Source organism: Salvelinus fontinalis, chromosome 13 (genome assembly GCF_029448725.1).
Source record: "Salvelinus fontinalis isolate EN_2023a chromosome 13, ASM2944872v1, whole genome shotgun sequence".
In the NCBI taxonomy this organism is placed as follows: domain Eukaryota; kingdom Metazoa; phylum Chordata; class Actinopteri; order Salmoniformes; family Salmonidae; genus Salvelinus; species Salvelinus fontinalis.
The window spans coordinates 7,584,327-7,720,917 of NC_074677.1; the positions used below are offsets into that span (position 1 = coordinate 7,584,327).

Below are 136,591 nucleotides of genomic sequence, written 5' to 3' on the forward strand. Positions count from 1 at the left end.
AATATTATACAAATAAATCAAGAGATACCATAAATTACATATTAGCAGAGTTTGCTAAGGGCTGATCAAGTGTTTGACGAGCAGATAACACCCACGGGCCTAACCATTGACAAACGTTTCCCTAACTCAAAGCGTGTAAACCCAAGCATTGATGTCAATGGGAGTTTCATACACCCGTTGTTTTTTCGACTGGCTCTATCTTCAAATGGTTACGTTGTTCATGACATCATAATAAAATCAAAAGACTGTCAAAAACAATCATATATTAGCCAATTAGCCCACACCCCAGTCTTTGTATATCATTGAAGAGCAGATGCTAAGGTTTCATTTTATAGCCTGTAAATATTCAGACAGGTATTTCTATGCATACAGGTAAGCCATTACTGGTGCGTCTACTTCCCTACGAACATAGCTTATAACAATAGTGTCTTACTACTCCAAACAGCGCGAAATGCAATGACAGCCTATACTTGTACCAAACAGGTTTGCAACTAGTGAGAAGATAGTTCATGACCCATGTATTGACTTGGGAGAATGAATCATCCAGAACCCCATATAAAGTCCTTGTGTAACAGATGACGTGTTGTGCCTGTCTGTGGCTGTTCACCAGCAGACAAGAGGGGTTTACGTGGGCCTCCGGATTCTACAGATAGTAGCCTACCTCACAGTGGCCCCAAACCTGAGTACAGACATCACTATGTGGGCCATCTGGACTGGACTCTCCCTGCCTGGCTGGCTGACAGCCTGGTCTGGGGTACATCCCAAATGGCACCCATTCCCTACTTAGTGCACTTATTTAAAACACGGTCCTTGGGACTCTGGTCAAAAAGTAGCGCACTATCTAGGGAATAGAATTCCATTTGGGATGGATCTTGGAGACATTTTGAAGATCATTCTCTGCCAACTCTAGGCTAATGGACTGGACATCACCATTTGTAAAGTGGCTGTTCCACTGGATGTCATAAGGTGAATGCACCAATTTGTAAGTCGCTCTGGATAAGAGCGTCTGCTAAATGACTTAAATGTAAATGTAAAATAGCCAACCCACAACGAAGACAAAAACCTTGCCAACATATGTCCTCTTTTTAATTTGAATACCAGTATGCAAATGAACAAGGATTTCAGCTCTCAGTAGCTCTCAGTCGGATCCCTGTTCCTGTACCTGTTACGCCCTCATTTTGATGTTCCTCTCTCTCAGCGCTTTCTGTTCCATTTCAATCAAGTCTTCTTCCAGTAAGTCACTCAGAATCAGAATGGCCTCGGAGTACAGCTGCTGCAGCCTGCAAGGGGACGATCTTTTTATTGCATATCCCTTCATCACACTTTAGTTACCTTACTTTTCATAACTATAGCCTCTAGAATTAAACGTAACTTAAAGTCATTACAGTAGCTAGATATCAGCACACACACACACACACACACACACACACACACACACACACACACACACATCACCCTTTCATTTTAGCGTACATAAGGCAGTATTATCAATGCCTTATATCAACTGAAAGTGTTTTTGCTATAAAAAAAAATACATAAACCGTGTGTACAGATTTATGGTCTATAGTATAATCATTTAGTTGTAGATTTCTTAGGATGAGGTTTCATCATTTGAACCTGAAACAAAATGACAACTGAAACTGTTGGTTGTTTGGATGGTAAAAAAAGGTGTAGAAGACTGGATGACGATGGTGCATGTTGTTACAAGCCCTACTCCGACAGAACTACTATAATCACGCAGGTCCAGAGGAAAAAAAAAAGTAGTAATTACCCAAATCATCATCTTTGCGTCAAACATAATATTTGACGAAGTTGACACGCGACATTCATTTAAGGATTATATATTATATATTATGGTACCGAGTCTACTATCGTTAGGTTAAAAATATGAGACTTCATTATGCAAAATTCACATCATTAGATGTATCCATTTCTAAACGGGATATTCATAGAAAAACAGCTTAGAAATGTTCCCATAACATCCAGGTTTCTAGCATAAGACAAAAAAACATCGTTCATCGTTTGAAAAGGGCCTGCGGTCCATGTATTGAACAAGAAAGTCAACAACAGCAATTCAAATAGAGAGTTTTTAATGCACATGTAGAATGTTATTTCCGATCCCTCTATCTCCACTTCATGGCTGTCATAAAGCTCTCTCTCTCAAAACCCTATTCTCTTCCTACTTTGCACAAACACTCAATTGAGTAAAAAAAACACCTATCTGTCTTTTTTTTTTTTTTACTGTCTGTTTGCCCCTCACAGAAGAATCATTAACCCTTTATAGGAGAGAGTCTGTTTGGCTGTGACCCAGATAGGACTCTGATTGTGTGTGTGTGTGTGTGTGTGTGTGTGTGTGTGTGTGTGTGTGTGTATGTGTGTGTGTGTGCCTACATAAAAGGTCTCGGAGACAGACGTTTGGTGGTAAGCTAGCTCAGTTAACAATACATTTAGTGCTTGGTGTACTCCGGCCCAAATTGCATCATGCACTATAATAGAGAATAGGGTGCCATAGGGCTCTGGTCTATAGTAGTGCAATATATAGGGAATAGGGTGCCTACTTGTTCAGACTGTAGGGTGTCTACTTGTTCAGACTGTAGGGTGCTGTGGGGTGCTGTAGGGTGCCTACTTGTTCAGACTGTAGGGTGCTGTAGGGTGCCTACTTGTTCAGACTGTAGGGTGCTGTGGGGTGCTGTAGGGTGTCTACTTGTTCAGACTGTGGGGTGCCTACTTGTTCAGACTGTAGGGTGCTGTGGGATGCCTACTTGTTCAGACCGTAAGGTGCTGTAGAGTTCCTACTTGTTCAGACCGTAAGGTGCTGTAGGGTTCCTACTTGTTCAGACTGTAAGGTGCTGTAGAGTTCCTACTTGTTCAGACTGTAAGGTGCTGTAGGGTTCCTACTTGTTCAGACCGTAAGGTGTTGTAGGGATCCTACTTGTTCAGACTAAGGTGCTGTAGGGGTCCTACTTGTTGGTAGTGGTGTCCTGGTGATCCAGGGTGGTCAGGTAGATGCCTATGAAGGACATGCTGGAAGACCGGTCCTCAACCACAGTGTAATCAGTGTGACGCATAGACTTCTTGAACTGTTCCATTAGCTTGGTGAAGTTGCCTGTCTGTATGGAGGGAGGAGAGCACACCGGGGTTCAAACGCTATTCGAAATCTTTAAAATAGCTTTAGCATTTCCTTTAGCCTGTGACTAATTATATTGGTTCCATTGCGCCAGGCATGCTCAATCAAGCCTAGATTAAGTATTTGAAATTATTTCAAATACATTTTGAACCTAGGCCTGGAAAAGAGCGTGTTAAGTAGGTCATGTTTGGATGTCTGTCGCAAGTGTCATTCACAAAATGGCTAGTGGTGTCAATCACCACAAAATGGCTAGTGGTGTCAATCACCACAAAATGGCTAGTGGTGTCAATCACCACAAAATGGCTAGCGGTGTCAATCACCACAAAATGGCTAGTGGTGTCAATCACCACAAAATGGCTAGTGGTGTCAATCACCACAAAATGGCTAGTGGTGTCAATCACCACAAAATGGCTAGTGGTGTCAATCACCACAAAACGGCTAGTGGTGTCAATTGTCACAAAATGGCTAGTGGTGTCAATCGTCACAAAATGGCTAGTGGTGTCAATCACCACAAAATGGCTAGTGGTGTCAATCACCACAAAATGGCTAGTGGTGTCAATCACCACAAAATGGCTAGTGGTGTCAATCACCACAAAATGGCTAGTGGTGTCAATTGTCACAAAATGGCTAGTGGTGTCAATCACCACAAAATGGCTAGTGGTGTCAATCACCACAAAATGGCTAGCGGTGTCAATCACCACAAAATGGCTAGTGCTCCAGGAGGTGGGCACACAGGGTGAAAAAGTCAAGAATCAAGGCAACACCTGTTTGTGCATCGGTATCCCACAACGTAAACCAACCGTAGTCCTGAGTAACATTAGGGGCTCCCGAGTGGCGCAGCGGTCTAAGGCACTGCATCTCAGTGCTAGGGCATTGTCACTACAGACCCTGGTTCGATTCCAGGTTGTATCACAACCGGCTGTGATTGGGAGTCCCATGGGGGCGGCGCACAATTGGCCCATCGTTGTCCGGGTTAAGATTTGGCCGGGGTAGGCCGTCATTGTAAATAAGAACTTGTTCGTAACTGACTTGCCTAGTTAAAAAAAAAATAATGTTATAGTCTAAACCACATGTCCTAAATACCATCCTATTCCCTTTATAGTGCACTCCTTTTGACCAAATTCCTATAGTACACAGTATAGCGAGGGGACAGAGTGAGTGTCACCTGGCTCTGGATCAGAGTCTTGATCTCACTCTTCTGTCTCTGGATGATGGCGCGTTTCTTCTGGATCAGCGAAGCCTCCCGTTCCCTTTTTACCTCATTCTCAAAACGCTTCGTTTCATGCTGGAGAAAACACATGAAAATTGGATTGGATTCCTAGCTATGATTTTTGCAACTGGTTTTCAAATCTGCAAATGCATAATTCCTAGTGCACTGTATATTAACCCCTAAAAAAGCTGATTGAAACACCTGTGCATCAAAAATGAATAGTTCATATTAAGACCAATACGTACATGAATTACAACATTATTTGAAATACAAAATTGTCGTTTTTTTTTTTTTTGCACTTTAAGAACTTTTTCCTGTATAAAAACAGGTAGGTTTTTCCTTAAACCAGTTGCTAATAGCTGTCCACGGATCTTAGGAGCAGAGGCTAAGATCCGTGTTTATTTTCTATTACCTTGTCATGTTTATTCAGAGATCCATTACTACCCAAGCCACATGGTAGAGGACAGAAATAACACTTCACACACTAGCTAAGAAATAGGTTACATTATCACGCTATAGCAGCTACCCAAAGGGCCTCCCTATTCATCCATCCCCTCACTCTGGATGTGTCCCAAACGGCACCCTATTCTCACACACACACACACACACACACACACACACACACACACACACACACACACACACACACACACACACACACACACACACACACACACACACACACACACACACACACACACACACACACACACACACACACACACACACACACACAAAGGGTTTCTTTCTTTTTACTATTTTCTACATTCTAAAATAATGGTGAAGACATCAAAACTATGAAATAACACACATGGAATTAGGTAGTAACCAAAAAAAGTGTTTAACAAATCAAAACATTTTATATATTGTGATTCTTCAAAGTAGCCACCCTTTGTCTTGATAGCTTTGCACACTCTTGGCATTCTCTCAACCAGCTTCATGAGGTAGTCAACTGGAATGCATTTCAATTAACAGGTGTCCCTTGTAAAACGGGAAGGAAATATTCCACAGATTAATGCATTTGAGCCAATCAGTTGTGTTGTGACAAGGTAGGGGTGGTATACAGAAGATTATGGCAAGAACTGCTCAAATAAGCAAAGAGAAATGACAGTCCATCATTACTTTAAGACATGAAGGTCAGTCAATGCAGAAAATTCCAAGAACTTTCAAAGTTTCTTCTAGTGCAGTCACAAAAACATCAAGCGCAATGATGAAACTGGCTCTCATGAGGACCGCCACAGGAAAGGAAGACCCAGAGTTACCTCTGCTGCAGAGGATAAGTTCATTAGAGATACCAGCCTCAGATTGCAGCACAAATAAACACTTCAGAGTTCAAGTAACAGACACATCTCAACAACAACTGTTCAGAGACTGCGTGAATCAGGCCTACATGGTCGAATTGCTGCACGACTACTAAAGGACACCAATAAGAAAAAGAGACTTGCTTTGGCAAAGAAACACGAGCAATTTACATTAGACTGGTGGAAATCTGTCCACCGGTCTGATGAGTCCAAATTTGAGATTTTTGGTTCCAACTGGTGTGTCTTTGTGAGACACAGCGTAGGTGAACAGATGATCTCCGCATGTGTGGTTCCCACCGTGAAGCATGGAGGAAGAGGTGTGATGGTGCTTTGCTGGTGACACTGTGATTCATTTAGAATTCAAGGCACACTTAACCAGCATGGCTACCACAGGATCCTGCAGCGATACGCCATTCCATCATTTGTTTTTCCAACAGGACAATGACCCAACACACCTCCAGGCTCTGTAAGGGCTATTTGACCAAGAAGGAGCGTGATGGAGTGCTGCATCAGATGACCTGGCCTCCACAATCACCCGACCTCATCCCAATTGAGATGGTTTGGGATGAGTTGGACCACAGAGCGAAGGAAAAGCAGCCAACAAGTACTCAGCATATGTGGGAACTCCTTCAAGACTGTTGGAAAAGCATTCCATCTGAAGCTGGTTGAGAGAATGCCAAGAGTGTGCAAAGCTGTCATCAAGGCAAAGGGTGGCAACTTTGAAGAATCTCAAATATATTTTTGATTTGTTTAACACTTTTTTGGCTACTACATGATTCCATATGTGTTATTTCATAGTTTTAATGTCTTCACTATTATTCTACAATGTAGAAAATAGTAAAAATAAAGAAAAACCCTAGACTGAGTAGGTGTGTCCAAACTTGACTGGTACTGTAGGTATATATGTACACAGTGCATTCGGAAAGTATTCAGACCCCTTCCCATTTTTCCCATTTTGTCACAGCCTTATTCTAAAATGGACTAAATAACAATTTTTCCTCATCAATCTAGACATATTTTTGCAAATGTATTAAAATAAACAGAAATGCCATATTTACATAAGTATTCAGACCTTTTGCTATGAGACACTAAAATTGAGCTCAAGTGGATCCTGTTTCCATTGATCATCCTTGAGATGTTTCTACAACTTGATTGGAGTCCACCTGTGGTAAATTCAATTGAATTGACATGATTTGGAAAGGCACACACCTGTCTATATAAAAGGTTCCGCAGATGACAGTGCATGTCAGAGCAAAAACCAAGCTGTGAGGTCGATGGAAATGTCCGTAGAGCTCCGAGACAGGATTGGGTCAAGGCACAGATCTGGGGAAGGGTACCAAAAATATTCTACAGCATTGAAGGTCCCCAAGAACACAGGAAGAAGTTTGGAACCACTTAGACTCTTCCTAGAGCTTCCCGCCAGGCCAAACTGAGCAATCGGGGGAGAAGGACATTGTTTAGGGAGGTGACCAAGAACCCGATGGTCACTGACAGAGCTCCTCTGTGGAGATGTGAGAAACTTCCAGAAGGAAAACCATCTCCATAGCATACCACCACTCAGGCCTTTATGGTAGAGTGGCAAGACGGAAGCCACTCCTCAGTAAAAGGCACATGACAGCCCACTTGGAGTTTGCCAAAAGGCACCTAAATGTCTCTCAAACCATAATAAACAAGATTCTCTGGTCTGATGCCAAGCTTCACATCTGGAGGAAACCTGGCACCATCCCTATGGTGAAGCATGGTGGTGGCAGCATCATGCTGTGGTGATGTTTTTCAGCAGGAAGGACTGGGAGACTAGTCAGGATCAAGGGAAAGATGAACAGAGCAATGTACAGAGAGATCCTTGATGAAAGCCTGCTCCAGATCTCAGACTGGGGCGAAGGTTCACCTTCCAACAGGACAACGGCTATAAGCACGCAGCAGAGACAACACAGGAGTGGCTTCGGGACAAGACTAAGAATTTTCTTGAGTGGCCCAGCCAGAGCCCTGACTTGAACCCGATTGAACATCTCTGGAGACCTGAAAATAGCTGTGCAGCGACGCTCCCCATCCAACCTGACAGAGCTTGAGAGGATCTACAGAGAAGAATGTGAGAAACTCCTTAAATACAGGGGCGCCAAGATTGTAGCGTCAAACCCAAGAAGACTCGAGGCTGTAATCACTGCCAAAGGTGCTTCAACAAAGTACTGAGGAAAGGGTATGAATACTTACGTAAATATTTTCAATACATTTGCAAAAATGTCTGAAAACCTGTTTTGGCTTTCTCATTTTGGGGTATTGTGTGTAGATTGATGAAGAGGGGAAAAAATTATATTTAATCCATTTTAGAATAAGGCCGTAACGTAACAAAATGTGGAAAAAGTCCAGGGGTCTGAATACTTCCCGAAAGCACTGTGTTTTTTATTTAACAAGGAAAGTCAGGTAAGAACAAATTCTTATTTACAATGACGGCCTACACCGGCCAAACCCAGACGACGCTGGGCCAATTGTGCGCCGCCCTATGGGACTCCCAATCACAGCCGGTTGTGATACAGCCTGGATGTGTGTGTGATATATATATATGTGTGATATATATATATATATCTATGGGCCCTGGTTGAAAAGTGGTGCACTATAAAGGGAATAGGGGGCTATTTAAGATGCAACCAGCCAGCCATGTCTCACAACTAGGAAGTTTACTGGACATTTTATGCTTGAGAGAATTATAATTCTTCTATGTAGAGGAATAAAAGAAGGTGTACAATGTTATTAACTCCCCTGCCACTGCCGTCCTCTACCTCTCCTCTCCTTCTTCTCATTCACACACACTCTCTGGGGTATTTGGATTGCAGAGTGCTGGCGGTGCAGTGCTATGTGAAACTGAAGTTGTAGGGAGTGAACAAATTATATCCCGAGGCCGCATTCATTGTAACTGGGGACTTTCCAAATTTCCTCCTGAAATTCTATCAACGCGTCTCCTGTCCTACACGCGGAGAGCATATGCTTGACAACTGTTACTCTCCCCTCCGGGACGGCTACAAGGCCCTCCCCCGCACTCCCTCTGGCAAATCAGATCACGGCTCCATCTTGCTCCTCCCCTCCTATAGGCAGAAACTTCAGCAGGAAGCACCAGTGGTAAGGACTGTTTAACGTTGATCTGACCAATCAGAATCTATGCTTCAAGACGGTTTTGATCACGCGGACTGGGAAATGTTCCCGGGTCACCTCTGAGAATAGTATAGTAGGACATAGAGGACGTTGTTCCCCCTGATGGTTAGAACTAGATGGCAGCATTCGCACAAAACTTAAAGCGCAAACCACCACATTTAAACACACAAGGTGACTGAGAACATGGACAAACAGACCAGCTATGACCTCCGTAAGGCAATCAAAGAGGCAAAACGACAGTACAGAGATGATTTGAGTCGCAATTCAACAGCTCAGACACGAGACCCATGTGCCAGGGACCCCAGACAATCATAGATTATAAAGGGATAGCAAGCCAAGTCGCAGACACTGACGCCTTTCTCCTGGACAAGTTTAACACCTTCTCCCACTTCGAGGAAAACAACACAAAGCCGCCGACGTGTGCCCCCATCGCTCACGAGGACTGTGTGCTTCCGATCTCCGTGGTTGACGTAAGACATTCAAGCTTGTTAACCCTCGCAAGCCTGCCAACCCAGATGGCATCCCAAGTCACTCAGAGCATGTACAGACCAGCTGGCTGGAGTGTTTACGGACATATTCAATCTCTACCTATACCAGTCTGTTGTCCCCAATTGCTTCAAGATGCCCACCATTGTTCATGTACCCAAGAAAGCAAAATGTAACTGAACTAAATGACTATCCCCTAGTATTACTCAATTCTGTCATCATGAAGTGCTTTGAGAGACTAGTTAAGGTTCATATCACCTCCACCTTACCTGACAACCTAGACCCAACACAATTTGCATACCGCCCCAACAGATCCACGGACGACGCAATCTCCATTGCACTGCACACTGCCCTATCCCACCTGGACAAGAGGAATACCTATGTAAGAATTATGTTCATAGACTACAGCTCAGTATTCAACACCATAGTGCCCTCCAAGATCATCACTAAGCTCTGAACCCCTCCCTTTGCAACTGGGTCCTGGACTTCCTGACGGACCGACCTCAGGTGGTGAAGGTAGGCAACAACACCTCCGCCACACTGATCCTCAACATGGGGGCCCCACAAGGGTGTGTTCTCAGCTCCCTCCTGTACTCCCTGTTCACCCATGACTGTGTGGCCACGCACGTCTCCAACTCAATCATCACGTTTGCTGACGGCAACAGTGGTACACCCGATTACCAACAACGATGAGATTCCAGGAAAATAACCTCTCCCTCAGACGACAGCGTGGTGAAGAAGGCTGCAACAGCACCTCTTCAACCTCAGGAGGCTGAAGAAATTTGACTTGGCCCCTAAGACCCTCACAAACGTCTACAGATGCACCATCCTGTCGGGCTGTACCACCGCCTGGTACAACAACTGCACCACAGGGCTCTCCAGAGGGTGGTGCGGTCAGCCCAACACATCATCCAGGGCACACTGCCTGCCATTCAGGACATCTACAGCACCCGGTGTCACAGGAAGGTCAAGAAGATCATCAAGGACCTCCGCCACCCGAGCCACGGCCTGTTCACACTGTTCATACCATCTAGAAGGTGGAGACAGCACAGGTGCATCAAAGCTGGGACCAGACTGATAGAATCTGTTTATCTCCAGGTCATCAGATTGTTAAACAGTCATCACTAGCTGGCCTCCGCCCAGTATCCTTTCCTGAACCTTAGACATTGTCACTAGTCAGATACCAGCCAGTAATCTACCCTGCAACTTAGAGACTGCCCCTATATATAGGACCATCCACCCTTACCTGGGATATGGATGCATGAAGACCTAAGGGTGGCAACGTTGTAACAATAAATAAATAAATCACCTGGGAGCATGAATGCAACTGAATGCATTCAACTGAAATGTGTCTTCCACATTTAACCCAACCCCTCTGAATCAGAGAGGTTTACATACTGAATCAGAGAGGTTTACATACTGAATCGGAGGGGTTTACATACTGAATCGGAGAGGTTTACATACTGAATCGGAGAGGTTTACATACTGAATCGGAGAGGTTTACATACTGAATCGGAGAGGTTTACATACTGAATCGGAGAGGTTTACATACTGAATCGGAGAGGTTCACATACTGAATCGGAGAGATTTACACACTGAATCGGAGAGGTTTACACACTGAATCAGAGAGGTTTACATACTGAATCAGAGAGGTTTACATACTGAATCAGAGAGGTTTACATACTGAATCGGAGAGGTTTACATACTGAATCGGAGAGGTTTACATACTTAATCGGAGAGGTGCGCGGGGCTGCCATAATCGACATCAACGTCTTCGGCGCCCGGGGAACAGTGGGTGGGGATCCTAATAAAATACCAAGTGGGGACAGCCGAAGTATGTGAATGGTGTGTATGCACAGTATGTGAAATAGAAAATGTGTTTACTGCAGTAGTTATATAGGATGAGCCATGACTAGAAAACAGTATATGCATACAGTATAAAGTGGGTAAAACAGTATGTAAAATTAAATAGCTGCCTTGTTGACGACAGATTTTTCATCTGGTCAGCTCGGGGATTTGATCCAGCAACCTTTCGGTTACTGGCCCAACGCTCTAACCACTAAGCTACCTACTGCCTCTACACTCTAACCACTAGGCTACCTACCCCCCCCCCCCCCTACACTCTAACCACTAGGCTACCTACCCCCCCCCCTACACTCTAACCACTAAGCTACCTACCCCCCTCTACACTCCAACCACTAGGCTACCTACCGCCCCTTCACTCTAACCACTAGGCTACCTACCCCCCCCCCCCCCCTACACTCCAACCACTAGGCTACCTACCCCCCCTACACTCTAACCACTAAGCTACCTACTGCCTCTACACTCCAACCACTAGGCTACCTACCGCCCCTTCACTCTAACCACTAGGCTACCTACCCCCCCTACACTCCAACCACTAGGCTACCTACCCCCCCTACACTCTAACCACTAAGCTACCTACCGCCCCTTCACTCTAACCACTAGGCTACAACAGTGTTCAGCATTTTCTATTTAATTTTACATACTGTTTTACCCACTTTATACTGTATGCATATACTGTTTTCTAGTCATGGCTCATCCTATATAACTACTGCAGTAAACACATTTTTTATTCACATATTGTGCATACACACCATTCACATACATCGGCTGTCCCCAAATGGTATTTTTTATTTATTTTTTGGTATTTTATTAGGATCCCCATTAGCTGTTGCAAAAGCAACAGCTACTCTTCCTGGGATCCACACAAAACGTAATACAGAAGGACGTAATACAGAACATCAATAGACAAGAACAGTTCAAGGACAGAGTTAGATTTTTTTAAATTTAAAGGCACACGTAGCCTACATATCAATACACACAAACTATCCAGGTCAAACAGGGGAGAGACGTTGTGCCGCGATGTGTTGCTTTATCCGTTATTTGAAACCAGGTTTGCTATTTATTTGAGATATATGAGATGGAAGGAAGTTCCATGCAATAAGGGCTCTATATAACATGGAACGCTTTCTTGAATGTGTTCTGGATTTGGGGACTGCGAAAAGACCCCCGGTGGCATGTCTGGTGGCGTAAGTGTGTGTGTCAGAGCTGTGTGTAAGTTGACTATGCAAACAATTTGTGATTTCCAACAATGTTTCTTACAAAAAGAAGTGATGCAGTCAGTCTCTCCTCAACTCTTAGCCAAGAGAGACTGACATGCATAGTATTTATATCAGCCCTCTGATTATAATTAAGAGCAAAACGTGTCACTCTGTTCTGGGCCAGCTGCAGCGTAATTAGGTATTTCCTTGCAGCACTGGACCACATGACTGGACAATAATCAAGATTAGACAAAACTAGAGCCTGCAGGACTTGCTTTTTGGAGTGTGGTGTCAAAAAAATCAGAGCATCTTTTTATTTTACGGACAGACCTCTCCATCTTTACAACCATTGAATCTATATGTTTTAACCATGACAGTTTACAATCTAAGGTAACACCAAGTAATTTAGTCTCCTCAGCTTGTTCAACAGCCACACCATTCACTACCAGATTCAGCTGAGGTCTATAACTTAGGGAATGACAAATATAATGCTCTTAGTTTTAGAGATGTTCAGGAACAGTTAATTACTAGCCACCCATTCCAAATAGACTGCAACTCTTTGTTAAGGGTTTCAGTGACTTCTTTAGCTGTGGTTGCTGATGCGTATATGGTTGAATCATCAGCATACATGGACACGCAGGCTTTGTTTAATGCTAGTGGCAGGTCGTTGGTAAAAATAGAAAAGAGCAGAGTCTAGAGAGCTGCTGTGTGTTACACGACACTTTACATGTTTGACATTAGAGAAGCTTCCATTAAAAGAAAGCCCTCAGGTTCTATTAGATAGATTGCCATATCGTGGATTCAGAGCTGAGGTTGAAAAGCCCATAACAAGTTTTTTCAACAAGTTATGGACAATACAATCAAAGGCTGCACTGAAATCTAACCGGACAGCTCCCACGATCTTCTTATTATAAATTTCTTTCAACCAATCATCAGTCATTTGTGTCAGTGCAGTACACGTTGAGTGCCCTTCTCTATAAGCATGCTGAAAGTCTGTTGTTAATTTGTTTACAGAGAAGCATTGTATTTGGTCAAATTCAATTTTTTCCAGTTTGCTAAGAGCTGGTAGCAAGCTTATGAACTCAGCAAAAAAAGAAACGTCCTCTTCACTGTCAACTGCGTTTATTTTCACCAAACTTAACATGTGTAAATATTTGCATGAACATAACAAGATTCAACAATTGAGACATAAACTGAACAAGTTCCACAGACGTGTGACTAACAGAAATGGAATAACGTGTCCCTGGGTCAAAATCTAAATGAACAGTCAGTATCTGGTGTGGCCACCAGCTGCATTAAGTACTGCAGTGCGTCTCCTCCTCATGGACTGCACCAGATTTGCCAGTTATTGCTGTGAGACGTTACCCCAGTCTTCCACCAAGGCACCTGCAAGTTCCCTGACATTTCTGGGGGGGGAATGGCCCTAGCCCTCACCCTCCGATCCAACAGGTCCCAGACATGCTCAAAGGGATTGAGATCCAGGCTCTTCGCTGGCCATGGCAGCTCCAGAGTACAGGCCTATGTGTAATGCTCATTCCTTCCTTATTTGGATTTTTACAAATTATCTTTGAACGACAGGGTCCTGAAAAAGGGACATTTCTTTTTTTGCTGAGTTTAGGTCTGCTGTTAGAACCAGTAAAGGCCACTTTACCACTCTTGGGTTGCGGAATTACTTTGGCTTCCCTCCAGGCCTGAGGACAAAGACTTTCCTCTAGGCTCAGATTAAAGATATGACAGATAGGAGTGGCTATAGAGTCAGCTACCCTCCTCAGTAGCTTTTCATCTAGTTGTCAATGCCAAGAGGTTTGTCATTATTGATCGAAAACAATTTTTCCACCTCTCCCACACTAACTTTACAAAATTATAACTTGCAATGCTTTTCTTTCATTATTTGTTTTTTTATGCATGAATATAATTGCTCACTGTTCGTTGTTGGCATTTCCTGCCTCAGTTTGCCCACCTTGAAATAAATCATTAAAATAATTGGCAACATCAAATAGTTTTGTGATGAATAAGCCATCTGATTCAATGAAAATGGAGTTGAATTTGTCTTTCTGCCCATAATCTCATTTAAAGTACTCCAAAGCTTTTTTCCATCATTCTTTATATAATTGATCTTGGCTTCATAATACAGTTTCTTCTACTTTTTGTTGAGTTTAGTCACATCATTTCTCAATTTGCAGTAAGTCAGCCAGTCAGATGTGCAGCCAGACTTATTAGCCACTCCTTTTGCCCCATCTCTTTCAACCATACAGTTTTTCAATTCTTCATCAATCCATGGAGCCTTAACAGTTCTAACAGTCAGTCTCTTAACAGGTGCATGTTTATCAATAATTGGAAGAAGCAATTTCATAAATTCATCAAGTGCAGCGTCTGGATGCTCCTCATTAATCACATCAAACCAACACATATTTTTAACATCAACCACATAAGAGCCACAGCAAAATCTTTTGTGTGATCTTTTATACACTATTTTAGGCCCATTTGTTGGAACTTTGGCTTTCCTGGATAAAGCCACTATAATGTGATCACTGCAGCCAATGGGTACGGATACAGCTTTACAACAAAGTTCTACAGTATTATTACAAATGTGATCAATACATGTGGATGATCTTGTTCCTTTAGTGTTTGTAAACACCCTGGTAGGTTGATTAATAAACTAAACCAGATTACAGGCACTGGTTACAGTAAAACGCTTCCTCTTGAGCAGACAGCTTGATGAAAACCAGTCAATATTCAGGTCCCCAAGAAAGTAGACCTCTCTGTTTACATCACATACACTATCAAGCATTTCACACATATTATTTAGATACTGACTGTTAGCACTTGGTAGCCTATAGCAACACCCCAAAGAAAAGGCTTTAGATGTGCCAAGTGAACCTGCAACCACAACACTTCAATAACACTTGACATAAGATCTTCTCTAAGCATTACAGGGATATGGCTCTGAATATATACAGCAACACCTCCCCCATGAGCATTACAGGGATATGGCTCTGAATATATACAGCAACACCTCCCCCATAAGCATTACAGGGATATGGCTCTGAATATATACAACAACACCTCCCCCATAAGCATTACAGGGATATGGCTCTGAATATATACAGCAACACCTCCCCCATGAGCATTACAGGGATATGGCTCTGAATATATACAGCAACACCTCCCCCATAAGCATTACAGGGATATGGCTCTGAATATATACAACAACACCTCCCCCATAAGCATTACAGGGATATGGCTCTGAATATATACAGCAACACCTCCCCCCATGAGCATTCCTGTCTCTTCTATAGATGTTATATCCTTGTATTGCTACTGCTGTATCAAATGAATTATCTAAGTGACTCTCATAAATGGCTAGTATATGAATATTATCTGACGTTAGCAAGTTATTGATTTCATTAACCTTATTTCTAAGGCTACATATATTAATATGGGCTGTTTTCAACCCTTTCCTGGGTAGCTTATCAGAGATAGACTTAATATGGAAAAGAGCAAACAAAGCAAGAGAAAAATAAAAATAAATCAGCCGTCAATTAATCAATTGGTGTGTGTGTGTGTGTGTGTGCGCTGCGGGGTTGAAGCTATGAGGGGTTGAAGCCTGGTTCTCTCATCCCTTCCAGGCTTCTGGGAGGGAGGGTGGACAATGAGTCTGTCATAGCAGATGTAAGCAATGTCCTCACGCGCTCTGGCATCTTTCATGGCTGGGATCAGTTCTTTCCTCTTCTGGCGCACAGCTTCAGGATTAGTCCTCATTGAGGAATATATACGTTCCTCTCAAGTTCTTGGCTCTTTCCAGAACAGCTACCTTGTCCTTGAACCTCAGGAACTTGACCACTATTGGCCTGGGCCTATTACCTGGGCCGGTGGTGGGTTTTCCAGTCCTGTGGGTGACCTCCACCTCAATCTTCCTGTGGTCCATCTTCAGTTTCTCAGAGATCCTTTCTCTCACTTTGTCCTCAGAATCCGTACTGGTCTCATGTGGAGATTCTGCAATTCCATCCACAACCATGTTGTTCCGCCTTGATTGTCCCTCGAGATAGTCTGATTTATCTGTCATTGTTATCATGGATTCACCCACAGAACTGATGTCCTCTCTCAATGACTTACAGATTGCTGTCATCTTGCACTTCTCCTGTTGACCCTGGGAGAACTGCAAACTGTTCTTCAGGTTCTGGGCCTCTCTGGTCAGGTCGTCCATTCTTTTATTAGTAGAATCCACGAGTGTTTGGACAAAACACTTGAAGCTATTTTGTTGTTGTTGTAACAACTGCTTCTAGGTCTCTTTTTGTTCATTTAAAAGATCCTTTACGTGTGATAGAGAGACACCACTGGCACTGTCCTCAACGGTACTCCCGCCGGCTTTGGTCTTTGTCATGGTAGCTAGCAACGTTGGTTACCCTGTTACTCCTCACAGTTCCAGACAGGGCAGGTCACGGGGAAGATTGAAAACAACAAACAACAGGGATCTAGACAGCCACAAACCCGGAACAATCCGCAGTCCCAGCCACAATTGTTAACCACATCGCAGGCTGCGTTCAAGAAAACCCAGCTAGCTTGATGTCCAGCTAGCTAGCAGCTAGGCTAGCTGCGACGCCAAATAGCTCCTCAGACCCGTCCTTGGTCGGCAGGATCACTGGAAAGAGACAATCATTCTCAGCAACTGATGACAACTGCGTCGCGGGTTCCAAACTAAGAACATAGCTAGCTACCAAGAACCTTCCAATACACTTTCAAACAACACACTTTTCAAACAAACAAAACCGAGCTCTTCGGTTAAAGAAGGATTTTAAGCCTTTAACAATTGAGAGATGGATTGTGTATGTGTGCCATTCAGAGGGTGAATGGGCAAGACAAAATATGTAAGTGCCTTTTATAATGGGGTATGATAGTAGGTGCCAGGCGCACCAGTTTGAGTGTGTTGCTTCAAGATGTCCACCATTGTTCCTGTACCCAAGAAAGAAAAGGTAACTGAACTCAATGACTATTCGCCACGTAGCACTCACTTCTGTCATCATGTAGTGCTTTGAGAGGCTAGTTAAGGATCATGTCACCTCTACCTTACCTGACACCCTAGACCCACTTCAATTTGCATATCGCCCCAATAGATCCACAGACAATGCAATCGCACTGCACTATCCCATCTGGACAAGAGGAATACATATGTAAGAATGCTGTTCATTGACTATAGGTCAGCCTTCAACACTGTAGTACCCGCCAAGCTCATCATTACGCTCGGGGCCCAACAAGGGTGCGTGCTCAGCCCGAGCCACTGCCTGTTCACCCCGCTACCATCCAGAAGGCGAGGTCAGTACAGGTGCATAAAAGCTGGGACCGAGAGACTGAAAAACAGCTTCTATCTCAAGGCCGTCAGACTGTTAAATAGCCATCACTTGCCGGCTGCCACCCAGTTACTCAACACTGCACCTTTAGAGGCTGTTGCCCCATGTACATAGAATCACTGGTCACATCAAAAAAAATGGAACACTAGTCACTTTAATAATGTTTACATACTGCATTACTTATTTCATATGTCTATACTCTATTATGTTCTACTGTATTTTAGTCATTGCCACTCCAACATTGCTCAATTTAATATTTATAAAATTCTTAATTCCATTCTTTAACTTTTAGAGTTGTGTGTATTGTGAATTGTTAGTTGGGAACACAATAATTTCATTACATCTGCTAAATGTGTGTATTTGATTTGGTTTAAAGACTTATATATTCTGGACTCTGGTCCGGAAGCTAATTTCCAGCAGTTCTATCCATTTTGCTATGGGATCGTGTATTTAAAATATTCTAATATTTCTACTATTGTGCATTACATTTTAGTTACACTGTTTATACACACAGCTTATATATTTATATACGGGATCATTGACATAGCTCATATATATATATACACACATTTATTACACATACATACACATATACACACACACACTTGTAGTCAGAAGTTTACATACACCTTACCCAAATACATTTAAACTCAGTTTTTCACAATTCCTGGCATTTAATCCTAGTAAAAATTCCCTGTTTAAGGTCAGATAGGATCACCACTTTAATTTTAAAAATGTGAAATGTCAGAATAATAGTAGAGAGAATGATTTATTTCAGCTTTTATTTCTTTTATCACATTCCCAGTGGGTCAGAAGTTTACATACACTCAATTAGTATTTTGTAGCATTGCCTTTAAATTGTTTAACTTGGGTTAAATGTTTTGGGTAGCCTTCCACAAGCTTCCCACAATAAGTTGGGTGAATTTTGTCCCATTCCTCCTGACAGAGCTCGTGTAACTGAGTCAGGTTTGTAGGCCTCTTTGGTTGCACACGCTTATTCAGTTCTGCTTACAAATTTTCTATAGGATTGAGGTCAGTGCTTTGTGATGGCCACTCCAATACCATGACTTTGTTGTTCTTAAGACATTTTGCCACAACTTTGGAAGTATGCTTGGGGTCATTGTCCCTTTGGAAGACCCATTTGTGACCAAGCTTTAACTTCCTGACTGATGTCTTGAGATGTTGCTTCAATATATCCACATAATTTTCCTGCCTCATGATGCCATCTATTTTGTGAAGTGCACCAGTCCCTCCTGCAGCAAAGCACCCCCACAATATGATGCTGCCACCCCCATGCTTCACGGTTGGGATGGTGTTCTTCGGCTTGCAAGCCTCCCCCTTTTTCCTCCAAATATAACGATGGTCATTATGGCCAAACAGTTCTATTTTTGTTTCATCAGACCAGAGGACATTTCTCCAAAAAGTACAATCTTTGTCCCCATGTGCAGTTTCAAACCGTACTCTGGCTTTTTTTAATGGCGTTTTTGGAGCAGTAGCTTCCTCCTTGTTGAGCGGCCTTTCAGGTTATGTCAATATAGGACTTGTTTTACTGTGGATATAGATACTTTGGTACCTGTTTCTTCCAGCATCTTCACAAGGCCTTTTGCTGTTGTTCGGGAATTGATTTATAATTTTCGCACCAAAGTACGTTCATCTCAAGGAGACAGAATATGTCTCCTTCCTGAGCGGTATGATGGCTGCGTGGTCCCATGGTGTTTATACTTGCATACTATTGTTTGTACAGATGAACGTGGTACATTCAGGCATTTGGAAATTGCTCCCAAGGATGAACCAGACTTGTGGAGGTCTACAATTCTTTTTCTGAGGTCTTGGCTGATTTCTTTTGATTTTCCCATGATGTCAAGCAAAGAGGCACTGAGTTTGAAAGTAGGCCTTGAAATACATTCACAGGTACACCTCGAATTGACTCAGGCTAATTGACATAATTTATCAGAAGCTTCTAAAGCCATGACATAATTTTTTGGAATTTTCCAAGTTGTTTAAAGGCACAGTCAACTTAGTGTGTGTAAATTTCTGACCCACTGGAATTGTGATACAGTGAGTTATATGTGAAATAATCTGTCTGTAAACAAATGTTGGAAAAATTACTTGTGTCATGCACAAAGTAGATGTCCTAACCGACTTGCCAAAACTATAGTTTGTTAACAAGAAATTTGTGGAGTGGTTGAAAAACGAGGTTTAATGATTCCAACCTAAGTGTGTGTGTAAACTTCCGACCTCAACTGTATTTGGCTGTTCATATCCTTATTAAATCTATGGCTGTACATATAATTCTTAGTATATCTACTGCTGTACATATCATTCTTAGTATATCTTCGGTAAATTCACCCCGTGTAGAGACTGTACATATAGGCTGTATTTGGATTAATGTTACAGTGTTATTTGGTTTGTTAACCTTTTACTGTAGTGGGCTAATCAGAGTCATACAGAGTGTTGCTTGGTAGTCTTAAACAAATCTACTTTGAAACTAAACCGTGAATACATCTCATACACGGTTATGGGCTTAACAAAATTAAAAAGACACCTGTACCAATGTCAGATATAGAGTGGAAATGTATTACATTGAGTTTCTATTCCAATATTACATTTTATATACACGTCACAGAAGACTGAAATATATAACAAAATCATTTGACATAGAAACACTGGATTTCTGGCTGTTTAAAAAAATATATGTTCAATAATTATGAAATTATGAAGAATATTAATAACATTCCACCCATGAAGCCACTAGGCCACTTGACTGCAGGAAAGGGCTTCTTGGATTCGTTCCGACATTTCTTGATTTCGTATATTTCATTTAGTGATTATTTTGTGTACTTCTTTGACATTTTACTCCATTGTTAGGAGCTAGTAACATAAGCATTTCGCTGATCCCGCTATAACATCTGCTAAACTGTGTAAACGTTGATTTGATTTTAAAAGAGGTGGCCTGGTCACTTGCTCTCTCCAGGGCGTCAGCTGTGCATAATTATATTGAAGGGTCACACTGCCTGAGGGCCGCCGTCTGGACATCACGTCTGACTAAACCCCACAGAGACAGCACAGCACTGAGCTAAGCTGGCTTGGGCCCAGGAAGACAGGATGCATTCAGAATGGAACCCTATTCCCAATACAGGGCACTACTTTTAACCAGGCACCGTACACTATGTATGGGAATAGGGTCCGATGCCATTTGGGACTCCCATGAGGACAGGGGTCAGAGGGGTTCAACCTGGAGGACAGGGGGGTTCAACCTGGAGGACAGGGGGGTTCAACCTGGAGGACAGGGAGGTTCAACCTGGAGGACAGGGGCCAGAGGTGTTCAACCTGGAGGACAGGGGCCAGGGGGGTCCAACCTGGAGGACAGGGGCCAGGGGGGTTCAACCTGGAGGACAGGGGGGTTCAACCTGGAGGACAGGGGGGGTTCAACCTGGAGGACAGGGGGGTTCAACCTGGAGGACAGGGGGGTTCAACCTGGAGGACAGGGGGGTTCAACCTGGTGGACAGGGGGGTTCAACCTGGTGGACAGGGGGGTTCAACCTGGTGGACAGGGGCCAGAGGGGTTCAACCTGGTGGACAGGGGCCAGAGGGGTTCAACCTGGAGGACAGGGGCCAGAGGGGTTCAACCTGGAGGACAGGGGGGTTCAACCTGGAGGACAGGGGCCAGGGGGGTTCAACCTGGAGGACAGGGGGGTTCAACCTGGAGGACAGGGGGGTTCAACCTGGAGGACAGGGGGGTTCAACCTGGAGGACAGGGGGGTTCAACCTGGAGGACAGGGGGGTTCAACCTGGAGGACAGGGGGGTTCAACCTGGAGGACAGGGGGCAGAGGGGTTCAATCTGAAGGACAGGGGCCAGAGGGGTTCAACCTGGAGGACAGGGGGGTTCAACCTGGAGGACAGGGGCCAGGGGGGGTTCAACCTGGAGGACAGGGGCCAGAGGGGTTCAACCTGGAGGACAGGGGCCAGAGGGGTTCAACCTGGAGGACAGGGGCCAGAGGGGTTCAACCTGGAAGACGGGGGGGGGTTCAACCTGGAAGACGGGGGGGGTTCAACCTGGAAGACGGGGGGGGTTCAACCTGGAAGACGGGGGGGGTTCAACCTGGAAGACGGGGGGGGTTCAACCTGGAAGACGGGGGGGGTTCAACCTGGAAGACGGGGGGGGTTCAACCTGGAAGACGGGGGGGGTCCAACCTGGAAGACGGGGGGGGTCCAACCTGGAAGACGGGGGGGGTCCAACCTGGAAGACGGGGGGGGGTTCAACCTGGAAGACGGGGGGGGTTCAACCTGGAAGACGGGGGGGGTTCAACCTGGAGGACGGGGGGGGTTCAACCTGGAGGACGGGGGGGGTTCAACCTGGAGGACGGGGGGGGGTTCAACCTGGAGGACGGGGGGGGTTCAACCTGGAGGACAGGGGGGGGTCCAACCTGGAGGACAGGGGGGGGTCCAACCTGGAGGACAGGGGGGGGTCCAACCTGGAGGACAGGGGGGGGTTCAACCTGGAGGACAGGGGGGGGTTCAACCTGGAGGACAGGGGGGGGTTCAACCTGGAGGACAGGGGGGGGTTCAACCTGGAGGACAGGGGGGGGTTCAACCTGGAGGACAGGGGGGGGTTCAACCTGGAGGACAGGGGGGGGTTCAACCTGGAGGACAGGGGGGGGTTCAACCTGGAGGACAGGGGGGGGTTCAACCTGGAGGACAGGGGGGGGTTCAACCTGGAGGACAGGGGGGGGTTCAACCTGGAGGACAGGGGGGGGATTCAACCTGGAGGACAGGGGGGGGATTCAACCTGGAGGACAGGGGGGGGATTCAACCTGGAGGACAGGGGGGGTTCAACCTGGAGGACAGGGGGGGTTCAACCTGGAGGACAGGGGGGGTTCAACCTGGAGGACAGGGGGGGTTCAACCTGGAGGACAGGGGGGGTTCAACCTGGAGGACAGGGGGGGTTCAACCTGGAGGACAGGGGGGGTTCAACCTGGAGGACAGGGGGGGGTTCAACCTGGAGGACAGGGGGGGTTCAACCTGGAGGACAGGGGGGGTTCAACCTGGAGGACAGGGGGGGTTCAACCTGGAGGACAGGGGGGGGTTCAACCTGGAGGACAGGGGGGGTTCAACCTGGAGGACAGGGGGGGTTCAACCTGGAGGACAGGGGGGGTTCAACCTGGAGGACAGGGGGGGTTCAACCTGGAGGACAGGGGGGGTTCAACCTGGAGGACAGGGGGGGTTCAACCTGGAGGACAGGGGGGGGTTCAACCTGGAGGACAGGGGGGGTTCAACCTGGAGGACAGGGGGGGGTTCAACCTGGAGGACAGGGGGGGTTCAACCTGGAGGACAGGGGGGGTTCAACCTGGAGGACAGGGGGGGTTCAACCTGGAGGACAGGGGGGGTTCAACCTGGAGGACAGGGGGGGTTCAACCTGGAGGACAGGGGGGGTTCAACCTGGAGGACAGGGGGGGTTCAACCTAGAGGACAGGGGGGGTTCAACCTGGAGGACAGGGGGGGTTCAACCTGGAGGACAGGGGGGGTTCAACCTGGAGGACAGGGGGGGTTCAACCTGGAGGACAGGGGGGGTTCAACCTGGAGGACAGGGGGGGTTCAACCTGGAGGACAGGGGGGGGTTCAACCTGGAGGACAGGGGGGGGTTCAACCTGGAGGACAGGGGGGGGGGTTCAACCTGGAGGACAGGGGGGGTTCAACCTGGAGGACAGGGGGGGGGTTCAACCTGGAGGACAGGGGGGGTTCAACCTGGAGGACAGGGGGGTTCAACCTGGAGGACAGGGGGGTTCAACCTGGAGGACAGGGGCCAGAGGGGTTCAACCTGGAGGACAGGGGCCAGGGGGGTTCAACCTGGAGGACAGGGGGTTCAACCTGGAGGACAGGGGCCAGAGGGGTTCAACCTGGAGGACAGGGGCCAGAGGGGTTCAACCTGGAGGACAGGGGCCAGAGGGGTTCAACCTGGAGGACAGGGGCCAGAGGGGTTCAACCTGGAGGACAGGGGCCAGAGGGGTTCAATCTGGAGAACAGGGGCCAGAGGGGTTCAACCTGAAGGACAGGGGGTTCAACCTGGAGGACAGGGGCCAGAGGGGTTCAACCTGGAGGACAGGGGCCAGGGGGGTTCAACCTGGAGGACAGGGGGTTCAACCTGGAGGACAGGGGGTTCAACCTGGAGGACAGGGGCCAGAGGGGTTCAACCTGGAGGACAGGGGCCAGAGGGGTTCAATCTGGAGAACAGGTGCCAGTGGGGTTCAACCTGGAGGACAGGGGGTTCAACCTGGAGGACAGGGGCCAGAGGGGTTCAACCTGGAGGACAGGGGGCAGAGGGGTTCAACCTGGAGGACAGGGGGGTTCAACCTGGAGGACAGGGGGGTTCAACCTGGAGGACAGGGGGGTTCAACCTGGAGGACAGGGGCCAGAGGGGGTTCAACCTGGAGGACAGGGGCCAGAGGGGGTTCAACCTGGAGGACAGGGGGGTTCAACCTGGAGGACAGGGGGGTTCAACCTGGAGGACAGGGGGGTTCAACCTGGAGGACAGGGGGGGTTCAACCTGGAGGACAGGGGGGGTTCAACCTGGAGGACAGGGGGGGTTCAACCTGGAGGACAGGGGGGTTCAACCTGGAGAACAGGGGCCAGAGGGGTTCAACCTGGAGAACAGGGGGGTTCAACCTGGAGGACAGGGGCCAGAGGGGTTCAACCTGGAGGACAGGGCCCAGAGGGGTTCAACCTGGAGGACAGGGGCCAGAGGGGTTCAACCTGGAGAACAGGGGCCAGAGGGGTTCAACCTGGAGGACAGGGGGTTCAACCTGGAGGACAGGGGCCAGAGGGGTTCAACCTGGAGGACAGGGGGCAGAGGGGTTCAACCTGGAGGACAGGGGGGGTTCAACCTGGAGGACAGGGGGGTTCAACCTGGAGGACAGGGGGCAGAGGGGTTCAACCTGGAGGACAGGGGCCAGAGGGGGTTCAACCTGGAGGACAGGGGGGTTCAACCTGGAGGACAGGGGGGTTCAACCTGGAGGACAGGGGGGTTCAACCTGGAGGACAGGGGGGTTCAACCTGGAGGACAGGGGGGGTTCAACCTGGAGGACAGGGGGGTTCAACCTGGAGGACAGGGGGGGTTCAACCTGGAGGACAGGGGGGTTCAACCTGGAGAACAGGGGCCAGAGGGGTTCAACCTGGAAAACAGGGGGGTTCAACCTGGAGGACAGGGGCCAGAGGGGTTCAACCTGGAGGACAGGGGCCAGAGGGGTTCAACCTGGAGGACAGGGGCCAGAGGGGTTCAACCTGGAGGACAGGGGGGGGTTCAACCTGGAGGACAGGGGGGGGTTCAACCTGGAGGACAGGGGCCAGAGGGGTTCAACCTGGAGGACAGGGGCCAGAGGGGTTCAACCTGAAGGACAGGGGCCAGAGGGGTTCAACCTGAAGGACAGGGGGGTTCAACCTGGAGGACAGGGGGGTTCAACCTGGAGGACAGGGGCCAGAGGGGTTCAACCTGGAGGACAGGGGGGGTTCAACCTGGAGGACAGGGGCCAGAGGGGTTCAACCTGGAGGACAGGGGGCTCAACCTGGAGGACAGGGGGGGTTCAACCTGGAGGACAGAGGCCAGAGGGGTTCAACCTGATGGACAGGGGCCAGAGGGGTTCAACCTGGAGGACAGGGGCCAGAGGGGTTCAACCTGGAGGACAGGGGCCAGAGGGGTTCAACCTGGAGGACAGGGGCCAGTGGGGTTCAAACTCAGTAGTAGTAACAACAACGGTGGTAGTCCAGCACAGTACGTACCTGGATCTCCTTGATGACCACGCCGACGAACATGTTGAAAAAGATGAAGTAGCCGAGGAGGATGAAGACGATGGTGAAGATGCGGCTGGAGTTCATCCCCAGGGCATCAAGGTTCTGCTGCAGATCAGTCCAACCATCCACCTATGGAGGGCAGAGACAATGGGATAAGAGTTGAGAAACTCCAGTAGTTTTCCCAAAATGCCAAGTTTTCCAGAAATCACAGTTTAGGAAATATGGAAAACCTGCAAATTTGGGGTAAATGACCAGAATTTTGTAACCCTAGATGTTAATTATGCATGTTTCCTCAACATGTGCACAAAACAGGCCACAATAGACAGCATGTTGGGAATATTGCGATGAAAGATACTTTTGTAGGAACATAACGTTGACATATTTCATACATGGCAGCACAACAAAATGGCACTGAAAAACAAATGTAAATGTTTAGGTCTACCGGTGGACAGACAGAGGACATTTGGTTCTGCCTACGCCAGACTGAACTGACTGTCTACAGCAGGGGTTCTTTTACAGTCTAAGACCCAAATGAGAAATTCACTGTTTTCCTGGGACCCAAGCTCATGAAAACACAACCCCCCCCCCCCCCCCCCCCCTTTTGGGGTACCCTAAGCAAGATTTCCACCAGGATAGGTAGGCTATCCTAATTCATACTCACCGTCACTAAACTGAAAAGTGTGAAGAGTGCACAGCCCAGGTCTCCCCAGTTATCAGGGTCTCCAGTGTTAGGGTCTCCAAAGTAGTAATATCCAATGATGGCAAAGATGAACATCAGGAGAAACATCAGGCACAGGACATAGACCACACTCTTCATGGTCTTGAATAGCGCTACAACCAAGGCCTGTCAATCAAACAAAAACACAACAAACCTGACACCTGAGTGACCCCAAGAGATAACTGATTAACATTTATTATCCACCATCAACTCTAAAAAGGTATCCAAAGACCAACGTAACAGACACATGTGTATTTATTGAGTATTGTTGGCCTAATGGCGTCATTCTCACCTGCAGGCCCCGAATTAACGACACAGTCTTCAGCAAACGCAAAGAGCGAAAAGAGCGGACGATGCGCATGGTCCCCATTGCACTGGAGTCCCCTCCATCAGCGAACATGGGAACGAATGAAATGACCAAAATAATAGCATCGAAAACGTTGTAGCCATTTTCCCAGTAAACCCCTGGGTCAACGTACACCTTCATCAAGAACTCCATGGTGTAAATGGCCATGAAGAATTCGTCTGCAATCTGTTTGATGAAAATAGAGTGAAGGGAGGACTGGATTTGAGTAGAGAACATATTTGCATACAACAACTGTTACAAAGCTTAGGCTTATGGAACTGTTACATTTTCCCTAAACGTAATTGTGTATGCTTCTATGTCAGTGTTTGCAGTTTTGCTAATTGCAATCAGCAAATTACCCACCGCAAAGAATCCAAAAAGTTTGTATTTCAAATCATAGTCCGTCTCCAAAGCCACGAACAGAGCGTTGAGCATAATCGTGACCATAATCATACCATCGAACAGTGTTTTTTCAGTAATGTTGGCAATGTAATCGTAGAATTCGGTATCTTTTCTCCTGAATAAAAAAAAAACATATTTAAAAAATCACAGTAGCCTAGCTAATAACAACTCCACATTTCAAATGAATTAGTCAGAAACATCTGCAAAAAAATATGTTTTAAGTGGGCCAGCTGCATTGACGGGTAAACAGGCCTCAGAGTCAGACAAGTGTGTGTGTGTCCGATAAAGAGTTATGACATCTAACGTTTAAATGGAACATAAACAAGTAGTTTTTCTTTAGCCTACACATTCGAACCCGCCGCTGTTGCTGCTGATCTCCCAACAGCGTCCCTGTCAGAGAATCTTCGGAGCGCTGTCTGATTTGCTCCCTTTTCAATGATGAATCTAAAATATCCGCTTCCACTTTCTTTGACGTCTGCATTTTTCTCCATCTTCAGTACCAAACTCCTGAGGTAAAAGCATTGACTCTCGTCGAACTCCTCGGAAAAGGGAAAATAACCAGGTAGCACTCAACAACAATGACCTCGCAATGAAATGGAACGTTAAATAAAATAAAAACGTTCTTATTTACACATCACAATTGACACTTCGCTAAGCCCCGCCTAATCATTTTGGGTAACCAATCGCAGCGCTCCGTTGGATAGCAACAGCTCTAGCCTATTAGCCTCTTACGAGTCCCCAACAACCGGATGTTCCGGTTTTCAGGAGAAATGGAAAGTGAGCCTGTGACACAACTTCCGCTTTTTGGACATTAACAAGGTGACACCCTTGAGGTCTAATAAGAAACTGGAGACTGCTTCCAAGATGTCCAACCGTTGTTCTCAAGGTAATCTACTCACATTTGCATACAGAGTGTGAATTACAGAAATACACAATGACATTTAGGGGGGGATTGCATGCACAAATCTTTTTTTATAGACCCAATAATAAAGGCATCATTTAAACAGTAAAAATGAATTACCTTTCAATGTGGCAGGAACACAACCAGTCATGATATTTTCATCTGATTGTCAAACAAATCCCTTAAAAAAGTAGGCTACCTGTGCATGTTTGTCCACTTCAAAAATAATTCCAGCATACAAACTGCATGTAGGCCTATGCTCTAACCATTTTATGAATGGAAATAGACTTCTGTTACAAAACACCCAAAGGTGTGCCTAATGACATTCAGCGATTGCCATCGATTATGTCTATATTGATTAGGTATACATTGATTAGGCCTACAAATTGATGCGTCTTGCCAACAAATTGAACTTTTTTTTTGTTCCCTGAAAAGTCATAGTGGCTGAAACTGTACCAGGAAAAGTGGGATGGTCAACCTAAAACACAGGTCAATTTACTAGACTAGGCTACAATGTGTATTACCATGAACATCAAATAGGTCTACCGGTAGCACGTGATGTAGTGGTAAAAAAGAAAAAGAAAAGGTGGATAAACTCTGATTCCCGATCGCGGTAAAAAATAAATAATGCTCCTTATACATCCAATGTAGGTGGGAAAAGGTCTCCTCCACTAGGTCTACACCACTGCCAATAGTCTACCCTCTCAACCGAGGGAATTTTACACACCTGAACACACGCAGAACAGGCAGCCTGCATTACATTTTAATACATGAGTTGAATCAAAACGTGTTTTACACCCTAGTTTATGAGTTGTCCATAATTCACGAGTTAATGATTAGAGTCTTCACAGATCGTGTGACATGAAACACTACCTATCTTTGTGTAACCGATGTGAAATGGCTAGCTAGTTAGTGGTGGTGCGCGCTAATAGCGTTTCAATCGATGACTTCACTCGCTCTGAGACCTTGAAGTAGTTGTTCCCCTTGCTTTTACAAGGGCTTCGGTTTTTGTGGCGCGATGGGTAACGATGCTTCGAGGGTGGCTGTTGTTGATGTGTGCAGAGGGTCCCTGGTTCGAGCCCAGGCAGGGGTGAGTCTATACTGTTACATTTGCATACATTAATGACAGTGTTACTTGTAATTATTAGCATTTAACAATTCAATTAGAAGATTGAACTTAAACCCTGTACGAATCATGGATCTTGGAGATCTCAGAAACTGCACTGTAGGTGTAGCTATGCCTACCTAACATTTCAATATGTTTTGCCGAAAACAGTTGTCATGGGAACAAAAATCCCAAATAATGTAGGTGTAACAGGGTTGGTTATGTTTCCACTTGCCTCTAAAGAAATGTGTATTTGATGTTCAAGCATTCTTATTGGTTAGTTCAATTCTGATGACAATAAGGGGTGTTGTGATTGGCCCCACTTGCAGATAGGGGGAGATCGCGAACGTCAGGTCTTCCCAGTATGAAAATGTGATGCAAGGGGTAGGTCACGTTCTGAATACTGTTTTCTATTTTCTATTTTACAATGTGTACAAGTTTGCTGTACGTTACTGATTTTATACATGTGTGGGTATATGGTACCTGTTAGGGATTGAGGGGCTTTCTGGGATGTGCTTTGGCATATGATTGCTGTAAATAATTGTGTTAGCTAGCATACACCGATGTCATGGTCACATAAGCCACGGCTAACACAGTTGTCTTCATGCTACAGATTTTGTCATCGACAGCCATCAACACTGTTAAGCCCTGCACAACTAACGTGCTGTTTCCCATTTAACAACAGGTATTTATACATGTTATATTTTGTATTGTATTTTTGTATTTTGTTCGCCCAGTATGAAAATGTGATGCAAGGGATTTTGTCATCGACAGCTATCAACACTGTTAAGCCCTGCACAACTAACGTGCTGTTTCCCATTTAACAACAACAGTCAACCACGAAGCGTCGTTACCCATCGCTCCACAAAAGCCGCGGCCCTTGCAGAGCAAGGGGCAACACTACTTAAGTCTCAGAGCAAGTGACGTAACTGATTGAAATGCTACTAGCCGCTACTAGCCGAAATGCTACTACCCGCTAACTAGCTAGCCATTTCACATCCGTTACATAGGCCTATGCCATTGCAAAATCAAATGCTTCTAACCGAACGTTAACCTCTTCTAACAGAAATAATCACCTTATAGGCCTACTGTCATTAACGTATAGCCTACTTGTTGGATGGATTGGATGTGCATTGGTGTCTAGCTGTAGGCTACCTGTCTAGTGATATTGGTGTCTAGCTGTAGGCTAGATGTCTAGTGATATTGGTGTCTAGGTGTCTAGTGATATTGGTGTCTAGCTGTAGGCTAGTTGTCTAGTGATATTGGTGTCTAGCTGTAGGCTAGTTGTCTAGTGATATTGGTGTCTAGCTGTAGGCTAGTTGTCTAGTGATATTGGTGTCTAGTGATATTGGTGTCTAGCTGTAGGCTAGTTGTCTAGTGATATTGGTGTCTAGCTGTAGGCTAGTTGTCTAGTGATATTGGTGTCTAGCTGTAGGCTAGTTGTCTAGTGATATTGGTGTCTAGTTGTCTAGTGATATTGCTGTCTAGCTGTAGTCTAGTGATATTGGTGTCTAGGTGTCTAGTGATATTGGTGTCTAGCTGTAGACTAGTTGTCTAGTGATATTGGTATCTAGCTGTAGGCTAGTTGTCTAGTGATATTGGTGTCTAGCTGTAGGCTAGTTGTCTAGTGATATTGGTGTCTAGGTGTCTAGTGATATTGGTGTCTAGCTGTAGGCTAGTTGTCTAGTGATATTGGTGTTTAGCTGTAGTCTAGTTGTCTAGTGATATTGCTGTTGAGCTGTAGGCTAGTTGTCTAGTGATATTGGTGTCTAGTTGTCTAGTGATATTGCTGTCTAGCTGTAGTCTAGTGATATTGGTGTCTAGGTGTCTAGTGATATCGGTGTCTAGCTGTAGGCTAGTTGTCTAGTGATATTGGTGTCTAGCTGTAGGCTAGTTGTCTAGTGATATCGGTGTCTAGCTGTAGGCTAGTTGTCTAGTAATATTGCTGTCTAGCTGTAGGCTAGTTGTCTATTGATATTGTTGTCTAGCTGTAAGCTAGTTGTCTCGTGATATTGTTGTCTAGCTGTAGACTAGTTGTCTAGTGATATTGTTGACCATCATCAGCTGATCCAGGAAATGAAAAAAATATTGATAGAAAATAAAGCTAAATAATTGGTCTAGTACTTCTGGCCACAGACGGTATGGAGAACAACAGTACCCCCTACGGTGCACCTGAAAAACAAAGCAATGAGCGCCGTAAACAGCTGACTGACAAAAGTAAACAATGATAAATCAATAGATAAATCTAATGCATTGGAACAAAGGTTATTTTCATCAAGGACGCATGGAAAACAACTGGCAAAAATGAGGAAGTACAAAGGAAAATCTATGCGTTAAGGAGTTTAGTTGAGGCCGAAATTCAGAACTACTGAGTGGACAGCACCCCCACATAGAACTAAACGGTTTAAACCATGACAGAGAGGTGGGGGTGTTCGTTTAATTTGGAAGCTTTTATTTTCTTATTTACCACTACATTTTAAACAAATAGGATAATGGTTAAATTAGCATTATTTAGAGACGCCCACCCCCAAATTAGACTTTTGTTCCATTTAGGGGAGATAACGTCTCATTCAGGGGAGCTGAAACCCCTCCCCCCTTGATTCCCCCGTAATTTGCACCTTGTTCGCATACACCGATTCATGGATCATCTATATCCAGGTTGCATCCGGTTTATATGAACCAACCTCACATGCGCGCTATGTAACGACTTTCCTCTTCTTCTGACGAGGAGCAAACTAAAATAAAGACCTACAAAAGGAACTAAGGTCAGAACGTGACACACTAGCACTCAGTATGCACAGGGAGCAGCGCAAGCAACGACGATGTCATCACGTCATCCAAAAACATGTCAAACATTGGATCAATATATATATATTATTATTTTTTTATCGGCCTCAGCGACACAATTATTTGAATAATTCAATGGACGTTTTGTGAATTGTACATTGTTTCAAATAACCCTTACACAGCCCGGAGGTGTGTTTGGGTTATTTTCCTGTTGAAAAACACATGATAGTCCCACTAAGCGCAAACCAGATGGGATGGCGTATCGCTGCAGAATGCTGTGGTAGACATGCTGGTTATGTGTGCCTTGAATTCTAAATAAATCCAGTGTCACCAGCAAAGCACCCCTACACCATCCCACCTCCTCCTCCATGCTTCACGGTGGGAACCACACATGCAGAGATCATCCGTTCACCTACTCTGTGTCTCACAAAGATACGGCGGTTGGAACCAAAAATCGCAAATTTGGACTCATCAGACCAAAGGACAGATTTCCACCAGTTTCTTGGCAGCAATTCTACCATGAAGGCCTGATTCACACAGTCTCCTCTGAACAGTTGATGTTGTAATGTGTCTGCTACTTGAACTCTGTGAAGCATTTATTTGGGCTGTAATTTTTCTGAGGCTGGTAACTCTAATGAACTTATCCTCTGCAGCAGAAGTAACGCTGGGTCTTCCTTTCCTATGACGGTCCTCATGAGAGCCAGTTTCATCATAGTGCTTGATTGTTTTTGCGAATGCACTTGAAGAAACTTTCAAAGATGGACTGTCGTTTCTCTTTGCTTATTTAAGCTGTTCTTGCCGTAATATGGACTTGGTCTTTTACCAAATTTGTATTTTTTAATTTTTTATTTTACCTTTATTTTACCAGGTAAGTTGACTGAGAACACATTCTCATTTGCAGCAACGACCTGGGGAATAGTTACAGGGGAGAGGAGGGGGATGAATGAGCCAATTGTAAACTGGGGATTATTAGGTGACCATGATGGTTTGAGGGCCAGATTGGGAATTTAGCCAGGACACCGGGGTTAACACCCCTACTCTTACGATAAGTGCCATGGGATCTTTAATGACCTCAGAGAGTCAGGACACCCGTTTAACGTCCCATCCGAAAGACGGCACCCTACACAGGGCAGTGTCCCCAATCACTGCCCTGGGGCATTGGGATATTTTTTAGACCAGAGGAAAGAGTGCCTCCTACTGGCCCTCCAACACCACTTCCAGCAGCATCTGGTCTCCCATCCAGGGACTGACCAGGACCAACCCTGCTTAGCTTCAGAAGCAAGCCAGCAGTGGTATGCAGGGTGGTATGCTGCTGGCATAGGGCTATCTTCTATATACCACCCCTACCATGTCACAACACAACTGATTGGCTCATAACGCATGAAGAAGGAAAGAAATTCTACAAATTAACAAGGCACACCTGTTAATTGAAATGCATTCCAGGTGACTACCTCATGAAACTGGTTGAGATAATACCAAGAGTGTGCAAAGCTGTCATCAAGGCAAAGGGTGGCTACTTTGAAGATTCTTAAATATAAAATATATTTGTTTATTTGTTTAAACACTTTTTTTTGCTACTACATGATTCCACGTGTGTTATTTCATAGTTTTGATGTCTTCACTATTATTCTACAATAACCTAAAACAAAAGGCCAAATATAAACCGCAGTTGCTTACCAAGACTACATTGAATGTTCCTGAGTGGCCTAGTTACAATTGTGAACTAAATTGTCTTGAAAATCTTTGTCAAGACTTGAAAACGGCTGTCTATCATTGATAAACAACCAACTTAAACAGATTTGGAAGAATACAAAAGGAGAATAATTTGCAGATATTGTACAATCAAAGTGTGCAAAGCTCTTAGAGACCTACCCAGAAAGACTCACAGCTGTAATTGTTGCCAAAGGTGATTCTAACAAGTATTGACTCAGGAGTGTAAATTAACTATGTAATTCATTTTCAATAAATTTGTCTTTGTCATTATGGGGGTATTGTGTGTAAATAGATGAGACAAATCTATTTTATTTATTTTTTAATTCAGGCTGTAACAACAGAATGGGGAATAAGTCAAGGGTTATGAATACTTTCTGAAGGCACTGTGCCATGAGCATCATGGATTAAATGTATTGAAAATGAAGGCACATACGTAAACTAAACCCTTTAAACATTATACTTATAAATATGTTTTTATTGATACAGATTTCTGGTACCAAATTCATCTGTAAAAGTGCACCTTGGAGATGTAGGCTTGTGATTATACAGAAATCATATTAAAAACTTATCGGAATCATACTAGACACCTAAAAAAAAAAGAAGCACAATATATTACTTATGTTGATAATGTACAACTTTAAACTTCTCTAGAGCCTGTAAAATACAACTTTTTTTTTTTTTTTTTTACTATTGTGACCGATGGGATTAAATGGGTTAAAGTGAATATCCTGCAATTCTACACATTTTTCCATGAGGCAGAGAGAAAACTTTGCAGTTTTAAATCGTAAATTGCAGTGCATTTATGTAAAAAAAATATGTAATAATAATACTTTGAGGGCAATAGTTGAGTCAAAAAATGTATAATTGGTGGAGTACTGTGGTTGTCAATATCCCTGTCAGCTTGCCAGGCCCATGATGCCTAGGATTAAGTACATTAACAATAGTACATTGTATTACACACCAATTTATTACAGGGATTGCTTGGCCAAAAGTAATTTAATCTGGTAGTAACATTCATTAAACAAAAAATGTAAAGCTATACAAATATTTTTTGGAGCTGGCCGCAGACACCCTGCACTACCTCCAGGGACCTGCAGTGGTCCGCGGACACCACTTTGAGAACCCCTGGCCTAGGCAGTGCTCTATTTAATGATTCATTCCAACTGTAAAATATAATTCTATCATGAATGTGCATTTCATAAAAAAATGATTAGGCCTACACATTATAATGAATACATTTTATTTGAAATAAAAGGTTGTACAAAAAAATCATGTGACATATACAGGAGGAACATCTACATGGACAAGGTCACTTTGTCAATAAACTTGGCCATCTTGATATCCCGTTTGGACAATCCTCCACAGTCATGCGTAGTTAGTGTTATCTGGACCTGAAAACAAGCGAGAGTGGAAAAAAACAAAGTATGAAGAATATATAAATATATGACATAAGAAAACAAAACAACTAAATGTTCCTCTAAACAAGATCATAGTTCCAACACATCCATATCACAGCCTACACATCCATATCACAGCCTACACATCCATATCACCCTACACAGTGGCGCAGCGGTCAAAGTCACTGCATTACAGTGCTAGAGGCGTCACTACAGACCCCGGTTCGATCCCGGGCTGTGACCGGGAGTCTTATAAGGCGGTGCACAATTGGCTCAGCATCGACCTGGTTAGGGTTTGGCCGGTGTAGGCCGTCATTGTAAATAAGAATTTGTTCTTAACTGACTTGCCTAGTTTAAATAAAAGGTTAAATAAATAACCTACACATCTATATCAGACTACGCATCCAAGTCATATCATGTGTTTTTTATTTTTCAGAGCACAGTGGAAAGTATTGTGAAGGCCCAAAAACCTGTAGACACTTTAATAAAGAGAGGATTAATGTTGAATTCTTCTCAGCGCAGTCGGTCCGCCACACAGTAACTCAGTGGCTAAAGCTTAATGCTGAGAGATTTTCAGGGGCACTCTTTTTGTCATATCAACTGTGACTTATTTCTACACGAAGGGGGGAAAAATACACTTATTAACAGAGATTTTCACCAAGAAAATGTCTGAATTACTGTTGAAAGCTACTGCTTTCCCCCTGCTCATCAGTTTGACTTGTGTGCGACGGCCCCTGAAACATAAGAAAGCCCTCCCTTTGTAGCCTAACAATTGTTTCTCGTGGTAAATTCAACTCTAGCAAATGCCATTTTGTGAAGGATATCAAACCATAGCTAATATAAAATACGTATTCAGAAGTACAACTCTTAAAAATAAGGAAACAGCAGAGGGTTACTACCTTGTTATAAACATTGAACCACTCTGGATGGTGGTTCATCTTCTCTGCTTGCAAAGCCACTCGGGACATGAAGCCAAAGGCCTAGGTGAGGGAACCAGGAGAAAACAGAGTCAGTAAACTGCTGGCCTCATGCTTTCTGAAATGCAGGAAGAACTCACACCACCAACACGCGTACACACACACATTGTCTCTCTCTCTCTCTCTCCTCTCTCTTTCTCTCTCCTCTCTGTTTCTCTCTCTCTCTCTCTACATCTTTCTTCATATTTCTGGTGGCATGTGTGCACTCCAATCAGAGTCAGGCATAAAAGGGAGTGATTATGGTTTTTATAATCTACAAAGAAGGGTGCAATGCCTCGCTCCGCACCGTGTTCCCACTGTGAATAAATCAGGCAGAGCCATTTTAGAGCAATTTCCCACTGCAATCTCAATTAAGCCCCTAAATACTTCCTCCTCAGTTAATTGCATAAACTGAAACGCCATTGTTTACAGGCCATCTCTGCAGCCAAATCTGTAGCTCCACCCCACCTCCTGACATGACAGGTGTGTCTCAAATGACACCCTATTTCTTATGGGCCCTGGTCTAAAGTAGTGCACTATATAGGGAATAGGGCTCTGGTCAAAAGTAGTGCACTGTATAGGGAATGGGGCTCTGGTCAAAAGTAGTGCACTATATAGGGAATGGGGGCCTTGGTTAAAAGTAGTGCACTATATAGGGAATGGGGCTCTGGTCAAAAGTAGTGCACTATATAGGGAATAGGGCTCTGGTCAAAAGTAGTGCACTATATAGGGAATGGGGCTCTGGTCAAAAGTAGTGCACTGTATAGGGAATAAGGTGCCATTTGGGAGGTATACGACTAAGCAGAATCAGAGAGAGAGGAAGTCACGTTTAGTCTTTAGTGTGTTGTAACCAATTTGGAGACCTCCTTTTTCTCCCCGGCATGATGTAACACGATCGGCAAACTTGATCAAATTGGTTATCAAGGAAACCATCTCCTGATCAATTTAAGTAATTGGCATATTCCTGCAACTTGACCCCTTGGCACCAATTTAGGTTTGCAGTCAGTCTGCTTTTTGTCAACTCTCATTGGCAATAATGGAGATTATTAAATAGGCCCGCTGCCAGGTCAGGTGTTGTCTAAACATTTCCCTCCCTGTGCTAACCAGAACTAATCTGCACCCTGTGACTGACTGACTAGTCTCCAAAACCCAACCCTAGGCAACAGTGACTAGGAAACAGTGACTAGGGTCTGGTTTCAATGACGGACTCTTTTGGCATAGAGAAACTACGTCACGATCTACTTCACCGCCTTATCCGCTTGAATTAAATACTAAAGAGTAGCTATCGAGATGGAGTTTATATTATCTACAGAGTGCATTTCACAGGTGGCTAGTTTGCATCAACTACCTTCACTGCAAAGTTTTTGTCCTGCAAACGTTGGTTTCTAATCGCAACGCTTTGGCATGTCTGCCTCATGATTTGTTGGGAGACTCTCTAGAAGTGTTTTCTCCCTCAGACGTAGACAGTGACGTACTGTAGTTCCTTTATGCCAAACGAGTCCATCATTGAAACCAGATCATAGTCACTGTGTTGCCTAGTCACTGTTGCCTAGGGTCGGGTTTTCCCGACTAGTGACTGACAAGTATACAGTAGGTACAGTCAACCGTGTTCATGTTAATTATTTCTAAACTAAGTCTAGTGTTCCTTTCAATGACATTCACACAGTGGACTATTTACACGGAACAAAAATATAAAACGCAACATGTAAATTGTTGGTCCCATGTTTAATGAGCTGAAATAAAAAAAAATCCAGACATTTTACATATGCAGAAAAAAAGCTTATTTATCTAAAAATTGTGCACAAATTTGTTTACATCCCTGTTAGTGAGCATTCGTTCCTTGCCAAGATAATCCATCCACCTGACAGGTGTAGCATATCAAGAAGCATGATCATTAACAAGGGTCCACCTTGTGCTGGGGACAATAAAAAGGCCACTCTAAAATATACAGTTTTGTCATACAACAATGCCACAGATGTCTCAAGTTTTGAGGGAGTGTGCAATTGGCATGCTGACTGCAGGAATGTCCACCAGAGCTGTTGCCAGAGATTTGAATGTTCATTTCTCTAGCATAAGCTGCCGCCAACGTTGTTTTAGAGAATTTGGCATTACGTCCAACCGGCCTCACAACCGCAGACCACGTGTAACCACTGCGGCCCAGGACCTCCACATCTGGCTTCTTCACCTGCGGGATCGTCTGGGGGGTGCGGGGGGGGGGGGGGGGGGGGGGGGGTGCTGAGGAGTATTTCTGTCTGTAATAAAGCCCTTTTGTGGCGAAAAACTCATTCGGATTGGCTATGTCCTCAAAGGCCCACCCATGGCTGCACCCCTGCCCATTCAAGCGAAATTCATAGATTAGGTCCTACTGAATTGTTCAATTGACTGATTTCCTTATATGTACTGTAACTCAGTAAAAATCTTTGAAATTATTGCATATTGTTGCGTTTATATTTTAAATATATTTTATATATAAAAATGCGCAACTTTTGTAGGCTATAGAATTTGGCCTATATGTGTACAGGTATGTTGTAAGTTCTGTGGCAAGGAGGGAGGTCTCTTAGGGCAGTAAAAGCAGTGTACGTCCCAAAGAGCACTCTTTTCCTTGTATAGTGCACTACTATTGACCAGAGCGATAGGGTTCCCGTACTACATAGGGAACATAGAGACACAGCCCAGTGTGGTTTAACCAAGGTCACCCAGAGGTCATCCCAACACCCCTCAGACAAGAGAAGGCACAACCCTCAGCTCCGACTGACACCAAAAGGTCAAAGGTCAAGGACTCTCCCGCTCTGGACTGTGTGTTTACCTATCATTGGGACACACAACGCACCGGCCCGTTGGCCACACTACTACAGCCCACATACGAGCTGTCAGTGTCTGCTAATTTGACGTGACACAGCACAGACCCCCATCTCAAATAATCAGAAACACCCAACAGACGGGCCAGTGGGCCCTGGTTCCCCACGCACCGCTTTTTGACTGGCATTTTTGGGCTATTACCGCCGTGATTGTCATAAAACACTGGATGAGACCATTTGACGTCGGAGAGCTTTTCCCTCGTTGCGGCCGGGGCTGAAACACAGCTCTAGCTTCAAACACATGTGCCTGACATTTACAGATCGTTTTCCACCGCCTCGCGGTCCAAGGCTTAGGGACGCCTGGACTCTCTGCCAGGAGTAAGTGCATGCAGATTGTGCCACTCACCCCCCTCCCCACCCGCTCCTCTACTCTCTCTCTCTCTGGTGATTACATTACCATCCAAGACCCATCAACACTAAAGCTAGCTTCAAAATGTTCATAACTCCACACACACATAGACAGACAGACAGAGAGAGACACACACAGACAGACAGACAGACAGACAGACAGACCACAGAGAGAGACAGAGAGAGAGCGGTCACAAACGCAATGATGGTGCTGATGACCACACCACCTTACATTTCCCCTCCTCTAGGTCGGAAGATACATTCCGTTGCCTCATAATTGGCTTCACATTGGCTCTCTCTACGGTGGAGTAGTGCATCGACGCTGTGTTGTAGTCAAGACTTTCAAAGGACACATGATCCATAGTAATCCCATGGGATTAACGTTCATAACATCAAACTTGGAATATTTCATGAAAATAAACTTAATTCTATCGCACTGACAAAAGGCGCAGCATATCCATGACCCTATGAAGAAGAAAAAAAAAATTGGTAAAGCAAATAACATCATATGGAAACAAATGTTGATAAAACCGTCAACTCCTATTTATGTAAGGTGTCGTGTAATTGTCTTCTACTACAGGGTTACCAGACGCTCCATGACTAACAAATCCTTGGCTCCTCAATAGACAGCAAACGTCATGGCCATCTTGTCTTACCAAGACTGATAGGCCGATTATCTAACCACCTCCGCTTGGGCGCCACACCTCGCAGGTCCCCTCCAGCCATTTCACAACACAAGCAGCTCATATCAGATCAATGGAAGAATGCCTGCAGTTCCCAGGGAAAGTGCCATTTCATTTGAGACGACACACGGGGGGGGGGGGGGGGGGGGGGGGGGGGACTGTACTCCACTGAGCAGATTAAGCAGATTTAGCTGTACGAAAACTTACTCAATACAAACAGAGCCCTTAATGAGAGGGAGAGGCTTGAGAGAGATTTGGCGGAGAGGGAGGCACCTCTCAGAATATAAAACGGGGGATCAGCTTCGCACAGAGTGGATCTGGGGGATATCTCAGGCTCGTACAGAGTGGCACTGGGGGATGTATCAGCCTCGGACAGAGTGGACCTGGGGGATGTTGAGGGAGCTGTGCAGATAGTCAGACGGATAATATCCTCTGGAGCTGAAATGCAAAATGTCTTCCACTCACAGCTCATGTCTGTGACCCAGGACAACCATAGAGACAAACAAACTATTTTTAAGGTATTGTCTGATTTTATTGAACAGATAGAGGCTGGCTGTGGGGCAATACCGCGAGGTTGTGTCAATGGGCAGTAGGCCGGATTTGAACCTAAGCCAAACACTGTAGACGTGTGTGCCGCAGTCGGAGGCTGTGGCATTACCCCGCTAGACCAGCCAGGCCAAAGATAGATAGCTGTATCTCTATAGAGACAACCCTACGGGACAACCAGGTGGCCAGGCCTCCCTGATATTACATAGAAGTGCCAAGACATGCCCATGATTTAAACCTTTACCAATGGCACCGCCTTGTTGACAAACACACACACAAACACACAAAAAAGTTTGTGAACTTTGAACTTTGTCTTATTGGCTGAAAATAAAGAGAGAAGATTTCTCATTCCTCAGCGGTTTGGCAGCAGCTCCTTCTGAAGAGAGAGAATCATCACCAGCCACCTTGTAAGTTTGAAAATAACATCCATTTGGCTTTGATGCGTGGTTACAGCTTTTATAGAGAGATTCTGGGGTCAAGTCCCATATAGCACCTGATTCCCCCCAGAGCTCTGGGGAAAAGTAGTGCACTAAATGGGGAATAGGGTGCTATAGTAGTGCACTATATAGGGAATAGGGTGCTATAGTAGTGCACTATATAGGGAATAGGGTGCTATAGTAGTGCACTACATAGGGAATAGGGTGCTATAGTAGTGCACTAAATGGGGAATAGGGTGCTATAGTAGTGCACTAAATAGGGAATAGTGTGCCATTTTGGGATGTAGGCTTGGACTTTTATCAAGGTTCGGAGATAAAAGCTTAGACTTTTCTCCTTGGTGGATGAAAGAATGTTAAGAGGTTGATGGAATGTGTCATTGATTTAACTCCAGGTCACAGGTCATGGAACAAAACGATATAGCTACTGCCTATGTTGCCTCTTAAATTCAGACATTAAAATACTGGCATGTATATCCATCTGCTTCCCACTCCTCAATGAAAAACAGATGACTGTTATATTATTATTATTTTTAAAAATCAAATCAAGGAGTTTAGATTTCTAAATATTAATGACTACAGCTATAAAAAAAACAAATGCACATACTGTATAAATAATTATCTGAGCATAGAAATATAACAAGAGACATTTCCACATGAGACCATTTGGATGCCCATCAACAAGCACTGCTCCAGAAAAGGGATTTTCAACGTTCAAACTGATTAGATTTTTCTCCGGCTTGACAAGGAATATAACTCACATTTACTTCTCTGACTATTACGAATAAGAATGTGCTGTACCCCACTGTCTGCAGATAAATTACTACTGGTTTGGTTACAGCATTATTTATGACAAGACTTCCACTTTCTGCTGTAATCAAAGTAATAAACATGAAAACTAAAAGCCTACTGTCTTGTTTATTCCTGATTGGCGACTGTGAGTGGCATACAGCCTTCACTGTCCATCCTCTCTGTTTTACACATGAATTGATGGGTAAAATACTAGCTCCCCCCAGAGGACAAGTGTGAAAGGGATCCCTTTATGGAAAGGGATGTGTGACTCATTAAAAACTCATGGGGATCTGATTTCCTTCAAGCCCATCACTTGGAGATAAGTGGCAAATGGAAATCAGCCAGCATGTCACTCTTCATCTCCATCGCCCTCTGGTAAAAAAAAAAAGGCCCTAAAGAACAGCCATGAAAAACAAACAACACAAATTGTGAAAATATATAAGAGAAAGAGGGAGAACAAGGGAGGAAAAATGGACGAGATGTCAAATTGGAACAACTGAAGCTCGTCCCCATTCACCATGAGGCACAAACAAGGAACAGGGAGGGAGGGAAAGTTCCAAAGCGGGATTGTAAGGAGGAATGGTGGGATTGTTAGTGGTTTCTGAAGCAGATGAAACATTTTAACCAATTTGATTGTTTGTGAAAGAAATAATTCTGATCAAAATCTCAATTGCTGCCAAATGCCCCTCTGGTCTGCCTCATGTTAATGTGTTGTGACATGTGGAGGTAAGAGGAGAGGCTTTAGAGCCAGAGAGGAAGACGGGGGAGGTCAGAGCCCAGCCTGCGACTTCAAACGCAGCAAAGTGTAAAAACAGAATATGTTAGGGGCTAAAACAGCTAACCACTGGATCAACGTCCGCTAAGTGGCCTTGAGATGCTGCACTTTACATCTGGGAGAAAAAAAAAAGAGAGACAAATTTACAAAAACGGTAAAAACATGGACCTTGTGAAAACACAACTTCACATTTCCATTTTCTTGTCTTGTCCTTGTTTGAAGGGGTGCAGATGGATCTTTAGGTCGTTCTGCTGACTGAGATACATGCATCTGCACTGCTCAAAATACTTTTAAATTCACTCCTTACTCATTGAGAAAATGCTGACTCACAAGCAAAGGTATAAAAAAATAATAATAAAGAACAGAGGCTACTTATCTAGTATGAGGTTGGAGTATTATTGGAGTATTATTACACAAAAGTACCTCACACACCTGTAGGCCATCATTGTAAATAAGAATTTGTTCTTAACCGACTTGCCTAGTTAAATAAAAGGTTACATTTAAAAAATATATATATAATAATTCTCTAAGGGATTACACACTCCAGACAGGACTGATTGAAATGGGGGGGGTCCAAAAACCTGTCCCTTCCTCACTGCACCTGCAACCAATCAGCTACAAAATACACACAAATTTATCTGTTTCCGATAGTAACTATTCCAGCTGTCTTTCTCCTGATCCTCATGTAACAAGTCTGAAGTCCACCGCCCCCAAAAGAGCAGTATAAGAGGACTAGGAAGTCACTACCTTTAGTGGAGGGAGACACACACACCACACACACACACACACACACAAACACAAACACACCCTGTACCAAACTAAGCGTGATATCGCACTCCAATCGTCTCTACAGAGCTCCTCTACTACAAATGCCATGGAAGGTGTAACCATGACTTTTATTAACTTCTACTGGCAGGGGGAATAGACTCCAGGTGTAGCAGCGGGTGTCACCTGCAATAGCACCGTGAGATAGTGCTATTCCATTGGCTGTAAGGGTAGCTGCCAGTTTACCCTTCCCTACGGAAACGCAGGGATATTATATATATATATATATATATAATATATATATATACATACACATTGTGACAATAATATTGGATCATGGAAATAATAACAGAACAAAAAAAGGTTTACATCCTGCTCCATGCAATGGGACATTCGCTGCAATGGATAGGGGGAGAAGATGTAAGCTGGCATACTAGTAATAATATTAACCCTGTTCCGTCAGGCAGTGGGGTTTCAAACATACTGACCTAAAACTGGGCTTGGGGGTCAGAATTAGGTTGATGGTGTTAACTTTATTGTTAAGAGGATGAGGATATGGGGGGGGGGGGGGGAGTTTAGAGGTCAAGGGTCAGACACACACACACACACCTGATTAAAGGTTTTGAAGTGGAGCTCTTTGTAGATGGCATCCCGCTCCTCTACCTCTACCCAGCCAGTAGCCTTCAGCTCCATTAGCAGCTGTTCTCTGTCAGCTGGGGGCAACCAGTTGGGGTCTCCAGACTGAAGGGACAACAGAGAGAAAACACAATGGCTGTAATATAGAATAATGTGTAAAACGACATCCCTTTAAGTGACCTCTCAGGGGTATTCAGTGAAGTTAAAATGTTCACAATATTGCATATAGAAATGTAACACAATACATTAGATATGGCCAGTGGGGGTCTCCAGTAGGCTGTCAATGTAAATAAGAATTTGTTCTTAACTAAATAAAGGTTAAATTTAAATTACATTTAAAAAATGTATATGAGCGTTCTGTTACGAAGTACACCCCTGAACCCTGGTCTGACCGATTTCATTAGATGAAAATCAGTGGTGTAAAGTACTTAAGTAAAAATACTTTAAAGTACTACTTAAGTAGTTTTTTGGGGTATCTGTACTTTACAATTTATATTTTTGACTTACTTTTTTACTTTACTACAATCCATAAGAAAAAGTGGTACTTTTACTCCATACATTTTCCTTGACACCCAAAAGTACCCGTTACATTTTGAATGCTTTGCAGGACAGGAAAATAGTCAAATTCACACACTTATCAACTGAACATCCCTGGTCATCCCTACTGCCTCTGATCTTGAGGACTCACTAAACACACATGCTTTGTTTGTAAATTATGTCTGAATGTTGGAGTGTACCCATGGCTTTCTGTAAAAATTTAAAATAAACAAGAAAATTATGCCATCTGGTTTGCTTAATGTAAGGAATTTGAAATGTTTTACTTTTGATACTGAAGTATATTTTAAACCAAATACTTTTATACTTTTACTCAAGTAGAATTTTACTGTGTGACTTTTACTTGAGTCATTTTCTATTAAGGTATCTTTACTTTTACTCAAGTATGATAGTAAGGTACTTTTTCCACCACTGGTGAAAATGATCAGATAATGGTTGGTTTAATACGTCTGCCATCGACCAGCTGAGAGGAATATGATATGGTTATAACCGTTTTTTCCTGTACATCCCCTAATCTTTGAGTAGTTTGTACCAGCCAGTGTATATTCAATGACATTATGGGAAATATAGCTACTACTATTTAGCAGTGCAACAGGTTGCATGAGAAAGACCCATTAATGTAACTCAGCAATGTACCGCTCAGCAATGTACCGCTCAGCAATGTCACTACACCACCTGCTGGAGAAAATAAAGTATGACGTGCCTTAAGCCACTCCCCCTTATTCATGGCCTACAGTATTTTGCAACAAAGGTGAAAGTGTTACATTGTGGAAGCATAGTGATAGTCTAGCTCTTCCACGATAAAGATATTTTGTTGACAATCTTTTGAAACGGTTGCACAATGACACATAAAACGCTATCACGGTTCGCATTGAAATAGTATTGGAACAGATGCAGCTGTCACGTTGCAAGTCTAACGATGCTATTTGCTGCAATGTACTCAACGACTACTAAATTAGTATTAAAGTATTAAAGTATTATCGACTTAGCCAGCAGTACTTACCATTTTGGATATGTATCTGGGCAGTAGTACGTTGCCCAGTCTCTGGTATGCACACGGCCATACACTGCTAGACCCGAGAGTAAACATTAACCTATGCATAACATTTGGTCAACAGATATATCCTCGTGCCCTGTCCCCGCTCACAAGTAGTCAATCTAGCATTTTTTTTAAATGTTCCACTAGATGGCACAGCCACAAAGGAAAAAGTGGCTATATCGTCAATAATTATAAAACTAAAATGTAGCTTTTTGTTCTTAATTTAAGGTTTTGGTTAGGCATACGGGATAGCAGTGTGGTTGAAATTAGGGTAAGGTTTAAAATCACATCAAGAAGATTTTTATTTTATTTTTTAATAGGCGGGGTTTAGGACTTTGTGGCTGTGGTAACTAGTGGCGACCATTTAAAATGGTGGCTGCTTGTGAAGTTGCCTGATTTAAATATAAAATAAACTCTAATGGTCAAGTCCTCTTCAAATTCCAGGTTATTTCAAGTCATAATGTAGGCAGGATTCCTCTGCACATCTTGATATGTATTGTAAGGGGTCGCTTACACTGTGCCCCTACCTTCACATGTATAACCTGGTTAAAGCTAGCCCAAGAAGTACTCTTAAGGAGCCTACCTAACCTTATATGTTATTTTCAGAGGTAGACTGGGTTGTTGCAGCCAAATAGTCAGAATACTCAAATAGCAAAATACTCAGAATCGATTCACAATTGGAATATGGTTCTAGAAACATGAAAATCATTTCACAAATGCTAAATATACAGCTACTGTGTACACTGTTTTAACCGGCTTTATCATAGTTGCAGCCAACATTTTTTCAGTGACAACACGTTTCTGGCGGCCTTCGGTTACACACAGGTGTTAGCAGCATGCTAGACAGCTAATTAGCACAAGTGTCTTCCGTAAACGCGCTGTATTATGGAGATATGGGAACAATAATCCTATAAAAAAGTTTGTATCAATTTAACCTTTTTTTTTTTTTTGCCTCTGATATAAAATATATGGTCCTTATGCTTTCAAAACCGTAACGCAAGCGCTGCGTGTTCAGACCGAGCATTTGGGCTCTTATTTAATTTAACCCTTATTTTACCGGGTAAATTGACGAAGAACACATTCTCATTTACAGCAACGACCTGGGTAATAGTTGCAAGGGAGGAGGGTGATGAATGAGCCAATTGTAAACTGAGGGTGATTAGGTGACTGATGGTATGACTGACACATTGGGGCTCTTTAACAGAATACGCCTAAATCCAATGACTCTTATGTGTAATGTAATGAAGAGTCATGATCGATGGCTAGGTTAAACTCTGCATTTAAAACGTGTTTAATTTGACACTTAATCACAACACCATCAAAACAGTTGCAAATAAACAGCATGTCACTCTGACTCATTGAACACGTGTGTTCAAACATCCAAGGGGTAATTCAATTCAGCAAACAATTATGTATATCCATATCACAGTAGCAATGTTACAGCGAAGCCAGCAGTTAACGGCGACAACCATCAGGGCTGAGCTGGGGCTGTGTCTTGGGGCTGTCTCCAAAACCTGGGGTCCGTATTCGTAAAGGGTCTCAAGTGGTATGAGTGCTGATCTAGGATCAGGTCGTTCCAATCGTATTCATTATGAGCTGAGGCAAAACTGATCCTAGATCAGCGTTCCTTATCTGAGACACTTTCTGAATACATGTCCAGATTTACCACACTTATGCCCAACAACTCTCAGGTCGAGAGAAATTTTATTCACATGGGGCTTACAGTCTGTGGGGTTGTATATATTAGTCCTGGTGCTCATGCTCTTGGCCTGGGATGAGCCAGCGAATGCTGTCAGTCCGTAGGATGGCGTAGGTGGTAAAGCCGGAGATGAACAAGATGGAGAACACCAGCAGCCAATCAATACTCTTCACTGGGACATTGAGAAGAGGTCCAGATAAGTCCTCCTCTGTTACATTCTGATCTGGGCTCACTTCGAAACCTTAAGAGACAGATTGAAAAACAGTTTTAATGAATACCAATGACCTGTCTTTCAAATATTGGAAGTACATTTATGAGAACAAGCAGATGGGTCCCCAAGTTTACATTCTGTCAGGCAGGGGGAAATGCATCGGATGGGCAGTGCAGTTAAACTAGATTTTCCATTTTTTTTTAAATTATATTTACACACTATGATTTGATTTAGGAGGTCGAAATAGCACTCGAAAATTATGATAATTTCCTTTTTGTGTAAGAGCTGTTTGATAATGCCTGGAATTTCAGACTGTTCGGGTGGGATGGAACTTTTGGCCCACATCATGATGTCACAATGTGGTTGATTATAATAGACCAATGACTGTTCATCTGGGTAAGGGCTGGGCTCTAGACAATCCTATCAGCCGATCAGGGCTGTAAATATCTTAAAATGTGTTTCCTAATGCCCACACAATCAGACTGAGCATTTCAAGGGCCAAAGTTGGCTGATTAAAATAATTGATCAAATATATTTTGGAGTTATTTTCATTAAATATAACAATGATTTATTAGCAATGATTTATAAAATACAATTACAAAGACTGCATGGGGGCTTTTAAGGCTTACAACACCAAATCAAATTGTATTTATCACATCTGCTGAATACAACAGGTGTAGACCTTACCGTGAAATGCTTACTTACAAGCCCTTAACCAACAATGTAGTTCAAGAAATACAGAGTTAAAAAATATTTGCTAAATAAACTAAAGTAAAAAATCGAATTAAAACACATTAAGATTACAAAACAATAACAAGGCTATATAAAGCGGGTACCGGTACTGAGTCAATGTTCGAGGATACAGATTAGTCAAGGTAATTTGTACATGTAGAGGTAAAGTGACTAAGCATAGATAATAAACAGTGAGTAGCAGCAGTGTAAAAACAAAGGGGGGGGGGGGGGGTCAATGTAAATAGTCCGGGTGGCCATTTGATAAATTGTTCAACAGTATTATGGCTTGGGGTAAAAGCTGTTAATGAGACTTTTGGACCAAGACTTGGCACTCGGTACTGCTTGTCGTGCGGAAGCAGAGAGAACAGTCTATGACTTGGGTGACTGGAGTCTTCGACAATTTTTTGGGCCTTCCTCTAACACCGCCTACTATATAGGTCTAATCCTGCACTGTCTTTCATTTTGAAATACTATACATCCAATACTAAATGATCGGGGACTGATGCCTCGTTGCCTTTGTTTACATACCTGTCTGATTAGCTATGAAAGACACCAGAGTCTCCAGGTTTCTGTCAGTCTGGTTGAATCTGGCCATTGGTTTCACACCTTGAAACAGGAGGATGTTGGGAACTGCTACAGTCCCAAACCGTGTGGAGAGACTGGAGAAACACGTTACAGAAAGATAACATGTTATTGTTACGCTCAAAACAACGACAGAAAACTAAAGTGACCTTTCTCATTGTGTTTTCATACAAATGAGGACATATTGATACACTGGTGCAGAGCTACCCTCCTGTAGGTTTTTGCTCCAACCACAGCTGTAACTAACCCGGTTCAGTTTATCAACCAGCTAAATTGTTAGAATCAGGTGGGCTAGTTTAAGGTTGGAGTGAAAACCTACAGGACTAGCTCTCCAGGAACAGGGTTGGAGAGCCCTGCACCGGTGTAAAGTATTTTGGTAGTTTACCTGCTATGCTGGGAGGCATCCAGTGCCAAGAAGTGCATGCCGGGGAAGACACGGGGCAGTGCGTTGAAGTGAGGTGCCAGATTGGCAGAGAACTGGCACCAGGTAGTGAAGAACAATACCAGAGAGCACTCTGTGCCATTTACATTCAGGAACTCCATCAAGTCCTGTAGGGGGGGGGGGGGGGGGGGGGGGGGAATCCCATTGGACATAAATAACAAGTTATCTTTGAGGTCTATGGCAGGGGTGTCTCTATCAGATCCTGAATGGCTGCAGTGTGTGCCAGGCCTTTGTTCCAGTCTGGACCACACCACGATTAGTTAAATCAAGCTAAGCTAGAACAAAAACCTACACAGACTGTTGCAACCCAGGACTGTGTTTCAGACACCCCGAGAGTGTGTTTCAGACGCCCGGGAGTGTGTTTCAGACGCCCCGGGAGTGTGTTTCAGACGCCCCGGGAGTGTGTTTCAGACGCCCCGGGAGTGTGTTTCAGACGCCCCGGGAGTGTGTTTCAGACGCCCCGGGAGTGTGTTTCAGACGCCCCGGGAGTGTGTTTCAGGCACCCCTGGTCTAGGGAGTATCAAGGCAGTGGGACCTACTATTTCAGGCACACTAGTTCATGTCATGATGAATATAGTTAAACAAACCCAGACATCTGATTACCTGTGAGGCATTTAGGACCTGCACTGTGAAGTTGTCCATCCCTGTTATGTTCCTTTTATCACAGTTGACTTTGTAAGTCTTTGTAGTTTCTGTGGAGTTCTGTTCTTCATTTGTCATGGCGTCTACGTGGACCATCCCCAATATGACTGGTTCCATGGGTTCTGAATTCTTGGACTCCTCTTGGGTCAAAGGTGAGGGACATTTTGCCTCATCGTCGCAGAGTGGCGAGAACCCTGCCTGAAAGTCTTTCACATTCTTGGGGATCAGTGACTCGATTCCTGCTGGGTTGACAGGTAGTTCGGTTCCCATTACCGCGTCTGCGATCTCTGCAGTCTTGTACTGCCTCTTTGGCTGAGACTCAAGGTCCTCCATTCCCACAAATTTGGGAATATTTTCCATATCAGAGGCCACGTCCTCAGAGAACTTGAATTCTGGTATTTCATCATTCTCTGTAAATAAAACAGGTACATAGTATTACATAATTTCAGATATTAACTGTAGAAACAACATTATGAAATCAACCTACTAACGTAAACTCACCCCATTCCGTACAAATGTGCGCAAACGCAACATTCAAACAAGGCTACAAAGAAAACTAATGGGACTGTAGCGACTGTGTTGACATCAAAATCGGGGGTGTGAACTAGGTTTCTATTCAAGCGTTGATCGACATGGTAATGGCTCTATAGTATTGGAGAAAAGTTGAAAAAAACTGACCCTCCGTTACATCGTGATGCGTCATGTCGTAACGTACAGCACGCATAAAGCAACTATTTCTGTCTTACAATCTCTCTCCACCAGGTGTAGCACTTCTCTCATCGTTTAAAAACAAGAAATGGACAGTGACGGGGGTAAGGGGGGATACCTAGTAATTTTTTGCATCATCATTGCATGCGATCATCATTCTCAAAGCCACTTCTAAGATCACTTTAGCACCGCACTAAAAACCCAATTCATATTCGACACTAACCTTCAAATAGGAATGTAATGACACAATATATAAAGTCTTTATAGTGTTTTATTTACATTTTAGAGGCGATAAGGTGATAAGTTGGACAGATCGAGTGAAAAAAAGCAATTTTCCCACACAACATCTCTCCTTCTCACTATCACACATTCGTTTCGCTTCAACCACCCGCCATTTAAAAAATAGACCCGACGGGGCTCATTGCCTGCTTGAATTATGCAGAAACGGGCAGCGTTTAGGTCATGTAATTGATTCTGTTGGAAAGGGGAGAAATTGTGATTTACAATGATATTGACAGTACAGTTGATCTGGAAGTATTACGTTTTTGGGGCGCTAAAATAAGGGCAATTGTACGGACCAAGGCGATGTACGAGTTTACGTTAGATGTGTTCAGTTGGTAATAATTAGGCTATTAAACAGATGAATACACCATCACTGTAGACGAGGTATAACGAATAAGAGCCATCCTACACATGTATAGTACTGATCCAACTTGCATGTGCTTGCTTGTCAAATACGACCAGACATTTTGGAATATGTTTCGCCTCTTCTTCTCTGACAACCAACTAACGTTACTAGCGCTAAATGATAACGTTAGAACATTTTGACCTGCACAAGATACTGGGGGTAAACATGTACCTAAATATGTAACAAAAAAATAGCTAGAGCTATGTGACCAGGTACCATTTTGGACTCCTTTACACAAGAGCGAGTAATAAGATCGCTAGGCTGTCAACTTTGCTGGCTTTATAGTTGAAACTAAACAGTTAACGTTATAGCATGCTCGCTAACTAGCTACATCAAAAACAGCTAAGACTACCTAACTGCTGGCTCCCCCTTCTCTTACCTTGAGCTGTTACTGACGATGCTTTCTTTATTTCAGAAACATAAATCGTAAACCATACAATACATGTCAACATGAGCCTACTTGATATTCTGGACATAATTACTATTAGCTACAACAATATATATAAGTTACGGGCATTTATGATAAGTGGAACAAATGTTGTGAGTCGCTGTCGGAATATCAAGCGATGCACTACTGTAAAAACTTCCGGGTCAATACATAGAGATTGTGCACGTTTGATATTGCAGCCGATTTGAAAGGCGTGTCGAGACTGACTAATCTGCAAATCACCTTGTATCATAAATAATTACTCAATATGATTTGTAGATCAGTCAGTCACAATTTTCCCATGTTACATCGCGGGTTTGATGCTCTCGAACACTGCCAATGACAGAGGCAAAGACAAGTCCTGACAAATGACTATGGTTCTGACTCACAGAGAATGATAAAGGCCTCTAGTGGACAAAATACCGTATTGGCTGTGGTATTAGCATATAATTTTTTTAAACTAACCCTCATTGTTCTATCTGTGGTATTAACACAGGCAGTGCCATTGAGGGCTTCCACCATGAAATGTAGTCAGCTGGGTAGGACTCCCAACTTAATTTGCTGATCCAACCTGATGGAGTCATGTCCAACTGGGTCATCAGGAGGGATCAGCTAATCGTGAAGAAAATTGACTACTTCAAAATGGAGATTGCATCAGTGGCGTTAGACACCATAACGGGAAGTATATAGGGATGCATTCTTTATCATACTATCTTCGGACCATAGAAATAGAACGAATAGAACGGCCTTGGAACCTCTAACCCTGGCAATTTGACTGTTAAACTCATGGGTCTATTCACAATGTCTGCCTGGTATTGTAATGCAATAATTTCCATGGTAATGTAGAATGTTCATTTAAATGATGCTAACTGATGTGGCTTATGCAACGGAATGTATTCTTTGCAATGTCAGTTGAGTTGTTTCAAAACAGATTGATGGGTACACTTCCTGCTTTTACATCGTGCTTTGCTCGTATGGGCAGCAACCCGAACAGGAAGCGACACCCCACTCGCTGTTTTTTTCTGATTCAATGAAAGTCAATGAACTAAGTAGACCAGACCCAGCTGCTATTGCATTAGTGTCTATGGGAGACCCACCCCGTTAAGTAGACCAGAACTGACAATTTTTAATGGTAAACGGCATGAGTGAACTATCTGCATTTATCCACCAGCTTTGCTATAGGTACTCTCACAATGGCCGCCCGTCCACCCATTTGGAGAATTAACGTAGCAGGTTAGGATAAATAAGTGAAGGTTAGGGAAAATGCTCTCCTAACCTGCTACGAAAAGTCACTTCCGGTCGTAGATTAATCAAAGTGCCGTGTTGATTAGGGAGTCCCTTGAGCCGTCATTTACTTGAAAGGGGATGTCTGTTCTAAGTATTCTATTTCTATGCTTTGGAATTGGTCAGTACCACAGAGGAAGAAGACATTTTGTCAATACTGGGCTGTGTTTGAAATCAGAATATTTTTGAAATGTTTATATCATTTTGTAAAGAATAATCTAGTACATACACCCAATGTAGGCTGTATTGCGATGCATCTAATGACAGCCTATCATTCAAGAAATATATTTATAATTTGTTTATTACACAACTTTCAACACTCAACAATCATGCAGGGATAGTAAAACAATTAATACAAATTCCTATCATAGTGATTACAATGTGTTCGTAGCATGGGCCTTACAATTCCATTGAAATAAATACTTGAATGTTCTGAGAAGGAAATAAAACATTCTGAGAAGGAAATAAAACGTTCTGAGAAGGAAGTAAATTGTTCTGAGAAGGAAGTAAAACGTTCTGAGAAGGAAGTAAATTGTTCTGAGAAGGAAGTAAAACGTTCTGAGAAGGAAGTTTGTCGTTGCAATAAGTTGCTAGAAGATATTGCGACAGATCCACGGGTTTCTAGCAGAAACTGTGGCGGGGGAAAGAATACAGTAAAAGATAACCCCATGAAAATAGTTTGACATAGAAATGATTAATAATGATCATCAATTTCCAAATGGGTAAAAACAAATCTTCCCAGCCATTCATGTTGTTTTTTTTCACCTAAAAAAAAATGTCAGTTTCATATTTTGGACTGATTGGATGCAGTGATAGGCCTAAGTAATTACAAGTAAATGATTGCCTCTAATGATACAAGATAAAAGGTTCAGATAAATATACAAGATTAAGGTTGACAAGATAAATGTTCAAAATGTCCTATAACTTGAAGTGCAACTAACTCAATGTTATAAATGCATTATTACATTTGATGCAGACAGAATGCAATAAAATGAATAGCCACGTGGATAAAACTTTGTGTTTCACAAACATATTTCAAGCAGAGTGACGAAGCAAGTATTTTCAAATAGAGGACTCTGGTATAGAAATCAAGTATACTCTTATGTAACCTGCACTTATGTTGACATGGGTGTAACCTATGTATGAATATATGAATAACAAGAATATTCACAAAACACCAAAGCAGAATGTACAACCCCCCCCCCTCCCCGTTATAACATAAAATAACATTGTGAACTTAAACTAATATATTTTTATTTCTTACCAAACATTAGTTTTTATAATGTCAATACCTAACCCATCGCAGTAAAGGGAATGGTATGTTACAATACATGTCATAACACAGTAGAACATTATAATATGGTGAATACTGTATGGCAATAAACTGTGAATGTAATGTAAAACATTGCTACATAAGCACTACCTAAAAAGGTTTTTTAATGTATTGCAATGCAAAACGAAAAGCTCTTTGCTTTTTGACTAGATACGCAACTATTGTTTCTGTGTTCAGATACTATAATGCATGTACTTTGATGCGCAGGTGTACCTACTGTATACAACCGTCAAACAGAAATTGAGTATCGATTGTATAGATTATATCTGTGGCAGATATAGCAGATTTAAATACGTGTTTGTTTTTTCTCTCCCAAATACAAGTTACAGAATGTGATTTGTTAAGAGGATTCATTTTTATATTTGTTCAAAAGATCTGATTAGTTGTTATGGGCTACGCTAGCATGCATTTACTTAAACATCTCAAACTGAAAGGCAGAAAACATCTGATTCTTTGGTTAAGATGATACAATACTGTAGATTGATTTGAACATAGTAGCACCCTATGTCATCATTATTCAATTAAAAAAATGAATAATTTATTTTACATCCAAATGCAACTAATCTCTCCAATGGACAAAGCATCAATGATTGTGTGGGTCTTCAATGAGAAGGCCTCAAGTGCTGTACACAATTCAATAATAAACATGATCATATTTGAAAGAATAGTATTATTTTATGATGTAAAGCAATTTGTTACTTGTATTGAAAAGCACTATACAAGTTGTTGTTATTATTCTTCTTCTTCAAGATGGTGATAGAGAATAAATCATAACACAAAACATTGCACTGACACTATCCTTGCTCCGAGGTAAAACAGGGGAAAACGGCCAAGTTAGAGGAAGTGGTTCAGGTATTTACAAAACACAATAACCCAGCCACTCCCATAAGAAGCCCCCCCCCCCCCCCAAAAAAATATCCCCTACTCAAATATACCTTGACTCTCCATAACATCCCATGTGTTCCCCTCAGAAATCACAGCACAAAAAAAAACTATGAAGCAAGTATGCCTATTATTTTAACTGTATGTACTATATTGATGTGTATTATTCATAGCTATCAAAAATGATCAATAATTCCAAAAGTAAATCAAAACGTAACAGGTAAACAACACTCCGCACCTATAGAGACACTAGTTGCTGATTGTCTGATATTGAAATTACAAGGCAAATAATAATTCAAATGGTGTAAAATGTTGTGTTTTAGTACGAAGGGGAACCCAACGAAACGGACTGGAGGATCTCCTCCTGTGAAGAATTGTGCTGGCATATTTGGTGTAGTACTAGACCAACACATACAGACACCACTGTGACACCAGCAACAGGTCACATTCAGTAGTCAAAACGTTCTGGAACCTAGCAGATAGAAATAAAACGTTCTGGAACCTAGCAGATAGAAATAAAACGTTCTGGAACCTAGCAGATAGAAATAAAACGTTCTGGAACCTAGCAGATAGAAATAAAATGTTCTGGAACCTAGCAGATAAAAATAGAGCTGACACAATGCCTTGTTCTACATGTCAGAGAGGCGTGTTTGTTCTACATGCTGTTTTTCTATCTGAACGTTGAACAACGTCCTGCTGAACGCACCCCCAGGCCATGTTAGTCACGTGTTGACCTATTAATAGAGTGGTTCATATGAAACAATAGTTTGCTGTGCAGCCGTAATAGAAACCATGTCAATACATTCTGAGATACATAGCACCTTCAGGATCTGTTGATTTTAAAACAATAGCCAGTTCACAGTATAAAACATTCTACAGAGACTTTGTAGTAGGACAGCCTCAATACGGCATTCTGACAGTAACAACAAAGACTGACCATCTGCTGTGATTTGTATCAACAATGTTATACCCCATGTTCAAATTCAAATTCAAATATAGATTAATTTGTGTACTCATAACATCCTAATTAAGGGATAGTTCTGTTTTCTGTTTTGTTTTGTTTTTTACTGTTAACATCAGCATAAAATTCATACTGTATTAGTTAATTGAGAAAAGACACTGCAAACAATAGAGATTGGATTAACAGGAATCATGTTCTTAGGTGAATTACAGTTCTGTGGAGGAAATTCAGTGGAAAATAATATGTTCACTTTCTCATGTCAAACAATAACTACTCTAGTGTACCTGTACACCCGCTGTTCTACATCACATGATGTATAAGCTATACCTATATCACATACACTGAGAATAACAACAAAACATTAAAAACACCTGCTCTTTCCATTACCTAGACTGACCAGGTGAATCCAGGTGAAAGCTATGATTCCTTATTGGTGTCACTTGTTAAATTCACTTAAAATCAGTGTAGATGAATGGGAGGAGACAGGTTAAAGAAGGATTTTAAAGTCTTGAGACAATTGAGACATGGAATGTGTATGTGTCATTCAGAGGGTGACTGGGCCAAGACAAAGTGCCTTTGAACGGGGTATGGTAGTAGGTGCCAGGCACACCGGTTTGTATCAAGAACTGCAACGCTGCTGAGTTTTTCACGCTCAACAGTTTCCCGTGTGTATCAAGAATGGTCCACCACCTAAAGGGCATCCAGACAACTGGACACAACTGTGGGAAGCATTGAAGTCAACATGGGCCAGCATCCCTGTGGAATGCTTTCCACACCTTGTAGAGTCCATGCCCCCGATGAATTGAGGCTGTTCTGAGGGCTAAAAGGGGGGGGGGGGGCAACTCAATGTTAGGAAGGTGTTCCTGATGTTTTGTCCACTCAGTGTAGTGTATAAGCTATACTCTATATTACAAAGGAATCCGGTTTGGATAGAAACATGCACACTGAGGCACATGCCAGTAATAGTACATCTGTACACTCAACCAGGGAAACGGTACTAACAACCCCTCTATTTGACAGCACTTAGGACATGCGGCCTTTTGTTTCTCCAACAAGCCATGAGAAAAGTAGGACTTTACTCGTTGGTCTCCTTTTCCTTGCACGAGGGTTCGCAGAGGCTTCCTTTGTTCATCATAGTGTAGGGGAATGCTGCGGCGCTACACGTACCATAGCCTAGTTTGTTGAGGCGAGACAGGGTCTTGATACTGCCAGGGGGCCTACCAGGGCTGACCTTATATCCCGCTGCCTTGGTCGTTCCCAGGGGTCTCCCTGGGCTGGTCTTGAACCCGGCTGCCTTGGTGGTTCCTAGAGGCCTCCCTGTGCTGGTCCTGTAACCTGCTGATTTAGTGGTCCCCGAAGGTCTTCCTCTCCTTCCAGACCTCCCCGGGTTTTTCTTTTTCTTGGAGTCTTCCGGCTTTTCATTGTTCGTGATTCCAACAGCTTGGGGTTCACTGAGGCCATTCTGCCTCTGACAGGGCATGGGTTTCAGGGTGTTCTGGGGTGGCAGGGGCAGAGGGGGCAAGGTCATTTGCAAGGGAGGGGGCGGGGGAGCTTGGTAGAACTTGTTGGACTGGGCAGTGCATAGGTCAAAGTGACTGGTGGGGTGTCGGCCATCCTCTGCCAGGCATGACGGCCTGCCACTCATGCAATAGTCATTGTTGTTGGTCACCTGACGCATCATCTTCTGCTGGAGAAAACAACGGGATACACGAGATGTATTGTTGATAAAAATGCAAAAACTACTTCAAATGTAATGAATAACCTTTTTACAGGTCTAATGCTAGTGCAAGTTAGAGTAGACACAGGAATCCTATTCCAGTCTCATCCACAAACTAGTTGACTAGTCAGTAGTGGCATATTGTGTTTCCGCTGTTCTGTTCAAATCAATGCTGGTGTAGAATACTTCAAATGACAGACAACTTCTGTACTGCACCCATAATGAATTATTAAAGTATATAAGTATAGAATATCTTGACTCTTGTAATGGTCTGTTGTCAACATCCAATGCTAGCTTCGTTGAACGTGCAGGGGTGGTGCAGCTCGTCATGATAAAGACTCAATGTTACAATGGGAGTTAAAATGACTAGCCTTCCCACATCACAGTTGCCTAGTAATGCCTACCCTCTTTTTTCAGCGAAATATATTAATCAGCTAGTTGTTCGTTGTATTTAGCAGACAATCCTGACACAAAAGCTTTCGTTTTCGCAACACATTTAGGAAATCACTTACCACACGCTCATATACAAGTAATATGTTCAGAAATTGATGTTTCGATAACAATAAAAACATGGCAAATTAAAGTAATTCATAAAACCATGCAATTACTGTACCTCGATTGTTTGTGGATCATGGAAGGCAAAGGGTTAAAAATGACAGATCTTCTATCTTCAAATTCTACAGCCGATCCATTTTTCGTAGATCACAATCGATCGATTACTATTACTAAATCGATAACGCCTTTTGTCAGAGGTGCAAATAAATGTCGTATTTATAGGTTCGTTGTTTCGCAGGAGAGGTTTAGATGAGAAACGCAGCCATTGCCATTAAAAATTAATAAGGTACAGGGGGCAGACTGCGCATGCGCGATACTCCAACAGGGAATTGCAGCAACTCCAAGCAAATTATGATTTACATTTTCATCGTGTTTACACCCGTTCTTGAATACATTCGCAATTGTAATATAAACTAATTTCCTCACAATATCAATTTGTTCTATTATTTGCATGCGCAGTAAAGCTACGTCATACACTATTTCTCCAAAGACCGAAACACTATTTGGAAAGTAGCAATATGATCAACGGACCATGAAATAGTTTCAACTACTTTTTCTGCAGACTAAATAATTTAGTCCAAAATAAAAAAAAATCCGTTGTGCTGGTTCTTTCCACAGTAGGTATGGCACACTGCTATATTAACCAGACCATCCCCTGGCACAGTGCTATATTAACCAGACCATCCCCTGGCACAGTGCTATATTAACCAGACCATCCCCTGGCACGGTGCTATATTAACCAGACCATCCCCTGGCACGGTGCTATATTAACCAGACCATCCCCTGGCATGGTGCTATAGTAACCAGACCATCCCCTGGCACAGTGCTATATTAACCAGACCATCCCCTGGCATGGTGCTATATTAACCAGACCATCCCTTGGCACAGTGCTATATTAACCAGACCATCCCCTGGCACAGTGCTATATTAACCAGACCATCCCCTGGCACAGTGCTATATTAACCAGACCATCCCCTGGCATGGTGCTATATTAACCAGACCATCCCCTGGCACGGTGCTATATTAACCAGACCATCCCCTGGCATGGTGCTATATTAACCAGACCATCCCCTGGCATGGTGCTATAGTAACCAGACCATCCCCTGGCACAGTGCTATATTAACCAGACCATCCCCTGGCATGGTGCTATATTAACCAGACCATTACATTTACATTTAAGTCATTTAGCAGACCCCTGGCACGGTGCTATATTAACCAGACCATCCCCTGGCATGGCAGTGCTATATGTATTTATTAAGCAATCAAGGTTACAGTACTTACACAAACCTCCATTGTCGTCATGGTTATGCTTGAATTCTGTCAATAGGTTTTCATCTTGTTGTTCACATATAATATGCCGTGTTTTTTAAGCCACTCAAAACCCAAATCATAGCCTGATAGGATTGTCACTATAATGTATAGAACATCAAATCCAGATGTAACACACAAACCATTGGTGTATAATTTATCTAACACAGACCAGTGACAACATGTTCCAACACATTGTTTTATTAGAGAGGGAAAGAAGTAAAAACATTACATCATTCAAGGGCTGTTTAAAAAAAAAAAAAAAAAAATCAACGTGTGATTCCTTACTTGTTCAGATGACTGCAGACCAGTGACCCAAAATGTTATTTTACACACAAGAAATAATACAGGATCTATAAACTACTTATGCTTAATGTTTAAGGACAAAAATAAGCAAATGTTTGAATCATGGTGGTAGAGAACCCGTTACATTTCAGCTGGTATATTATAGAACGGATATGAGATACATTTCGCGCCGTGAAACCTAAAAAAATAAAAAATAAATCACGACTAAATCTCCACTTAAAGTAGAGAGGAAAGGAGAAAGTACTCTCACAAGAACAATCCCTTCTGGAGGTCACTGGTCTTACAATGAAACAATATATACTAATACATTCTGAAACAAATATGATGAAGCGTTGGAGAAAGAAGTCACTGCGTCTGAGCCCAATCCCGTCGTCACTACAAGACCTTGTATCTTCCTTTGCTGGTGGGTTGGTAGGAGTTTTGCTAAAATGAGAGAGAACATTTATTGAGCAATGAGAAACATTTTTTTCCCCCCTCGCTAAGTTAATTACTTTCAGTACTTTTAATACATTCAACTTTTATTACTGGTGTTCATACAATGATGCAACCAACATGTAGACTGACACGAATGATTATAGAATGATTCCCTAGGCCTAGCATCAGTAATTAGATAGATAGATCTGAGATAACAGAACCATACATATGGATTCTATTTCTATGGACAGAACTTACTAATCTGATAAGCTCCTCCTTGATGAGCCGAGTGATCTCAGCCTTGGCCTTCGTAACGGCCAGCTCATTTGCACCTGTCAATCGAATACGTCAAAATATTACGACAAGTGACATCCATCAACAACAAAAAAAAATACACTCACTACGGCTAACATGCAACCCTCAACTCTCCAACATTGGTGAAGAATTGAAGTAGTCATTGCAAGTAGAATAGCTGCTTACTCTCAATAGCCAGGTAGATCTTGCGTTCTCCCTCTTTGGGTTCTTTGCCTGGAGGGAAGTAGGTTCCTCTGATGGTGATGGCTGCCTCGGAGTATTCTCCGATCCTCTGTAGGGCCTCCTTAGACGTGACCTTCCACCTCGCAGTCTGGTGGAACACAGGAAACAGACATTAACATCTTCCTGTTCGCATAGGCCGTATTCACAAAGCGTCTCAGAGTAAGTGCTGATCTAGGATCAGTTTTGCCTTTTTTTTTAAATCATAATGAATAATATTATATGGATAGATCCTAGATCAGCACTCCTACTGAGACGCTTTGTGAGGTCAGTACCACCTAACACTTGTGGGATAAACTACTTAAACCACAATCACTTTGCCCTATCAACAAACAAATGTCAATCAAATGTGATTTGTTTCAGGAAACTAGGCGTATTGTCGCATGCCACTACTTCACAGGAGAGGCATTTGAACGTAAACCTTTTTTGTTGTTGATCTAAATGCGTTTTTTTGTTGTTGCAGAAATGCCTTCAGGAATATGGGAAATTTCATGTGCCTTAACACACTTCTATATCATCTGTAAATACGAATAAAATAGTTAAATTACAAGCCTAGTTGGTTTAGCCAAGGAAAGAAATCCTGAATCTTCCCGCTAGCCATGATTGGCTGAGATAATGGATGGGCTGGACATGCCGAGAGATGAGTTCGGATTGGTCTGCCATGTAGCACGCATCTGTCTCTAACACGAGCTGCTCAGTATGTGTAGGTACTCCTTTCTAAACGTGGCTTTTTTTTGAAAGACATCACGAAGAACTGCAAAAGTGTTACTAATGCTCTCCACCTTCTAGAAAACGAACGTGCTATGCCGACTCTTAAAATGAAATCAGACGATGAGGAAATCCCCGATTTGGCAAAAAAATAAAAAAAAGTTGTCATTGAACCAAAACATTGTGGTCTTCTGAAACACGGATCAACAGTGTTGTTGTCACGGAAGAAATCAGCGGAATGCCCGGTGGAAACAGAGTATGAGGAAAACTCTGCCGTTTGATTGCAAATACGCAGAGGGAGTTGAAAAGAGAACACAGATGGCTGTTGTATAAAACTCTTGTCTTTTCAAATGAAGGGCAAGAAGCGTTCATACATGTATACGGGGTAAGAGTCTATCTAGCTCCATTTTCAGATATTATACGTTTCTTATTTTGTCAGAAAGTCATTTAAAATTGCAAGTTAAAGCGTACTGTTGGCTTGCTAGCTAATGTTATCTGGCTGGCTCGTTAGATAATGTTACGTGTTTGATATGTGAAGTAATATTATTTGTATCTCAGAAATCCATTTGCATTGCTAGTTATAGCCTGATGTTAGCTAGCTAACATTGAAACTAGTCGGTTAGCTTTAGCTACTTGTAGATTCACGCATGGTAGTAACGTTATGAGTTATGATTATGGTTCATTGTTTAGCTAGTTAGCTACATGTCTAAACAAAAAAAAAGACTCCACTATGCAAGTAATCATTTCACTGTACCGTTCACACCTCCTGCATCCTGTGCATGTGACAAAAACGTTGATTTTATTTGATATAGGGTGTGTTTACCAGAGACGGTAATGTGAAGAACATGACCTGCACCAAAGTCAAATTAGGATATAACGTTATAAAATTCTCAGGTAGAAAGCCCTGCTTTAATTTCGTCACACTCACAACCGTAAGCTATTTTCTGTAATTAGCTCACCATTAACTTTTAAATATTGTTATGAGATTATTTTCCTGTAATAATGAATAACAATTTGCTGAAGTTCAGATGATGTTGTCAGCTATGATGTGGTCATTATTTGAACAGGCTAGGCATCTAACTTAACGTTAGCTAGCTAGCTAACTAACATGCTAGAAACGAACCAAAACATTGTTTAGAAAGTTGCATTTAGTTGCCTGGTTTAGTTAGATTGACATCTACTAAATTCATTTTTAAAAACAGATGGGTTTATTGGTGTTAAAATGCAACAGTTATGATATTTTGGACCACCAGCCAGCCAGCTGATGTCATGCATGTTTTTGTGTTTATACTTTTTCAAAATGACAAGTTTGATGTTGGACGACAACAGAATGTTCATGTCACTACGACAACCGTCTCCAGACATGCGAATAGATGTAGTATAAACCAGCCTTTAGTCTTGAAATCTTTGGTTGTTTAGTACAGTATCGTATCCACTCTGTGAAGCCTCACATGTCAACCCTTAAAGAGATGGGTGGGGCTAAGGCTTAAGAGGGTGTGAACGATGCTGAATGGGTGGAGACAAAGAAGAGCTCTCCAATAGGTGTACCAAAACAAGTTGATCAACTTTCAAAGCAGAATTACTTTCCCCTTATTCCTCAACTGTACGATATACCATTTTCTAACTCGGAGTCTCTACTTTAATCTAATGTAAAAAATAATAATCAAATTTTGCTACATTAGACCAAATCGAGCCGGTCGGTCACAAATACGAATAAGATCTACCAGCTAGTGTTTTACCATAAGCTCCGTCCGTCAAGGAACAGACATGGTAAATAGACCATTCAATGGTTCAACTGAAAGAGAATCAGCATGATGAAGTAATGCATAGTTCATATAGAAAATGGTGAATACCTTTCATTTAGAGATTCAATGAGCAGTCCTCCACCTACACCCTAGTGTTAAGTCCCAAAGACAACATATTCCCTATGTAGTTTACTACTTTTGACCAGGGCCCATAAAACAGTAGTGCACTATCTAGGGATTAGGGAATAGGGTAAAAGTAGTGCACTGTCTAGGGATTAGGGAATAGGGTAAAAGTAGTGCACTATATAGGGAATAGGGTGGCATTTGGGATCCAGGCCCATATAAAATCTGACCTGAGGGAAATCATTGATTTCCAGCTCCTCTTCGTATCTCTTGACGGTCTCGGCCTGTTCAGCCGCCTGCCTCTCCTCCTCCAGCTTCTCCACAGGGATGTAGTTGAGCTTGGCGTTGATCTTCTCAGCCAGCTGCTCGGCAATGGTCTTAGCCGAGACGGAGGGGGCCATGATGGTGCCTCCTCTCAGGATGGCATTGGTGGCCTGTTGCATCACATCCTGTCCAGAAAGAGAGCAATGGATTATGTCAGGACGGAAGGTTGAAGACTACTAAAAGTCACACAGAAACACAGACCCCACCCACACCCACCTGAGCCTCAGCCCCCAAGTTCTTCTGGGCGTTGATCCTGAGAGCCAGTCTCTTAGCCATCTCCAGTTTCTGGATGTTTCCAGCAGAGGGGGCACCGAGATTGGCTAGGCCCCCTGCTGCTGCAGCCGCCACGGCCGCAGCGCTGGGCGGTCCTCCCCCGGGAGCCGACAGATCCTTCACCCTCTTCTTGGAGTTGAACATGCTCTCGATCTGCTCATCAATCTGTAAGGACAGGGGTGAGATATTGTGTCAATATAGTACGTATTCTAAGAGGTTTTAGAAATGTATTGTTTGACCCACAACGGAGGAGATGCGATATACATTATCAAGAGTCTGGAACCAGGTGAGTGTTCCCTACATAACCCTCTAGAACCCTAGTCTGGAACCAGGTGAGTGTTCCCTACATAACCCTCTATAACCCTAGTCTGGAACCAGGTGAGTGTTCCCTACATAACCCTCTATAACCCTAGTCTGGAACCAGGTGAGTGTTCCCTATATAACCCTAGTCTGGAACCAGGTGAGTGTTCCCTATATAACCCTAGTCTGGAAACAAGTGAGTGTTCCCTACATAACCCTATATAACCCTAATCTGGAACCAGGTGAGTGTTCCCTACATAACCCTCTATAACCCTAGTTTGGAACCAGGTGAGTGTTCCCTACATAACCCTAGTCTGGAACCAGGTGAGTGTTCCCTACATAACCCTCTATAACCCTAGTCTGGAACCAGGTGAGTGTTCCCTACATAACCCTCTATAACCCTAGTCTGGAACCAGGTGAGTGTTCCCTATATAACCCTAGTCTGGAACCAGGTGAGTGTTCCCTACATAACCCTCTAGAACCCTAGTCTGGAACCAGGTGAGTGTGTATGTCCCAATGGCTCCCTATATAACCCTATTGGGCCCTGGTTACTTACAAGCCCTTAACCAACAATGCAGTTAAGAAAAATAAGTGTTTAGTAATTTTTAAAAATAAAAATAACAAATTAAAAGCGCAGCAGTAAAATAACAGTAGCGAGGCTATTTACAAGCCACAGTTGGCATTCTACTCTAAGCTTTAGTAGAGTGTTGGCCCTACACGATCAGAACCTGTACTCACATCCAAGGCCCTAGCTACATGATCAGAACCTGTACTCACATCCAAGGCCCTAGCTACATGATCAGAACCTGTACTCACATCCAGGGCTCGATCCACATGATCAGAACCTGTACTCACATCCAGGGCTCGATCCACATGATCAGAACCTGTACTCACATCCAGGGCTCGATCCACATGATCAGAACCTGTACTCACATCCAGGGCTCGATCCACATGATCAGAACCTGTACTCACATCCAAGGCCCTAGCTACATGATCAGAACCTGTACTCACATCCAGGGCCCTAGCTACACGATCAGAACCTGTACTCACATCCAGGGCTCGATTCACATGATCAGAACCTGTACTCACATCCAGGGCTCGATCCACATGATCAGAACCTGTACTCACATCCAGGGCTCCATCCACATGATCAGAACCTGTACTCACATCCAGGGCTCCATCCACATGATCAGAACCTGTACTCACATCCAGGGCTCCATCCTCGTCATCAGAGTCCTGCAGACCCAGAGCAGCCTTCTGCAGCTTCTTCCTCTCGTTAGCCAGGGCATGCTCCGTCTCGTCAAACTTGAAGCCCTTCCCTGAGAACCCGCTGCTGCTCTTGATGCTTTTACCCTCCTGGGGAAAGAAAAGGCTGTTATAGAGAGGGTGTGTTACATTCACCTACTGATGACACAGTGCTAGCAGCAATGGGAAGTAAGCCAGGGACAAAACCGGTCTAATCTTGTTGAATAGGAGCAGAAGAAATTTTTAAAAAGGACACAGAATATAATATTGAATTCGTCGCCGAAAATCCTCAGCTCTAATTCACAGTTTTTTTGCTGGGCACACATTCGGCATACAAAGACCGGGTAGCTTCCACGACAACACCAGAACAGCACGACTTCCTCTTACCGCTTGCCGTTGGTTTTTGAAGGACAGCCACAGCTGCTCCAGCTCCTTGGGCACAGGGGACCCTGAGAGCTCCAGGGCCTTGATGATGTCCCCAGCGTAGCGTGCCTGCTCATCTGTGATGAAGGTGTAGGCAAAGCCCTGGGACACAACAAATCAGGGTGGTTTTAAAATGAGGGTTGTAACGGTACACATATTTGTTCCTGAACCGTTTCGTTACGGGACCTGGGTTTGGTCCTAGCGGTGAACCCCGAAAAAATACTTAACATATGTAAACGATTAAAACACTAGGCCTATGCCTTCCACTGAAATGTGGAAGGCAAAAAAAATACATTTCAGGCTATTCCCGTTAAAACTACTAAAGCCTATGCAGACATTGTAATCAAAATTCAAGACTTTAATTGTCGCATTTCAAAACTGTTCTTTTGTAAAGGCGCAGCGGGGAACTAGTTCTGTACGATGGAGAGTGATGGGCTGGATAAACCAGGAGGATTCTCCGTCCCTTATCCCTTAACCATCTCTCCCCTAATTAAGAGTAAAATAATGGACAACAATACTTAGGTTTCTACTTCCAGCTATTCATTTTACGGACACGGTATATTTTATATTAGCTCTTGTTTTTATTTGTTTGTTGTTGGTCTCACCCTTCAGCTCCACTCAATCCCCTCCCATCTATCTATGAAAACCATCCAGATTTAAATACCAACAACTCTGTATTTTCTTAAATAAACTCAAACTACAGTAACTATTGGCATTACATTTTCCCGCTGTAGCGAAACCGAACCGTGGCCCCAAACCAGCAATACGTACCAAACCGTTACACCCCTAGTTTTAAATTAACGGTTTCTAGATATCAATCAAATGTATCTTTTTTTCTAAAACGGTTGAAGAGGTCCTTGGGGGGGGGAAGAAAAAAAAATTGCCCAGTGATTTGTTCCATTTTAGTGATCAGAATTCCTGGAATTCTTGATAAACTAGTAACAACAACTAATTAGTTTGATGGACTACTAGTGTATCCTACAGGACCACTACTCACTTTGTTCCCGGCTCTCCCTGTACGTCCAGCCCTGTGGACATAGTCCTCGTAGTGGTTGGGACAGTTGTAGTTGACGACCAGGATCAACTGCTTGATGTCCAGCCCCCTGGCTGCCACAGAGGTGGCCACCATTAGCCGACACGCCCCGTTCTTAAAATCATTGATGACGCTATCTCTGTCGTACTGGTCAATGCCTACAGGGAGGGGACGGAGATAAACAAACGCTTGTTATCAAATGATATAGTTCAAAACAACTAACATGATAGAGGCAAAATGTTTATCTGCCATAAACATGGTTTAATTAGAAGATATAATAAGGAAAATGGTCTAGGACACTGGTCACTTTCAAACCCTGGACTAACTCAACTTATTTATTTTACCAGGTAAGTTGACTGTGAACACGTTCTCATTTACAGCAACGACCTGGGGAATAGTTACAGGGGAGAAGAGGGGATGAATGAGCCAATTGTAAGCTGGGGATGATGAGCTCAGCCCGGTCACTTTTAAACCCTGGACTAACTGAATGAGCTCAGCCAGGTCACTTTCAAACCCTGGACTAACTGAATGAGCTCAGCCAGGTCACTTTTAAACCCTGGACTAACTGAGTGAGCTCAGCCCAGACACTTTCAAACCCTGGACTAACTGAATGAGCTCAGCCCAGACACTTTCAAACCCTGGACTAACTGAATGAGCTCAGCCAGGTCACTTTTAAACCCTGGACTAACTGAATGAGCTCAGCCCAGACACTTTCAAATCCTGGACTAACTGAACGAGCTCTGCCCAGACACTTTTAAACCCTGGACTAACTGAATGAGCTCTGCCCAGACACTTTCAAACCCTGGACTAACTCAAAATGTGTCCCAAATGCCACCCAATTCTCTACATCAGGGGTATTCAACTCAGACCCTACGAAGTCCAGAGCCGGCTCCTTTTCTGTTCTACCTGATAAATACAATTCCACACACACCTGGTGTCCCAGGTCTAAATCACTTCCTGATTGGAACTGTCTTCAAGGTTCAGAGTTGAGTTTGAAGGTGCTACTTAAAATGACCTACTTTTGACCAGAGGACCAATGTTGTGGGTGGAGCCTCAGACTAATGACAATAGAACACCGGTGTGTTTGTATGATATTACCTCCGTGCAGAGACATGCAGGGGTAGGAGGCCTTCATCAGGTCTTTGAGCAGCCCGTCAGCATGCTCCTGTTTGTCCACGAAGATGATGACCGAGCCCTTCTCCTGGTAATGGCCAAGGATCTCTAGCAGCTTCAGGAACTTCTGGTCCTCCTCAATTACCAGCTAAACGGAGAGAATACACGATGAGGGGAAAACATGGATGTCTGTGATAAGAGAGAAAATGGCAGCAACACTAATTTAACGAATTACCAATATGGAATATTTAAAAGATGGATGGTGGTGCTATTGACAAAATGGGAGATATATTCATGGTGAATAGTTACGGACTCAAGACAATTCCGCTTTTCATTTCTAAACAAATTCTAAAAACATAATTCCACTTTGACATTATGGGTTATTGTGTAGGCCAGTGTCACAACATCCAAAATCTAATCAATTTTTAAAATTTTGTAACACAAAAATGTGACATTTCTGAAGGTACCGAACAAAAAAATATAAAAATGTAAAAATGCAACATGTAAAAGTGTTGGTCCCATGTTTCATGAGTTGAAATAAAATCCCAGAAATTGTTCATACTACACAAAAAGCTTATTTATCTCAAATGTTGTGCACAAATTTGTTCACATCCCTGTTAGTGAGAATTTCTCCTTTGCCAAGATAATCCATCCAGCTGACAGGTGTGGCATATCAAGAAGCTGATTAAACAGCATGATCAATACACAGGTGCAAAGGCCACTCTAAAAATGTGCCGTTTTGTCCCATAACACAATGCTACAGATGTGTCACGTTTTGAGGGAGCTTGGAATTTGGAATGCCCAACTGCAGGAATGCCCACCAGAGCTGTTGGTATAATGTTAATTTCTCTACCATAAGCCGCCTCCAATGTTGTTTTAGAGAATTTGGCAGTACATCCAACCGGCGTCACAACCGCAGACCACGTGTAACCACGCCAGCCCAGGACCTCCATATCCGGCTTCTATACCTGCGGGATAGTCTGAGACCAACCACCCCGGACAGCTGATGAAACTGTGGGTTTGCACAACCGAAGAATTTCTGCACAAACTTTCAAAAACCGTCTCAGGGAAGTTCATCAGCGTGCTCGTCGTCCTCACCAGGGTCTTGACTGCAGTTTGGTGTCGTAACTGACTTCAGTGGGCAAATGCTTTTTTCTTGAGCGAATGTTCAGGGGGCCGGAACATAATTACAAATAATTTGTAAACTGCAAATTTTAGCCCAAACAGATTTAATATGTGAATAAAAAAAAACACAATTTCAAACGTTTCTTACATTGGTATACGATCACATACAGTATGCGTTGGAATACTCTGGAACAGATTTCCAAAATGTTAAAATCATCTAGAGCTGATTTGCTAGTGTTTAATGTCCAAAAATAAAAACTTTTTTTTTTGCTCACAAAACTTTAGGCGCAAAATAAAATCACCGGCCTGCGGGCCGCCAGTTGCGTAACCCAGCTCTGACATGATGGTTTACATATGATATAATATCCAGAGTAGAACAGGAGTTTTTCCTCATCACATGACTGACTGACCAGGAATAACTCCTGGCCCTATCCACAGGGCACCAAAAAGGTTAAAGAGATGGAAGACGCACCCTATTCCCTTTATAGTGCACTACCTTTGACCAGAGCCCTATGGTCCTTGGTCAAAAGTAGTGCACTATAAAAACGGTAACATTTAGGACACACAGAGAATGTAAAAGGCCAGTCTTACCACATGTTGCTCCACATCAGAGCACACCACGCTCCTGCCTCCCACCTGAACCTCGATAGGCTTGGATAGTATTCTCCTGGCCAGTGCCTCCATGGCCCGCGGGAACGTAGCCGAGAACATGACCGTCTGCCGGTCTGGACGCACATTGTCCATGATACGCATCACCTGGTGGAAGGAACATTCCAGGAGAGGATATGACCTATTATTTTGGTGCCAGGGTCAGGTCTAAATAGCTGCTATAAACATGAATTGAGGCAAGTCTATTTTCCTTAAAAAACACCTCCTTGGATTAATTATTTACACAGTAATGATAATAACGTGTGTCTACCTGTGGCTCAAAGCCCATGTCGAACATTCTATCCGCCTCGTCCACCACCACATACGTGGATCGACGCAGGTTTGTGACTCGACCTACACACCCAAGGAAAGTATAGTGACACAGGAAAACAAGTTAATCTCCGGAAAGTGGGCTCACCCAAAGCTTTCACACAAAGTTCCTGAACCTCCTGCTAAAATTTACCTCAACAAGCCCAAAAAAATAAAAAAAATAAAATAAAAAAGGGTCTTTCCTTTTCCTAAGGCATTAAATACTTCACTTCAATTCACACAACTGCCATTTATTGTGTTCAGGCCTACTTTTAAGCGGCCAGATTATTAGGTTTCTATATTTGTCTTGTCTTGCGTACCATCTCAGGGGCACGAGGAACCTGTAAAAATGTCAGAAAACAGCCAATACAATAAAAGAGACGAGGCCACGTCAAGCACTACGTGACCGCCTTTTCACCTACAAAATGAAACAGAGAGATTACCTGGCATGTGCGGAAGAAAGGAACGCTAAACTGTCATTACATGTTTCTATATTTTTTTTAATTTAGCATTTACACACAGTCATAAAACACTGACTTTTTAAATACGGACGTAAACATATTCACACTTGTCGGACAACCATGTTCTACTTTAGGCTTCACATGTTATTCAAATCCCATACGTGAGTGAAATGTCTGACTTTTTACAATGACTAACAAGTAAACTTGACTTGTGGATAAAGGTTTGTTGAAAACTTGACTTACGCCTCTGAACGTGAGGACCACCCACGAGGCAGTATCGTCTCTTCACCTACTTGTAGCTGATCATTATTCTTCAGGGAACACTTCCAAAAATGGCCGGATATGATTCCCAAGGCGGTCAGATAACGTTGACAGTTTTAGTAAAAGTGGTACTGACTTGACTCTCGTACGGAAACATTTCATGCAAAGCAGGACATTTACATCTTTCTATCGGTACCTGCGTTGCTCGTGTTTTCAGGGTCAGAAAGTGACATCTCTAAGTCAAAATAATTATAACACTGGACATTGCACACACACACACTGCAGGTTTATCACGTATCAGAAATCCCTATCATTATATGTTAACTGGATACAATAACACAAGAGAGCTATGAGACAAGGTGTGTCACTCACCGCTGTTGGCACCTAACATGTCAATCATTCGCCCTGGTGTGCACACAATGATCTCTGCTCCCCTCTTCAGCTCAGCAATCTGCACCGCAAGCAAGAAACAAACTATTTAAAGATAACGATATTCAACCAATGTACAATCCTGTTTTGCCTTTTCCTAACCGACTACAGGGCTTGACATCTACATGTTTAATATTGACTTGCCCAAAAGCTCAAGGTCACGTGTCGTGTCGCCCCCCCCCCCCCCAAAAAAAAGGTTTGTAACACCATGTTAATATTTATATGATGCAAGGAACAACAAGGAACAACAAGGAAGTGTATTTCATTGTAAAGTTTATGCGTCTGTTATTAACTGCCTTTGTGTTAGTTTATTTTTGTCGTAGAGTTTGTCAAATACTGTTAGTTATAGTGGAGACTGAACCCAGTCTTCCAGAAGCTGTTTATATATAACAAAGTATTCTTAAAGCTTTGACATCTTTCTTACCTGCCATTGTTATTATTTTTGTTTCAGTTGTGCAATATGACAAGTCAGTTTAAAGAAGTCTTTTGAGTTCATTCTAGGGGAAGCTTTTACCGATAAGAGGAAGATTTTTTTTTTTTTCGTCAATGAGGTTTTCTGATCAGTTTCTTACAAATCTTTTTACCAGAGAATCCGACAGAGTTGGAGGATACACTATGCCTACTGGGCTTCTCTGCATATTCAAGCCTGTCTCAAAACACAACACTGCCCCTTTAAAAGGCTCTCCTGGAGGATGGTTGGCCACACTTGGGAGCTTATCAAATATAGCAACATTACAACCAAATACTTTTTATGTCTTTATAAAATAATTCCCTCCAGGGGCTTGAAATTAAGGGTGAACCGTTGATTTAAAATACAGACGGTTGAAAACAGACTCTGGGACAGACTCTGGGACGACATATCCAAAATTCATTCAACCACTGCACTTTAAAACATTTTTTAAAAAGCAAAATGAGGCTGATGCAACAGATCAGATCGTTTCGCTTAAAATGTTGATCAAGTTTTATTTCTGATATAAATCTGTTGCATCAGCCTCATCGCTTAAAAAAAGAAAAAAAAGAAAACTATATGCAATTAGCAGGAACCTCCCGGTCTCAAAAGCACACTCAAGGGGTTTCATGTGACCGATAAAAATATCTTGTTAAAAATTAAGTGGAGATCTAAAGATGTAACAACTAGCACGGGTTGCTAATATGACTACTGATGTAACAACTAGCGTGGGTTGCTAATATGACTACTGATGTAACAACTAGCGTGGGTTGCTAATATGACTACTGATGCAACAACTAGCATGGGTTGCTAATATGACTACTGATGCAACAACTAGCATGGGTTGCTAATATGACTACTGATGCAACAACTAGCACGGGTTGCTAATATGACTACTGATGCAACAACTAGCACGGGTTGCTAATATGACTACTGATGCAACAACTAGCACGGGTTGCTAATATGACTACTGATGCAACAACTAGCATGGGTTGCTAATATGACTACTGATGCAACAACTAGCATGGGTTGCTAATATGACTACTGATGCAACAACTAGCATGGGTTGCTAATATGACTACTGATGCAACAACTAGCATGGGTTGCTAATATGACTACTGATGCAACAACTAGCATGGGTTGCTAATATGACTACTGATGCAACAACTAGCATGGGTTGCTAATATGACTATTGATGCAACAACTAGCATGGGTTGCTAATATGACTACTGATGCAACAACTAGCACGGGTTGCTAATATGACTACTGATGCAACAACTAGCATGGGTTGCTAATATGACTACTGATGCAACAACTAGCATGGGTTGCTAATATGACTACTGATGCAACAACTAGCATGGGTTGCTAATATGACTACTGATGCAACAACTAGCGTGGGTTGCTAATATGACTACTGATGCAACAACTAGCGTGGGTTGCTAATATGACTATTGATGCAACAACTAGCGTGGGTTGCTAATATGACTATTGATGCAACAACTAGCGTGGGTTGCTAATATGACTATTGATGCAACAACTAGCGTGGGTTGCTAATATGACTATTGATGCAACAACTAGCGTGGGTTGCTAATATGACTATTGATGCAACAACTAGCGTGGGTTGCTAATATGACTATTGATGCAACAACTAGCGTGGGTTGCTAATATGACTATTGATGCAACAACTAGCGTGGGTTGCTAATATGACTATTGATGCAACAACTAGCGTTGGTTGCTAATATGACTACTGATGTAACAACTAGCGTGGGTTGCTAATATGACTACTGATGCAACAACTAGCGTGGGTTGCTAATATGACCACTGATGCAACAACTAGCGTGGGTTGCTAATATGACTACTGATGTAACAACTAGCGTGGGTTGCTAATATGACTACTGATGTAACAACTAGCATGGGTTGCTAATATGACTTCTGATGTAACAACTAGCATGGGTTGCTAATATGACTACTGATGCAACAACTAGCCCGGGTTGCTAATATGACTACTGATGCAACAACTAGCACGGGTTGCTAATATGACTACTGATGCAACAACTAGCACGGGTTGCTAATATGACTACTGATGCAACAACTAGCACGGGTTGCTAATATGACTACTGATGCAACAACTAGCACGGGTTGCTAATATGACTACTGATGCAACAACTAGCATGGGTTGCTAATATGACTACTGATGCAACAACTAGCATGGGTTGCTAATATGACTACTGATGCAACAACTAGCACGGGTTGCTAATATGACTATTGATGCAACAACTAGCATGGGTTGCTAATATGACTACTGATGCAACAACTAGCACGGGTTGCTAATGACTAGAAATATGCATTTGGTTGCCGGACGATAAAATAGTTAATTTGAAACCCAATAGAACATGAGAATGCCATGGCAACCAGCATTTAAGTGTTTATAAAATAATTCCCGTCAACATTTCTATTGTCAGATTTCAGCTAGGCTAATTTGAAACAAAGACATGTTTCATAAAATGATAAAACGTCTAGGTTTTAATATACTTAAAAAGTCTCAAAGGTTGGCATCATTTTATGGCGCCTTCCTCATGTCGGCATCGGTTTGGACATGAGGCTGAAGCCAATATGCATATCGCCAAGCCTTTTGACATATATTTTGTACATGAAAAATAGATTTGAATATTATGCCAATGTTGGCCTCTCTGATCCAATTCTGATTAGAGTAGGCTAACTGTTTGATAGTGATGTTTTGTTTTATTGTCCATTCAGACAACTTAAATCTATATTCTTCTTGTCTGACATTTATTTTACTTGTGCCAGACAAGAGAACAAGCATTAATGCTGTGTTTTTAAGTGTTGCTGCCATGCTATGGTCTTAGGTCTCTCTTTATGTACTGTTATGGTGTCTCTCTTGTCGTGATGTGTGTTTTGCCCTATTATTTATGTTAAATCCCAGCCCCTGTCGCCGCAGGAGGCCTTTTGCCTTCTGGTAGGCAGTCGTTGTAAATAAGAATGTTCTTAACTGACTTGCCTAGTTAAATAAAATGTATGTCGAGCTCTATATTATTCAAACCTACAACCCAGGATATCTTTAAATACAATGTAAAAAAAAATGTATCATGGTAAATCGTAATTACAACCAGGTAACACTACTCCATGATGAGGTACTGGTTAACAATAACCCCATGACCCTACAGCGTTAGAGGAAGTGGTTCTACCTGTTCACTAATCCCAGTGCCTCCATATACACACACCACCCTCAGGTTCAGTGGCTTGGAGAACTTCTTGCACTCCTTGGTGATCTGCAGAGCCAGCTCTCTAGTGGGAGTCATGATCACAGCTGAATGGGGGAAGAGAACGGACAAATAGAACTCAGACAACACACTCTCATCGTTTATTTGCCCTTACAAAATACTTAATTGAACAGCTTTCATATCGTCTGATAGGACCATTCTGCTCAGCAAATTAAAATTGTGATTTACACATAGAAATCAGAGACGCCAGCTTTCAGGTTAATTTAGGTATAATTGATATCGGGTGGTATGACAGAAAACGAGTAAAAAAGGGGGCCCTTACCGATGGGTCCCTCAGCCTCCTCCAGGGGCCTCTGGTCCATGATGTGACGGTACATGGGAAGGAGGAAGGCGATGGTCTTTCCACTGCCGGTCTTAGCGATGCCAATGAGATCTCTCCCAGACATGATGGCTGGAATGGCCTGAGCCTGGATTGGGGTGGGCTTCTCATAGCTGTGTCTGGAGATGTGAAGACAACATCACTTAACACACACCTATCTAGAAGTGTATGGCAAGTGAATCACAGGCGACATCCGCACTGAGCTAAAAAGGCTAGAGCTGCCGCTTTCAAGGAGCGGGACACTAATCCGGACGCTAAGCCCTCCGACGAACCATCAAACAGGCAAAGCATTAAACTATCACGGATTACAAATGGAAACCCAACCGCGAGCTGTCCAGTGACACAAGCCTACAAGACAAGCTAAATACCTTCTATGCTTGCGTCAATGCTAGCAACACTGAACCATCCATGAGAGCCCCAGCTGTTCCGGACGACAATGTGATCACGCTCTCCATAGCCGAAGTGAGAAAAGATCTTTAAACAGGTTAACATTCACAAGGCTGCAGGGCCAGATAGATTACCAGGACGCGTACTGAGAGCTTGTCCTGACCAGCTGTCAAGTGTCATCACTGACATTTTCAATCTCTTCCTGACCCAGTCTGTAATACCTACATGTTTCAAGCAGACCACATTAGCCCATGTGCCCAAGAATGCCAAGGTAACCTGCCTAAATGACTAACAACTCATTACACTCTCAAAGCATTTCATGGCTACAGACAAAGCTGGTCATGGCTCACATCAACACCATCCTCCCAGACACCCTGGATCCAATTCGCATACTGCCCCAACAGATGACAATCTCTATTGCACTCCACACTACCCTTTCCCACCCAGACAAAAGGAACACCTATGTGAGAACGCTATTCATTGACTACAGTTCAGCGTTCAACACCATTGTGCCCTCAAAGCTCATCAATAAGCTAAGGACCCTGGGACTAAACACCTCCCTCTGCAACTGGATCCTGGACTTCCTGACGGGCCGCCCCCAGGTGGTGGGAAGGCAACAACACATCCGCCACGCTGATCCTCAACACAGGGGCCCCTCAGGGGTGCATGCTTAGTCTATAGTCTGTTGTTTACGAAGTATGTGACAAATAACATTTTTGATTTGATCAACTGCAGATTACATAACAAATGTATGTTAAGGTCCTATTCAGTTGGACAAATACGTGACTTACTTATATCTGCTACAATGTAAAACTTTGTCTGTGACACTCACCTCTTCAGTGCACTTAGAATCTTCATAGACGTGCCACACTGAACCCATGACTTGATGGGCTTGGGACAACCCTTTCCTTTGACTGCGATTCCCTCCAGGTCCAGCCTGTGGACATTCACCTCTGTATGCATTCACCAAAAGGAAAGGAGTTAGATCAAGGATGGGCAACTTTGATAAGGGGTGGGGACACACACACACAAAAAAAACTGAACTTATCATGACGGGCTGCAGTGGCTCGCAGGTCTGTGTTAATTTCATGCAATGCTACACATTTTGCCGTGGGGGCGTAGAGAAATAAATATATGATTTCTGAGTGAGAGTGACTAACAAAGTCAATGCCACCCCCAGCTGGAAATTAAACCATGATTACTACAAGTTTAGATAGCTATCCGCTAGACTAATTTACCAATCTACCATGTTTTTTTTTTGCTAATGTGCTAATTGAGTGACTGTCAGTGACTTGACATAAGAGAAAAACTGCTGATGCACAACCACATTTTGAAATTGCACTTTGTATATTCCACTACTCTCTCAACATTAGGTTGAGACCCCAATCGAGTTCCTAAATTGTTTAAAAATATATATATGTGTGGGGGAGGGGAAAATCGATCCGTGGACCTACAAAAGGGGGGGCCAGTTGCCCATCCACGAGCAAAATTGACACTTGTCATTTAGAAGACAAAAGCAACAAAAAATATCCACACCAAGGTTTCCGTGTGCCGGTATTTGCCAATAAATTAAATTGGCACTGGACGGGAGAAGAAAAATCCCATTGGGAAGTGATGCTTTTTAGCCTAGTCATTGAAGGAAATACCAGTTGATGGAAATACATTTGACCGGTCAAGCTTATCCGTCTATAGGTTAATTTGCAAAACTAAGTGGAATTAAACTTGACTTACCTCCCTACATTTGCACACACTGTACATAGATTTTTTTCTATTGTGTTATTGACTACACATTTTTGTTGTTGTTATTGGTCGCACTGCTTTTCTTTATCTTGGCCAGGTCGCAGTTGTAAAATGAGAACTTGTTCTCAACTGGCCTAGCTGGTTAAATAAAAGGTGAAATAAAATATATAAAAACTAGCCCGTGTAAATATTTGTTATGCATCTTATTTACACAGCATACCAGATACAGATTGAGAGGAATATCTGTCAGACAGCGCGAGAACTGCTACTACAGCATCCCAAACAGTAAATACATAGGCAACGGAAGGTAGGCTTCATCCGCGCCTCACACACCCCTTCGCAATGAGCTGGAGGCAGTAGCATTTTGAAAACAGATACTTCAATTGTTTGAAACCGGAATGTTTTTACTACATATTTATGAGGCATGTTTTACATTGCTTCAAAGTAGCCTAGCCAAAATCAGACCCTATCCGTGGAGGCAATTATTTATTAGATATTAACTTTATTTCATTGTCCAGTAGTCAAAATGCACAATTCTATTTATATTAGCAACCCATGCTAGTTGTTGCACATTATAGCTCCCCTCTTTCTAAATATCTAAACTGATATTTGAATGTCTGTCACAGGAAACCGCTCGCTTTTGACAACAGTGTTTTCCCGGCTAAATGCATTATGGAACAAACATTTCGCACTTAGCTTACTGCCTTGTGCACATTCCTGCGCTTATAAATGTGAAGAAAGAAAAAGGTAAACCATTTTATTGGTCAGTTTGTCAAGAACGAAAGAAACTATTCCAAACACACTCTGGGACAGTTGTGGGATGATAGATCCAAAATTCATACAACCAGTAGGCCTAGGCTACATAAAAATAAAATTAAACGTTAAAAAGCAAATGAGTCTGATGCAACACATCAGAATGTTTAGGCTAGTAATTTTGCTGTTCCTTACTCATCTTGTTGGCTGAGGAAAAGTAAATGTGGGCATCGGAATTTGATAAGGACCACAAATTGTTGTATCCTCGATTTACATGTTCTGTTGAGATTAATTACCATAATCTAAAATGTGATTTGTCATTCTGAGCACCGTGGTTGGACGCCCTAATCAGGTTACACATCCAATGGTTATGGGTCCAGTAAATTAAAATGCTGCTGGTCAAATTTCCTGCGCCACAATTTCCTAATGGAAACCCTGCCACACACATTGGTTCGGTTTGCTTTTTTTGGCAGAACTCGGCTAGGCGACCATCTGTGCTCATACTCCTCAAAGTCCTTTGCTTGAAAAACTAGGGGGGGGGGGAATTGTAATATTACTGTTGTTTGTCCCCTTTGAGCCACCGTAGCAACAACATAGCCAGATACACTTCCTCAAAATAGTCCAAATTAATTAAAGATAAATAAAGAAATGTGATACATTTTTATCTTTTGCAAAGGACTTAGTGGCGCAAATTTACATCTAGCTAAGATGTTTGGTGCAGCATTTCTCAAGTGAAAAAATGTGCATGAAAATTAGTCGTCTCTCATTGACTGACAAGCAATTGTTGTTCTCACTCCTACTAGGATTAGTACTGTTGACTAATCCCCGATGAAGGGTCGTAGACTTTGGCTACCGAACATCAACTTGCCTCAAGAAAAACGTGTGCACAAACAGCCGGGCAAACTTGCAAAGACCAAAGTGGAAAAAAACGTCACAAAAAGTATTCATGATATACCTTCAAACGGTTACGACTGGGAAGTATACGGTAAGTTTTACAGTTAGTGCAGTCAACTAAATTTTACGGGGAAAACGACCACTACCACAGTCATTGCAGCAAATAGACCCTTCCTCAAAAAAAATAAGTGTGGGTGTGAGTTTAAAAAATATATTTACTTATATACACATGTACATACCCTCTGGAGACATCTTGGCCAGCTCTGGCACCTCTACATAGAAGTCCTTGCGGTATGGTTCGTACTCAATCTTCTGGTGATCCACTGGCTCCAGCACTTTCCTCTGTTTGGTCTGGTAGCCAGTCAGGGCTGTCGCCAGATCCACTTCCTCTTCCTCTGATGAGTACTGGGAAGACAGTGACACAACATGTAGGAACCTGCTCTCTTCAGTGAGAGAACTTTGAGAGAAGTTCTTGAGACTTCTGGAAGAGAGTTTCATGGGAGATGGCACCGCGTACCAAATGGCACCCTATTCCCTACACAGTGCACTACTATAGCACCCTGTGCACTACATTTGACCCCATGAGCCCTATACATTTACACAAACAATCACAATGAGAGCTTGACAGGACAAAAACTGCTTACCTCCATTGCATCCTGGTCATTCTCCATCAGCTCACCCTTCTTTTTGTGGACATTTGGTCCCCTCTTAGTTTTGCATACGGTGACAACTTTGGATACGTTTACTCCTCCCTTCTGTTTGTGTGGAGGGCCAAAAAAAGAAGAAGTGAGATTGCATCACACACAAAAAGACCAAAGCAGCACATACTGACAGCAATGTTTCCAAAGATCTAGATAGTGTAAGTGTGAAGGAAACTATTGGGGGTTGGTCTAACTTACCTTGTCGTTCCCTTTAGACTGGGGGCCCATGTTGAACTTCTTGACTTCCTCCTTAACCTCCTCCATGTAGGCGTCTAGGGTATCCAGCTCATCCTCTGCTTCCTGCTCCATGGGAGTAACCTCTTCCTCCTCTTCTTCCTCCTCCTCTTTCTTTTCCTCCTTCTCCTCCGGCCCCTTACCCTCCTCGCCTTCTTCAGGCTCTTCCTCGGGAGCTGTCCCTTCCTCATCGTCATCTGAAAGGAAGAGAAGTCTGGTGAGACCCTGTATTGGCAGTTATCTAAATCAGTCTTCGAAAGTGGAAACTAATGCATTTAGGTACATCTGAAACCCAACACACAACCATGAAAAGTAGAAGTCTCAGCTTGTTCCTCACCGTCATCATCCTCCAGACTCCACTTCTTTCCCTGCTTCATCTCCTCAATCTCTCTCTTGATCTCCTCGATGTTCCCTAGGGCCTTCTTTCTTTGGTCCTCCCTCCACTTCTCCACTCGCTCCTTCCTTTTCCTCATCTCTTCCTCCAGCTTGTTCTGGTCAAAGTCTTGCTGTGGGGACAACACATAAAGAATGCACAAATATTCAAGTGTCATATTTCGGGTCAGAGTTTCCAAATTGCTGAACAACATCTACAGCGGAATAGGACTCACATCCTCAACAACCTCCTCTTGCTCTTCTTTGATTTTCTTCTTCTCTGCAGAGGCTTCAGGGTTGTCTTTTTCCTTGCTTTTAGACAGACTGGCAAACCAAAACAGACAAAGGAGAACAAGTTAAGGTTGGGTGTAAGTAAGATTTATTGAGGGGGGGTATAACCCTTTGGTAAAAACTCACGTCTCATCAGTTTTCCTGCTTTTGCTGGGGCTTGTGGATTGTGATCTGCGTCCTCGGCTCCTAGACCTTCTATTCCTGTCACGGCTCCTGGAGCGCCTCTTCTCCCGACTCCTAGAGCGTCTGGATCACATCAGCCAAATTCAGTAACAATATCAGACCAGGTATTTATTTCACATTCAAAGACACACCCTTATTACTCTGATGACTTTGATCAATCACTCACTCTTGGTCTCTCTCTTTCACACACAGCTCACCTGGGGCGCTTCCTGTCTCTGGACCTTGATCGGCGGCGGTCACGGCTGCGTGACCTCTCTCCCCGCCTGTTGCGGTCCCTGTCTCGGTTTCGTGAGGCAGCCCCATCATCCTTCTTGGAGCGTTTGTCTGGGGAACGGCTCTTTGATCGACTCCCGGACCGACCCCTCGATGCCGACCGTTTCCTGTAATGCCTAACAAACATTGACAAATTATTTAAAACACTTCAGAAACATCAATCACTTAACTAAAACGACATACATAAATATATTATGTCCGTTTTAAAAACGTCGTTAGTGCGAGAGAGTAATGCCGCGTTCGGCACAACTGGGGACTCGGAAATATACGACTTCATTACGTTCAAGACAACTGGGAACTCTGAGGAGAAAAATAGCAAGCTCGGACTGGGAAAATCGTTTCGAACAGTCATCCAATTCAGAATTGCAAGTCGGAAACTCGGCCATCTATGCACAGATCTTTGGCCTCCGACTCCGATCACGAACGTCATGATTTGACCCCCCCCCCCCACCGAGTTCCTAGATTTCTTGAAAGCTCCATATTCAACTGCACAGCACATGGTCAATGTGTTTTAAATAATTGTGTCGTTTGTGAATGCATTATCAAGTATTTTTACTTTGTCTATTAAGCTAACTAGCCAGCTAGCTAGATATCTATCACATTCAATGGTCTGTAAACGTTAGCTAGCTTATTAGCTAGCGCGTTGGATCAACGTTGCAGACTTGATAGCTAGCTCGGATTTTAATCCTTCAAAACAGACAAAAATAATACAAGAGACCCTTAAACTCCTCACTTACCTTGACTCGCGCCCCATATTTACGTTGAGTCCTCAAAGAGATTAAATATCAATGTTTTATTGTTAAACTTTGTGCATTTGTTTTCATGCGTGATCACGTTAGCTGTTTCCTGGAACGTAATCAAAAAGTGACCGTTCTTCTTAGATTGCGTAGCTGCATTGAATGTGTGCGCCTCTAGTGGTGGGATGATTATTTTAACGTCATATTGTAGAAATATTGTTAGTAAAAAGTTGAAAAAAATATTAGCATTTACTCTCCTAGTGCATAAACACATCATACATAGTTGACATAAACCCAAATGTACAAGGTCACTGCCTACATCTAGGAGTTTAATGACTGATCTAAAATTCAACCAGAAACAATTGTGACATGTTCCAAGGTTTTATTTGTTTAACACAACATATTCATTACAGCATGTTAGCAGAACTTAAATACCACTATAAGATGCAACATTCCCATCTCTTTATCTTTGTGTTTGATATTGATTTCAATATTTCACATACAATAAATAAAGCATGAATAAAGCATTTACCCTTAAAGTTACAATTTTCAAAATTATGAAAATGAATCAAGTCGATCTGACAAACAAGATCACACCAATGAAGTTACAAAGAAAAGAAAAAAAGCCTCACACCAACTGAATAACTTAATTTGGATGCCATGTAGGATTTGGGGAGGCCGGTAGCTTAGTGGTTACAGCGTTGGACTAGTAACCGAAAGGTTGCTAGATCGAATCCCCGAGTTGACAAGGCAGTTAAACCCACTGTTCCTAGACTGTCATTGAAAATAAGAATTTGTTCTTAACTGACTTGCCTTGTTAAATGCAATTTGTTTTGTTTAATTAACAGATGATCTAGCATGCCACAGAAAGACAATATTAGTGAGGCTGGGATAACTAGGAGAGCAATACATGACATTTCCACAAATCAGAGTTATTCAGCACAGATAATATACAAGCTAATAAGACCCCACCGCCCAACACTGAATAGCAGTGACAAAACACACGTTCCAAAAAGACAATCCTAAGCAATTATTCTCCTAGTTCAGATGACACAATTGACCTCTTTTAATAAGAGCTTGCACACGTACAGATAAAGTCAACAATGTCTTTAAGCATAAAAGGGTGCAAAAAAAACATTCAAAAAAAAAAGACAAGTGCTTCTCCTGTCTTCCATACAAGATAGATTAATTCACTTGAAACAAACAAAATCGCAAAGTAACTGAACCCCTTATGTAAACACTGTAGGGAGCTACTTAAACAGTAACTTAAAGCAGCTCCTATGGACAAGATTCATATGTAAGATGTTTAATATACAACAGATAGGTGCAGTGAAATGTGTTGTTTTACTGGATAGTAGAGGGCCAGAACACAAATGCATGTTATGTTACCTTGTTCAACCAGTTAGTTCTGTCTTCCTCTCTTATCCACCTGCGGACCCTGCACCTCCGAACACCCTCCCCTATAGGGTGTACTGACTCAGGATGGGACATGGTTGGAGGTAGGGTGAAGGATCACTATCAGGGGTCATGCCCTCTTGTCACCCAGAGGGGGTGACATTGCCAGCGCCATAGCACGGCGACCTCCAGTCCATCAGGGAGTATCAGTCTCTTCTGAACTAACCAACAGCAGGATCTCGTGACTGAGGACGAAGGTGAAGAAGTAGACACAGAGGTCGGCGAAGACGTCAGCCATCTTCCTGTAGGTGTCCATGAAGCGGTTGATGACCTCAGCGGGGATACCAGACAGCAGGAGGGCGGCGGTCAGCACTGTGGTCTGCATCTTCTTCTCAACCTGATGGAAAGTTATTACACGTTTATGGATGTATAATAATACTGCACAGGATAATGACTACATACATCTGACCCATTTGTTATAGCTGTGCTCAATTCCCTACATAGTAACGGTGTAGATGTATCTCAAACCTTTGGAAAATACTTGTACAACCCCATGTAGGCCAGTTCGAGGGTGAGAAATGGTGCGAATATGGACTGCAAAAGAAAAGAGTATAGCCTAGTTAGCGAACTGCTACAGGTCTACTCTCATATCACAATCAGTGCAGCCGAATCGAAGACAGAATTGCTCAGTGGTATTGAACAAATTCCAAAACCTCAAGGGAAGATGCAACACTTTTCTGATCCGACTCACCAGATACTTGCAGACAAAACCTCTGACAAAGATGGCGAGGAGGACACTGCCGATAAGCCTGAAGAGCCTGAAAGAGTCCAACTCTTCTGGGTCTGAGCCGGCTGCATCTTGGGCTTGATTCTCATTGGCGAGTTGGCCTCTGAGCTTCATGGCGTCATCAAAGCGGGACAGATACTTCTGCAACCCTCTGCGTGGGGATTCGGAATGGCTGGGCTCATCAGCTGCCAGCTGGGCCTCTCCCCGTGGCCTGTGTCGGACCCCTGGAGTCACATCCTTGTCTACACCGCCCCCACCCAGCACCTCACTGCTGTCTGGCAGGGGAGACCCTTTCCTCTCTGGAAGATCGCTGTGGGGGTGGCTGCTGCCTACTGCCTCTGGGAGGAATGGAGACAGTCTTGGGGATGAGGATGCTGACCACGGCTTGTTCCTGTCCAAGTCCAGATGGAACCTAGGCTCTGTGACAAGACTTGATGCTCCTGTATGAGACGGCATTGTCAGTTTAACGGATTAGGCTAACTAGACTTCTCTGTGAAGTGAGATACAAACAGAGATTATATTATTGGATATACACAGTACCAGATTCTTATTCAAGAGTTTTTATTTTTACTATTTTCTACATTGTAGAATAATAGTGAAGACATCAAAACTATGAAATAACACACATGGAATCATGTAGTAATCAAAAAAGTGTTAAATCAAATTATATTTTAGATGATTTTAGATTCTTCAAAGTAGACACCCTTTGCCTTGATGACAGCTTTGCACACTCTTGGCATTATCTCAACTAGCTTCACCTGGAATGCTTTTCAAACAGTCTTGAAGGAATTCCCAAATATGCTGAGAACTTGGTGGATGCTTTTCCTTCACTCTGCGGTCCAACTCATCCCAAATCATCTCAATTGGGTTGAGATCGGGTGATTGTGGAGGCCAGGTCATCTGATGCAGCACTCCCCTTCTTGGTCAAATAGCCCTTACACAGCTTGAAGGTGTGTTGGGTCATTGTCCTGTTGGAAAAACAAATGATAGTCCCACTAAGTGCAAACCAGATGGAATGGCGTATCGCTGCAGAATGCTGTGGTAGCCATGCTGGTTAAGTGTGCCTTGAATTCTAAATAAATCACAGTGTCACCAGCAAAGCACCCCCACACCGTCACACATCCTCCTCCATGCTTCAAGGTGGGAAACACACATGCGGAGATCATCCGTTCACCTACTCTGTGTCTCACAAAGACACAGCGGATGGAACCAAAAGTCTCAGATTTGGACCAATCAGACCAAAGGACAGATTTCCACCGGTCTAATGTCCATTGGTCGTGTTTCTTGGCCCAAGCAAGTCTCTTCGTCTTATTGGTGTCCTTTAGTAGTGGTTTCTTTGCAGCAATTCGACCATGAAGGCCTGATTCACGCAGTCTCCTCTTTACAGTGGATGTTTCGATGTGTCTGTTACTTGAACTCTTTGAAGCATTTATTTTGGCTGCAATCTGAGGTGCAGTTACTTGCTGATTTTTGAGGTTGGTATCTCTAATGAACTTATCCTCTGCAGCAGAGGTAACTCTGGGTCTCTCTTTTCTGTGGCGGTCCTCATGAGAGCCAGTTTCATCATAGCGCTTGATGGGTTTTTGCGACTGCACAAATTGTTCCACATTAGCTGACCTTCATGTCTCAAAGTAATGATGGACTGTCGTTTCTCTTTGCTTATTTGAGCTGTTCTTGCCATAATATGCACTTGATCACACCTACCTTGTCACAACAGAACTGATTGGCTGAATCAATTCCTCAAATTAACCATGAAGCTGGTTGAGAGTGTGCAAAGCTCTCATCAAGACAAAGGGTGGCTACTTTGAAGAATCTCAAATACATTTGGATTTGTTTAACACTTTTTGGTTACTACACGATTCCATGTGTTATTTCATCATTTCGATGTCTTCACTATTATTCTACAATGTAGTAAATAGTAAAATAATGAAAAACCCTTGAATGAGTAGGTGTCCAAACTTTTGACTGGTACTTAAATATAAAAATGCACATTTATAATAGTAAGCTTTTTATATATTACAGAAGGGCACTGAATTGTCATGACTACAGTACATTCCACACTGACGCATGGTTTCTCTTCAACTCACTGCACCATTATGGTCCCTAGCTAGCTCAGTAAGTGTGTACTGTGCAGCTAACATTTAGATGGTAACAAGCTACCGTTAGCTGCCAGTTTCGATGGTAGAGCTGCAAGCTAATAAACTAACAGGCAATGCAATCTGCTTGTCTGATCAGCCAGCAAACCATTTACCATCAGTTAGATTTTCCTTACCGTTCTTTTCAGCTTCAGCTTTGGTGAAACCCACGATTCTGTTCATTCGGTCTTCGGAATTCATGAGCAATTTTCGCCTCCGAATTTCTGCTCTTCTTTGCGCAGCAGAAAGACAAGTTTTCTCTTCGGGGGCGTCCATAGTTTCAGAAATATTAAGATTATTTGATATATAAAACACACTATTTTCTGATCTGTGTAACCGTGCACACAAATCCTTAGATTATTACAGCAGAGAACAGCGAACACTAAATGGGACACGTCATAATGGGCCCTATTGTCTGTATAAGTGCGCACGTTGATGATCTCATGCCGCGTTCATGTCCTACCGGAAACTCAGAATATCCGAGTAAAAATGAATTTAAGTTATTTGCTAAGAGATTTTTCTTTTTGGTGTGAATTTCCGGCAGACGAGGTGCTGTGTTGTGTATTTCTGCCTTTCGCAGGTCGGAGTGTGGATTGCACATTTTAGTCACAAGAAAAGGGGAAACATTTGAATTGCACCACCATCTAAACCTTCACCTATACACAACAGGAGGCTGCTGAGGGGAGAACGGCTCATAATAATGGGCGGAACGGAGCAAATGGAATGGGATCAAACATCTGGAAACCATGTTTGATGTATTCGTAACCATTACACTAATTCCATTCCAGTCATTACCACAAACACATTCTCCCCAATTAAGGTGTCACCAACCTCCTGTGCTATACACTATCCCCCTCCCCCCAAAAAACAACCACCCCATCCCACTACTTTGGGCCTAAATGATCCTACACCAGGCCGTCGGCCTGGGAGGATGGAACCCCTTCTCTCAAAACTACCTGTAGATCATCTGCACTAAAATCTCTCACCCAAATGTTTCTCTGCTGCTGCAACTACCTCATCTATCTTCTGTGCTTTCTGCTCCATCAGTGCAGTGCAGTTGATCACCATGGCTATAAACGCAAGAAATCCAACCTTATTAAAACTCATCCCTTCTGGCTCTCTCTCTCCAGGCCTACTCACCGGTTGAATCCCTCACCCTTTGGCTATCCTCTACTGTCCTTACTGCTTCAGCATATGAAACCTTCTTCCCCACTCAAACTCTGGAAATCTCAACTTGTCTCTCTCTCTCGAACAGGGCAATTCGGAGAGTGGCGCAGCAGTCTAAGGCACTGCATATTAGTGCTAGTAAGCATCACTACAGACCCTGGTTCAATTCCAGGCTGTATCCCAACCGGCTGTGATTGGGAGTCCCGTAGGGTGGCGAACAATTGGCCCAAAATCGTCCAGATTAGGGTTTGGCCGGGGTAGGCTGTCATTGTAAATCAGAATTTGTTCTTAACTGACTTGCCCGGTTAAAGACTAGCAGGTAGAAACTCCATATCAAAGCTCAACAAGACAGACAGGGTATCATCCATCTCACCATTTCCACAGATTCTGCATCTCACGAAATGCTGGGCATCACAAACACCAGTAATATTCTTTCTCATCTTATGATCTCAACGCCACCCCACTGATCATTATTTTGAGCGACGCCCTGCTCCGGAGAGCGGAGCACGACACAGGAACACATGATGTGGAGCACCTGCTGCCTCTGGACGGACGATGCACAAAAGAAAATCAACACATTTCCATTTCCCCGAGACTTTGACAAATGTAACAGTTCCCAGTTTGTTCTTCACCCAGCTTCACACAACATATGTGTCGGCCAAATAAACATGGATCCACTTTCTGCAAAAATCTCACTCCTAACGGTCCATAATCATTTCTGGTTTGTTCATCGGGGCAAAGCTAGGAAGTTGCCACAGGTAAGGCCGACCTCATCTTGGTCAGGCTCAACTTCAGAGCAATCATTACTACCGGCTGACTCCACCTCGAGATCCTTACGGTTCTCAAGAGAGTAAGTAAAAGTAACTCCACTTGGTTTGTACTCAGGAAATGAGGGTCTGTACTTCACACTATTCTCATCACACCCCCTACCTTCCTCCCCAGCCTACAGACTCCCTACCTTCCTCCCCACCCTACAGACTCCCCAGCCTACAGACTCCCTACCTTCCTCCCCAGCCTACAGACTCCCTATCTTCCTCCCCAGCCTACAGACTCCCTACCTTCCTCCCCACCCTACAGACTCCCTACCTTCCTCCCCAGCCTACAGACTCCCTACCTTCCTCCCCACCCTACAGACTCCCTACCTTCCTCCCCACCCTACAGACTCCCTACCTTCCTCCCCACCCTACAGACTCCCTACCTTCCTCCCCAGCCTACAGAGTCCTACCTTCCTCCCCAGCCTACAGACTCCCTACCTTCCTCCCCACCCTACAGACTCCCTACCTTCCTCCCCACCCTACAGACTCCCTACCTTCCTCCCCAGCCTACAGACTCCCTACCTTCCTCCCCACCCTACAGACTCCCTACCTTCCTCCCCACCCTACAGACTCCCTACCTTCCTCCCCAGCCTACAGACTCCCTACCTTCCTCCCCAGCCTACAGACTCCCTACCTTCCTCCCCAGCCTACAGACTCCCTACCTTCCTCCCCAGCCTACAGACTCCCTACCTTCCTCCCCAGCCTACAGACTCCCTACCTTCCTCCCCAGCCTACAGACTCTCTACCTTCCTCCCCAGCCTACAGACTCTCTACCTTCCTCCCCACCCTACAGACTCCCTACCTTCCTCCCCACCCTACAGACTCCCTACCTTCCTCCCCACCCTACAGACTCCCTACCTTCCTCCCCACCCTACAGACTCCCTACCTTCCTCCCCACCCTACAGACTCCCTACCTTCCTCCCCAGCCTACAGACTCCCTACCTTCCTCCCCAGCCTACAGAGTCCTACCTTCCTCCCCAGCCTACAGACTCCCTACCTTCCTCCCCACCCTACAGACTCCCTACCTTCCTCCCCACCCTACAGACTCCCTACCTTCCTCCCCAGCCTACAGACTCCCTACCTTCCTCCCCAGCCTACAGACTCCCTACCTTCCTCCCCAGCCTACAGACTCCCTACCTTCCTCCCCAGCCTACAGACTCCCTACCTTCCTCCCCAGCCTACAGAGTCCTACCTTCCTCCCCAGCCTACAGACTCTCTACCTTCCTCCCCAGCCTACAGACTCCCTACCTTCCTCCCCAGCCTACAGACTCCCAACCTTCCTCCCCAGCCTACAGACTCCCTACCTTCCTCCCCAGCCTACAGACTCCCTACCTTCCTCCCCAGTCTACAGACTCCTACCTTCCTCACCTACAGACTAGAGGAGCTTACTATTAGTCGATTCTGGTACTTTCAAGTGGGAAACTCAGAGCTCATGTTTCTTCAACGAATTTCCAAGTCAGAAATTTCCGAGTTTCGATTAGTACGTGAACGTGTCATGACCCTCTCAATATAATGCCCGGAGACCAATGGTGCGTTCTCGACAACTTGGAACTTCAACCTAGCTTGGAACTCGGGAATCTCCAACCTCCGACTTCAGTGCGTTCAAAACAATTGGGAAATAATAAAAACGATCTCTGACTGGAAAAGTTTGTTTTGAACGGTCATCCAATTTGGAATTACTAGTCGTAAATTCGGGCGTCATGCCGCTTTCAAAACAACTGGGAACTCTGGATAATATGAGCTCGGACTGGGAAAAATCATTTTGAATGGTCATCTAACTCGGAATTCCAAGTCACTCTTTCTACGTCGTGATTTGACCTCGTTTCTTCCGAGTTCCCAGTTGTCATCCAAGAACTCCAATTTCTCTGACATGAAGGTCACTGACGTCACGATCCTGAGATTTTTTTCCCCCATTCCGCGCTCGTTTTTCCCGAGTCCCCAGTTCTCTTGAATGCACCAAGAGAGTTTATATAGCGCAATGGACTGGCCAGCCACATGCTCGCTCATTCGATTAGTCGTGTGATCGACCTGGAGACGTCTTTCTCAATGTCGAAGTTATATCTTAGAAATGCTTCATTAGTGTTTAACGTTAGTTATTGGTACACTGCTGCCACTTGAGTCTTGCAATGCTCCTGAACTGGTCATTAACGTTAGCTCCAAGTAGCTAGATTGGTAGTTGTGGAGGGTTGGGCCTTGCAGAACCATGCACGTGGGGAACTGGAGATACGTAAACCATGCCGGGGTAAGTCTATGTTTGGCGTGGATGTTACTGAATTAATTGATCATGCGTAACTAACGTGGTCGATTTTTGACAATTTGTCGATGTGATCTTCTAGTAAGACGAAGATTCCTTAACTGTTAGCCATCTGTTAGTTTGCTTACTATCCATCTGATCCACGAACACGGAAAACCAGTTTACACAATGGAAATTAGCATAGGTAACTGTAGCCGATTAAATTCAACTCCAAGCTATATGATTGAGCTGAGGGGCGACTAGTGTAGTCGAACTGGCGTTCCTACGTCACATAAAATGGAAGTCAACTACTGATTTCAACACCCAAAGAATATCCCGAAATTACAGCAACATGTTTAATTGCGGCCTGTTCTTTGGGCGCTGAAGTCAGTCGTTTTTTGTTAACGTCATTTTTGTGACGTCGGAGCACCAGTCCGTCCATAGTCGCAGTTCAACTCCATCTTAAATCGTTTAGTTGGCTAAACTAGCTAGCCCACAGAGTTTTGAAATGCAAGTCCTGTTAGTCCTCATGCATTAACCAAATTGTACATCAGTTCTAGATTCGGGAGACCACGCCACACTGGCCAGGTCCAGAAGGAGTGAACTGGAGCATACACCATTGACTGCACATGGCTGGTAAATTCAACGGGCTATTGAGGCCTGACTAGTAATGTCTAGTTGGGCATTCAATGACACATTTGTTTATAATTTAAATGATTTGGTGTCTTCTGATCAATGATTTTGAATAGGCACCATGGCCACAGCAGCTGTCGATGATGAAAGCTTAAATAGGAAGAGTTTGATGCAACAACTGATGATTAACGACTTCTGAGCAACAGCTGTGTTACGAAAACTTCAGCCATGTTTAGGAGATAATTGCTTTCATATAGATGCTCATAACCCCCCTGTGATTGTTTTGAACAGGAGTGACACCGCTCCCAATGAGTTGATGACTAGGAGACTCAAGGTAAGACTACCACACCCACTTCACCTAGACTTCACTTTGACATTTGTCTTCTCTGTCTAGTCTCGTTGTGATGAATACTAAACTGAAAATAGCTGGAATTACCGTCAGATTGTAAAGTGGTGATATTCGGTTTTCTGAACATGACTGGCAGTGACTTGGAACTTGCCTATATAACATTAGTACATTTTTCACATATTGTAATCTTAGATTCTCTACTTTTCAGGTGGTGTCCCTTTGAATAACATCCCTATAAGGCACATATGTCAGAGTCAAGGCCCGCGGGCCACATCCGGCCCGCGAGAAGGTTTTTTACGGCCCCTGGGATGATCTTGATTTATTATTAGAACCGGCCCGCAGACCGCAGCAAGCCGGCAGCCCGCAGATCTTTTACACGCACCAATACTACATTTCCCACAATGCAACGGTGACGCACCGAGCAGTAGGCTGCTTCATTTCAATATTTATTGGCACAGCAGTCGTCAGCATCACAGTAAAATTAACTTTCAGATACCCATCAAAAATGGCAAAAAGGAAGGTGGACACTGAGAACCGGGGGTTTCAAACAAGGTGGGAGTCGGAGTATATGTTCACGGAGGTAGCTGGAAAACCTGTGTGTCTTCTGTGTGGAGAAAGTGTGGCGGTACTGAAAGAGTATAATCTGAGACGACATTATGAAACGAAACACGCGGACAAAAACAAGAATATGGACATGGAACAAAGGCTACAAAAGGCAGAGGAATTAAAACCGAGGCCTCAAATCTCGACAGGCTCTGTTCAAAAAGCCAAATCACAAGGCCAGGCTGCTGTCAAGGCCAGTTTTATTTTGGCAGAAGAGATCGCTAAATCAGCCCGGCCATTTACGGAGGGGGATTTCATCAAAAACTGCATGATTAAAGTTTGTGACGAAGTTTGCCCAGAAAAAAGGCAACTCTTTTTAAATGTGAGTCTGAGCAGAAACACCATTGCCGAGAGAGTAGACCAGTTGTCCATCAATCTAAAAGAGCAGCTTGTGAAAAAGGGAAAAGATTTCATTGCATATTCCTTGGCTGTGGATGAGACCACCGACATTTCTGACATTGCCCAGTTGTCAATTTTCATCCGCGGAGTGGACTCCAGCCTAAGCGTGACAGAGGAGTTTTTGGCTTTACGTCCTATGCATGGCACAACTACGGGGCATGATTTGTATGAAGAGGTGTCAAGATGTGTAAATGAGATGGAGCTGCCTTGGGAAAAACTCGTGGGTTTGACAACCGACGGAGCACCTGCGATGTGTGGACACAGGAGCGGACTGGTGGCGAAGATACGGGAAAAGATGCAAGAGGAAAACGCGACAGGTGAGCTGACAGCTTATCATTGTATCATACACCAGGAAGCGTTGTGCGGTAAAGCCTTGAAAATGGAGCATGTAATGAGCATCATCACGCGCACAGTTAACTTTATCAGAGCCAAAGGTTTGAATCACCGCCAGTTCAAGGCATTTCTGACGGAGTTAGAAACGGAGCATGGTGATTTGCCTTATCACACAGAGGTGCGATGGCTAAGCCAGGGAAAGGTGCTTCAAAGATGTTTCGAGCTTCGTGAGGAGATTTGTCTGTTCTTGGACAGCAAAGGGAAAGACACAACACAACTCAGAGACGAAATGTTTCTGTGTGAAATGGCTTTTCTGTGTGACATTACGAGTCATCTGAATGCAATGAACTTGCAGCTGCAGGGTCGGGATCATGTCATCTCTGATATGTACAGTACAGTGAAGGCATTTAAAACCAAACTGACTCTGTGGGAGACGCAGATGCGGAAAGAAAATTTGAGCCACTTTCCCAGCTGCCAGACCATGAAAGAGAAGCTCTCTACCAGTGCGTTCCCGAGCGCACAGTTGGCTGATAAAATAGGTATGCTTGCCGCTGACTTTCGACGCCGATTTGCTGACTTTGAAGCACAAAAAAGCAGGTTGGAACTGCTCGGTAACCCATTTGCTGTTGACGTGGAAAGCTCACCACCAAACCTCCAAATGGAGTTGATTGACCTCCAATGCAATGATGCACTGAGGGCAAAATATGCGGCAGTGGGTGCTGCGGAGTTCGCCCGTTTCCTCCCCGACACAATGCCCCAGCTGCGCATCCAGGCTGCTCAAACGTTGTCTATGTTTGGCAGCACATACCTGTGTGAACAACTGTTTTCTTTGATGAACCTGAACAAAACATCACACAGAAGTCGACTTACTGCTGAACACCTCCACTCAATTCTGAGGATTTCCTCAGCTCAGAGCCTTACCCCGAACATTGATGAACTTGTGGAAAAGATGGGACACCACCAAGTATCACCCTCAACCTCAAACAAGTGAACATTACTGTGCAATCACATATTTAGAGTTTTTACTCAGTTCAAGTTTAAAAGTTAAAGTTTAATATTTGTTTTCACTGCATGTTACTTCTCCTTAAACAAAGTGTTGTTTTTGATTAATAGATTTTTGCACTTTATTTTATTGTATTTCAATCCAATTATATTTTAAAAATATTTCAGTTGAGTGGATGATAGAAAATTGCTATTGTTTTTTTCTTTGAAGTAAATTTAGCCCACTTTTGCTAAAATAGAAAATATAGGCTACTGATGGTGCCTTGAATACCGGTTTCTTTCATTTAATGTTCATGTTATGGGGATTTTTATATAAAGGAAATTTGTCTTTTGTGTCTGTTGAAAATTAAAGATTACTGACAGAGCCATAAGAAAATATTGCTTTTATCTGATCATATTGGAATATATTTGTTAGGTTTTCAGTAGGTTCAATTAGGTTCACTAGACTATATGCGTCATTTAAAAAAATTTCAATGAACATTCGAACAGTCCGGCCCTCGGCTTGTAGCTAAATTTTTTATTTGGCCCTCCGTCCATTTGACTTTGACACCCCTGCTATAAGGTCTCCCTGAACTGGACATGTAGACTGAGGTAAGGACATTCACTCTGGGCTCAAGCTGCCCTAGCTTGGTCAGCTGGAAGAAAGGAATACTTGCCTGTGTTTATGCTATTGTGAATACTAAACTGAAAATAGCTGGAATTACCTGCAGATTGTATTGTGGTGACATTTGTGTTTCTGAAACATGTGAGCATGTTTTAATTTGACAGCTCTAGGTTTCTTTCAACTAATTATTATTTATTTTCCATCTTCCTCGTCTGTCTGATTGCCCCTTGCTGATTCTCAGCTCTCATCTATCCTTCAGGTGAGTAGTCACTTTCACAATCTATGAAACCCTATTCTATATCTAAGCTGTATGAGTTTCTTTACGTGTCCTGGTGTGGTAATGATGAATACTAAACTGAAAATAGCTGGAATTACCGTCAGATTGTTTAGTGGTGATATTCGGTTTTCTGAACACATCAAGTGGCAGTTATTGACTTGACCGGCGTTCAATGTGATAAAATGGGAATTAACTCTTACAATACTCAAACATTTTCAGATTCTCTTCCACGTGGCCGGAGTTTCCAAGATGGTCAGCGCTTCCTTTCTTGCTCTGGTAACTTGACACAGAACTACCACTGGAGGCCAGTGTTAAGATCAACAACAATGATTTTACATATCCATTCTACTATCCCCAGGGTGCAATTTCTACAGCAGCCCTGGCTTTAAATTATATAGTAAAAACTATGGATAATAAACTGTATTGTGCTGATCATTTTAGTGATTTCTCTAAAGCCATATACTGTTAATCATTCCTTATTGCATAGACTCCTCTAATGGGTTGGGTAAAAAACATTGTTGTAATAAATATCACCTGGGAGCATGAGCAGCAGTGTGCATTTTCCTTTCTCTGTGTGTTCTGCTTCGTTTATTTTGAGGTTTCGCTGAGTAATGGTGTTTTTTGTCTGTGATTATAGAAGAGACAGTCTCATTCTTTGAACTTCAATAAATAGGTTTTAACCCGGGTCTTTGTTTATCTGCAGTTAACTTGTGCATGAATGTGAAATAATCCTTTGACTTATATGGATGTCAGGTAAGCAATGACTTGATCAGCAACATGAGTGCAGGAGTTATGTCAGAAGGGTGTGTTTCCCATGCCGCTGATAAACATTGCATGGCCCTGGTATAGAATTGTACAAATCGACCGTTTTGAAGTCAAATGGCAAATTGTTCACCTCGCAACAAAATGAGGGGATCCGACCTATGCATGGAAGAGGATCAGCATCTACACAGCTCAGTGCAGAGCTGCAGAAACGGCGACCTTCAATGATGTGAGATTCCAGCTAAACCTGCCAAAATTCATCTTGACCTTAAACGTTTTACACTTTCAAGGAGGCTCAAGACTTCTTAAAGGAAAAACATCAAGCCCAGCAGACAAGGGGATGAGCTGACAGCTCTGGGATTGGCTCTATATTCAGGTATGCTATCAAGCACAAACGTAACTAAGCCTTTGGCTATGATGCTTCCCTCCATAAGACAATGAGGACACCCCTCAATTGGGTAAAAGGAGCACTATTGCATAACATTGGACTTCGTTATGTTTTCTATGGTCCAGGACAGTCAGACAATATATTGAAGTGTCATACAGACTGGGGCTGCTTCCTGTGGGGATAGTGTTGCATCACTATATGGTAATATAAAGGGAAGCTAGTCTTTTTGTTTTTATTGTCCTATGGTTTAGGAAAGATGGCCAGTCCTGTAAGAGCTACCACACAATTCCTTTTTTCTTCCTGTTGATGGCTGTTCCCCTCTTACGCTATGGAATTTATCTCCCAGGGAGGACTTGGCCTACAGGCCACTAATTATTTATCTCCCAGGGAGGATTTGGCCTACATGCCACTATTTATCTCCCAGGGAGGACTTGGCCTACAGGCCACTAATTATTTATCTCCCAGGGAGGACTTGGCCTACAGGCCACTAATTATTTATCTCCCAGGGAGGATTTGGCCTACAGGCCACTAATTATTTATCTCCCAGGGAGGATTTGGCCTACAGGCCACTAATTATTTATCTCCCAGGGAGGACTTGGCCTACAGGCCACTAATTATTTATCTCCCAGGGAGGACTTGGCCTACAGGCCACTAATTATTTATCTCCCAGGGAGGATTTGGCCTACAGGCCACTAATTATTTATCTCCCAGGGAGGATTTAGCCTACAGGCCACTAATTATTTATCTCCCAGGGAGGACTTGGCCTACAGGCCACTAATTATTTATCTCCCAGGGAGGATTTGGCCTACAGGCCACTAATTATTTATCTCCCAGGGAGGATTTGGCCTACAGGCCACTAATTATTTATCTCCCAGGGAGGATTTGGCCTACAGGCCACTAATTATTTATCTCCCAGGGAGGATTTGGCCTACAGGCCACTAATTATTTATCTCCCAGGGAGGATTTGGCCTACAGGCCACTAATTATTTATCTCCCAGGGAGGATTTGGCCTACAGGCCAATAATTATTTATCTCCCAGGGAGGACTTGGCCTACAGGCCACTAATTATTATGAGGATCTATATTTGACTGCATTGTGCAAACCCTTGTCTAATTTTGTTGGTTTAGTGCATGGTTCTCCAGTGCAGTTCCTGGAGAGCTACTGTCCTGTAGGTTTTCGTTCCAACCCCAGTTTTATCTGACAATGATTCAGTTGATCAACCAGCTAATTATTAGAATTGGGTGCTCTAGATTAAGGTTGGCTCAAAATCCTACAGGACGGTAGCTTTCCAGCTACAAGGTTGGAGAGTCCTGGTATGAAGCACAAAGGCTTCATGGAGCTCATACTCCTTTGCAGAGGACTACAGCGGAGAAGTGGCTACTCGTAGCGAACCTACACAAGCTACTGTGGAATCCATGTCCGCATACTTTTTTTCGGTTCTACCCCAGTAGCCGGATGTTGCTCTGACCTGGTGGAAGTGTTGCCTGCCGTGTCCACAGCCGACTGGCCGGGAACTCTGCAGGGATCCCTTCCCAAAGGGGTCTAGAAATGGCTTCTCCGCCCTAGATCAAGAGGTTCCGGTGCCTTATTCCCTGGGGGCAAAGACTCTGGTCATTCATCGTCCACAATGGATACTAAAGCTAATTCGGGTCCATCGGGCGCCATCGCCCTTCGGTCCTCAAGGGGTTTGTGAAACCACTCAAGGCGAAAGAACCAGCTGTTGTCATTGGCAGGTCTATGGTAATCAACATCTTGGTTCCTGGGGCAAAAATCCTGTGCTATCTTGTAGCATGAGTACACATAAAAAAGCCTACTTCTGACCGTTCTGCGACAGCTATCGGGAGCTGACGCTGCCGTAGTCCATGTAGGGTCAAACATCAGGAGGGCTCGGCACTTCTGAAATTGGATTCTCTTAAGGATCTCTTCAGGATCGGTGTCCCACCCACGGAACGGTTGAGCTAACGTGCGCTAATGTGATTAGCAAGACGTAAGGAACAAGAACATTTCCCAGGACGTAGACATGTCTTATATGGACAGAAAGCTTAAATTCTTGTTAGTCTAACTGCACTGTCCAATTTACAGTAGCTATTACAGTGAAAACATACCATGCTATTGTTTGAGGAGAGTGCACAGTTATGTACTTGAAAATATATATATATTGACCAATTAGGCACATTTGGGCAGATCTGATACATATTGAACAGGAATGCAATGGTTCATTGGATCAGTCTAAAGCGTTGCACACACACTGCTGCCATCTAGTGGCCAAAATCTAAATTGTGCCTAGAGTCCTAAATCAGATAATGGCCTTTCTCTTGCATTTCAAAGACACAAAAAAAAGAGAACCGTTTGTTTTGTTACCTTTTACCAGATGTAATGTGTTATTCTCCTACATTAATGTCACATTTCCACAAACGTCAAAGTGTTTCCTTTCAAATGATATCAAGAATATGCATATCCTTGCTTCAGGTCCTGAGCTACAGGCAGTTAGATTTGGGTATGTCATTTTAGGCAAAAACTGAAAAGGGCCCGATACTTAAGAGGTTTTAAGTATTCAGACCCTTTGCCATGAGACTCGAAATTGATTGATAATTATTGAGATGTTTCTTGGAGTCCACCAACTTGGAGTCCACCTGTGGTAAATTCAATTGATTGGACATGATTTGGAAAGGGACACACCTGTCTATATAAGGTCCCACAGTTGACAGTGCGTGTCAGAGCAAACACCAAACTATGAGGTCGAAGGAATTGTCCGTAAAGCTCCAAGACAGGATTGTGTCGAGGCACGTATCTGGGGGAGGGTACCCAAAAAATGGCTGCAGCATTGAAGGTCCACTAGAACACAATGGCCTCCATTCTTAAATGGAAGACGTTTGGAACCACCAAGACTCTTCTTAGAGCTGGCCGACCAGCAAAACTGAGCAATCAGGGGAGAAGGGCATTGGTCAGGGAGGTTACCAAGAACCAGATGGTCATTGATCGAGCTCTAGAGTTCCACTGTGGGGATGGGAGAATCTTCCAGAAGGACAACCATCTCTGCAGCACTCCACCAATCAGGCCTTTATGGTTAAAGGGGCAGAAACAAGATTCTCTGGTCTGATGAAACCAAGATTGACCTCTTTGGCCTCAATGCCAAGCATCACATCTGGAGAAAAGGTGGCACCATCCCAACGGTGAAGAATGGTGTTGGCAGCATCATGCTGTGGGGATATTTTTCAGCGTCAGGGATTGGGAGACTAGTCAGGATAGATGGAAAGATGAACGAAGCAAAGTACAGAGATCTTTGATGAAAACCTGCTCCAGAGCACCCAGGACCTCAGACTAGGGAGAGGGTTCACCTTCCAACAGGACAACGACCCTAAGCACACAGCCAAGACAAAGCAGGAGTGGCTTTGGGACAAGTCTCAATGTCCTTGAGTGGCCCAGCCAGAGCCTGGACTCGAACCCCATCGAACATCTCTGGAGAGACCTGAAAATAGCTGTGCAGCGACGCTCCCCATCCAGCCTGACAGAGCTTGAGAAGATCTGCAGAAAATAATGGGAGAAACTTGCCAAATACAGGTGCGCCAAGCTTGTAGTGTAACGGATGTGAAATGGCTAGCTAGTTAGCGGTGGTGCTCGCTAATAGCCTTTCAATCGGTGACGTCACTTGCTCTGAGACCTTGAAGTAGTGGTTCCCCTTGCTCTGCAAGGGCCGCGGCCTTTGTGGAGTGATGGGTAACGATGCTTCGTGGGTGACCGTTGTTGATGTGTGCAGAAGGTCCCTGGTTTGTGCCCGGTTCGAGGCGAGGGGACTGTCTAAAGCTGTACTGTTGCAGTAGCCTCATACCCAGGAAGACTCGAGGCTGTAATTGCAGCCTAAGGTGTTTCAACAAAGTACTGAGTAAAGGGTCTGAATACTTATTTAACTGTCATAAATGTGGAAAAAGTCAAGGGGTCTGAAAACTTTCCAAATTACCTGTAGTTCATCTAGGAAAACTAAAGTTCCAAAGACTGGGCCTAATATGGTGTATAAGAGGTCATTCAAGAACTTTTGTAGTGATTCCTATGTTGTTGATGTAAAGAATAGTTGCTGGTCTGTGGTGTGTAATGAATAGCAACCAGACACTGCACTTAACATATTTATGAAATTGCATATTCCTGTTACTAGGTAGCATGCACCCATTAAGAAAATGTAAAAACTGTTAAATCCCTGTATTTGTATTTATTATGGATCTCCATTAGTTCCTGCCAAGGCAGCAGCTACTCTTCCTGGCGTCCAGCAATATTAATTAAGGAAGTTGTACAAATGTAAAAACATTACAATACATTCAACAACAGATTGATGAGGAATTCAAAAACATTGTATGGTTAAGAGGGATGAGGCAAAAGAAACAGCTAACATGTCTGGCTGCATTACCGATTGGCAAACGTATTGCGAATTGAGAAAATGGTGACTCAACAATAAAAAATAAACTACTATGAAAGCAAGATATTTGATATAAAAAAAGATGGTAAAAAGCTTTGAAGCACCTTAAATAAAAACTCGGCTTCATCATTCATTGAATCAGACGGCTCATTCATCACAAAACCCACTGATATTCCCAACTGCTTTAATGATTTGTTTAAATTGGAAAGATTAGCAAATTTTAGGCATGACATGCCAGCAACAAACGCTGACACGGAATTATATCTGATAAAATTATTTGAAAGACAAGAATAGTAATTTTAAATTCTTGTAAAGTGAGTGTGGAAGAGGTGAGAAAAATATTGTTGTCTATCAATGATGACAAGCCTATTTTACTAGGCAAGTCAGTTAAGAACAAATTCTTATTTTCAATGACGGCCAAAGAAACAGTCGGTTAACTGCCTTGTTCAGGGACAGAACGACAGATTTGTACCTTGTCAGCTCGGGGATTCGAAATTGCAACCTTTCAGTTACAAGTCCAACGGTCTAACCACTACGCTACCCTGCCGCCCCATGCTACACAATTGCGCACATTCGACTTTGTGTCCAATAAATCTTTAACTCATTACCTTGACTCGTTCTCTGTCCAATCTAACGTGACCCTGCTGTAAATCAAGCAGACAGATGATCAACATCAATTATCTGCTAGGGATGTTAGATCTAATATGGACCACGGCACAATGGTCTTCATCGGGTTAACGAAGGAGACAACAAAACATTCTGGACATTCCACGCAAACAATATTTTCCCCGCACTTTGGCTGTTGCATCGAGTGCTGTATCACAACAGCTGTTTGTCACTTGACTGTCATTCAGAAAATACATTTGATGTGTGAAAATATCACAACTTAACTAAAACAGCTGGACAAATGCTCATCCAACAAGTATTATGCTGAATTATTGAAGAACCACGTTAATGACTTTATATTTTGGTTTTAAATATCAAGTTAAGAATATATCAGTTAGAACCAATCGATTTTGTAATCACATACATTTTTGATTTGTGTGCCCATGAAAATTATACTCACACCAAACACACCAAACACTAAATGTTAATAATCTCTCTTGGGTAGGGGGCAGTATTTAGAAGTTTGGATGACAAACGTGCCCAAAGTAAACTGCCTGTTACTCAGGCCCAGTATTGGATAGAAAACACTCTTAAGTTTCCAAAACTGTTAAAATAATGTCTTTGGGTATAACAGAACTGATATGGCAGGCGAAAACCTGAGGAAAATCCATCCAGGAAGTGGGATATTTTTGATGTGGGTACTTTTCTATTGAACGCCTATACAGTATGTATTTGGATAGGACCCAAATTGCAGTTCCTATGGCTTCCACTAGATGTCAACAGTATTTAGACATTGTTTCAGGCTTGTATTCTGAAAAACGAGGAAGAATGAGAACATTCTTTCAGTGGACTCTAAATGAACCAGAGCGGTTTTGAGCGTGTGACCGATTGCGCACCGTTCGTTGTTTTTCTTTTCTATTGAAGACGCTATTGTCCGGTTGAAATATTATCAATTATTTAGACAATAGACAACCTGAGGATTAATTATGAACATCGTTTGACATGTTTCGACGAACTTTACAGGTACTATTAGCATGTTTTCATCTGCATGTCGTGACCGCCTTTGAGCCAGTGGATTACTGAACAAAACGCGCCAACAAAACTGAGGTTTTTGGGACATAAAGAGGGACTTTATCGAACAAAAAGAGCATTTATTGTGTAACATGGACTCTTGTGACTGCAAACATATGAAGATCATCAAAGGTAAGTGATTAATTTTATCGCTATTTCTGACTTTTGTAATTCCTTTACTTGGTTGTAAAATGTTTTAAATGCTTTTGTGTGCTGGGCACTGTCCTCAGATAATCGCATGGTATGCTTTCGCCGTAAAGCCTTTATGAAATCTGACACAGCGGCTGGATTAACAAGAAGTTCATCTTTAAGCCGATGTAAACACTTATATATTTTATGAATGTTTATTATGAGTATTTCTGTATTTTGAATTTGGCGCTCTGCAATTTCACCGAATGTTGGCCAGGTGGGACTTTACCGTCCCACCTGCCCATAAGAAGTTTTAAGTAAGTTACAGTGCATTTCCAAAATCGCCATACAAAGAACTGTCCGAGCAAGATCCAGGATTCTTACCGGGTTCAAGTTCAATGTCTCATTTAACAAAAAAATTGTTAATATATTATATAACAACAAACACGGCCATAAATGCAAGGTAAGAAATGTAGTGTTTTATGTCACACGATTTTGGACAAATTTGTCAAGACACCAACCATGAGAAAGGGTTAAACTGAGTTTGTGAAATTAACTTGTGAATTGTATTGAATGTTCCTTATATCAATTACTAGTTATCAACAGCTGTATCTGTAAGTTGTCCACCGCAGGAAATCTTCACTGGTACTGTAGTTTATAGAAAGACCCTTAGGCGATGACAGAGGTGTTACTGTGTTTCCCGGCGTTATACCTATCGCGGACATTACCATTCGATGCACTGAGTCACATTATTAGAAATCTCATGCATTCGTTTGACAAGTTTGAACATAGGAATGTGTGTTGTAATACACAGTACACCTCCATTAGGATGAGATCAATCCTTATTCTTTCATTTAGTCATTTTCAATGTGTCATTATTTCTATATAGTCTACACTTTCTCCTTCTGAACTTCTAACATGGGTAGGATGGGTGTGGCTTTGTGACAATGACCGCAAGAACAGCCACTCAGGGATTTGATGCAGTTACACCTCTCACATTGCCTGAACAAAAACAATGATTTTCTATAGAGTTCTGATTTAATCTAGGCCCTAATTTTTGTTCAGTTACCCTGAGGTGGACAAATTAACATAAGGCTTTACACAAGGCTAAGAGTTTTAATACAAATACAATGAACCTCACATCTCAGTTGGATCTTCCCAGCAAATGCAAATGTTCCTACAACATTGGGAAGCTTAATGTTCAAATGGAGACCCAATTCTGTTTCCAGATAATGTTAGCAGGACAACATCCCTGACTTATGTTGGAACCTCCTGCACTCTATCCTCTTTATCCTTTAAGAATGATCGCTCATTTGGGAGTAAATCTTCTCCTTTTGCAATCTTGTCCAGAATCTCAGACTCTTCCTTTATTTTCTTCAACCCAACGATCCGATCCTCGAAGCCTGGCTTGCGTTCGTCCTCCTCTGTGCGAATGAGTATGTCAATGTACTCCATAGTGGAGAGAGAGCTTGGTTTCAGGGCAACATCATTAAGTCTCTTGAGACAGTCAGAAGACTGCGTGATCAAATTCATCAGCGCGTCCTGGATCATGTGAAACTCATCCTCAAGCTTATCCAGCATCTCCTTGGTTTCCATAGATTTGCCCCACGCCTTCATGAAGTTGTCCTTCAGTTCTTGAATAGTCTTTTTCTCAGTCTTTGTTTCATATGTCAACAAGACTTGTTCCCTGTCGTGGTCCGTGGAAGAGCATTTTTCTGGACATATGGTGCAGTTGCCATCATCATCCATCACGGCACAACTTTTGATGTCATCCTCATTTGGGAGGAAGCAGCAGGTGTGACATGTGAAATTACATATCTTGCAGTTTGTCGCAAAGTCCTGGGCTAATTTGCTTCTCTTCACCTGCAGCACATTTACCTCGGTCTCAAAATGTTTGTTTTGTTTCATGTTCTCGTCCTCGTTCTCCAGACACTGTTTGAAGCTTTTGATCTCACTTAGCTTTGACAGTCCTGCTGTGATCTGAGGGGTCAGGCATGTCATGGTCTTCTCCAGAAGCTCACGTTCTTCCAGAACTTTCTTTGTCAGGGTCAGATCTTTACTCTCAATGCTTTCCAGTGCTTGGAAAAATTTCTTCATCTCCTTGAAAGTTGACCTCCATTGCTCTGGACACTGGGCCTTATGATCATCATCAGTATCATCCTCTTCAGAGCTGCTCTCCGTCTCCTTTGAGAACAGAAATGAACTGTTGAATTTGAAATGGGTTGGTAGCCCCTTCTTGTCTTTCTTACAGGGCAGATTTGCAGCTTTGATGGCCTCCAGCACCGGTATTTTCTTCCCATCAACAAATGTCACAAGCATCAAGATGTTTTCAGCTACATCCTTTCCAAAGATGGACAGGATGGAATCAAAGATGTATCTCTGGGAAGGACTGAGACGAACAAGTGGTGCCTGCACTACGAAGCAGACTGCATCAATGTGATCAATCCCTAAAGGGTTACACAAGAAATCCTTCACCTTTTGGGTGACCAATTTATCATGAGCCATTCCTCTGGTGTCTCCGAACCCTGGTGTGTCAATGACGGTCAGAGAATAAGGAATCTGAAAACCTGGCTGGTTGTAGAGCTCGTATGATGTCACAACCACAGTCTGGCTCTCAGCCTGTGACTTGTTGGTCACCTCATGGATGAGCTTAAAGCGGTAACATTCCTCCCACTTTACCCCAAGAATGTAGTTTATCATGGTATTGACCAGAGTTGTTTTTCCTGAACCTGTGGCTCCCAGAAGCAATATCACCTTGTTATTCCGTTGCTCAACTTTCCTCCCAAATCTGTACTGATCAAAACGTTCATTTCCACCCAACTTCTGTTCCAGATTCAGCCAATGGATTGAGGGGTTGCCCTTTTCCACCTTCTGGGATTTTGTGAGGAATTCCTCACTTTTTGCTCCGGTTGATTTGCTTGTCTTTGGTTGGGGATCAGAGACCCTAAGGGTAGTCAGCACAGTCTCAGGACTGGGTTCACTGTTCCCTGCTTTGCCACAGTTAGCAGAGACTCTGATGCTGTATGCAGTGTCAGCCTTTAGTCCTTCCAGTACACTCTCTCTAGTGGTGGTTTTGATGGCGTGCCACATCTGGTTGTTTATAGCAATTACACTCTTTCTGTATTCAACCACATAACCAATGACATCAACATTATCTCCCACCATGGTAGGAATGTCCCAGTACACTCTGATACTTCCCGATTCTATCCTTTTCTCTGTGGGTGGTCCAGGGGGGCTACATGGGCGGGTCCTGAAGTATTCTGTCCAGTCACTGGAGAGGCTCACACCAGGTCTACACACCGCCTTGCAGCTAAAGCGGTACCTTTTGTAAGGGTCCAAACGACTGATGGTGACCTGGTTAGTTGTAGCATCAGATTTGACCACGGTCCACTCAGAGTCAGCCTGCTCAGCCTGGTACAAAACTTGGTACGACTCCACAGAGGTAACACCAAGGTTCGGAGGGTTGACCTGCAAGTGGACACAGTCATGCTCCAGACTCTTGATGGTGGGAACACCTGGTTTTGATGGCAGCTCAAACTGTGGACTCAAAAGTGTCCCTCTTTCATAGACATGGATGGAGGACGCAGTGAGGTGTTTGTTTGAAATTGATGCAATGCAGAATGCAAGATTTTCTCTGCCTTTGTTTGACTCTTTGAAGTCTAGGAACAGATTTATGGTTTGCCTGGTTAGGGTGGTTACCTCACCCGAGCGAAACCACTTTTCTGCCGTAGTCTTCCCGGCTGCTTTGGGGTTGTAAGGTATTAGTGAAAAATCACTTTTAGATTCTTCCAGCAAGTAGTTCTCCAGGACTACCAGATACTCTTCTTTCTCCTTCAAATAGGATAATGCAAAACACACAACATAATCATTAGCTTGATCAAGCACTATTCCATCCAATTCACTGCTTGAGTACACAACTTGTACCTCTTTCATTATGTCAAGGTAAGAGCTGACAACATTCATCTCTCTCTCTCTGTCGTCCAGGTACGTGATCATGAGGTCATTCTGGAATGGAGAACGTTCTTTGCTGTTCAGCATTTTAATCAGCACTTCCTCCTCCATTCCTCCTCCTCTTATGTTGGGAAGAACCTTGCAGAGAACTTTCTGGAACACCATCTTATACTCTGAGCACAAGTCCCTGAATGTGTTGAGCTTGGCCCTGATTTCAGGGAACTTAATAGCCATGTCTTCCTTCATCATGTCCTGGCATTGTACATCAGTATTGTCCAGTCCGTCCAAGATTCGCTGTGCGCGACGCACCAGGCTATCACTGATCTGCCTGACTAGCTGGGTAGCTGCAGAGTCCAGGTTCTTGAGAGGATAGAGCCAGACGGTCATGGGCACAGCATGTTCTCCATTATCCCCTAGGCGACTTGGCATGCCAGCATACACCTTGATGGCATCTTCAAATGTGACAGGGTTGTTTTCTAGTGCAAAATCACCATGGAAAGTGCAGTTAAATTTATTGGCCTTTTTCTTCTCTTCCTCACTCATCTTCAAATCTCCCTCCCCTTGTATTGATGTAAGAGGGATCTTTTTTATTGTGCACAGCAGGTTTCCCTTGATGTCCTGGTGATTTTCTCCTGAGGAAACCTCTTGGTCAAAAACGAAGAAGGCCTGGGCTCCGTAGAGCAGGGCAGTCACCACATGGGTTGCAGAGCCCTCTTGGAAGACATTACAATGTTTCACATTTCCTGCCCCCAGGTGGTCCATGGTCAACTGCTCGAAGCGAGTGGTGGCACGGTACTGCAGAGAAACCCTAGACTGACGCTTTGAGGTCTTTTTGTCATGTAGGAATTCAGCAGAACCCTTCACACTGACTAAGCCACAAAGAAAACTGGCCTCAAGAGATGCAGACACATTTAAAGCTTCTGACTTGTCTTCAGTTGAGTCTGAAGAAATGATTTTGAAGTCAGTGTTCGGTTGTGGACGGACATTGATGTGTTTCTGCAACACCTCAGAATCCCAGAGAGTGATACCTGCAGTTTAAAGAGAATGACCAAAGAACGTTATTGTGAAAATTATACTCCAACATGTACATGAAAAATTATTTCTATATGTAAACATGGTTTCATTCAAATAACTAATTCAAGGTAAATAGTGAACTCAAAGTAAATATTCTAGGTGACAACCCATAGTTAGAAAACCTACACCTCCTACACTCAGAAGTAAAGACTGCTCTGTAGCACCATTTGAACCAGTCTGGAAATGGGTTCTATCTGGAGCTTCTTTCAGGTCAAATAGAACCTTTGTTCCAAATAAAAAGTGCTATTTGGAACCAGAAAGAGTTCTATCTAGAACCTTTTTTCAGATGGTTCCCTACAGGGACAAATGGTGCCACATTACACTCTCAGAAGAAAAAAAAAAGAGTGTTATCTTTGCCATTGACAGAATCACTACTATTTGAACACTTCAAAAACAACCTGCCATCACTCTTTTGTCCCAAGTGCGTCCTCTAGCTTTTCTTACTCTGTGGTAACCATAGAGATGCACCAGAAAGCTCTTCTCTCTCTGCAATGGCTGATTCTGTGACAGCATCATAGCGGACTTTAGTGCCCAAAAGCCCGTTTTAGCATGGGCAGCGCCATTCAGGACTTTCACCATTTTGAAGTAGTCAACTGGGAGATACTTCCTTTGGGTTAAGGAAGGATTACATAATTCAATCTGGGTCCTCAGGAGGGATCAGACAGAATATAATCGCTGCCACCTGGTGAGGTTAGCATAGGGCTAACGTATGCCATGTTATCTGATGGGACAAGCTACAATTTAGCGTTCTGTCACATGCAAGTAAATCAACAATTTTTATGAGCTGAGATGCATTTTGAGCTGGAGAAACTGTTTAAATTTAAATGGTTGCTTACGTTCACAAGTATGGCCCCAATGTCTTCAACTTCTATGAGTGTATTAGTAGTTTGTAAATAAACTGTAAAGGTGCAGACCACCACCTACTGTGTGGAGTGTGTATAGTCTGAACAGGTATATAGCCAAGGTTGGTGATTTAATTACATCTGCAGTTATGGAATGTTTGCTCAGGAGTGCAATTCATTGGCTGACCCCTCCTGCTGATTCTTCCTAAATCCATAGTAACTACTTTAAAATGGTGAAAGTCCTCAACAGTGTTCCCCGTGCTGGAACAGTGTGCCCTCTATCCAACTCAATGGTGCTAGAACAGTGTGCCCTCTATCCAACTCCATGGCGGAAACACTGTCAATTTTTACATTTACATTTAAGTCATTTAGCAGACGCTCTTATCCAGAGCGACTTACAAATTGGTGCATTCACCTTATGACATCATTATAATGCATATTGATTACCTCCAAACCAAAGAGGAATAGTTTCCTGTACCTGGGATGAGGACATCTCTACGACAGTCATACAGCATTCCCAGCTGGAAGGGTCGGCCCAGAGCGGCTAGCTCGATGGTCTCCAAGTCAGACATGACTCAGTGTTCTGTAAACATATCAGTACTGGGGTTACTTCAGCAGCCACAGTATTAGAACATTTCAACAGATCATTTGGCTGTTAACATAAATACTTGTTTTTTTGCTCCTTGCCCAGGCATTGCAGTCTGTGTAAAAATCACTGATACAGTATGTTATGCAAACATTTGAGTCACTCACATTTTTGTCTCCCAGTCTTCCGTTGGATTGTTTATTTTAATGAAGGTAATAAAATAAAATAAATACTGCATAGTGCAAGTGATGTGTAGTTATTAAAACTGAGACTGAAATTTAAAAATTATTTTATATTATTTAAAAATAATACCATCAAAAGGGTCGGTACTGGACCAAATATATCCAGGGCTGAAGCCCCGGAAGCCCAGGCCTAATGACGCCACTGGCCAACATACTTCGTCTGGTCAAGGCACATGTACATTTGACAAATAAACATGTCTTGCATTGAATGCTGGTGTTATAAATTGCATTGTGGCAACACGGATTGTAGACAGGGAGGTGGGCATAATAAGCCTGTCATGAATATGTAATTGCAATGAGGAAATGTGTTTTTGAAGGAAAGAAGGAGGGAAGGAAGGAAGGAAAAGAAAGAAAGAAAGAAAGAAAAAAGAAAGAAAGAAAGAAAGAAAGAAAGGAAGGAAGGAAGGAAGGAAAGATGGGAAGGAAAGAAAGATGGTTAGAAATAATAAAAGAAAGACAGAGAATGACAGCACACCACCTGGCATAATGTTAAAGGCAGTGAGGCTGCAGAACAAATCAATCAGGAATACAGTGAAGGATTTTTTACATAAATTACCGTACTCTGACTCGGTATTGTCAAAACGTTACCAGAGAAGAAGTTGAAAGTCAGACAGCCACGCCAACAACAGTGGTTGGCTAGTCAAAGCCACGTCAGGTTTTGTCCACCTGATTTGGAGATGCAGCTTGTTCAGTGTACTACTAGGTCAGCTGACATTTATTTTGGTCTGTCGCCAAGTGAGATCAGAAGACTTGCCTACCAGTTTTGCTGTGGCACACCAGCTGAAGTTCGCGCCAATGTGGGCAGAAAAAGGCCAGCTCGGAGTGGTTTACAGGCTTCTTAAAGCGGCACACAACGCCGTCGCTGAGAAAGCCAGAGGAAACTAGACTTGTCAGGGCAAGTAGCTTCAACAGAGAGAAAATGTTCATGCTTTCTTCGACAATGTAGTAGAAGTGCTACAGAGATATCAATTTGGACCAGGAGACATATGGAATGTTGATGAACCTGGGAACCCTCGTCACACTGGCTGAAAGAGGAACCCTCGTCACACTGGCTGAAAGGGGAACCCTCGTCACACTGGCCTGTGCAGTCTCAGCCACAAGGAATAGTATACCTCCATATTTTATATTCCCCCGTGTCAACTTCCGCGATAATTTCCGGATCATCGGGCAGCAAAGGAGGGGAAAATCTCTCTGGGTGGATGAAAGATGTGCACTTTGTTGACTTCCTGAAACATTTCGTTGAGCATACAAAGTGCTCAAAGGAGGATCTCTGTTTACTCCTTTTGGACAACCACGAGTCTCATCTGTCCATTAATGGACTCAATTATGCCAGAGAAAATGGCATAATTATGCTGTCATTCCCACCCCATTGCTCTCACAGGCTTCAGCCCGTAGACAGGTCTGTCTACAGCCACTACAGAGGCACATCACCACCGCATGTGATGCCTGGATGAGGAACAATCCCGGGAAGACAATGTCAATTTATGACATTCCTGGGATTGTGACAATTGCCTATCCTCTGGCTGCAACCCCCTTGAACATTCAGGCTGGCTTTAGGGTGGCTGGGGTACAACCCTACAACAGGGATGTATTTCTGGAAACCGAATTTGCGCCATCCTACGTTACAGATTGCCCCATTCAGAGCCCAACCCTACCAGTCCCCAGCACCAACCCTACCCTGCCAGGCCCAGCAACATTCCAGACCTGTCAGGTCCCAGAACCAACCTGCCAGTCCCCAGCACCATTTCAGCCCTGCCAGGTCCCAGCACCAACCTGCCAGGCCCCAGCACCATTTCAGCCCTGCCAGGTCCCAGAACCAACCTGCCAGGTCCCAGAAACAACCCGCCAGTCCCCAGCACCAACCTGCCAGGCCCAAGCACCATTTCAGCCCTGCCAGGCCCCAGAACCAACCTGCCAGGCCCCAGAACCAACCCGCCAGGCTCCAGCACCATTTCAGCCCTGCCAGGTCCCAGAACCAACCTGCCAGGCCCCAGCACCATTTCAGCCCTGCCAGGCCCCAGAACCAACCTGCCAGGCCCAAGAACCAAACCGCCGGGCCCCAGCACCATTTCAGCCCTGACAGGCCGCAGAACCAACCTGCCAGGCCCCAGAACCAACCCGCTATGCCCCAGCACCATTTCAGCTCTGCCAGGTCCCAGGACCAACCTGCCAGGCCCAAGAACCAACCCGCCGGGCCCCAGCACCATTTCAGCCCTGACAGGCCGCTGAACCAACCTGCCAGGTCCCAGAACCAACCTGCCAGGCCCCAGCACCATTTCAGCTCTGCCAGGTCCCAGGACCAACCTGCCAGGCCCCAGCACAATTTAAGCCCTGCCAGGTCCCCGAACCAACCCGCCAATCCCCAGCACCAACCTGCCAGGCCCCAGCACCATTTCAGCCCTGCCAGGCCCCAGAACCAACCTGCCAGGCCCCAGATCCAACCCGCCAGGCCCCAGCACCATTTCAGCCCTGCCAGGTCCCAGAACCAACCTGCCAGGCCCCAGCACTATTTCAGCCCTGCCAGCCCCCAGAACCAACCTGCCAGGTCCCAGAACCAACCTGCCAGGCCCCAGCACCATTTCAGCCCCGCCAGGCCCCAGAACCAACCCGCCAGGCCCCAGAACCAACCCGCCATGCCCCAGAACCAACCCGCTAGGCCCCAGAACCAACCCGCCAGGCCCCAGAACCAACCCGCCAGGCCCCAGCACCAGTGAAGCAGGCACTAGAAATGGAAAAGAATAAGGCACAATCTAGCAAAAGGCTGTTTCCGAAGAAAGGGAATCAAGGTGGGGAAAGTCACAATCTGGATCTGCAACGAACAAGAAGGCAGCTAAAAAAAGAAAAGTCGTAGAAGAGTCATCATCAGATTAAAATCAATATACACAATTAATTAGTTGTGTTCTTATTTGTTGATAATCCAATGTGGCAATTTACCCGCTGATGGGGCAAATTGTCACAAGTGCACACTCTCTATTTAACGGTTTACTACTCCGTACTGAAATAAGATATGATGATGCAATGAATACAAAATATGTGCCCAAGACTTCCTTCTTTCATTTGTTATGATATTTATACCATTGTGATGTATTGTGCCCAGTAAATGTTAGACAGCGTGAAAAGTGTGACGACATACCTCGCTCTCCCCTACAACGTTTGAACGTTTCCTTATGGCGCTACAAGAGGTACAAGGGAATCATCCTTTTATGAATGTCTCTTTTCTCTGACCACATCTGATTGAACCAATATGTTTGATAGATTTATTGGTCGTTTATAGGTGAATAAAGATGGATTCTGGGGCCTCCCGGGTGGCGCAGTGGTCTAGGGCACTGCATCGCAGTGCTAACTGCGCCACCAGAGTCTCTGGGTTCGGGCCCAGGCTCTGTCGCAGCCGGCCGCGACCGGGAGGTCCGTGGGGCGACGCACAATTGGCATAGCGTCGTCCGGGGTAGGGAGGGTTTGGCCGGTAGGGATATCCTTGTCTCATCGCGCTCCAGCGACCCCTGTGGCGGGCAGGGCGCAGTGCGCGCCAGCCAAGGGGGGCCCGGTACACGGTGTTTCCTCCGACACATTGGTGCGGCTGGCTTCCGGGTTGGAGGCGCGCTGTGTTAAAGAAGCAGTACGGCTGGTTGGGTTGTGCTTCGGAGGACGCATGGCTTTCAACCTTCGTCTCTCCCGAACCCGTACGGGAGTTGTAGCGATGAGACAAGGTAGTAATTACTAGCGATTGGATACCCCGAAAATTGGGGAGAAAATGGGATAAAAAAAAAAAAGATGGATTCTGGAAGGCAGAGTTTAAAGAGGAATCTGATAATAATATGTGCCAATGTTGATTGACAACAGACTTGATGCCATTATGGCTATCACTGAACGTGATAGTTTACAGAAAACATTTTCATATGTTCTTGTTTATTCACCTATAAACGATCAATAATGATTGAACCAATTGACATATTGGTTCAATCAGATGTGGTCAGAGAAAAGAGACATTCATAAAAGGATGATACCCCTGTAGATCTTGTAGCGCCATAAGGAAATGTTCGTTATAAGGAATAAGGAAACGTTGTATGCCCTCAGACTTCTAGGACCTATGAGATAAAGTCATGTATAACTTTCACTACTAAAGGAGTTAATTATATGTTAGTGTTATTGTAATGAAAAATATTTTGGCAAAACATCTCGCGCCTTAAACGTACGTCTTGGAGAACATAAATCTACGATTAGACGTCAAGATATCACCTCGCTAGTTGAGAGACACTTTATAGAACACAGAACACAATCATTCTATTAATGAATTGCGTTGCGTTGGGATCAAAAACGTTCATCCACCAAGTATAGGTGACCATGACAACAAATTACTCCAAAGAGAAGCCATGTGGATGAATAAATTACATTCTGTATCTCCACACGGTTTAAACGAAGAATTAGATGTTCTCGCCTTCCTATAAGCCACATTTGAACTGTTATACAAGAACACTGTCCATATCGTTTATGAGTTGGCCCCACATATTTATTATATACAGGTACACGATAAATGCCACACCTCTGATTGGCAGATGAGCGCCAACCCTGATTAGAAGCACCTGTTGCTCATCTGTTCTTTACAGATGTTGTTTTGAATTTAAATAAAGTTGTACCTAAACACTAAAGAAGGCTGTAAAGCCGAAACGTATGTCTACGCTATTCCCTGATGCAGTGAAAATAACTACAAACATTGAATAATGAAGTCAGCTTTATGCACAACTTTGAGTGCGAACCCATTACCCATCCTCATCAATCTAAACACAATGACCTAATTTGTTTGTCTGAATTCGGTGGATTTACGCACCAGCCAAGCATCTGGGAGAGCGCGAGGGTTCACTTTCGTTCAGAAAAATTATCCACATTATTAAAGCTACAGTCTGGGATTGGTTTTTGGACATTTAAATTAATGACACAGTATAACCATCAATTTTTTAAGAATACAATTTATAAATACGTCATGAGCTTATTACCATTGTCTTACCACATTAGAACCCGAAATAAACGCTTATTTGTTTGTAAATGTAAAAAAAAAAGCAATGTATTGATTCAAAACATGGTTAAAACTATAATGCAGATGCCATGGACTATCAGTCCTGGCATCTAGAACACTTTAGAATTCGAGAGGGGTTACATTTCCCTCGTCCCATCCCTGAGCTGTGGACCCCAATAAGTGGAGGAACGGACAATGTTATTTCTCAAAGATCAATTAAAGTAAGAATCTAAATTTGGTGATTGGTTGATATGGTTCCAGTGATGAAACGGAGGAGAGGAGCGTACGGCAGTGGTATTTTATTTGCAATGATGTCCGATGCGGGGGAAAAAACGGTGTTCTTTGTTTGAAGTATCTTATTCGTTGTTGTAATATCCCAAACGGACGTGCCAGTTTCACCAAATACGGATTGTAGCTTTATTGATTGCCCAGTAAGGTTTTTGCTAAGCAACCATTAAAGCCTACAGTTGAAATTAAATAAGGGTTAGTAGCCTACCTTAAGACAACGAAACTTGCCGATGGATGTCAAACAGACAAAAATTCACAAGCAGACGTTCAAAATAGAAAAGCCAAGTATACAAAATAAATATGATATGTGTCTACCAAGACGTAGACGGGGTGTTACACACTGTTTTATAGACCAAATCACAGAGTTTCTAAACGCAGAGGCGCAACATCGCGAGACATCCAGGAACGCTTCTGAAATAGACTAAACAGAACATGCCGAGGTTTGGTGCTTGAGAAGTCAATGAGAGAAGTGAGAAAATCTTCATTAGTTGGTAATTTTCTCGAAATCAAAAGGCCCAACCTAGATTCGAGACAATTTCTTAAGTAGTTGAACCTGTTATTACAGCAACCTCGTGAAAGTGATGAACTGACACGTTTTCATTTTCGTCAAAAACAAGTTAATATCGAAGCAGTGCCTTTGAGTTGACGGCCAGCACATGCGCAGTTCGGCGTGAGACGCCCATTAGATCCGATGACTTGCTTCTCTACGTCTGAGCTTTGCTAGCCAACGTCGCCATGACATCGCCTACAAGTGTTATCTGGGATTTCTATTGAAGAAGCGGCTTTACCCTATCTTCATACTGTCTTTGACCAAATCTCTCTTGTAAAACCACCCCAACACTCGTCTTGTAAATTACATGACTACAAGTCAGTCTCTGTGTCTGTTAAACTGTAACACTGGAGACAGAGCTCATCCTAGTGGATACAGACTGCTACAGTAGACTACTGGTGGTCATGGAGTTGATCTGATTCATTGTATTTCTGCTTTGTATGCTACTTTGAGTACAGTACAACCTTCACCCATGCACTGATGGGTGAAGGTGAATATAAACTGTATTACATTGTCCTTACTGCATAGTAGGTTTTGATTGACATTCATGTAGGTACAGAATAACAATGTTTGTTTTATTAAACGTTTCACCTGCATCTGCTTCTCGAATCACAGCGTCTTCGTTAACAAGGTTTAGTTGAGCTACGGTCAGCGCCATTTTTAATTGCCATAGTAACGACTGACGCCAGTGCGTCACTGGCAGGAATCAGCTAATTGTCCGTGGTATTGAGTTGTCGCGCAGAGAGTGAATGGAAGAGAGTGATGTCAGGTGAAGACAACGAAGATGACAATAACAAGTAGTAATTCAAACAAACTGTATAGCGTCAGGCTGTACGAATTGGCTCCAAGAAGAATTCCTCGGTAAACTAACATCGGCCTACCCAAGGACCCACAACTTTTGAAGAAATGGCTCCATGTCCTGAAGAGGAAGGACGTGCCAGCTCGAGCTACTGCTACCTAACGTACATCACAGTGTTCCGTACACTTGACCTTAGCAGACATTTGTTTATACTACAAAGTCAACTGTAATGGGAATACCATTGTAAAGTACAATTTCTCAAATTTCCAGCAAAATCAATGACGAGACCTCCCCGCTGCCCTTCTCTGCATGATTGAAATAGGTAATAGAGTTTCGCTAAAAATGGTGGCTGGGGAAGTGAAGGTTACTGAGCAATAGTGAAAGGGGAAAATATGTTGTGTTGGGAAACTGCTTTTTTCACCCGATTTGTCCAACTTATCACCTCTAAAATGTCAATAAACCACTATAAAGAGTTAACGTAATGTAAAGACCCCTTGACTTTTTCCACATTTTGTTATGTTACAGCCTTATTCTAAAATGGATTAAATAAAATACAAATCCTCATCAATCTAAACACAATAACCCCATACTGACAACACTAAAACAGAGTTTTTGACATTTTTGCAAATGTGTTCAAAATAAAAAACAGAAATATCATATTTACATAAATATTCAGACCCTTTGCTATGAGACTCAAAATTGAGCTCAGGTGCATCCTGTTTTCATTGATCATCATTGAGATGTTTCTACAACTATGATTGGAGTTCACCTGCGGTAAATTCAATTGATTGGACATGATTTGGAAAGGCACACACCTCCCGGGTGGGGCAGTGGTCTAGGGCACTGCATCGCAGTGCTAGCTGCGCCACCAGAGTCTCTGGGTTCGCGCCCAGGCTGGGCTGGGTTCGCGCCCAGGCTCTGTCGCAGCCGGCCGCAACCGGGAGGTCCGTGGGGCGACGCACAATTGGCATAGCGTCGTCCGGGTTAGGGAGGGTTTGGCCGGTAGGGATATCCTTGTCTCAGTATGTAAAAATAAATGTGATAAAATGTATGCACTCTACTGTAAGTCGCTCTGGATAAGAGCGTCTGCTAAATGACTAAAATGTAAAAATGTAATGTAAATGTCTATGTAAGGTCCCACAATTGACAGTGCATATCAGAGCAAAAACCAAACCATGGTCGAAGGAATTGTCCGTAGTGCTCCAAGACAGGATTGTATCGAGGCACAGATCTGGGGAAGGGTAACAAAACATTTTCTGCAGCTTTGAAGGTCCCCAAGAACACAGTGGCCTCCATCATTCTTAAGTGGAAGAAGTTTGGAACCACCAATATTCTTCCTAGAGCTGGCCACACTGCCAAACTGAGCACTCAGGGGAGAGAAGCCTTGGTCAGGGATGTGACCAAGAACCCGACGGTCACTCTGACAGAGCTCCAGAGGTCTTCTGTGGAGATGGGATAAACTTCCAGAAGGACAAACATCTCTGCAGCACTCCACCAATCAGGCCTTTATGGTAGAGTGGCCAGACGGAAGCCACTCCTCAGTAAAAGGCACATGACAGCCCGCTTGGAGTTTGACAAAAGGATTCTCAGACCATGAGAAACAAGATTTTCTGGTCTGATGAATCCAAGATTGAACTCTTCGGCCTTAATTCCCCACTTCATTAAATAGTACCCGCAAAACACCAGTCGACTCTGGGATGCTGGCCTTCTAGGCAGAGTTGTAAAGAAAAAGCCATATCTCAGACTGGCCAATAAAAATAAAAGATTAAGATGGGCAAAAGAACACAGACACTGGACAGAGCAACTCTGCCTAGAAGGCCAGCATCCCTGAGTCGCCTCTTCACTGTTGACGTTGAGACTGGTGTTTTGCGGGTACTATTTAATGAAGCTGTCAGTTGAAGACTTGCGAGGCCTCTGTTTCTCAAACTAGACACTCTAATGTACTTGTCCTCTTGATCAGTTGTGCACCGGGGCCTCCAACTCCTCTTTTTATTCTGGTTAGAGCCAGTTTGTGCTTTTCTGTGAAGGGAGTAGTACGCAGCTCTGTACGAGATCTTCAGTTTCTTGGCAATTTCTCACATGGAATAGCCTTCATTTCTCAGAACAAGAATAGACTGACGAGTTTCAGAAGAAAGTCCTTTGTTTCTGGCCAATTTGAGCCTGTAATCCACAGGTGTCAAACTCATTCCACGGGGGGCCGAGTGTCTGCGGGTTTTCGCTCCTCCCTTATACTTGATTGATGAATTAACATCACTAATTAGTTAGGAACTCCCCACACCTGGTTGTCTAGGGCTTTATTGGAAGGAAAAAACAAAATCCTGCAGACACTAGGCCCTCCGTAGAATGAGTTTGACACCCCTGCTGTAATCGAACCCACAAATGCTGACGCACCAGATACTCAACTAGTCTAAAGAAGGCCAGTTTTATTGCTTCTTTAATCAGAACAACAGTTTTCAGCTGTGCTAACATAATTGCAAAAGGGTTTTCTAATGATCAATTAGCCTTCTAAAATTATAAACTTGGATTAGCTAACACAACGTGCCATTGGAACACAGGAGTGATGGTTGCTGATAATGGCCCTCTGTATGACTATGTCGATATTCCTTAAGAAATTTGCCGTTTCCAGCTACAATAGTCATTTACAACATTAACAATGTCTACACTGTATTTCTGATCAATTTGATGTTATTTTAATGGACAAAAAATGTGCTTTTATTTAAAAAACAAAGATATTTCTAATCGACCCCAAACTTTTAAACGGTGTTTGTGTGTGTTTTATTAATTAGCAACATCTACTAAAAAACTGTTTTTGCTTTGTCATCATGGGTCATTGTTTGTAGATTGATGAGGAAAAAATGTAAGGCTGTAACGTAACAAAATGTGGGAAAAGTTAAGGGGTCTGAGTACTTTCCAAATGTACTGTACTTGTTTGAAGGTTTATGTTGAATTTGAAGAGGGGTTTTAGGGTGGCGCTAGTGTTAGCTTCACAAGAACAGTTGAAATCGGAAGTTTACATACACCTTAGCCAAATACATTTAAATATACAGTTTCACAATTCCTGACATTTAATCCTAGTAAAAATTCACTGTCTTAGGTCAGCTAGGATCACCACCTTATTTTAAGAATGTGAAATGTCAGAATAATAGTAGAGAGAATGATTTATTTCAGCTTTTATTTCTTTCATCACATTCCCAGTGGGTCAGAAGTTTACATACACTCAATTAGTATTTGGTAGCATTGCCTTTAAATTGTTTAACTTGGCTCAAATGTTTCAGGTAGCCTTCCACAAGCTTCCCACAATAAATTGGATGAATTTTGGCCCATTCCTCCTGACAGAGCTGGTGTAGCTGAGTCAGGTTTGTAGGCCTCCTTGCTCGCACACACTTTTTCAGTGCTGCCCATACATTTTCTGTAGGATTGAGGTCAGGGCTTTGTGATGGCCACTCCAATACGTTGACTTTGTTGTCCTTAAGCCATTTTGCCACAACTTTGGAAGTATGCTTGGGGTCATTGTCCATTTGGAAGACCCATTTGCGACCAAGCTTTAACTTCTTGACTGATGTCTTGAGATGTAGCTTCAATATATCCACATAATTGTCCTGCCTCATGATGCCATCTATTTTGTGAAGTGCACTAGTCCCTCCTGCAGCAAAGCACCCCTACAACATGATGCTGCCACCCCCGTGCTTCACGGTTGGGATGGTGTTCTTCGGCTTGGAAGCCTCCTCTTTTTCCTCCCAACATAACGAGGTTCATTATGGCCAAACAGTTCTATTTTTGTTTTATCAGACCATCAGAGGACACTTCTCCAAAAAGTACGATCTTCATCCCCATGTGCAGTTGCAAACCGTAGTCTGGCTTTTTTATGGCGGTTTTGGAACAGTGGCTTCTTCCTTACTGAGTGGCCTTTCAGGTTATGTCGATATAGGACTTGTTTTACTGTGGATATAGATACTTTTGTACCTGTTTCCTCCAGCATCTTCACCAGGTCCTTTGCTGTTGATCTGGGATTGATTTACACTTTTCGCGCCAAAGTACGTTCATCTCTAGGAGACAGAACGTGTCTCCTTCCTGAGCGGTATGACGGGTGCGTGGTCCCATGGTGTTAATACTTGCGTACTATTGTTTGTACAGATGAACGTGGTACCATCAGGCGTTTGGAAATTACTCCCAAGGATGAACCAGACTTGTAGAGGTCTACACATTTTTTTCTGAGGTCTTGGCTGACTTCTTTTGATTTTCCCATGATGTCAAGCAAAGAGGCACTGAGTTTGAAGGTAGGCCTTGAAATACATCCACAGGTACACCTCCAATTGACTCAAATTATGTCAATTAGCCTACCAGAAGCTTCTAAAGCCATGCCATAATTTTCTGGAATTTTCCAAGCTGTTTAAAGGCACAGTCAACTTAGTGTATGTAAACTTCTGACCCATTGGAATTGTGATACAGTGAATTATAGGTGAAATAATCTGTCTGTAAACAATTGTTGGAAAAATGACTTTTGTCATGCACAAAGTAGATGTCCTAACGTAAACTTCCAACTTCAACTGTGTCTGCGCCTGTCACGGCTTTTTAGAGTCATGATAGCTCTCAGTGATGATGCAAAAAATATATTATTGATTGAATTAACTACTGGATTGATGAACTCACGAGTAATTAAGGTTACACTCACCGCTGATAATGTCTTGATAAATAAATAAATACCGTTTTAATTGATGAATTACACAAAGTAATTCAGAGAGGAAGGATGTGATTCTGTTCAATGAGAGATGAAGGAACATAATGTTTCTTTATATAATGTTAATGGACAAAGCATGAGAATGATTAGGGTTAATATAAATTCCAATAGCATGAGATAAACTACGTAACATTAATAGATGAATGTATAAAACAACAATATTAACATATAAATATAACAACAATTGCAACACCAACTGACCTCTGACCTCTGACTCCATCATATACACTGAGTACTAACACTTATGAACCCCTGTTCTTTCCATGACATACGCAATAACGTTATGATGGATTACACATAAATGATGTCCATTTCCTTGGAACTATCTTTAAAGATGAGGTTGCATGAACACGAAAGAAAATAATGAAATTCATTTGATTTTGAGAGGAAATGTCTGTGTCTCCAGCCCTCTGAAGTCAGTCTTCACTACCAACGCGTCACCCCTGGGCTTGGTGCTGGGGGATGTTGTCATAGGCATGAAACACTTCTCTGCCATGCTGCACCAGCCCTACCCCAGGGTGGTGAGCATCAAGGGTGGGTTCAGGAAGGCTAGGATTTTCCCCTTGAACCGGACGGTCTTTGACCAGGTGGCGAGGATCACAGCAGCAGCCCCCATCGCTGCCCCCACAGCAGCAACCACCCCAGCCCCATAGCAGCGACCCCGGCAACTCCTACAGCAGCCCCCTGCGCAGTGAACACCACCACTGCCCCCATAGCATAGACCACCGCAATTCCAGCAGCAGCAACCCCATCCCCTGTGTGCTGTCCCACCTGCAAGCAGGTCACCCCAACCAGCCCCCTGGTGACCGCAGGCATTGTCTCAGTGAGGTTGGAAAACATCCTGATGCATCCGATCTTGGCAAACAAGTTTGGTCAGCAGCAGCAACCAACCGTGAGGCACAGACTTCTTCTGCTAGCTTAGGTCATCACCGCTGACGACTTCAATGAAATGCTCAAAAACAAGAGCCACGTTTGACATGGAAACACAAACAATACTAACTGATGACTGATAACAAAAAGGTGCTAAATAAAGGTTAAGTAATCCGGGAGTAATGAAGTCCGGGTGTGACTGATGATGAGACGCAGGTGTGTGTAAAGATGGGTTGCCAGGACCGGTGGTTAATAGACTGGTGACGTCAAGCGCCGGAGCGGGAGTGGACGTGACATGTACAGAGGAAGTTTCTGCAAGACTCCTTTGTAAATAAATAAATAAAAGAGACTGCAGCTCTCTTGTTACAGACAGAGAGGTCCATCCGACATGTTTGTAAAAGAATATAAGTGACAAGAGTAGTGAGCTAAAGGCCAGTTGTCTGTGACATTTTAGAGATACACTTGCCATACATGCACTCATGAAGAAGTTTCACTTTCACACAGAACATTGAGAGAGAACTGACATTGAAAGAAAATAAGAAAAATAAGACATTTATTTTTTAAGATAATCAAAAGGTTACATATGTTGAATGCATGGTGAAACATACATACATACGTATATTAAAGGGTGATGAGGTAATGCAGTAAAATGGTTAACAATGCTCTAATGTTGTTTGCTTTAAGGTATGATGCATATAGACGGTTTGTTAAGCTTAGAGGAACAAGGCCTTAGGAGGAGGTTGGTTGGAGGTTAGGAGGTTGATAATGAAATGTTTAAGTTGGTGGATGTTTAAGATGTAATGAGAGTGATAAATTAGGTTAGAGTGGGACTATAACTGAGTGGAGTAGGGAATGTTAAATGATTAGAAATTCACGATTAAAAATGTATGTTTTAAAAGTGAATGATAATGGAGTGTACTAAGGGTGCTAGCTTGCGTTGGAAAATCCCTGGTCATAGCGGCCAGGAGGAGACATTCTGTGAAAGCAAGCGGTCTGCCTAGGCGAGGAAAGGCGGGGGTTACTGGGTAGTTTTTTAGCATAAAATGCATTTAGCTTTTTATTATACTTGTTTTTAAGTATAATAAAAAGTACAATTCTAGGAGGATTGCCTTATGGTTACCTCATTGATAGAAGTGTGTTAAAGTAGTTAAGAGTTTTTAGACGCCGTCTGAGTGACTGGTCATCCCGAGGGGGAGACAAAAAACTGTTTACAGAGTTGTAGAAGGTAAGAAAACCGTTTTTCTTGCTAATTAAATACTGTGCTTCTCATTAAATTGTAATAGACAATAAATATTCTATTGGCATCACAATAAGGGTTTAGATAAGGGCGCTGAAGGGGTCGATCAATTTAATTGACTGGTGATGTTCGCTTATCATGGATTGGTGGTATTGATTTGTGATTGATTGATCTGGGATTTTTACGCTCGTTTCTAGAATTTTTAATGAACTTGCTTTGTTGTTCTGAAACAACGTGTCATCAGAGTCATACAAGTGCATGTCGTTGTACTCCTGGTTTATGAAATAGACTTGATTAATTGAGGATTTTTTGCATTTGGTTAGTTAGTCTATCGGGTACCCGAGTGGATGGTATAAAGGACCCTAACTTGAGACCCAACTAAAGTTCCTAAGTGTATTGGTAGGAGTCGTAGGAAGGGGTGTCTCTGGGCTAAAGCCAACCCAGAGGAGGGCGACCCGCTCATAGTGTGTTGAGGTTGAAACTCTGGCCCGGACAATCCTGAGAAGGTGCTGGGTTTATAGGATTAGGGTGAGAGAGCGTAGGCACTCGACTTCGGGGATAGCCTACTTTACTGTAAGGCCCTTACTGTTGAGCTTGAGGAACAGTCCCTAGCTGTAGACTAGCTCAGTGGCAAAGCAGAGCAGCATCTATCAGACCAGTAGGTATTAGGGACAAAAAATAACCGGACAGGCAGGGTTGAGTTAATACTTTACAGCACTGGTTAATTGAGAACTCCCCTGAAAATTTAACTAAAGAGCACTTTATGTTACCTAGGGTGTAGAAGCTGGTTTGAGCTAGTCCTAAACCACGGGGGTTTAGGTGCGATAAACAAAAAGCTAGAAAAACAAGGGCTAAGCGAAGAAGATAAACTGAAATAGCAGTTGTGGTTAACGCTGGAAGCTGGGCGCACCCAATCTATGATGTAGTAGATGAAGACACCCGAGGCTCTGCTCAGAAAGCAAAGAATCAACATAAAAATAAGCCAAAAAAACGGAGCCTCAGATCTGATATAAAGATTATCCGCTTGTGAAGAAGGCCTAAAGAAAATAATGGGCCAATCATATAGATTGGTTGCCATGACAAATTTGACGCTATGCGACCAACTGCTGGAGACTTCCTTCAGCAAAGATGTCTGACAAAAATACTAGGACCGAAGCAAATGTTATGTAATTATAACGCCATAACGAATCAATCAACAAATGCACAGTTGAGGGAATATGTTAGTTAATGTAGAGACAAACGATTATAACATTTTTTTGGTCATATAGTCAATTGACAAAAATCGCTATTTACCTAGCTAGCTAACTACCTAACATTAGCCCGCTAGCTAGTTTTATGGGTGTTGTGACATGAGTATGACATTGTAATTCGTGTTTAATGTTTCAGTGACTCCCGAGAAAACAACTAAACCAGGCTGTCGTCTTGTGAAACAGTGGATGTAAGGAATATAACTTAGCTAGCTAAAGTTTTACTGAAAATGTAATGTACATTTTGTATGCTTGCCTTGCTGGTATTTGCCATGAAATGCAGCTGAAGTAATGTAGCTAGCTAACCATTGTCTTGCTTATTGTGTAGTGGAGGATAAAAATACCTGTATGCCTATGGATGTGTAGCTAGCTATAAAAAATATAGCTAAGAATATATTCACTGATCATGTGCTCTACCTTGGCAAATAAAGGTGTGGTTCAGGTATGAATGTCTGTGACATTATTTTTCAGTCATATCCAATAACAAGAGTATCAAACTCCAGTCTTTGAATGATGCTTTGTCTCCATGTATGTATTACAATTATACACTTCAACCATGTTTACCAATCCTGGTCCATCTATGATTACACATTGTAACTATGCAATAGACTATAAACATGATTTAACTAGTTAAAGACTGATTTGTAATTCACATATATATAGAAACAGAATTTTAAAAGAAAGGTACCCTATACTTTCTATGCATCATGTACATACTTGAATAAACAGTTCATCTCAATATCTAATTTCCTTCATCTGCACTGATCTGAGGACACAGGATAGGTGTAGTATTTCATCAAATGAGAGACTTTATTTCAACCAGTAGAGAATGTGAAATGCTTTGAAAAAAGTTCAAGTGTTATAAATACATAATATTACAATTATAATAAATGTATTATGAATAAAAGTTCTGTACTTCATTGCACATCTGGTGTGCATTATAAAAACAGGAAGAAAGAGGTGGGGAGAGAGGTGTGAAAGGGAAAGAGGTAATAACAGAGGAGCAGGGAAGACAGCATATGATTAATGAATTACAATGCTACTAAAATTAATATTCTCTCAGTTCATCACAATTACATAATAGTGTCTCTAGTGGTGTCTCCTAACCAGCCTTGGGCTCCCAGTTGACCTGAAGGTTATCTTAAGAGCGGGTGATGTGGCGATGACGGGACTGGGGGTTGGCATCCTCTCTCACGTCAAAACAAAGCTGCAGATGAGACAGATGGAGAAGAGAGACATAATTTAAAAAATACAAGGACTAGTCATGCTAACTGAAGCTGTCAGTTGAGGACTTGTGAGGCCTCTGTTTCTCAAACTAGACACTAATGTACTTGTCCTCTTGGTCAGCTGTGCACCGGGGCCTCCCACTCTTTCTATTCTGGTTAGAACCAGTTTGCGCTGTTCTGTGAAGGGAGTAGTACACAGTGTTGTACGAGGTCTTCCGTTTCTTGGCAATTTCTCACATGGAATAGCCTTCATTTCTCAGAACAAAAATAGACTGACGAGTTTCAGAAGAAAGTTCTTTGTTTCTGGCCATTTTGAGCCTGTAATCAAACCCACAAATGCTGATGCTCCAGATACTCAACTAGTCTAAAGAAGGCCAGTTTTATTGCTTCTTTAAATCAGAACAACAGTTTTCAGCTTTGCTAACATAATTGCAAAAGGGTTTTCTAATGATCAATTAGCCTTTTAAAATGATAAACTTGGATTACCTAATACAACGTGCCATTGGAACACTGGAGTGATGGTTGCTGATAATGGGCCTCTGTAAGCCTATGTAGATATTCCATTAAAAATCTGCCGTTTCTAGGTACAATAGTAATTTACAACATTAACAATGTCTACACCGTACTTCTGATCAATTTGATGTTATTTTAATGGACAAAAATAATTTGCTTTTCTTTGTTAACAAGAAATTTGTGGAGTGGTTGAAAAACAAGTTAGTCCTTGTTTTTGAAACTATAGTTTTGGCAAGTCGGTTGGGACATCTACTTTGTGCATGACACAATTAATTTACCCAACAATTGTTTACATACATTACTTCACTGTATCACAATTTCAGTTGGTCAGAAGTTTACATACAATAAGTTGACTATATCCACAGTAAAACGAGTCCTATATCGACATAACCTGAAATGCCCCTCAACAAGGAAGAAGCCACTGCTCCAAAACTGCCATAAAAAAGCCAGACTACGGTTTGCAACTGCACATGGGGACAAAGATCATACTTTTTAGAGAAATGTCCTCTGGTCTGATGAAACAAAAATAGAACTGTTTGTTCTCCCCGAGCTGACAGGGTAAAAAATCTGTCATTCTGCCCCTGAACAAGGCAGTTAACCCACTGTTCCTAGGCTGTCATTTTAAATAAGAATTTGTTCTTAACTGACTTGCCTAGTTAAATAATGGTATTTTTTAAAAATATTTAAAAAAAACTTGAATATGTTTGAGGCCATTTGATACACTGACTTGGTATTACTGCTTGCGTTTAGTATGTCAATCGCAGGACCCACTCTGCCATTTGTCCTGGATCCTACTGGTTCCCCTAATGCGGCGCGCCATATGAGTGAAAACCTGGTCAAGCACATCAGGTATGGTAAATCTATTCTATGGTCTGGCAAAATGATTGTTCAGCTATATCTCCAATGTCCGGCATAGTATTCATAATTCATTAAGTTGACCTGTCAATGATGTTGAGCCTATTGTTACATTTATAGTGCAGTTGCATATTGAATACTCAATTAGTTGTATTCATGCTATGAAGAGATCATTATGAAGAATTATTGATCTCCGTTCAAGCATGCCATCTCAATCATGAGCAGCCATTGTTCATGTGTTATGCAATGCAGGTGTATGAATATTGTTGTTACTAGTGAGGAGAGAATGTCATGGTATATGTATAAACAAGTCATGTTTTCCTCCCCAACCAGATACTGGTTTGAGCAACGAAACCCACAGAACCGGCACAGAATCTGTGTTCAGCAATGTTCCCTGCCAGGCGACAACAATACCTCACACCAAGCAAAGAGACGGCTACAATTGTGTTGTTTATGTGCTTCTGGTGAGTTCATATGCTAATTAGTTCCCAGGATAATTCAGTAGGCAAATCTATGGTATGTTAGAAATCTGTGCGTAACCCTCTTTGAGGGTTTAGCCAAAGTCATTCCATTGAAAGGATTAGATTAGCATAACAAGTTAGTATATGTGTTTCACACTGGTCATGTTCACACCTAAGAAAATGGTCTGAAACAGGAAGGGACCCCATGTGCATGTGTTCAAGGAGAAACCATTTTTCCCCCTGTTGCTAACCGATGTGCTATGTTGTCCACTAATGAATATGACCCAGGTCAATGGAAAACCTGGTTGCTATGACCCAGGTCAATGGAGAACCTGGTTGCTATGTGACAAACTCTATATGAAATGTTGGTGTACTATCATCAAATCAGTGGCGCTTCAACATCACCAATGTTCTGGCTTGTTCTCATGATTACAGTCAAGCAACAAAGGTTTTCTAAAGTCTAAGACTATCACAATGAATCAGATGATCATTATTGCTAAGATGCAAAGGCAGTTGGAGGCCCTGCTTTTCACATTTCCCCCAATGGCTCTATAGATGGTAGACATGATTTGTCCCATCGTCTGTTGTTTATATACTACCTAGATGGCCAGAGAGTTAATGCAGAGGGAGAAGGCACTAAGTGACCCAACTGTCCCAATGCATGTTAACATCAGTGGGGCCAGAATGGAGGTGGCGAAAGAGATCCTTGACAAAGGTGAGATTGTCAGATTTAAAAAAAAAAAAAAAAAAAAAATCTGACAAAGAAAGGTGATAGACAATGTAAAGCTGAAGGATTGTAGCCTAGTCTACATCATACACTGTAGCGTGTGTCATTACCGTGTGATGGAATATAAGGTGCCGCAGCCCAAGTCATCTTGGTGTATCTCATTTAGTGTTGCTACATCGGGCCCCTACTTTTATATAGACTATTGATAAGTGTTTTGATGGCACTATTGTTTAACTTGCCACGTTTGAGGTTGGCAACGTTTTGCTGTAGTTTCAGCCTACATGGAGGTCAAAGTAGCTGACCGACTACATTAGAAATCCTAAGTAGCCTTATAACCTAACATAACCTCCCCCATGTTTGATTGTAGGGAAGTTGTAATTTTCTTTGAATGATTCATTTGGTTGTTGGTAAATATAGAAAGACCCCACTGCTGAAAGAGACACAAAGACCGACAGAACTTCTCAAAACACACCTAAAACATTTTGGGGGGAATTATTCAAGAATATTGTAAGGGTGACCATATATTTGGCAAGAACTGTATATAGTATATCATCTTAAGGCATTATGTGATATAGGTGACATGCTTATTTTCTTCTTTCAGAACTTGACAGGAAACTCTATTGCCGTTTCTATGCAACAGATGAGGGGAGGGGGGCTGGGTGATAATTATTTCACACAGACAAAAGCAAACCCGAGTGCCTGTCAGTTTGCATGCCAACTCCATGTCACACAGTTGACGTGACAATTCTATAAGAACTTTAATCTTTCGATGTTTGAACGGGGCCCAAACATGTCCGTTGCTCTATGAACAATGGTCGGAGTCTAGGCCATTTGCTGTGGTCTGAGAGCTGTTGACTTTTGAAGTAATTCTATGTCTATAACCTTTAAAGGGTGGATTAGTAATTTAATTTGTTTAATCTGTTTCTTTACATTTATAACAGGTAGTGATTAATATTCAGGTTTAACTAGCCACTGCCAAACAAATGCTAATTGCCATTTTGTCACCAAACTGTCAATCTCCCCTCTTTGCCACATTTATGGCCAAATCATCTCTTGCATGGATTTGTCGGTCAATGATTTCACCTAGAATTGAATGGCAGTGGTTAGTTAAACAACACCCAAAATCGTGGATTGCTGAGCTATCCTTTAAAATGTGACATATCATGGAATCAATGGCCTAATTGACATGTACTTTCACAGAGGGAGTGCTCCACATGCTCCAGTTGATACCACACCACCTGTGCCGGGTGTATCATCACCATCTACCATCAACACAGAGATAATCCTGCCTTACAATGGATGTGCCCACCCTGCCACCATTGAAGGCCTGCACACCAAGGCTACTATTGCGTCAATACGGTGTCAAGATGTTTCAAGGATGGGGGTCCAACAACGCAGCAAGAGAGGCAATCCATGTGTGGGAGATCTTCACCTCATACTTCTTCGAAGAGGGTGCTGTTCCAAGGGTGCAAACACCATAGACTACACTATGCACAACCAAAGGCTCTTTTAAGAGCCATCCACACTGCACTAAGAGTATTCTTCCCATGTACTCTTCATATAATGAATTAAAATGCCTTTATTTGTATGGCATGTTCAATAGAAAAATGGCAGCAGCCAAAACGCTTCGCATTAAAAAAAAAAAAAAAAAAAAACTTTGTTTCTATTGAACATGCCATACAAATAAAGGAATTTTAATTCATTATATGAAGAGTGCCTTGGTCCTTCTTTTTGATGACCAATTTACCTCTTTTACCAAAGAGCCCCTTCTGTCTACCTAAATGTACTATTGTGTACCTTAGTAGCGCTTTCCTTCCTCCTCTTTCTAAGAGTATTCTTCCATTTACTTAGCTAATGTCAACTGCAGTTATTCAATTCCCAGTTTCTCTCCCTTTGATTACTACTTCTCAGGTGAGGGTGCTGTTTAAGGGTGTGATGTCTGTACAAAAACAAAACAGGCTATTTTAAGTCACCCATATTTAAAACAATTAGACACCTTATAACCCACACATTCATTTATCAATATGTTTGATGGATTGTGTTGTGCAGTAAAAGCAAGCTCAGATGTATAACTGTGGCTCCTTTGACCTTCAAAAGAATAGGCAAGATGAAACTTCTTTATTTCTATAACTACGCTATATTGTTTGTCCTCGTGTGTCTGTGCAGGTTTTTCAGCATAAAGTACTCTGTAGCCACTTAGTGTAGACACCAGGTGAGGCCACACACAGATTCCTGTTGAACAGTGTCTCTTCAACTACCTTATTTTCTCAATAACGGTCTCTCCTTCACTTCATCCTTCTCTCCCCTTCTCCCTAAATCTTGTTGGTTATCAGCTGTGTCGGTGAACCCCTCCTGCATCTGAACTGGCTCCATAGAGGGCACAGCATGATCAGAGGTGAGAGGTCACATGGTCAGGTCAATAGGAAGTATTAAAGAGATGCTTTACATTGAAATACAGATAACTAGTAGTCCCAGAGTTAATGATCCTTGGTCATTTTTGCATTTCACCTCCTGATGATGACTGACAGTGTTAGAATAAAACAAGACAAGGCTTAAACATGCTCTCTCTCTCCATCTGTCTCATCTGCAGCTATGTTTTGATGTGAGAGAGGATGCCAAACCCCAGTCCCGTCATCGCCACATCACCCGCTCTTAAGATACCATTTGGACCAACTGGGAGCCCAAGGCTGGTTAGGAGACACCACTAGAGACAATATTATGTAACTGTGATGAACTGAGAGAATATTAAGTTAAGTAGCACTGTAATTCATTAATCATATGCTGTCTTCCCTGCTCCTCTGTTCTTACCACTTCCTGTCTTTTACACTCACACCTCTCTCCCCACCTCTTTCTTCCTGTTTATATAATGCACACCAGACATCCAATGAAGTACAGATGTAACTTTTATTTATATTACAATTATAATATTTATAATTCATGTATTATGAATTTATAACACTTTGAACTTCTTTCGAAGCGTTTCACATTCTCTAATGGTTTAAATAGTCAATAATTTGATGAAAAACTACACCTATTCTGTGCCCTCAGATCAGTGCAGATGATTAATTAGAATATTTTTTTTCAAGTATTTACATAATGCATAGGAAGTAGTGTACTTTCTTTTAAATTCTATTTCTGTATATATGAAATACAAATCAGCCTTTAACTAGTTAAATCATGTTTCTAGTCTACGGCCTATAGGGAAATCAGAGACCTGGCAGTGTGGTGCAGGACAACAACCTCTCCCTCAATGTGAGCAAGACAAAGGAGATGATTGTGGACTACAGGAAAATGCCGAACAGGCCTCCATTAACATCGAAAGGGGCTGTAGTGGAGTGGGTCGAGAGTTTCAAGTTCCTTGGTGTCCCCATCAACAAACTATCTCTTTAAAAATGTTATACCTTTATTTAACTAGGAAAGTCAGTTAAGAACAAATTCTTAATTTTCAATGACAGCCTAAGAACAGTGGGTTAACTGCCTTGTTCAAGGGCAGAACAACAGATTTTTACATTGTCAGCTCGGGGATTCGATCTTGCAACCTTTCGGTTACTAGTCCAACTCTCTAACCACTATGCTACCTGCTGCCCCAATCATGGCACAAACATACCAAAACAGTCGTGAAGAGGGCACGACAAAACCTTTTCCCCCTCAGGAGACTGAGAATATTTGGCATTTGTCCCCAGATCCTCAAAAGGTTCTACAGCTGCACCATCAAGAGCATCCTGACCGGTTGCATCACCGCCTGGTATGGCAACTGCTCGTCATCTGACCGTAAGGCGCTACAGAGCGTAGTGAGAACAGCCCAGTACAACACTGGGGCTAAGCTTCCCGCCATATAATAGGCGGTGTAAGAGGAAAGCCCATAAAATTGTAAGAGACTCCAGTCACCCAAGTCATAGGCTGTTTTCTCTGCTACCGCACAGCACGTGGTACCGGAGCGCCAAGTCTAGGACCAAAAGGCTCCTCAACAGCTTCTACCCCCAAACCATAAGACTGCTGAACAATTAATAAAATCGCCACCGGACAATTTACACGCCTCCCCCCCCCCCCCCCCCCCCCTTTTGTACACTGCTGTTTTATCTATGCATTGTCACTACATGTACAAAATACCTCAACTAACCTGTACCCCAGCACACTGACTTTGAACCGGTTCCCCCTGTATATAGCCTAGTTATTCTTACTGTTACTTTTTATCATACATTTTTATTATTTTTGTCTACTTGGTAAATATTTTCTTAACTCTTCTTGAACTGCACTGTTGGTTAATCGCTTGTAAGTAAACATTTCACTGTAAAGTATACACATTGCATAGTTACAATGTGTAACCATAGATGTCCCAGGACCAGGATTGGTAAACACTGTTGAAGTGTATAATTGTAATACATACATGCAGACACAGCATCATTCAAGTTTGATACTCTTGTTATTGGATATGACTGAAAAAGAATGTCACAGACATTCATACCTGAACCGCAACTTTATTTGCCAAGGTAGAGCACATGATCAGTGAATATATTCAATGTACAGGCTACAATGTGAGGATCTCATGCTTGGTAATAACTACATATACATATATATATATATATATATTCCATCCTTGGCACAATAAAGTAAAATTATACTCAATCCATAGGCTTCATTAATGCCCTTTGACTGTTTTGAAGTGGATACAAACAGCTATGATAGCTGAGGTTCATAACTAATATTTATACCAAATGTTTCGGGTCCATACACAGATCGGCTACATAGCTAGCTACACATCCATAAGCATACAGGTATGTATTTTTATCCTCCACTTCACAATAAGCAAAAAAAATGTTAGCTTGCTAACGTTACGTTACTTAAGCTGCATTTCATGGCAAATATCAGCAAGGCAAGCTTACAAAATTGAACATTCAATTGGCTGTAAATGCTTTAGCTAGCTAGAATCTTTACATCCACTGTTTCACAAGACGACAGCCTTGTTTGGTGGTTTTCTCAGGAGTCCGTAAAACATTAAACACGAATTACGATTTCATCTTCATGTCACAACACCCATAAAGCTAGCTAGGTGGCTAATATTAGGTAGTTAGCTAGCTAGCTAAATAGCGATTTTCGTAAATTGACTTCATGACCAAAAAATATTTATAATAGTTTGTCTCTACATTAACTAACATATTCCCTCAACTGTGCATTTGTTGATTGATTCGTTATGTCGTTATAATTACCTAACCTTTGCTTCGGTTCTAGTATTTTTGTCAGCCATCTTTGCTGAAGGAAGTCTCCAGCGGTTGGTCGCAGAGCGTCAAATTCGTCATGGCAACCAATCTATATGATTGGCCCATTATTTTCTTTAGGCCTTCTTCACAAGCGGATAATCTTTATATCAGATCTGAGGCTCCGGTTTTTTTTCTTTGTATTTTTATGTTGATTCTTTGCTTTCTGAGCAGAGCCTCGGGTGTCTTCATCTACTACATCATAGATTGGGTGCGTCCAGTTTCCAGCGTTACCCACAACTGCCATTTCAGTTGATCTTCTTCGCTTAGCCCTTGTTTTTCTAGCTTTTTATTTATCGCACCTAAACCCCTGTGGTTTAGGACTAGCTCAAACCAACACCCTAACACCCTAGCTAGCAAAGGGCCCCTGAGTTCAATTTTCAAGAGAGTCCTCGATTTAACCAGTGGTGTAAAGTAGTGAAGTAATAATACTACTTGAGTAGTTTTTTGGGGCATCTGTACTTTACTATCTATATTACTTTTACTTCATTACAAGAAAATATTGTACTTTTTACTCCATACATTTTCCCTGACACCAAAAGTATTCATTACATTTTGAATGCTTAGCAGGATGGGAAAATGGTCCAAATCTAATTTTATTAGTCACACGCGCCAAATACAACAGGTACCTTACAGTGAAATGCTTACTTACAAGCCCCTAACCAACAATGCAGTTTTTAAAAAATACGGCTAAGAATAAGAAATAAAAGTAACAAGTAATTAAAGAGCAGCAGTAAAATAACAATAGCGAGACTATATACAGGGGGGTACCGGTACAGAGTCAATGTGCAGGGGTACCAGTTAGTTGAGGTAATATGTACATGTAGGTAGAATTATTAAAGGGACTATGCATAGATGATAAGAGAGTAGCACGGTACAAAGGGGGGGGGGGGGGGGGGGGGGCAGGCAATGCAAATAGTCTGGGTAGTCATTTGATTAGGTGTTCAGGAGTCTTATGGCTTGGGGGTAGAAGCTGTTTAGAAGCCTCTTGGACTTAGACTTGGCGCTCTGGTACCGCTTGCCATCCGGTAGTAGAGAGAACAGTCTATGACCAGGGTGGCAGGAGTATGGCAATTTTCAGCGCCTTCATCTGACACCGCCTGATATAGAGGTCCTGGACGGCAGGAAGCTTGACCGCAGTGATGTACTGGGGCGTTCGCACTACCCTCTGTAGTGCCTTGCGGTCGGAGGCCGAGCAGTTCAAATCAAAAATAAAATGTATTTCTATAGCCCTTCTTACATCAGCTGATATCTCAAAGTGCTGTACAGAAACCCAGCCTAAAACCCCAAACAGCAAGCAATGCAGGTGTAGAAGCACGGTGGCTAGGAAAAACTCCCTAGAAAGGCCAAAACCTAGGAAGAAACCTAGAGAGGAACCAGGCTATGAGGGGTGGCCAGTCCTCTTCTGGCTGTGCCGGGTGGAGATTTTAACAGAACATGGCCAAGATGTTCAAATGTTCACAAATGACCAGCATGGTCAAATAATAATAATCACAGTAGTTGTCGAGGGTGCAACAAGTCAGCACCTCAGGAGTAAATGTCAGTTGGCTTTCCATAGCCAATCATTAAGAGTATCTCTACCACTCCTGCTGTCTCTAGAGAGTTGAAAACAGCAGGTCTGGGACAGGTAGCACGTCCGGTGAACAGGTCAGGGTTCCATAGCCGCAGGCAGAACAGTTGAAACTGGAGCAGCAGCACAGCCAGGTGGACTGGGGACAGCAAGGAGTCATCATGCCAGGTAGTCCTGAGGCATGGTCCTAGGGCTCAGGTCCTCCCAGAGAGAAAGAGAGAAAGAGAGAATTAGAGAGAGCAGACAAATTCACACAGAACACCGGATAAGACAGGAGAAGTACTCCAGATATAACAAACTGACCCTAGCCCCCCGACACATAAACTACTGCAGCATAAATACTGGAGGCTGAGACAGGAGGGGTCAGGGCCAAACAGGCAGGATATAACCCCACCCACTTTGCCAAAGCACAGCCCCCAGACCACTAGAGGAATATCTTCAACCACCAACCTACCATCCTGAGACAAGGCCGAGTATAGCCCACAAAGATCTCCGCTACGGCACAACCCAAGGCGGGGGGGGGGGGCGCCAACCCAGACAGGAAGATCACGTCAGTGACTCAACCCACTCAAGTGACGCACCCCTCCTAGGGACGGGATGGAAGAGCACCAGTAAGCCAGTGACTCAGCCCCTGTAATAGGGTTAGAGGCAGAGAATCCCAGTGGAGAGAGGGGAACCGGCCAGGCAGAGACAGCAAGGGCGGTTCGTTACTCCAGAGCCTTTCCGTTTACCTTCACACTCCTGTGCCAGACTACACTCAATCATATGACCTACTGAAGAGATGAGTCTTCAGTAAAGACTTAAAAGTTGAGACCGAGTCTGCGTCTCTCACATGGGTAAGCAGACCATTCCATAAAAATGGAGCTCTATAGGAGAAAGCCCTGCCTCCAGCTGTTTGCTTAGAAATTCTAGGGACAATTAGGAGGCCTGCGTCTTGTGACCGTAGCGTACGTGTAGGTATGTACGGCAGGACCAAATCAGAAAGATAGGTAGGAGCAAGCCCATGTAATGCTTTGTAGGTTAGCAGTAAAACCTTGAAATCAGCCCTTGCCTTAACAGGAAGCCAGTGTAGGGAGGCTAGGACTGGAGTAATATGATCCATTTTTTGGGTTCTAGTCAGGATTCTAGCAGCCGTATTTAGCACTAACTGAAGTTTTAGTGCTTTATCCGGGTAGCCGGAAAGTAGACCATTGCAGTAGTCTAACCTAAAAGTAACAAAAGCATGGATACATTTTTCTGCATAATTTTTGGACAGCAAGTTTCTGATTTTTGCAATGTTACGTAGATGGAAAAAAGCTGTCCTTGAAACAGTCTTGATATGTTCGTCAAAAGAGAGATCAGGGTCCAGAGTAACGCCGAGGTCCTTCACAGTTTTATTTGAGACGACTGTACAACCATCAAGATTAATTGTCAGATTCAACAGAAGATCTCTTTGTTTCTTGGGACCTAGATCAAGCATCTCTGTTTTGTCCGAGTTTAAAAGTAGAACGTTTGCAGCCATCCACTTCCTCATGTCTGAAACACAGGCTTCTAGCGAGGGCAATTTTGGGGCTTCACAGTGTTTCATTGAAATGTACAGCTGTGTGTCATCCGCATAGCAGTGAAAGTTAACATTATGTTTTCGAATGACATCCCCAAGAGGTAAAATATATAGTGAAAACAATAGTGGTCCTAAAACGGTACCTCGAGGAACACCGAAATTTACAGTTGATTTGTCAGAGGACAAACCATTCACAGAGACAAACTGATATCTTTCCGACAGATAAGATCTAAACCAGGCAAGAACTTGTCCGTGTAGACCAATTTGGGTTTCCAATCTTGCCATACCAGGCAGTTGCCATACCAGGCACTGATGCAACCAGTCAGGATGCTCTCAATTGCGCAGCTGTAAAACCTTTTGAGGATCTGAGGACCCATGCCAAATCTTTTCAGTCTCCTGAGGGGGAATAGGTTTTGTCGTGCCCTCTTCATGACTATCTTGGTGTGCTTGAACCATGTTAGTTTGTTGGTGACGTGGACACCAAGGAACTTGAAGCTGTCAACCTGCTCCACTGTAGCCCCGTCGGTGAGAATGGGGGCGTGCTCGTCCTCTTTTTACTGTAGTTCACAATCATCTCCTTTGTCTTGATCACATTGAGGGAGAGTTTGTTGTCCTGGCACCACACGCCCATTCTCTGACCTCCTCCCTGTAGGCTGTCTCGTCTTTGTCGGTGATCAGGCCTACCGCTGTTGTGTCATCGGCAAACTTAATGATGGTGTTGGAGTCGTGCCTGGCCGTGAGTGAACAGCAGGAAGTACAGGAGAGGACTGAGCACGCACCCCTGAGGGGCCCCTGTGTTGAGGATCAGCGTGGCGGATGTGTTGTTACCTACCCTTACCACCTGGGGGCAGCCTGTCAGGAAGTCCAGGATCCAGTTGTAGAGGGAGGTGTTTAGTCCCAGGGTCCTTAGCTTATTGATGAGCTTTGAGGGCACTATGGGGTTGAACGCTGAGCTGTAGTCAATGAATAGCATTCTCACACAGGTGTTTCTTTTGTCCTGGTGGGAAAGGGTAGTGTGGAGTAAAATAGAAATTGCATCATCTGTGGATCTGTTCACACACTTATCAAGAACATTTCTACTGCCTCTGATCTGGCGGACTCACCAAACACA

At 43.2% G+C, this 136,591-nt stretch overlaps 8 protein-coding genes, 3 long non-coding RNA genes and 3 other non-coding genes across 16 annotated transcripts; 6 read left to right on the forward strand and 8 right to left on the reverse strand.

Moving 5' to 3' along the window:
• Positions 1 to 1,050: 1,050 nt before the first annotated feature.
• Positions 1,051 to 27,639, reverse strand: LOC129868010 (cation channel sperm-associated protein 3-like). 2 transcript variants are annotated; one of them, XM_055941576.1, is made up of 8 exons: positions 27,279 to 27,639; positions 26,895 to 27,048; positions 26,478 to 26,717; positions 26,129 to 26,311; positions 25,456 to 25,596; positions 4,293 to 4,412; positions 2,965 to 3,110; positions 1,051 to 1,280 (listed from the first exon to the last, which is right to left on the reverse strand). In XM_055941576.1, the coding sequence occupies exons 1-8, from the start codon at positions 27,422 to 27,424 to the stop codon at positions 1,166 to 1,168; spliced, it is 1,245 nt and encodes a 414-aa protein (XP_055797551.1). In that variant the 5' UTR covers positions 27,425 to 27,639; the 3' UTR covers positions 1,051 to 1,165. The 2 variants fall into 2 exon arrangements, with proteins under 2 accessions (XP_055797551.1, XP_055797550.1); XM_055941575.1 differs by lacking the exon at positions 2,965 to 3,110.
• Positions 27,640 to 34,662: 7,023 nt separating this feature from the next.
• Positions 34,663 to 45,512, reverse strand: LOC129868011 (pterin-4-alpha-carbinolamine dehydratase 2-like). Its single transcript, XM_055941577.1, has 4 exons — positions 45,188 to 45,512; positions 43,603 to 43,734; positions 35,736 to 35,816; positions 34,663 to 34,830 (listed from the first exon to the last, which is right to left on the reverse strand). Exons 1-4 carry the CDS (start codon positions 45,284 to 45,286, stop codon positions 34,735 to 34,737), a joined length of 408 nt encoding a protein of 135 aa, XP_055797552.1. The 5' UTR covers positions 45,287 to 45,512; the 3' UTR covers positions 34,663 to 34,734.
• A 978-nt stretch (positions 45,513 to 46,490) lies between these two features.
• Positions 46,491 to 51,506, reverse strand: txndc15 (thioredoxin domain containing 15). The gene is made up of 5 exons (XM_055941579.1): positions 51,307 to 51,506; positions 49,493 to 49,941; positions 48,833 to 48,996; positions 48,394 to 48,524; positions 46,491 to 47,163 (listed from the first exon to the last, which is right to left on the reverse strand). Exons 1-5 carry the CDS (start codon positions 51,401 to 51,403, stop codon positions 46,967 to 46,969), a joined length of 1,038 nt encoding a protein of 345 aa, XP_055797554.1. The 5' UTR covers positions 51,404 to 51,506; the 3' UTR covers positions 46,491 to 46,966.
• Positions 51,507 to 52,921: 1,415 nt separating this feature from the next.
• LOC129868013 (UPF0461 protein C5orf24 homolog) lies at positions 52,922 to 58,396 on the reverse strand. 2 transcript variants are annotated; one of them, XM_055941581.1, is made up of 2 exons: positions 58,145 to 58,396; positions 52,922 to 57,501 (listed from the first exon to the last, which is right to left on the reverse strand). In XM_055941581.1, exon 2 carries the CDS (start codon positions 57,493 to 57,495, stop codon positions 56,890 to 56,892), a length of 606 nt encoding a protein of 201 aa, XP_055797556.1. In that variant the 5' UTR covers positions 57,496 to 57,501; positions 58,145 to 58,396; the 3' UTR covers positions 52,922 to 56,889. The 2 variants fall into 2 exon arrangements, with proteins under 2 accessions (XP_055797556.1, XP_055797555.1); XM_055941580.1 differs by having other exon boundaries at positions 52,922 to 57,498; positions 58,145 to 58,395.
• Positions 58,397 to 59,579: 1,183 nt separating this feature from the next.
• On the reverse strand, positions 59,580 to 81,941 carry ddx46 (DEAD (Asp-Glu-Ala-Asp) box polypeptide 46). The gene is made up of 23 exons (XM_055941582.1): positions 81,803 to 81,941; positions 80,990 to 81,181; positions 80,736 to 80,855; positions 80,555 to 80,642; positions 80,284 to 80,452; positions 79,911 to 80,143; positions 79,656 to 79,766; positions 79,251 to 79,416; positions 76,457 to 76,577; positions 75,181 to 75,356; positions 74,823 to 74,944; positions 71,112 to 71,190; positions 69,980 to 70,062; positions 69,652 to 69,816; positions 67,921 to 68,083; positions 66,787 to 66,980; positions 65,754 to 65,891; positions 65,328 to 65,477; positions 63,765 to 63,986; positions 63,455 to 63,673; positions 60,595 to 60,739; positions 60,373 to 60,446; positions 59,580 to 60,123 (listed from the first exon to the last, which is right to left on the reverse strand). The coding sequence occupies exons 1-23, from the start codon at positions 81,817 to 81,819 to the stop codon at positions 60,076 to 60,078; spliced, it is 3,195 nt and encodes a 1,064-aa protein (XP_055797557.1). The 5' UTR covers positions 81,820 to 81,941; the 3' UTR covers positions 59,580 to 60,075.
• Positions 81,942 to 82,164: 223 nt separating this feature from the next.
• LOC129868015 (guided entry of tail-anchored proteins factor CAMLG-like) lies at positions 82,165 to 86,552 on the reverse strand. Its single transcript, XM_055941583.1, has 4 exons — positions 86,257 to 86,552; positions 83,949 to 84,424; positions 83,726 to 83,791; positions 82,165 to 83,594 (listed from the first exon to the last, which is right to left on the reverse strand). The coding sequence occupies exons 1-4, from the start codon at positions 86,393 to 86,395 to the stop codon at positions 83,394 to 83,396; spliced, it is 882 nt and encodes a 293-aa protein (XP_055797558.1). The 5' UTR covers positions 86,396 to 86,552; the 3' UTR covers positions 82,165 to 83,393.
• A 3,448-nt stretch (positions 86,553 to 90,000) lies between these two features.
• On the forward strand, positions 90,001 to 95,219 carry LOC129868016 (general transcription factor II-I repeat domain-containing protein 2-like). Its single transcript, XM_055941584.1, has 6 exons — positions 90,001 to 90,343; positions 90,889 to 90,970; positions 91,259 to 91,301; positions 91,525 to 92,635; positions 94,499 to 94,516; positions 94,754 to 95,219. The coding sequence occupies exons 4-6, from the start codon at positions 91,822 to 91,824 to the stop codon at positions 94,921 to 94,923; spliced, it is 1,002 nt and encodes a 333-aa protein (XP_055797559.1). The 5' UTR covers positions 90,001 to 90,343; positions 90,889 to 90,970; positions 91,259 to 91,301; positions 91,525 to 91,821; the 3' UTR covers positions 94,924 to 95,219.
• Positions 91,367 to 91,441, forward strand: LOC129869152 (small nucleolar RNA SNORD65). Its single transcript, XR_008761871.1, has one exon. It is a non-coding gene; the product is annotated as a small nucleolar RNA SNORD65 (small nucleolar RNA).
• Positions 94,324 to 94,395, forward strand: LOC129869153 (small nucleolar RNA SNORD65). The gene has a single exon (XR_008761872.1). It is a non-coding gene; the product is annotated as a small nucleolar RNA SNORD65 (small nucleolar RNA).
• On the forward strand, positions 94,596 to 94,670 carry LOC129869150 (small nucleolar RNA SNORD65). The gene has a single exon (XR_008761870.1). It is a non-coding gene; the product is annotated as a small nucleolar RNA SNORD65 (small nucleolar RNA).
• A 7,143-nt stretch (positions 95,220 to 102,362) lies between the features above and the next one.
• LOC129868017 (uncharacterized) lies at positions 102,363 to 114,473 on the reverse strand. The gene is made up of 3 exons (XM_055941585.1): positions 114,101 to 114,473; positions 108,244 to 108,348; positions 102,363 to 106,877 (listed from the first exon to the last, which is right to left on the reverse strand). Exons 2-3 carry the CDS (start codon positions 108,335 to 108,337, stop codon positions 103,156 to 103,158), a joined length of 3,816 nt encoding a protein of 1,271 aa, XP_055797560.1. The 5' UTR covers positions 108,338 to 108,348; positions 114,101 to 114,473; the 3' UTR covers positions 102,363 to 103,155.
• An 8,438-nt stretch (positions 114,474 to 122,911) lies between these two features.
• On the forward strand, positions 122,912 to 123,778 carry LOC129868020 (uncharacterized). The gene is made up of 2 exons (XR_008761711.1): positions 122,912 to 123,252; positions 123,473 to 123,778. It is a non-coding gene; the product is annotated as an uncharacterized LOC129868020 (long non-coding RNA).
• Positions 123,779 to 124,119: 341 nt separating this feature from the next.
• Positions 124,120 to 132,702, reverse strand: LOC129868018 (uncharacterized). The gene is made up of 2 exons (XR_008761709.1): positions 132,323 to 132,702; positions 124,120 to 124,540 (listed from the first exon to the last, which is right to left on the reverse strand). It is a non-coding gene; the product is annotated as an uncharacterized LOC129868018 (long non-coding RNA).
• LOC129868019 (uncharacterized) lies at positions 125,828 to 131,741 on the forward strand. The gene is made up of 4 exons (XR_008761710.1): positions 125,828 to 125,921; positions 126,261 to 126,391; positions 128,316 to 129,510; positions 129,706 to 131,741. It is a non-coding gene; the product is annotated as an uncharacterized LOC129868019 (long non-coding RNA).
• Positions 132,703 to 136,591: the final 3,889 nt, after the last annotated feature.

What these genes read in the sequence shown, in the direction of transcription:
- LOC129868017 (XM_055941585.1), bottom strand. Translation starts at nt 108,337, where the DNA reads ATGTCTGACTTGGAGACCATCGAGCTAGCCGCTCTGGGCCGACCCTTC. An exon ending in TAGAGATGTCCTCATCCCAG is followed by an intron (nt 106,878 to 108,243) that starts GTACAGGAAACT and finishes TTTAAACTGCAG; the next exon opens with GTATCACTCTCTGGGATTCT.
- LOC129868015 (XM_055941583.1), bottom strand. Translation starts at nt 86,395, where the DNA reads ATGGACGCCCCCGAAGAGAAAACTTGTCTTTCTGCTGCGCAAAGAAGA. An exon ending in AGCTGAAGCTGAAAAGAACG is followed by an intron (nt 84,425 to 86,256) that starts GTAAGGAAAATC and finishes CGTCTCATACAG; the next exon opens with GAGCATCAAGTCTTGTCACA. An exon ending in GTTTTGTCTGCAAGTATCTG is followed by an intron (nt 83,792 to 83,948) that starts GTGAGTCGGATC and finishes TTTCTTTTGCAG; the next exon opens with TCCATATTCGCACCATTTCT.
- ddx46 (XM_055941582.1), bottom strand. An exon ending in AGAGACAGGAAGCGCCCCAG is followed by an intron (nt 80,856 to 80,989) that starts GTGAGCTGTGTG and finishes GATGTGATCCAG; the next exon opens with ACGCTCTAGGAGTCGGGAGA. An exon ending in CTGCATGTCTCTGCACGGAG is followed by an intron (nt 66,981 to 67,920) that starts GTAATATCATAC and finishes CCCTCCCTGTAG; the next exon opens with GCATTGACCAGTACGACAGA.
- LOC129868010 (XM_055941576.1), bottom strand. Translation starts at nt 27,424, where the DNA reads ATGGAGAAAAATGCAGACGTCAAAGAAAGTGGAAGCGGATATTTTAGA. An exon ending in ACAGCGGCGGGTTCGAATGT is followed by an intron (nt 27,049 to 27,278) that starts GTAGGCTAAAGA and finishes TTTTTTATTCAG; the next exon opens with GAGAAAAGATACCGAATTCT. An exon ending in TGGTCATCAAGGAGATCCAG is followed by an intron (nt 4,413 to 25,455) that starts GTACGTACTGTG and finishes TGTTTTCTCCAG; the next exon opens with CATGAAACGAAGCGTTTTGA.
- LOC129868011 (XM_055941577.1), bottom strand. Translation starts at nt 45,286, where the DNA reads ATGCATAGGTTAATGTTTACTCTCGGGTCTAGCAGTGTATGGCCGTGT. An exon ending in ACTTCAAAACCTTTAATCAG is followed by an intron (nt 35,817 to 43,602) that starts GTGTGTGTGTGT and finishes TCCCTCACCTAG; the next exon opens with GCCTTTGGCTTCATGTCCCG. An exon ending in GGTTCAATGTTTATAACAAG is followed by an intron (nt 34,831 to 35,735) that starts GTAGTAACCCTC and finishes GCTTGTTTTCAG; the next exon opens with GTCCAGATAACACTAACTAC.
- txndc15 (XM_055941579.1), bottom strand. Translation starts at nt 51,403, where the DNA reads ATGTCCAGAATATCAAGTAGGCTCATGTTGACATGTATTGTATGGTTT. An exon ending in ATCGTCAGTAACAGCTCAAG is followed by an intron (nt 49,942 to 51,306) that starts GTAAGAGAAGGG and finishes TTTTATTTACAG; the next exon opens with AGAATGATGAAATACCAGAA. An exon ending in TTTCATAGCTAATCAGACAG is followed by an intron (nt 47,164 to 48,393) that starts GTATGTAAACAA and finishes CTGTCTCTTAAG; the next exon opens with GTTTCGAAGTGAGCCCAGAT.
- LOC129868013 (XM_055941581.1), bottom strand. Translation starts at nt 57,495, where the DNA reads ATGATGCGTCAGGTGACCAACAACAATGACTATTGCATGAGTGGCAGG.
- LOC129868016 (XM_055941584.1), top strand. Translation starts at nt 91,822, where the DNA reads ATGGCAAAAAGGAAGGTGGACACTGAGAACCGGGGGTTTCAAACAAGG.